General features: G+C 42.1%; 2 protein-coding genes across 2 annotated transcripts; both read left to right on the forward strand.

The window, feature by feature from the left end:
• Window positions 1–1,165: 1,165 nt before the first annotated feature.
• med13a (mediator complex subunit 13a) lies at window positions 1,166–88,899 on the forward strand. The gene is made up of 30 exons (XM_083926659.1): window positions 1,166–1,714; window positions 10,577–10,811; window positions 25,233–25,401; window positions 47,842–47,987; window positions 53,796–53,996; window positions 54,107–54,301; window positions 54,410–54,572; window positions 56,049–56,159; window positions 57,941–58,696; window positions 60,343–60,559; window positions 64,402–64,432; window positions 64,834–64,955; window positions 65,260–65,350; window positions 66,685–66,896; window positions 67,319–67,515; window positions 70,385–71,307; window positions 71,798–71,965; window positions 72,431–72,654; window positions 72,891–73,080; window positions 73,368–73,788; window positions 74,139–74,370; window positions 75,874–76,065; window positions 77,085–77,308; window positions 78,953–79,095; window positions 79,192–79,350; window positions 80,700–80,888; window positions 81,385–81,527; window positions 86,249–86,413; window positions 87,359–87,459; window positions 87,730–88,899. Exons 1-30 carry the CDS (start codon window positions 1,649–1,651, stop codon window positions 87,860–87,862), a joined length of 6,519 nt encoding a protein of 2,172 aa, XP_083782785.1. The 5' UTR covers window positions 1,166–1,648; the 3' UTR covers window positions 87,863–88,899.
• A 1,720-nt stretch (window positions 88,900–90,619) lies between these two features.
• Window positions 90,620–111,143, forward strand: ints2 (integrator complex subunit 2). The gene is made up of 25 exons (XM_083926352.1): window positions 90,620–90,751; window positions 91,465–91,773; window positions 91,976–92,114; window positions 92,702–92,804; window positions 93,645–93,758; window positions 95,449–95,579; window positions 96,542–96,712; window positions 97,513–97,730; window positions 97,969–98,094; window positions 98,315–98,386; window positions 100,162–100,276; window positions 100,744–100,812; window positions 101,340–101,474; window positions 101,561–101,737; window positions 102,253–102,367; window positions 103,102–103,206; window positions 103,516–103,680; window positions 104,438–104,639; window positions 105,921–106,046; window positions 106,997–107,198; window positions 108,023–108,304; window positions 108,824–108,931; window positions 109,149–109,254; window positions 109,516–109,692; window positions 110,437–111,143. The coding sequence occupies exons 2-25, from the start codon at window positions 91,481–91,483 to the stop codon at window positions 110,616–110,618; spliced, it is 3,633 nt and encodes a 1,210-aa protein (XP_083782478.1). The 5' UTR covers window positions 90,620–90,751; window positions 91,465–91,480; the 3' UTR covers window positions 110,619–111,143.
• The last annotated feature ends 33,036 nt before the right edge of the window (window positions 111,144–144,179 follow it).

Consider the following 144,179-nt stretch of genomic DNA (forward strand, 5'->3'; position numbering starts at 1 on the left):
TTTCTGTTAACTTTCTTTCTGCTGTTTATCTTGTATTGGTGCAATAACCAAATTTCCCCACTGGGTATCAATAAAGTATCTTATCTGATCTTATCTTATCTGATCTTATCCTATCCTATCCCGTGTCAAAGTCAGTGAAAAAGCTGTTGGGTCTTTGTTTTGTCAAGAATAACATTGCTTTGGCCCATAGGTGTGCTGGTATTAAACTGCTGCCTGTTGTGGCCCAGAAAGAGACAAGTAAACGTTGTGCTCTGTGTATTTGTATAATTCACAACATTGCCCTTTAATTTTATTGACCTTTAACTGTAATTGACTTGGCGTTTTATTGCATGATTATAAAGCACACTGACACATCCTTTTCTGTAAATGTGTCAACAAACACATTTGATCCATTCATGGGCTGAACTCAGTTGATCTTTTCGATTGAATTGCTTCTTACCTGTTCTTCAATAATGTGAATTTATTCTTGCAGTTATGCACCTTATATAAAATATCCGAGTTACCGGCTTCATTATCCCACTCTCACTCTGTGTGAATGAGGTCAAATGGATGTATTTGATTGAAATGAAACGCAAAAAGCGCGCATCAATACATCTTGGTTGCACATTTCAATTGCAAGTGCAACATCACATGCGCTAGGTGGTGCACTGTGTAAGTGAGCAAGTTGATATGGTTTGATCATTGGTAACTAAATCTGTTGCTCAGTAGCGCCACTTGCGCTGGCCTAGCGGCAATACCTATCAGTCTTGTGTTATTACAGCGCTCATGACCACGACAGTATCAAGGTAGCCACAGTCCAACCGGGGACATCTTTTCAGGACTTTCAAAATAAAACGCTCACCGCTTTTTGCATATTGTAGCATCTTTTGTGACTGAGAATACCTCAAGTACGTCAAATATGTTATTCATAAATACCATATCATTTACACATTTAGGTTTCCCCGAGGCAATGTTCGTGACATTCGTTATATTACGAAACAAAATCAATTAGATACTCTTACTTTGCCGGAAATGTTGCCTACTTTCGGCTGTGTGTGTGCTAGTCTTCGGTTGGCTTGACAACGCTTTGACCACGAATGAGCCAATAGGCTGTGGAAGGCAGAGTTGTCCCTGTGGCCGCCATTAAAGAAAGGAATCCATGAATTCAAATGGAAACCAACAGGAACCGAGGCTGAAATTATGACCGAAATAATCGTTAAAATATAGGCCGGTGCCGGATTTCGAGATGTTTTACAGGATGTGTTTCGTTTTTAGACTAATTTTTGCGATGGAGGACTAAGACAGGACGTCTTTATTTTTTTGAAGCACAGACCGTTTTAGGGCTAAGGGGGAGGGGGAGAGTTGCTTCTTTGCTCTCCTTTTCTTTTTGTTTTATGAACATTTGTAGCTTCCTCTAATTAGTTTCCACGGTGTGCTTTTAACATGTCGACATAAAGCACACACAGTCCCTTTTATCCGCTTTTAGCTCCGGCGGGGGGAACTGCAATCGGAAGGTTGTTGAATTAACTATCCTCCAGCCAAATGTTACAAAAAATATCTCTCGCTGATTAAAGCCTGCACATCTTTTTGAAAAAGACAAATTCGCCAACAGTTATTTTATTTCCCGGGAAGTGAAATGATGGAGAGTCGGAACACGCATTGAAGAAGGATGAGTTCTTGTTATGTACCAAACGGGGCCAGCTTGGAGGATTGCCATTCCAATCTATTCTGTCTGGTAAGAGATTTAAAACTAAAGGAAAGCAGCCATTTTTAACTAGCTGAGCAGGGGCTAAGCTAACGCTAGCATCAGGCATCAGTTGATAGGAGCTTAGCGAGGCTTACGGCCCTGTCGAGCTCACATCATGTCATGGCAACAAGGTATCCCAGCCCGCTAATGTTGTCGCCTTGCCTTGTTTTAACACTTTGCCACTTAACCTAGTTGTCCCAGCCGGCCTTTTACTACCCCTCTTTCTGCTACATTGCCATTTTTCTTTTCGCAAAGCAAACATTCAAGGTGAACGCCACTCGCTTGTTAAGCTTCATTTACTACATTTCTCAGGATAGACACAGCAACATACATGTCGCCTGTTAGCCCGCACATACATGCACGTTTCACTGCCAAGAGCGCCACTGTGTTCCCCCATGGCTTTCGGTGCTGGAGCACTTTCTTCCACCTTGTTTATTATTAACTTGCCATCTCGTTCTCATTACATTGACACTGTTTGACCAAGTGGTGACCAAGCACCTCATGTGCGCTTAAGTTTGCAGCATTAAGTTTTTGTTTTGTTTTTTTATCGCTGAGACAGGAGAACTGAGCATTTGCTGTGAGAGTACTGTGTTTCTGCAGAACACTGACAACTCCTGCATGGACGAGTGTCAATGCCCAACTCGCACCCCTTGTCGATAAATGCACGCCCCTTATGTTTTGACTAGAAAGATCCTTTACAAGCATGTGACACGACAGTTAGTGCTAACTGTGTTTGTTTGCAAACGTCAATTATTTATGTAATATGCTAACTTGCTTGTCAGGGGCTTAATCTCCTCGGACTTTTTCTACTATTTACACCAACTAGGGCACAGGCCCCGGGCTGGTTATATAATCTCTGGCATGCATTCCTGGTCATTGCAAACATCTAGGTTACTACATATCTAAGCTGCACTGTAACTGCACTATAAATTGGGATGAAGTGTATAATGCATGGCCCTTTCTCTAGCCCTTTCATCCTATCATGTTGTCAATTGTGGCCAGTTGGCGTTACTCTAAATAGTTGTGGCTGTGCTCCTATCCACTCTGAGTTCACAGGTATTTTTAAATCCCCTGAGACAAACAGTGCAGTGAGAATCCACTGTGTAGTCCACAGTCGTCACCTCTACACCATATGGAAAGGTGTTGCATGTGTACTGTGTCTCCTCTGGCTGGCTGATCAAGAACATGGTCTGAATGTGTTTGTTGTTGCAGTTAATTGGCTTGTCAGCAGGCTTAACTACATGTTGACTTGGAGGTTGGCTAAAGCGTGTAATGCTGCCTCCATGAGCTCCTCTCAACAATCTGCTTTGCATAGTTGAAAGTTGGAGATGTGTTTTGTCAAACGCTAATGTGACCCTTAGAGAAAGAAGGGTTGTGTTATAGATTAAATGACACAGAAGAACCACTTTGTGGTACAGTGCCACAAGTTAAAGACCACAGAGTGTATTGGTCCTGTATCGGTTTGTTAATATATGTACGCAAAACATTTTTTATCATAAGTCAAGTGAGAGTAAAAAATGCTTGGAGAGTATTGTTGGCAGAGAATGTGGTATAATAACAACATGGTGAAATACTACACTGCTTTTGCCGCAAATTGACACAGTCTGCAACTGTCCGCCTCCTAAGAGGTAACATTTCATTGCAGAAAATCCCCACTCTCTCAGTACTACTTAGTTGAGTCGATTGTGTGCGCTGAACTTGTAATTACAATGTTTACAACAGCACTTGAAGGCAGTGTTGGCTACAGTGGACAGGCGAGGTAGAGGCTGGTAGCTGTGGTGCTGTGCCTGTCTGGCTGACATTTTCCTGCACACTGAGACTAAGCATAACACCACTGCTGTTATGACTCACTCGCTGAACAGACTCCACTTTGTGGTTTTATGGTGAAAGAATGCAAATACATTGTGGTACTTTTTTCCCTCTTAGTTTTTCAGTGGATACTCTTCTCCAGAGTATGATACTACTTGTTGCATACTTTTTTTTCTTCTCATTTTAAAGTGGGCTTATTTGAATTAACTTGGTGTGTAAGTTCGATTTTTGTAGTATCATGCACATACAGTTTGTAGCTGGCTTTTCATGACATTTGTATTTTGAGCTTTCCGGCATTCAGCACTATAGGTCAAACATTTAAAAAAGCACTTGGCAAAAATCTTGTTTAGTGATAGCATTGAATGTGGCATACACTAAATTAACAAGACCCGTGTATAAAGTTGCTGAAATGAAAGTGATTCAATTTGCATTCACTTCAACGAGAATGCAAACTCACACTTGTTAGTTTCATGTTTGCTCCTTGACAGGGTTTAGCTGACGGAAAGAGTGGACGGACAGGAAAAGAGACTCTGTAGACGAAGAGCATCTGCAGCATGATTTGAGCAGCTTCACCTGTTGCTTGTCTCATATCTTGAAAGGCAGGAAGGCAGCTGTTTGAACACAGTGTTCCCTACTGAGACTCAGAACCCTAAGTGGCCAGAGGGAAGGTGAGCAGCTGGCAAAATCAGGGGTCGTAACCCTCCAAGTATGTGTCACTTGAGGAAAACTTCCTACATGTATTCAGTGCCTTTGGCCTCAGATTCCCTCTCTATGCAGCAGTGTGATTTTTGGCTTTGGTAAATGAAAGATAAAACCTCCCATGACCCACAAGCAATTGCTCACATGCTTGAGCATTTACTAAGACACAGGCAGGTGGAAAAACTTGTGGATTAGTAGTAGTGCATCAAGTGTTCGAGGCACACTCATGCACACAGCCTGGAAAGCATGAGCGTTGGAAAGAAACCCAGATATCTGTTGCACCCTCTGTTCTGCACACAGGCTGCCACTAATTTATTTTGAAAGGACAGACAGAACAACTGCAGAAGGCACATTTATCCTTGATAGAGCAGTCTGCCTCTTGGATATTGTTTATGAGGATTGGAGTACTGCTGTGTCCAGCCTTTGACAGAGGGCCAAATCTTTTCTGCCTCTTCAGGCTCAGGAATATGCAAGGACAGAAGTTCACTTTTTGTCTGTAGGCCACAGTTTGGTTTAATACACAATCACGTGTATTTTGCTAAAAACCTGGCAACAGAACAGAGACACAAATTACAAGCAGCGTCACTAAATGTTTCTACACTTAACTGTTTATGACTTTTATAATGCTATTGAAAATGCAGTTTAATGCCACTTTAATTCCTGAATAATATAGCCTACTATACAGTTGTACAATTAGAGGTATTGCTTGTTTAAGAAGAAGTTTCTTCAAGGTTTTACAGCATTCAGCTAAAAATCAAGTAATGAAGTTTTTCATTGGGATGAAGTTGTAGAAGATGCATTGTGCTGCTAGAGTTAATTGCAGGGCAGATGTTTCCCACAATGCTTGCATTCAGTCTTTTTTCTGTTTTAAAAGCCAGAATATTGCCACCCAACAGTGCTAAACAAAGCTTAACAAATCATCTCTGTGATAAACAGCAAATACAAAGAGAAACATATTTCAACAGGGACATGTGTGGCTTTTATTCTGTTGTTTATGGAATCAGAGATTACATAGACAAATGATCAGTCCTCATCATTAGTTACATTCACTATGAATCAGCAGTGCAAATACTTGGCTTATTTCCTGCGTACACAAAACAGATTCTGCCTGGAGTCTCCTAGGAAGAGACCTGGTTCATTGAAAGTGACTTCAGACATTTTTGTCTGGTTCTCTTAATTAAGTTTAGCAGGTTTAGACGTGTCAATAAGCGAAAATGGAGAGCTGCCTTGGGTCCTCACTTTGTCCTGTACCTCACACATGTAATCATACTGTATATTTGGCAAGACTACTGACTGATCAGAAGTCAGTGTAGTCACTTTAAAACTTTAGAGGGTTTCAGCCTCTCACCACACCCACACAGCTCAGAGCTCAGCATTTCAGTGGAAGTGAGAAGACTCCTGGTAAAACCTGTTGCCCTTTTGCTTTCTAACATCTGAGATGCTAGAGAGCAAAAGACTGCTCTGAATGCCAGTGAACACTTTCCAGCTCCACACTCCAGCTGGACATCATCATTTATTGCATACATTGTTATTGCACTGTAACAAACAACACCTTCTTCTATTCTTCTGTAAAATTAAGCTACATCAGCTAAAACTTTGCACCAGCAATTGCAAACGAATGGCAAACTGAGTGTTTCACATATGATAGTTCTAGTCACTGGAAGCCCTTATGGATTTCCTAATATTTTCAATATTTTTGATAAGGATCTATCCTAAAATAAGATAATGTTGTAATTTCAACACGGTTGGGGGAAGCTGTGGCTCAGAAGTAGAGCGGGTCGTCCTCTGTTCAAGAGATCGGTGGATCAATCCCCGGCTCCTCCACTCTGCATGTTAAAGTGTCCTTGGGCAAGACACTTGAACCCCAAGTTGCTTCCTGCTGCGCATGGGTGTGTGAATGTGGTGAAAGGTTAGATTAGATATGATGGTGGGTAGGTGTCCACTGCCTCCAGTATGAATGTTTGTGTGAAAGGGTGAATGTGACAAATGGTGTAAAGCGTCTTGAGTTGTCAGAAGACTAGAAAGGCGCAATATAAGAACAATTCCATTTACCTTTTAACATTAGTGATTTCAATGTATGTTTTGAAAAAACGTGTGTGAACTGTATCCGCAGTGTAATTTAGCATCTGTCGACGGTGGAGATTTAATTTATAGACTTAAGATAATGAACACAATACTAGGGCTGACACAGTAAATCGCAGAAGCTTAAAAGGTGTCCACTGCAAAGTAGAACTGTTATACCACCACAGCACGACATCGATGTTTCAGCGTCTGAGCCGAAAGCAGCCTGTTGTTAACAGCACTTCACCGAACGCCGCTGTTCCGGTTTAAGGAGGGCAGTTGCCGTAGTGACGTAGAAACAGGAAGAGAATGCGTAACGTTAGCTGTCCTCGTGAATGCCTGTATGTTTAGTTTTTCATGAATGTTAAACATAACGTCCCCTCCCTGATCAGTCTTTATAGTTTTCTTTGAGTAAATGTGTCAGTGGCGTTTTGTACGTTGCTTGTTCGGTAAACGGGAAGAGAGCGACTGGCTCTTCCCGATAATATCTTTCTCTAATTCATTTTAGAAATAAATCTATTTGTCTTTGAAACCTGTTTGAATAAACACGAGTGTAACAGAATTTTATGCACCACTTTGAATTGTTTAAATAGTAACTTCTTCATGGTAAATTGCGAGTGCATTGCCTTAAACACACACACATCTTGTCTCTCCCCCCCCCCCCCCCCCCCACACACACACCCACACACACCCACCCACCCGTTAGGTTACCGCACCAAATAGGCCTACCCCAGACATAATATATTTTTTGCAAAATAACACAAATTATAATACATTTTGACGCAAAATCATATATATATATATTTTATCTGATTACTCAATTAATCGGTAGAATACTCGATTATAAAAAGATGGGATAGTTGCAGCCCTACACAATACATTCAATAAGTCATTTATTATCGACAAACTGCTTGTTGACAGTAACACACAACATTTGGTTATACTTTTTCCTGTTGACCACAGTTGCTTCTGTGCTTTGTATTCTAAATTAAATATTCATATTGTATTCAATTGCCTGCTTGGCAGAGAAACTGCAGCATAGATGCAAACGTCCTGCTGGTGACAGAAACAGTCGCTAAAAAGGTGATGAAGAGAGCTGTAATGTAAGATGAAGAGTCTAGCCTTCTGCTCTTATAAGCTGCGTATTTCATTCACACATTAACAGCGCAGCAGCATTAATCAGCATTTTAGCTGTGACTGCCACTACACTAGGTAAATCTCAGAAATAAAACGGGTCAAAGTTTCTGTGCCCACAGGATTTTGCACGGTTGATTCAAGTTGCCCTGCGTGTGCAGCTGTAATACAGAAACTGTCACCAACAAGAAGCATGTCGGTCTTTTCTCTGTGCCATTTTAAAAGTGACCTGACACAAGGCCGACTGTTAATTAAACGTTTTAAGCTTCTTTGACCATGTGCTTAGAGTTGCTTGAATTCAAAGATTGCCTCACGACTCTGTGTTGCTTTTTACACCAATGAAACCTGGAATAGTCAAATGCTGTTTTTTCTATCATTACTTCTTTAATTATTACTTCAAGTTGCCATCAGTAAGTTCTCATCTGATCAATCATGGTCTATAGAACCGATTGTAACTGCTTAATTGCTGTACTCCAATGTTATTTGGTTGGAGAGCAGTTTGCATCGCCCCCTCCTCTTTTGTTCTTGTAAATGTAATGTTAACATGAAAGAGGATACAGTCGGAAGTGCATAAGTTGAGGTGCCTTTTAACGCTCCATATCTGTATGTGAAAGGGTTTTGATATGACTTAATGTTGATGCAAATACAAGACAATGCACTCTACCTCGACAGTAGCAAAATGTCAAGGAATTAGATTGAAACTGTATCCACTTTACTTCACTACTGCATTAGAGCTGTCTTGTACTTTACATCTCCTTTGTGTGAAGTGGTCCTTGATTACAGTTAGGCCGTGTTCTCTAAGGCTCGAGAGCTAACTTTCAAACATGAAGTGAAATTTTAGGGGCAAAGCAAGCACACATGTATGGTATTAGGGAAATGTATTAAAACATTAATGCCGACACTTAACATAAATATAATAATTTGATTCACAACTTAGTGTGGAATTGGCTAAAACAAAGTGGTAGGATATACAGAAATATTTATTTTAAAAAGGAACCTTAGGGTCGCCGGTTCGAGTCCCTGTGTGGACCATGAATGGAGTGAGGACTGGTGGCTGGAGAGGTGCCAGTTCATCTCCTGGGCACCAATGAGGTGCTGTTGACCAAGGCACTGAAACCCCAACTGCTCGGGGTGCCGATCCATTTGGCAGCCCCCTCGCTCTGACATCTCTCTATTAATTGCATGTATATAGGTCCTGTTTGTGCATGTGTGTGTATTTCTGGCCTGTGTGTGTGTAACATGAATAATATAATAACAGAGTGAAAAAATTGAATTTCCCCATGTGGGATTAATAAAGGAATTCTTCTTCTTCTTTCCTCTTAATTCATAGCAAGGTATCGGTGCCCTGTCACCAGCTTGATGCCTGCATGTCTATGTTAAGCACATAATGACGTCTAAAAGTGTGAAACCAATACCTATGAGGAGGAGAGGCCCATAATAAAATCTGTAGGGCACTTATGAACAAAACCTTTTACACGGTGAAACACACCATACCATTGGGAACTGGCCATGGTCAGTAAGATGACCAGGGTGTTCACTTGCTAATTGCGTATCTGTTCTGCTTATGATCTGGTTTCACAGTTAACCGTTCCCCACTCCCCCTTTGCATTGTGTGTGCACAGATGTTTCCTTGCAAGATGCAGGTGTAATGTGCTTCTCACACTCCAGCAGGAAGGAGCAGCCTAACTGCTGCAGCTCTGTCATGACACACAGACCTAGCCCTGCTGTTTGCACCTTTGAGCTTGTCCTCTGCATGCATAGCAGCTTTTGAATTCCTTAGGAGCCAGATTGTTTATCAGAGATCATGGTGTTTTGATCGTGCATCCCAACAACTGCAGTGTTAAGTTACGATGACACCTTGGACCTTCGTTTGTGGCAGCCACTCTTCTCCTTGAGCTAGCTGTTTTTAGGTTACTTTCTGTTTATTGATGATGCGTACTTTAATAATTGTGAAATACGCGTGCCTGTGTGCTGCTGTGGTGTATCACTTGGACATGTACAGTAGTCATAAATACAGTCAATACCATTTTTAACTTCAGGTTTGTTAATGATTTGTCCACCTGTGTGTTTGTGCTCTGTCTTAATGCTTACATACTTGTTGTTGTGATTTTGCTGTTGTTTTGACATTCCCCAACCCACCACCAACCCCCACCACCACCATCACAACTAACACCACAAATCTCCCAGCTTATCCCTAGCCAGGTGAAAGACCGCTGCTTCACCACTACCATGGGTAATCACTTGTTCAGGCTCAGCGCCTCTGCACTAGAGTGAAGATATCCCCTGAATTGTAATGGATTAATTGGTTGACTATACAGAGGGACAGCTTGCCAAGTCAGCCTGAATGGAATAGGACTAAATGGCATGAAAATGAGCAGTCCATGTTCACACAGATTGCTTGAAATGTCTACAAGGATAGATGGAGGACCAAGATTGCCAGCAGAAATGGGAATGTACGCCTAAGGCATCATGTATGTTTTTGGGGTAGTTGGTGTGTCTATGTGTGCGTGTTTTAAGGTAGACATGGGTAGTCTGTCGTAGCTAGAATGATAAGCAGCAGTGCTAGCTAGCAGTAGAGCGTAATGCTCCTGCTTTAACACTTAATAACCCCGCCAGTGATTTACTGCCTATGAGGCTTTTTCCTGTGTGTTTTGTTCTCTCTATAAAAGCCAGACAGCGTTTATAGAAAGGCAAAGCACCCCCCCAGCACTCACCAATAATGAGGATTAAGGTGGTGAGACCACATTTACCAGCATTAGTTTTTTCCTGTTTGTGTTTCGAACATGTTGTTCGTTGTGATATTGAAAGCACCTGAAGCACAAGTACACAGTTCATTGCAGAAAGACACAGAACAGTTTTTAATGGCAATTACTTTTTTATAAACACACAATGATGCTCTGTTTTCTTATGATTTACTGTCTATCTTTCAATCTCGCCATTTGCTGTTTTTCCCCCTCTCAGTTGTGACAGCCCAGGTGTTTTGTCGTCAGAAGTAGTTGGTGGGTTAACTGCCCCATAAAAGAGGATTAATACCTATTCTTTACACTGTGCTCAGCAGGTTTACTTTGAGGTGCTGAGTGTATCCTGAAACAGCGACTCTGCAGACTGACAAACTCTTTCTCCCCCTCTCTCTCTCTTCTCTTGCAGGCTGACTTGACAGGGATCAAATGGAAGAGGTTTGTGTGGCAGGGTCCCACCTCTGCACCCATCCTCTTTCCAGTGACGGAGGAGGACCCCATCCTATGCAGCTTCAGCCGCTGCCTGAAGGCCGACGTGCTAAGCGTATGGCGGCGCAGTCAGCGGCAGGGGAGGAGGGAGCTTTGGCTTTTCTGGTGGGGGGACGACCCCAACTTCGCTGATCTCATCCACCACGAGCTTGCAGGTGGGGGACTCTTGGCATATATATATATATAATGTATGTGTTATTAAGCTGTGCAGTCACACCCTCACTTCCTCACTACATGGAGGTCAGTGGTCAGGGTCAGATTGTGAACAACACCCAGGGTGCTTGTGGGGATTTAGTGATCGAGTTCAAGGGAACAGGGAGAGTGCTCCTTGACACAGAAGTGGTTCTTATCGTTAAGGAGCAGGTCATTTGTCCTGCTGCTGCATAATAGTTAGGTAGGTAGTCAGCCAAGCAATAATTGTCTTGTTGTTTTAGTAAATTATATAAACAAAGAGAGTGAGATAGATGACAATTGTTGTCCGACAAGAAAAATAATCTATGAATCTGATATTCACCTCACCAACCAATGCACTTTTCTTGGAATCATTCAAGGTTATGAAGCAAAAAGATTGATGGCTGTTAAAGATAACGGGAAGTATAGAGGGCTTGCAGCTTTAGTAAAAGTAGTACTTGAACATCGATCACCCTGTCAAGATACGTTGTTGGTTGTACGTTGAAAAATGATACAGATTTCACTGCTTGATTGTCAGGTAGGCACAAGAGAGGTACCCTGTAAATTAGAGCCTCAGGAACGTGTCAAAATTTGTGTAATCTGATACCTCCCTAATGCCCCCCCCTTACCCTCCTCTGACTGATAAGACAGCCAGCCAGTCAGGCTGTTAGTGCCAACACCTGTAGGGCAACTCACTCTTCCTGGAGACACTGGGCGTCACACTGTCTCATTTTTTAATGTGTGTTTGAAAAAGGGGTATCATATCCAAATGGCCGCTGCCCACCAGCAGATCAAACAGCACTGTACAAACTGGCCAAAATTCTCAATTTTAAACATGTCTTTTAAAAGGTATACATACCTACGCGTTATAAAATAATGTCACATACCATAAAACTTACAGGCCCTGAACACCCACACAGGTGTTTTCAGTTAACCTGGCTGATTAGACCCCTTCTGGGGACTGTGTGGGTGTGAATACTGTGACTGACATATTCTTGAGTCTCCTGTTAGCATTGTTGCACCTGTTAAGGCAGAACAAAAATTACTTTATCTTTCTTACTCTGAGATGGAGATTTGTGACGTCATGAATTCCCATCTAAGCTCCACCCACCTTCAACACAAGCACAGAATAACTAAAGCATGGGTGTTAAGAGGCTTTAGAGCCTTTGTAACTCTCTCACTCTCTTTCTCTTATTCACTCTCCGCCGGGGTTGGAGTGAGAACTGAGCCCCATAGCAAGCCAGCTAACCGATACCAAGCCAGCCAGCCAGCAAATCGCTTAATGAATAAAATTGAACCACTCAATGCCTCATCCCCACACTCTTGTCACAGTGTAGGATGAGCAACAACTCGTCGACTGGTTACCGTTACAAGTGTAGCATGAAAGCATGGTGGAATCAGCAAGCTGGTTAATCAGTTGGCCAATGGCTGCACTGCTGTTGTCTGTGGTCAGATCAGTCGATGCTGTTGAAAGCATTTAACATGGTTCTCAGTATATAAGTGCTTTATAGTTGCACGGTTGGCTTATTTGACTGCGGAGATGTAAGTGTCGGCTAGCTTGACCGTGGTTGTTGGCTGGTTACAGGGGACTGGTGGCCATGGTCCCTCAAATGAAGCTTCACTCCCCGACCTTAGTAGACTATTTCATCTTGCAGCGCGGGCAGCGACTTGGGAGACACACAGGTTGTCCATCCCAGTGTTCGCTTTCCTGAAGTATGATAGTCGTTATTTTACACAATTGAATATTAATTTTCACATTCGAATTTGTTTTTTTGATATTCAAATATACTGTACATATACAAATTTAGAATATTTGTTGGCAGCCCTGTTGCATTTTAGGATGAAGATGAAGGTTTAGGAAGCTGAGCTCAGTCCTATTATAACTTGAGTGAAAAACATGCAGAAGCAGCCATGCAGAAATGAGGCAAATGCATTCACCCCCCACTTTCTCCTCTTCCCTCTTCAATAACAGTAACATTAGTGGTGGAAGATGGAAAAGGCCATCTTTATTCATGCTCTCTGCCATGTAAATTGAACTTTGGAGTCTGAGCCAAGTAAAGCTCGTCTGTGACCCTCCTTCATTATGGGACATTGTGCCTGAAGTGGACTCAAAATGGGAGCTGAAGGCTACGATGGGCAGCTCATTCAGGCCTAACGGGTCCTGGTAATTACCTGAAGCGTTTGGCTCAGGCCCCCTAATAGAGTTGCTGAATTTCAAGAAGGAGGGGGTGGTGTGTGTATATGTATGTATATGTATATATGTATATATATGTGTATATATATGTATATATATATTTATATGTATATATATATATATGTATGTATATATATATATATATATATATATATATATATATATATATATATATATACATACATATATATGTATATATACACGGTATATATACGTTTTTTAATATATACAGTATATATACATTTATATATTTAAAAATTGTTGGAGTCACTGCTGTGATCTAGGGAGATTAAGGGAGGATAGTCTCAGAGACATGCATTCTGAGCACCTGATGAGATTTTGTACATTTCCCACTCCCCATCTTTCTCAAGTGTTTTGCACCCTGACTCCGCAGTATCTCGGTGTGAACGGTTCCCAGATGGGCGGTGTAAACCGTGTTTCCTGTTTTGGATACTGTGGTTTCCTTCCCTCTAGTGGAAGGCGTCCTTCCTCCTGCTTCTTAAACCTTTCCCCCTCTTGTAGCTGCTAGGGGGCTTTGCCAGTGAAATGAAGCAGAGCAGCCTCTCTAGATGGATCTAAAGTCAGCCAGAGGGCTTCTTTTTCTCCTTCAGTCTCCAAACTGCAGCTGCTGATCAGTCTGTTCACGATGATGTGTCCTGAGACCTGATAACAAAACTAAGACAGAGATGGAGGTTAAGACCTCCGTCCAGATAGCTTTACCTGTATACGGTATGTGTTTTTACTACTATGGATGGGGATGCTACTGTCCTCTTCTAGAGCCATTTAAAGCACAAGTATACTCCTTCAGAACTGCTTGTCAGATGGTCGAATAGCTTATTTCTGTAACTTTCCTAAACTGTCAATCCAACATTCACACCCACTTCACGCTGTGATTGGCCACCTATGCAGAGGTGAGAAAAGAGCCCAGGTTTGGATTTCTCGCTCTAGCTCTCTTTTTCATTCTTCACCTATTTCTGACACTTTGTTTGGACAGCCAAGTGCAGCGCTATGAATGCCTTCCAGGAGAGACTAAGAGATATGCGTAGTTATCCCCCTTATTTAAACAATATTGCGTCTTCTCGTCTCAATGACGATCAGCTGTTCAGCCTGCCTTCGAGGACATTTCGACCAGCTATGAACACCTTTACCTTCCAATATGGTCAGAGAACACATCGTATGAATCAGTTCTTTTCTAACATAATTAATGCTTTAGTGTGGTGGACTGCAGTCAGTCCTTCTAAAGCCCCAGATTCCTGCTGGTTTTCATTCTGACCATCTAATTGGGTTCAAGGGATGTCACATGAATGCTTATAGAATAATAAAAAAAGGTTTTCTTGGTCATAAGCATCAGGACTGAAGATAAGTGCTCTGGCAGAGTGTTCGGTGTGTGTAGCCCAAGATGTAGGATGATGATTGACAGTCTATTGCGTCTGTAGACTCTCCTGGCTGCCTGCTGCCTGAGGAGGTGTGAAATGACAAATACCAGCTAGCATTGGCAGGGCAGACCATGGCAAGACCAACCCAACCCATACACTCAACTGGAATGTCACAACTGTTGTTTGCCTTTGAACCACAGCACACTGTTTTTTCCACTAGTTCGATGGATTTTTTTTTTGCTTTTGGTCCTAACCTGTCTTGGGAATAAAAAACTTTCTTTTCAGGTTCTCAGCCTCTTTTTAGTCTTAAAGCAATGTTTGGGCGGTAAACATTAAAATCCGCTCTTTTCCTTTCATTTCGGCAAGCTGAAATGACGCTTACTCATTCCCCACACCCCCTTCCATCCTCATTAGATTAGCGGCCTGTGAACGTCTTTTAATTTTGAGCATGTGCCATTTCTGTATACCAGTGTGCCAGTAATCCCTTCTCTTCAGGGAGATGAGGGGGGAAGGAGTGCGCTGGAGAGATGAGAGTAGTGAAGGGCGGAAAACTTGAGTGATCTTTTAATGTCTAACACTTAATCACCAATGAAGGGAACTGTAAGGGTAACCACGAAGCCCCTTCTCTACACTGTTGGACAACCCGCCTCGCTCATCCTTACACAACGGGAAAACCAATTCTAATCTTCTGGCTATGCACAGAAACTCTTCCCAACAAGTGAGTGCCACCGCTGAATTAAACGGCTTGTAGGCATGTATTCTTATGCAAATGACATGCGCTCTTCATCGTGATCTCCACTCAAAAGCTGGTGGAATCTCCTGACCAGGGGCATCCAAAGCGAAAGATAAATGGCTGCCTTTTCCTCCCCTCAGAGACCCACTGATCTTTTTTTTGCATAGAAATTAGGAATGGATGTCTGCAAAGGGTAATTGTTCAGTGGTACATTTCTTACTAGTCTTTCACGGTCCCTTTTCTCCACCCTACATAGGGTCCCCCTGGGGCTTCCACTGCTGGCAGTCTGGCACCACGTTTACCTCATGTTTCCTTAGTTGTTTCCACATATGAACTCCGGACAGTGTCAGGTCCAGAAATAGTGTGGAGTTGCTCTTTCACACATGCAGCACACAGATGTGTTCTCTCTTACTGGAAATACACCGTTTGGCTTCGGTGAGAGGGCCATTTTTTTTAAGGCAAGGGTGTCATTTGGTTTAGGCACCTGGGTGGAGCGCGCAGGGGGAAGAATTTGACGTGGATTACACTGCGCAGACAGAGGTTCTTAATTTGAGTTTCTTGCCTGTCTTTTTTTCCCGAACGATTTCGGTGTCAGTCCTTACTGACAGAAGTTCCCGAATCTCCTTGTCTCTTGAGTTAGACTTCTCTGATGCGGTCTTTGTGTAAATCACTCTTCTAGTGTCATTCTTTATCTTTCTGATTAAATTGAAGAGGAAAAATTCAAGAACACAGATGTTACTAAACGCCTGTTTTGATGAATACATTTCATTTTGGTGCTGCTTGCTTGTAAGTATGTAAAACATCTGTCAATGCATACCCCTCTCTTTGAGCGGCAAGTCTGGGATTATTAGTTGCTAATGGGAAGGTTGAAAGGAAGACACGGCCATCTGCTGTCCAGCACAGGTTATCCGCGAGCCATCGCCACCATGGTCCCTGGAGCTCACACATGGGTGTTGGGTCACGTTGTTTGGGATCCATCCAGTGATAGAGGAAAGAAAAGCTTAATTTAGCAGCTCTTTGTGAGTTTGTTTTCCACAATCTTCTGCTGACCATTGTTTTTGCTGGTATGCAGTAATTCTTGGTTTGTTTCTTGCTTTGCCAAATTAATTTGTTCTTTTGTTAGCATGCTCCTCTGTGCATATTTGAATCAATGGTCAAATAAAAACAACCCTGCTTTGCACCTCAGGGCAGAACATCCAGTTCCAAAGGGCATATTTCAGTCCTCCAGAATGCTGTGTTGGCTGAAGATTTCACTGTTTTACAATGTCAGACTCTTTTTTTCCCTGTGTTCTTTGGAAGAGCTCACAACTTCAGATTTATTTAACTGCCCTCATATCTGTTAGCAATAATTTGAAGCACTAACTGGAGGATACAGTTGTTTGTTGAAAACAGCATGCAAATACCAAAACATCTGTTGAAATTATGTCTGCTATTTATTTCAGTATCTTGGACTTGTGTTGTCTATGCAGTGACTGTATGATGAGCCACCTAGGTGAAAGATTTGATCTGCTTTTGATTTTGTGTAAAATGCACTTAAACCCTAAAACAGAAAATATGTTGATGGTCAGTTGTTTTTACCATTGGGAAAAAAAACAAGTTATTGGCATGTTGGTACTCTTAGAGCCAGATTATGCTAGAAAAGGGGGATTCTGTTTTGAGTCTCTATTCAACAGTATTTATAACTGCTCCAAATGGTCTCCCGTCATCAAGTCTCTCCTGTATATTTGCGTCCCAAAAACAAAAAGTTAGGGGGTTTGAAAAATATTTGACCATCCCATACACCGTTAGTAGACTATAGTACAGTATACTGGGAGCTTTTTACCTTTTGTGGCACAAGCTTTCATTGATCTTCAGTGAGCCTGTAGTGAAAAGAAAGAGAGGTTTCCTGCTGTACATTTAATCTCAAGACTATCCCTGTCTTCTCATATCCAATACAGGAAACCAAATCTAAAATAAAACTCTGAATCTGCTGCCAAGTGTGTGACAGTGAACATGAAAATGCATTCAGTTAAGCAAATAGATCTTCCCAAGTTTCGTTTTAAGGTACTACACAGTTGTTTTTTGTGATCTTCGTTAAACAGCTGTGATTTTTAAGTGCCGATTGTATTCAGTTCAATAAATCATGTTGATTTGATTAGTGCTGCTGCTATGCAGCCACTCTTTCTTTTGTTTCCTGGTGCTTGTTTCAATAAGCCTGTTGGAACTAGTATCTGCTTTGTCTTTGGGGTGGGCGATATGGCAAAAATGTCATATCACAATTTCTTATATTAAAATCATGATATATCGTAACTCGCTGCTTGATCATATTTGGACCATCGAGCCAAACGAGCCAATTGCGTCATCCTCGAGATGATGATGATGCTTTTTCCTTTTTCTCATCAGCGATTGCTGAAATAACCACGGTTCCTGCATTGTTTCTGATATGAAAGTCTGAAATATGTTGGAAGGCTGGGTTCCTGCATACCGGCACTTTTATCGTCTCTTCCATTGTTGACAAGTAACGCTTCTGCCGGCGGGGGAATCGCAACACACACCCTCCTCACGTTGGATTGTCTGACGCACCACATCGTCATATGATTCGGCTGAAAAGTTCAGTATTTTCAAGTAGCACGTTGGGTCTATTGCCCTGTGGGTAACGCAAGTGAAGCCTGTCCCGTATGTATCTATCACGTCTATCGCTTCCTGTTTAAACACGGCATTAGAGTTATGTGGTTGTCTGACTCAGCACTTGCAATCCTATTTCAAGGATTGTAAAAGCATACTTCTCCCAGTGAATGCCCCAGGCAAGGATTCAGAAGGGAGAAATGCCACTCGCTCTTTAGAATTTCCAAATGTTATTGATTTGGACAGCCTGGGAAAGTTGAACTGAATTTCTAAAACTCCACACTTTAGCCGTAGACATGGAAAGAGTGGACTGAAATGACATTTAAGCATTCTACTGTATACTATGAACCCTGTAGTTTCTCTTTAATTTGTCTCAGCAAATCACATATATATTTTCTTTTTTGCGTGTTTGAGCACTACCAAACTAAATGTTGCGTTTTGTTGAAGGTTTGTTGGTGTGGCTGTGGTCACAGAGAGGCCATGTATGTGTATCAACGATAATTAGTCAGTGGTACACGTGGTTAATCTTGGCTCTGGATCTGTGGTGCTTTCTCTTTTTCCCTTCAAACATGGTTCTATACTTCCATGTGCAACACAGAATGATGAATAGATAAACCTAGACCAGCTCTTAAGAGAAAAAAAGTAGTGGAGGCCGATGGCTTTTGTGCTTAGGGATCAATTTTCCAGGGCTAATCTCCTGCCTGTGAACCACCCTCCGCTTTGCTTTTTTCCTCCTGCTCCATATCCCTCTCCTGCTCTCTCTGATAGATCTCCATTGACTGGCACAGCGCTGGGACTCGACCATGCGTGCAGCTCTGGCCCATGGGTGCAGTCTCCTTCTCTTCTCACTATCAATCTCTCTTTTCCCTTTCTGCTCAAGAAATATTCATTAATTAGTAATGGATCTTTTACATAGCACCACTGGTTCTCACTCTTTCAGAAGAGGAGGAAAAGGAGGAGAGGAGAAAACCTTCTGGTCAGGCTTGGTAGAATCCCCCTGAGCACAGTTGATCACAAGGCATTAATCTTGCTGTTTAATGACCGACTGCTGCTCTAATTGCTTACACACAGACGTGCAGCTAAAAAGGGGGGCTCAAAAATTGTTCCCTTTTAGCTTTTACTATGTTCCATAACTTTCTTGTCAGTTTATATGGAGCCCAGAAACACCTGTGTGCCATTTTGTGATATTAAGGTGTGTTTAGGTTTTGATAAGCAGGGTACTGATGCTGCATTTTATCTCAATGTTAAAGGAAAGGTGTTGTGTCAAAAGGTGTTTCCTTGCTAGAGGTAGATGTGAGAATTCTTAATCGAGCCGCTTAAGAGCTCTTATAAAGGTCAGCTCATCTGGGCCGGCTACACAGGAGGCCCAGACATGAAAGTGTCCCAGCCGTCAGCTGAGCTCATAAATCTTTGTCTAAATGAGGCCACTCATCTTTTGCCCTGTGCACTGACCACCACATGCCATGTCCCACTCTTCCACCACATGTGCATGAGGGGTGGGCAATATGACCTAGAACTTATATCAAGGTATTTTGTGTGGTGATATTTTATCACAGTATTACAAGGAAGAAATATTTAAAAATAACACACATTTTTATTGGCTTCAAATAGAAATGGAAATGAGGTTATAGGCCATTAGGCCTAAGAGGGGTTTGGAAGGAATAGCCTGCCCAATAATGATGGTTAATTAGTAAATGTAATGTGATTAATTCTAAGAGTAATTAGTAACAGCCATGTTGTTGTTTTGAGTCATGGCTGAACTGTTTAGAGTACTGCAGGAATGAGTCCTAAAACCCGTAAGTCAATTAGCATTTATGCACGTCTGGTTCCCCTTGTCATGAAGTCAATGGGTTTTTTGTGTCTTAGGGCCCGTCCACACGAGGACGCGTTTTCCTGTAACTGCACATCTTTAGTAATGGTTAGGCCGACCATCCACTGCATCCATTATCTGAGCCTGAAAACGGTAGATTTTGTAACCACATACTTTAAAGATGCAGTCATCGCCCCACCTCGGACCTCTAACCCCCGTGGCGTCATGTAACAAATACAGTAGTGCTGTGTGGAGAAGGACGGACCCACTCCCTGAACTGTTCTGTGAGCGGCTGCATGTGAATGAATTAGGGCGACCAGATATTTCTCCCTTTTCCCTTATGGTCTGAATAAGCAGCTACATTGGTCGCTAGTAGCTTTTTATAAGCTTTTATATCTCTTCTTCCCCTTGTTGGTGTATTTCTGTGGCAGTTACAGCGCCACATCCAGGTCTGGCATGTGCATTACAGCGTTTTTAGCTGGTTTCACTGGTTTCGTGTGGACGCAGATATTTCTTGAGCCGAGTCCGTGTGGAGGGAAAACTTTTCAAGAACAACGGAGAAATAAAGGTTGTTTTCGATCACTTAAAGCTATTCTTACCTTTCTGGCATGTCCCACGCTGACCTCTGACACTCACTCTTCCGCTGACGCGTGCATTGAGAAAGTGAGCTATGCAAGTGAAACGGCTGGTTTGTTTACACTACCGGTGAGGTTAGCGATAACGCTAGCGCTAAGGCTAATCTTCCGTGCACAAATAACATAGTATTACGGAACCATAGTAACTGATAACTTAAAGCATCTTGATGCTGGGTTATCCCATTTAATGCTGCATTTTAGGATTAGGGAAACTAAAAGTACTTGACCATCTCGTCTCTTTTTAGCTCCGGATGAAGCTGCATTAGCATCCGCCATCACTGGAAAGCTGAGCCGATGTTGACACGCGTCTTGCCTCTTGACGCATCAGTTCTTCGCTGTTCCGTGCTAGCTCTCACAGACCGCTCTGCTGCTCTGCTGAGAGGTGCGCAACTCGCACGCAGTTACAGTAAGCAACTGGAAGGGACAGTGTGACGATGACAGGCAGGAATAAAATGATTGGTTAGACTTTTATCAGAAATATGAGATTGAATATTGAGTGTCAATAACTAATGGATTTCTTCTAAATTCCAGTGTGCCATACGCGTATTAGGAGCCTTTTAAGATTATAAAAGAAAAGTGTAACTGCAGAAAGGTAAGAATAGCTTTAAAAATGGCGGTTGCTAACAAGTGGCTAAATGAGACTATAAACGTCATCACACTGTGCAAGTGAAATCAGTTGGAAGCTGGTGGGTTTGTTTATACCCTAACGTTAGCTTTTTGCTGGTAAGTATTTTCGTACATTTTATAGACAAAACAATTAGTCGCTTAAATGAGAAAATAATCGTTAGATGAATCTAGAATTAAAATAATTATTTGCAGCCACTAAGACTGTACAATAAGATGGTTTAGCTGAGGATTTGTTCTGTTTTGTTCTTTGAATAGTTTTGGGCTACACTTCTCTCAGTAGTGTAAATTGTTTTCCATTTAGTGGGGACGTTTTACAATGCATTACATTTTCTTGATCAATATAACAAGAAATCAATGTTATTTTAAAGCAGCTGCTAGGAGTTTGTTTTATTATTTTTAGTAGTCACTGCATTCAAGGGCAGCACTCTTGCAGAGTTCATGAATGGACGTCTGTTGTGCTATTTTACTGCTACTTGTCTTGGTCTTGGTTAGCATTTTTGCTTTGATGAAAGCGAGTTTATTTGAACTCCTCATACAGTTGTTTGTGGTTGTGTTGTAGGTAGCTATGACGGTTAGTCATTTCCCCCAGGTAGTTGCCCACAAGTGTTTGGCATGACTTGCAGAGTACTTGCGCAACACTTCGTCTCTCCTGTATCCAAAATGCTCCTAAATAAAGGCCAAAGATACGTGACGAGACCAAAGCTCTTTACATTGTTGTAGGTAAAAGTTGTGAAATCGCTGTGAACCGGCCCATCTTGTATCAAACCGGCTGATGTTGTCACCTGCGAGCCAGCTTGTCAGGTTGCCAGCCGCTGGTTTGTAACTGTAGCAAGTAACTCACTATCTGTCCTCGTTTTATTTTATGATGCTACAAATTATATCCAGCTACGAAAAGTCAGAGGTTAGTACGGGAGTACAGAGAGTCGTTGCTATGGAGATGATACACCGTCTCGTCTCGTCTCACTGTTCTGAACTGGCAGGTGTCAGAACGTTGCAGACTTGCACATTGCAAGTAGTTGTGAGTTTCAACTCGTCTCGATGCAAATCTTTGGTCTGAACTGGGCTTTACAGAGGAGTTGTTCTTTTTTAGCCACAAGTTCTTCTTTGTTGTCGACGTTTCCCTCAGGGCTTGTCTTTCTCCATTCTGCCATTAAAGTGCTTTAACTTGACACACCTTGTGCTTGACCTTAGTCACAACGTTTCTTCTTCATCGAGGAAACTAGGGCAGTATGGTTCCATCTGATTGGCCAGATATGTTGACATGCAGTGTCCTAATACATGGCATATGGAAATATACCATTTATGTTCAAGCTTTGTTTTGTAAGACGAATATCACGCATCTTTATATAGCGATGAAGGTTAATTTGCGATATATTGTGCAGCCCTAGTTGTTACCCTGTTGCGGTGGCAGGTTGAGTCCAGAGACATCTGTCATGGGGTTTCCTCCTTTTAAAAATTGCAAAGCCAAGTCGAGTCTGTCCTGGAGCGTAGAATCAATCACACCTGCTCTGGATGTTTGGTTTTGTTTGGAAAATCATTTTTTTAACAAGCTGCATTGCCATTTATAGTGAATAAGTGTCCCAATGTTTACAACAGACTTGCATAGACTTTGACTGCAACGATTTTGTCCCTGTGTCTGTCTGAAGAAGGGAGTGTTGCAGCAGGCGTTGCATGATGAACGCGAGGCCGTTAGGAACACTTGATGTAAACCAGAAGCCTGTTTTCAAGCTGCTTGAGGGAGAGACTGAGGAGGAACAAGTGACAAAGAGGAGGAGGCACGGGGCAGATGTGGTCTTGGCAGAGGATAGCAGATGGGATCTCCATGGCAGTTGATGTGAAAGTAGGTGTAGGGAGATTTCTGTCAGTGTTACAGAAGAGCCATCATCTACACAGTCCTTAAATAGGACTGAAGGTTTAACTGCAAATGCAAGCCGGGTTGATGTCTCTCTTTTTTAGTAGATTTGAGCCCTGCTCCTCATTCCCCCTGTCTTTCAAATGTTATCAGTCACACTGATCTGTGTTTTCAGCTAGCAGTTTGGCCTAAATCCTATTTTGTTTTCTTTTTTTCCTGTCCTTTCTCTTAATCTGCTGTCAGTGCCTCAGTGGTCCTGGTTTCTTTTCATGTTGACTTTTTGCCCTCTTGCCTGCCATGTCTCTCAGGATTGCCAGACCAGCTGCCAAATCATTCAAAGCAGACTTGGGGGATGGGGGGGGGGGGTTCTTGATCCTATCCATGCTCTATAACATCCATCATTTACTAGAAAGTGAAATGACTTTATACTGTTGTTGATTCATTTTTTATTCTGCAGTTGATGTTAATTTTTAATGGGAAATAGCTGTTTTCCTTCCTTTTTCCTCCCTCTGCCCTGCTTTTCTGTGTTCCTGATCTTATCCCTCAAGATGTGTACACACCTGATGAATTAGTTTGTTGCTCTCAAAATCATTGGGCACGTAGCCCTCTTTACTTGGCAGCTAGCCTGAGGTTGTTTTCCCTTGGTTGGGTGTAATGTTTTAAAGGCTAGCTGAACACCCTCTGTTTAGTAGAGCTGTGGCATTTGAAATTGGAGTTGAAACTCCTTTTACATTTTCCAGCAGATGTTTATAATTTGTTCATAAAACATAGCTGGCTGTTTGCTCAAACTCAGGTTAAGCATAGAAGCTCTCAGCATCTCCTTAAACAAGCTTTTCAGACCTACCAGGCTGGCACAGGGCCCATGCTGTCTCTTGTTTAAGGAAGGATATCAATGTAATTTCCTATTTTGATTGTACTGGAATGATCTAAATTTATAATAGCTTTATCTACCTTGGCATTGCAACAGAACACAGGGCTCCAGACTAGCTCCAGACTAACAGGAGCACTGTGGCCTCAAACTGAAAATTTTTGAGAGAACCCCCCAACCCCGGGCCACTGCGGGAGGCCTTGTCGTCTAAAAGGCCCCGCCCCGCAAACGACAACATACAGGCACTGCTCCACACAGAGCGAGATAAGAAGCGGTGTGGTGACCGTCACTCGCTCATCTCACAGAACAGACACGTTTCCATTTTATTAAGTTGATTGACTCACACCCACGTTTTCTCACGCTGTTTATGTTTTATATGAACCGTATCGACACTGTGTCACCTGTGTCACCTGCTGCCTCACCTGCTGCGCTTGGCGGAGAAATAAAGTCAATGAATCAGTTAAACACTGTTGTTTTCTTCCCATAGGGCCGACATGAAAACTATTTTGGTTTAGTACATTTTTGCTGTCACTCGGCTCGGGAGCTGCCTGTCCCTGTACTCTGTCCCAGCTCGTCACATACGGAGGCTTCGGGTCTGTCAGGTCCCGACACTGTGACTAGTTGCGGGAGCTCAGGTGTTACGTGTTTGTGTTAAGGTGTTGACGGCACTATCTTCTTACACTGCTGACATATTGTTCCTGTGTTATCTGTCACTCTGTTGCTGTTTAACCTCTTAAATATTGATATTGCGCAACATCTGGATGTGCGACTAGACGTAAAAATTCTGTCGCACGCTCTCAAATTTTGGTCGCAGCCCTGGCATACCATGGATTTATTTGATAATTAAATCAATTTAGATTAACTTGGTTTTGGGCTGGCTTGGGCCTCCGTTGGGCATGCCAAGCTGAGACGAAGGGGTGGGTCACACCCGGTACTTATTTCGTCTGTGCTTAGGCAGAGACGGCACACATGAGGAGATGTTTGCTGGAGACTTGACTGAAAGAAGCTTAAGTGCTGTATGATGTGTGAGCAGTGGCTGTTGAGGAGATTAGAGTAGCATTCAGGCCAGCGCAGAATGTGATTCAGAAAGCTATTCTGATATGGGTGTAACGGTACATTTATTAATCCTGAACAGCATGGGGCAGGACACTCAGTTCGGTATGTGACTCGTTTTGGTTTGGTGCACCATATGATCCAAATAATTGTAGTCCTGTGAGCCTAACACAGGCTAATTACAGTCTAACTCTTTGCAGGTGTGGAATAGAAACTCAAAAGTGTAAGCTCTACCAGAGTGTTGGCAGTGTGTCACTTTCTGTCTGTTAGCTAAACTGTTTGACTTCTCTTTAGCATAGTTATGCAGCGACTCACCATAACAGTGACACTGGCAGACACACTGTCACACATGGGCTATATACACTGTGTCTGTGTGTGTTTGTGTGTGTGAGAGAATTGGTGTTCCCATACCTAATGTTGTACACATCTTTATTAGTGACTATGTAATCTGATGTGCAGGGCTCTACGTCTACCACAGCCAGCCGATACATGCACCATTCTCACTATAATTGTAAATTGGGTTTTTTTGCTGTCAAGATTGACATTGTTTGCTCTGGAGAGTTCTTACAGGTTTGTAAAAGTAGCACCAAAACTTTTAAAGCTTTCCACTCCTCACATTTTTCTGTGTTGCTCTTCTTGTGTTTTTTTTCCAGCCGAGGATGATGGGTTATGGGAAAACGGGCTTTCCTACGAGTGTCGCACGCTGCTGTTCAAAGCCATCCACAACTTGCTGGAGCGCTGCCTTATGAATCGCAGCTTCGTTCGCATCGGCAAGTGGTTTGTCAAACCCTATGAGAAGGATGAGAAGCCCATCAACAAGAGGTATGTGAAGCACCACTCTTTCTGCTGCGTTCTTATCAAAGTTGTCTCTCCTTTCTGGCAGTGCTCTGCTGGTGTACCTGCATTGTGGAAATGGATGTTTCTTCTTTACCCTTGCCCTTTTAGGCATGTTCTTCTTCTGTTGTAAGGTTAGGATGTGGTCTGGCGCAGCTAGTCCACTACCTGGTGCTAGACAATGTGCACTAAACATAACTCATGTTGCTCTGTATCAAGTGTGGACCACACAATGTAAATTCCATGTTCATGTATGGGATTTTTGTCACATAAGGCTGACTTCCTGGTAGCAGTAGGTGGCGCTATGACTGTGAGACAGTTTTAGCAAACTGCAGAAGTTTTGAATAGATTAGACGTTGAAGTTACAGCGTCCACTCAACGTGCATTATGTTGCTGTAAGTGTAGACTACACTATGTCAATTTTATGTAAATTCGATAATGTTTGTCATTTAAGGCTGACTTACTCTTGACAGTATGGGTTGCTATGACTATGACAAAATACTAAGATATAGATGTCATCAGTGCTGGAGTCTTATCAAGTAAGAGAAATTTAGGGCAGATTATACAGTGATTGATCAAGTTACTGTTTCTCGGCGAAAGATCGACTTTGCTGCGTCGCCAAAGCCATGCCATTCAATGAAAAATGCACAATTTTCCCCATAAAGCTTCATAGGGATGGGCGATATAACGATATTAGATTGTGAAGGACCAGATTGTGTTGACCATCTTCCAAAGCAGAGAGATCGTGTTATCGTCTATAGGGCTAATTTTATCCATTGTTGCTCTATGCTCTGCACAGATAAGTCAGTTTTTTTTTTTTCCTCAGCCGAATTCCACTATTGGCTAGTCCGCCTCATGCCCACCCTAAAGACACGCTAATCAACCAATCATAGGGAACTACATGCAGTTCGCGGGGTCTTAAAAAGTAGTATTGGGTGGCTGTGTCTTAACACTGCGGTGAATCACCACTCACTGAAATCAAACGCAGGCATTTCTGATCGTTTCATGTCAGTGCTTCCTGATTGGGACATAGCTAAGACCTTCAAATGAACTGAGGCACATGTCATTAGTTCTGTATCTGTATTTGTATTAATCACCAATTTGTTTCACCAAGTCTTCCTTGACACTTGAGAGTCAGAGTGTTATTGTTGTGGCCAGTGGTGGAAGAAGTACTCATAATATATAAATAAATACATTTTAGGGCTTTGTTTTTACATAGTTCTTTGGTTGCACTGTTCAGTAAATTGCAAAATAATTAAAAACAATGTAAAAAAAAAACGTGATGAAATCGCGATCATGGATTTTTAATGTAATTTTGCCATTTTGCCACGCCCAAGCATGATACCCATAAAGTATACATTTTTTTTTACCATACCTGACAAGTTTGGGGAGTTTGAGCATGTTTAGGCCCTCAAAAAGACAAGGAATTCCATAAAGGAATAAGAAGTAACAGACCAATTTGAATAGGGCTGTCAAAGCTCAACATTGTCAGTGCTCAGGTCCTGATAAAGTAAAAAAAAAAACAGGTAGGTAGGGCTCTGCACTGATTTTGTATCTCAAGCATCAACAAAATTTTGAAGTTCAAAAGCAGTTTCCAGCAGAAGTTTAGAGGTGTAGCTCCCCTGCAAAGTGTTGGTGAAATATATGCAAAATGTACTTGTTTTAATAGCCTAAGCCTGCAGCTTGCTTGCACATCACCATATTATTAGTTCAGTTGAAGCAGCTGGCTGCTGTTTATTTATTGTGTGTGCCCCACAGTTAACTTGCGGGTCACTTACTTGCAGGTTGCGGTGTTTCCCCTAGGAGGGAGTTGTAGCAGCGGAGGTGAAGCGCGCGTGCGGGAAAAAAACATGGGCTTACAAAGCGTGTCCTGCTAGGGCTCTATGGAACAAAGTACATACAGTATTTTTTAAATTGAGTCATAGTCTTGATGCAAATGACAACATATTATTGATCAGATGAATGAAAGTTGTCTTCATGAATAAAACAATAAACTCCCTTTATGTTAACGTCAGATCACTGTAAGTCATTTTACAGAGCAAACTAATGAAAGACAGAATGCACTGGACCAGTCACAATGTTACTGTTGATAAAATAACTTATGTTTATTCCGTTTCTTTAATGATGTTAATGTAGCCTCACTAACAGATAATAACTGTATCTGAGAGAATCTGAATGTTGTCTGACATTAAACCTTCCGTGCGTCAGTCACAAGTTACAAACAAGTGATTGCATTTTCTGTTACGTTACATTGCGATACTCAAATGAAAGTGCAGGACAGTTTTCCCTTCAGTGGGTGATAGTATCTGTGATCAGCAGACTGATCACTGTGTCCTAACTGCACGCGACACGAGCAGGCTTCAGTGGTAAAATTAGTTTGGGTTCATTGTTTTTGATTTTACTAACTGGCTGTGAGCAACTTTTATTCCTGTTGGGCGCATTGAAAGCACTGCAATGGATTGATTCATGAAAACGATGAGTAAACAAAACCTCCTCGTGTGTGTGTGTGTGTGTGTGTGTGTGTGTGTGTGTGTGTGTGTGTGTGTGTGTGTGTGTGTGTGTGTGTGTGTGTGTGTGTGTGTGTGTGTGTGTGTGTGTGTGTGTGTGTGTGTGTGTGTGTGTGTGTGTGTGTGTGTGTGTGTGTGTGTGTGTGTGTGTGTGTGTGTGTGTGTGTGTGTGTGTGTGTGTGTGTGTGTGTGTGTGTGTGTGGGTCATAGAGACACGATAGTCTGATGCTCACGAGCATTAAGAACATGGATAAAAAGAATAAATCTAAAATAAATTATTTTTATAATTAAAAAAAATTCAACAGTAACGTATTCAAGGCAAACAAATAGATGATGGTAGATAGATCAGGTTTTATATACAGTACCATTATTGATGTATCAGCAGACTGTCTGGACATGCCCCAGTCTTGATCCTTGGGATCAGCTCAGGACATCCCTGCAGTGTCCCCTACATTACAGTTTTTGATTAGAGTTTTTAAAAAGTCTGAAAGAGGTGCTGTTGTGCCAGCAGTGTCCGTCTCCTATCGCTCTGTTTGTTTGTGTACAACTGAGACATCCCCCACTTCCTCTTTGCTATGTGCTGAGCTGGATTTCTTGCCCTTGGTGTCGGGGTTTATTGAAAAGCGATGGAGACGCAGGTAGCGAGGAGAAAATGAATAGCAGTTTTTACCCTTTACCCTCACCAACTCCTGGCTCTTCCCCCCTCACCGTGTCTCCACATTTAACACACAGCTTTTGTTTGTTTGGTAGCTCAAATCGATTTTTAAAATCAGAATTCTGTCAAGTGTGATTTTATGGCGATATGAAAAAAAAACAAATTTCACGATATAGGTTGTTACATATTCCAAATAAGAATAAATATCACGATATGGCATTGTTTTTGTAAATCAAATTAACGAGTAGTTTATGTAAAATTACCACATATAAAGGCTACTCATGTTAGATTTAGGACTGGACCCCAATATTCAAATATTCAAATATTCTTTTGTTGGGTAGTTATTATCTTTTTGCGGTATTTGTTTTCAATAACAATAATAATTAAAAATAAATACTATATAAATATATATATTCGATTTATTTATTTTTTTCAATAAAGGTAAACTACAAATTTCTTTTTCCCAGTACATTCTGAGTGGTGTGATTTCTGATACGGGCATCTTATCTTAGTATTGTTGTTGTAACATAAATGGGTTTTGTTTGTATCTTTCTTTGACAATAGCTGACGTCATATTAAGAACTGTAGCTTCAGTTTAATGGCGCTGTGTCAGACTGAACGTCTATAATGAGCATTTATAATATGTAGGTGTAATTCATTCATGATAAGACACATTTTTGGTAAGTAATGGCCATGATAATGTTAAATAGTGTATGGTTTTTAAATGTATAGTTTTTAAATGTTTAGAGACATGAATGTATTTTTTTACCTGCGAGTTGGATGCAATTTTTTGGCAGGATGAGCGTTAGTAGTGCTGTGGATTACATCATTTTATGTGTGTTACAGTTGTTTTCTGGTAATTTAATAAAGAGAGAAACACAGTCTATGGCTGTGCATAGGCCTAATAATGCACGGGGTGACTCCTTTCATCTTCACACACCCCTTAGTCTGTAAAGTGCATGATTTACGACACCGCCAGATAAACGATAGAGCTAAAGGCCTTTTTTTCTCTTTTCATACGATACATATCGTCATATCGCATAGCCCTACCTGCAGGGCAGTGTTAGATGTGAAAGCAGACAGCAGCCTCTGCATTGTGATAAATTGAGATTTGCCAGCTTCCATACTCCCAGCTCTATTTTGTGTGCGCATGTGTCAGTGTGTTTCTGCTTTTGGGGTTGTTTTGGTGTTGTTGCCAGATTTCCCAGTCAGGTGACACTGGAGGCCATGCAGTGACATAATCTTGTGTGTGCACCGACACGTGTGTGTTTGTTTGCAGGCCAGTTGCTCTGTCCAGGATAGAACTGGCCAGAACTCTATCTGCTGTCAGCTTGTCTTTATCATCACCTCAATGCGAGGTGGCAGATCACAGTTGCCAGCTTTAATGCAGACTCTTTCAGGGCCTTGCATCCGTAGAGAAGGGCTCTTATCTGCCAGGATAAGTGTGATAACTGACAGTATAATAGACAAAAGGATAGACAAAAGAATACCCAAGAACAAGCCACTTCTCTTTAAAGCTATATTCATGGCTTGTTTTTAGCTCCATTGCCTCTTTGCCCAGTACGCTGATCACAGAGGGCCCCAGTCAAGGGGAAAAAAAAAAACAATGGTCTTTTCCTCTGCTCCGGAATTCACAGGCCACCCTCTGTCTGTGTGTCTGGTTCTCTCTGTGCTCTCGCTCCTCACTCTCTCTCTCCCCTTCCCTTCATCCCCCTCTGCTGTCACAGAGCAGACTGGGCAGGTTATAAATAGTGGTGCAACCACCCCGAATCTTAGTTGTCGCCAAGGATGTTTTTGCTCTCCATTTGGTGTGTGTTTCGCTGTGCTCTAGCCATGCTGGGATTTCAACAAACAAAGCACCACAGAACTGTGACGTAAATGTACAAGACCCCTTTTGTACATTTTTTTTAAAGTGCTACTGCGCCTAGATCAGCTTGTCTGACGGTGAAGATTTTCCCGAGCTGGTGTTGTTTTAGGGCTGTGGTATTTGCAATTATTAAATCGCTCAAATAATGTTGTTTTTTGTTTCTGTGTGATAAAGTACACAAAGATGGCTATCACTCCACAGCTCCTCTACCGTCTGTGCGTTTTGTGCTCACTGCTAGGGAGACTCCATCCACCAGGGCTCAAGACTAACTTTTAAAAGTGGTTTGACATTTTTAGTCATCTTTTAGTCATATAGTAGTTTCATGTCTTGGCCAGGACAATCTCAATAACTCTTTTATTCCTGGTTAAATAAAGGTAAAATAAACAAAAAGATGGCTGTGTCACATGCAGGTGTCTGGTGACAGCAGTATCTAAATGTCACTAGCGAATATTAAAATTGTATTTATTTTTGGGCGACCTGGCAACTGGGTTAACATGGCAATGCCTTTTATGTCAGCGCTCAGATCTTCATTCTCAATGAAGTGCTGATTCCACAGGGAATGGAATTGAACATTTCCAGGAAATTCCCACTCTTATTGTCCAGTTGAAACTGCACTTAACTTATTTTTTTTTTTATGCCAATCATTTTTGGATACTTTTTAGTCCTCTATAAGGCGCTTTACTCTAAATTCAGAGCATTAGTATAGAAGCAAACAACTATTTTCTATGCAAAGATATAGAGTAATGGCATTTTGAACAGAGAATGAAGTCACTCTCCCTCTGTGTGTGTTGTAATCTGAGCTTCTCTGTTGTTTGTTGTGATGGACAGTCCGGCCTTGCGTGCATGTTAGTGCACGCGACTGTGAAAAAACCCCAGACCATTTTTTTCCCACTTTTAAATACAAAAACACACATTAAACTGATTTGTCATTATATTCATCTTTTATCAAACTAGCTCAGGCATTAGTTGGTATTGCCTCTTCTTCTTAAACACAAATGGATTTGCTGCAAGGAAAATCAACAGTCTTTAAACACATGTGACCACAAATTCCCATAGTTCCTGTCACCAGGAATAAGATATAGTCTTGTCTGATAGTCAAAGATATTTTCTTTCCCAAAGTTTAAAATTTGGGCCAGAGTTGTGGTTTACAGTCATCAGTTCAAGCCTTCAGACTTTCTAGGGTTAGAAATAAATATTGAAATGTGTTTTTTTGTGGGCCGCTCAAATCATATCTGCTGTTGGGAAACACTGACTTCCCCTCTGATCACCGGACAACTGCTCTGCAGCATCCAAAGTCTCCAGTTGGTGGAGGCTGTGGCCAGCTGACAGTGTTCATAACCTCAACCCCAGACCTCAGCCTGTGTTGAAATGCTTACATCATCTCTACCCCCCGCCCCTGATGTGTGTGTGGTAAGCAGCAGGCAGCAAACTGAATTCTCCTAGTCTTTGATTATGATAACCTCTATTAGTGCCTCAAATTGCTCCTATTCTCCTCTTTTCATATCAAGACGGAATCAGGCACTCATAAATGAGTTTACAATTAAAATAATTATGTTAAGATTGAAGTTAAAGGAAATGTTGAAAACTGATCTGTTTTTAATATATGTTAAGAAAATAAATCAATGCTCATTGATCTGGTGAAGGCTTTGTTTTGAATGTGAACTGCAAAGGCAGCAGTATGTTTTGATACAGCTGACAGTAATTCTCTTTGTCTAGAGTGCAGGCGGCTCCAAGTTGTGCAGCCTGGTTGTTTCTGTGAACCTTGTGCTGCTAGGTAGACTGAAGAAACAGAGAGCGAGAGAGAACACAAGGGAGGGAGGGATCGAGTGAGGGAGAGCTCCTCTTGGTTGTCATGGCAGCAGGGAAATGCACCATGGGATCGTGTGTTTCCAAGGTGAAGCGGGATGCTCGTGCTCTATTGGTCAGCTTAAGGCGGACTTACTCATTGACTTGCTCTTAATTGGCTGCATTACCAAAATTCGGAGCAACGTAAATGGATCCTACTTTGATGTTACAATTGGATCAGGACAAAAGGGATATCATTTGTTTTGATCTGCTTGATATGTGCTCTGTATAAACAGATCGACAATGTACTCTAACTGCGCTGCAATCAGGAGTTTTAGATTACTACTCCACTGTATTTTAATATGTGTAGTCAGTTGTGCATGTAGTTGTTTTTGTCTGACTGAAAGCATCATTAACAAATCAAGTTGTTGTGAAATGAGGCCAGTGTGCAGCTCATATTACAAGAGAGAATGATAATGAATGTATGCAAAGCATAGTTATACAATAACAAATCCGCCTGCATAAACGCATGCGACTGTCTGCATGAACACATGCAACTGTCTGCATTTTCCTGCATGAATGTGTGTTATGTGGCTGAGCACATTCCCCTTCTATTGTTTTCTATTGCCTGATGTTGGGAGGTGAATGCGTGAGTCCCGGTGCGCTGTGGCAGGCACAAGCAGAGAGCAGCACTCTGTTAAGTAGGACAGTGCAGGATAAAGGGCCACTGCCTCCAGTCTGGGGCTAAAGCGCTAAATTTATCCCCTCCCTGCTCCCAGCACAGCACAAACACACTGGGAGATGGCCACACAAACATGCTTGTCAACAATCACCATGCTAGCCAGTCCGCACCGACGGCAGTCATGGAGTTGGCACACAAGCTTGTATTTGGAATTGTTGGTGTTAAAAACAAGAAATGCAGCCAGCTGCACATAAGAATTGTAGTGTGCATATGGACTAATGCAAGTCAGCACTCGACCACTCTCCCCTGGTCTTCCCTATACTTAGTCTGTTTCTCCTGCAGCAGGAACTACAGGGAGACTGGGCTGCAAGTCCATGTGACCTGGCACTCTGCATATATCATGTTGCTGGAGAGATCCTGTCCAGAAGATAAATATGGCTCTTAAAGGAAAATACCAGTGTTTTTCATTGGTATGGGTCATTTCCTTAATGGCTGCACAATTATACATTATTAATAGCCCATTTCCCTTTGCATCACTTAAGTGTTACCATTTAAAGCAAAGTCTTTTGTATCACTGATCCTAAAAAGGCCTTACAATTTGCAGCAATCCTACAATATACTCATTTTAACCATATGCCCCCATTTGAACTTTCAGCCTGAAGGCAAACCATATTATTCATATTCATGACTGCACTGGTTAAGTGATCACCTGACAGAAGTAAGTAAACCATCTCCTTAAGAAATGGAATCACTCCGTTGACAGGGATGGATTATGGCTTGCTACCATGATGAAAAACGTATTGTTTCCAAGTGAATGATTTAAGTTTTTTGAAAATATAGTCAAATAGGCATGATCCACTGAAATGATTGAGTGATTGATTTTTTGTGGGAATAAAAATTGAAATTATTAGTTAGTAAATATGCTACGACCTGCTGTCTGCACGTGTATCTCCTGCAGTTGCGTTGCATTGTTTCACGAGCCAATCTGCTGGTTATTATAAAACTTCTCAGTGTTGTAACAGTACTACGACTTGATTTCTGTCTAAAACTGTGACCATGTTGGGTCTTTGAATTTGAGGGAATCGAGCCTGGAAAGTAAAGTTTAATAGTTGAGTGGTCAACTATTGAGTTAATAAACACCTTTTTTAATAACTGACAAATTGTTTTTTGATTCTCTGATGCCAGCTTCTTAAATGTGAATCTTTTCTGGGATCTTTCCTCTTCTATGACAGCAAACGAAGTGTCCTTGAGTTGTGTACAACACAAGACAATCTTTGAGAAACACTGATCGACATTTTTCACCTTTTTCTAACATTTTATAAAGCAAACAACTAATCAGTTACTCAATAATGAAGATACTCGCTAGTTGCAGGCCTACTTAAGAGTCCTTGAAATGTCTTTGTACTTGACACTAAGAAAGCGTGGGAACCCTGTTACAGGAGCCACCATGACATAGGTATATCTCTTGGCCCTGCTCACAGTGACCAAAACACTAACACAATGGTTCATGTAGTGGGAAGAAACCATAGGCCATCAGAAAGCTCTAAGCACCTTGTTATAATATTTTCCAGCATTATCCGCACCTGAATGCCTGCTTCATTTCTTCTTATGCCAGCTAAAAAGACCCTGAGCGAATAAAGCATTTACCTCTCATTACTAAACTTAACAGGCGTCATTGTTTCTTGTGTTGTGGCACTGAGGAAACCCATATTGTGTCAGCACAGGGGCACATTTCGCCATTCACGGTGGGAATCCTGCCTCCTTACATTTCTTCTACTCCCTCTCTGTTCCTCTGTTCTTCACACCCTCCTGCCTCCTCAGCCGCTGTGGCCTGCATTCTTCCCATTCCTCCCATCTTCCTATGTGACCAGAGGCTATGGCATGGTTGGGGCCAAGCAAAGGTCTAAAGAAGTCGTCATAGTTAATCCATCTGGCGTCCCTCCCTCCCTGACTCCCTCTCTCTTCCTCTCTGCCCTTTTCTAAGTAACTGTGATTGCTATGGTGCTGTCTTTAATCTAGACGTTCTGACAGATGGCCACATTTAAAGATAATCCCTATATGGTGTTAGACCTTTCACCTCATCACTGTGGACCACAAGGTGGCTGCATCGTATGTACAGGTTTACAGGAACCTCGCTGCAGGGTATGGGAAACTCCAAAGAAGCCTTGAAATTAAATTACTCCAAACCGATGTGTTCTTGCCAAATTTCAGTTTCAGTTTAAATTCACTGTAAAGGCTAAATCTGAAAAAGACACATTTGAGGGCTGCAGAATACGTAATCCAGACTTAGAGCCCAGGATCAGGGGGGCTGTAAGTGATCCTGTCTTTATGTTTCTTCTCACTGTTTAGACAACACAGCATAGCCATCAGCCAAAAGTCCTAGTCCATCCTCTTTCTTCAAAGCTCAATTGATTGAACACAGGAGTCATTTTCAGTGTTTATAAAAGTAGATTGATATCGATTCCCCTGTCAGAAACATTACTTTGAAGTAATCTCTGAGAAAGGAATGTCATGCAGTTTAAGTGGAGTGAGGCAAAACGCATTTTAACATCCAGCCCGTTAGAATACAACTGTGCGGTTTCAAACTGTTCAGCTGAGTTCTGGTCTGTAATCCATTACACACACATTTTCCAGTTTCATTAATAGAACTAGACATGCTGCTAGTAGTTGTTGCGATGTTCTGCTGAATGCGCTGTTTGATTATTAATCTGTTGTTGTTCCACACTTGTTTCAATACTGCCCAGCATTATTTGAGAGTGTGATTGGATGTTTTCAAAGCATCAACAAGCAAACTTTCACTGCCACGCACAGAGCGTGGACACTTTCTTGATTAGTTGAATTTCTGGCATTACACTGAGGACAGCACACATGGGTTACATAGTCTTATTAACTGGAGTGAATGTTGCCAGCTAATACTGTATAATAAGGGGAAAAACAACAACAACATGTAATTCTTGGACATTTTTGAGACATTTAATTCTCAGTTCTGTAAAGGTTTACATGCACCATGAGCAGCAAAGGGCCAGACTCGAACCTGGGCCCCTGCACTAAGGACTCCTCAGCCTCAATAGCACACAGTCTGCCGGGTGGATGCCCCACCGTTTCCGTTAACCTTTCATCGTTTCACTGGGATACAGTCAGGAAAACCCACACATGTGGCGATGGCATTTAATTACATTTCTGTGTCAGCTGGTGGTCAAATATTATAAACCTCAGTAACAACAGTATAACATGATTTCCAAAAAGCTTTTCAGCTAATTTGGAAGAAAAAGGGCAAAATTAGGCCTCACTTTTGTGGTCTAGCTGCAGAAGCCCAGCTTTAATCCAAGATGAGGTTGACAAATTGGCGACAGCTCTGGATAATGAACCTTTTTTATTACTCCACCATACTCCACCATTACTCTACCATATTACTAAGAGCACGCTGCCCTAATGACTCAACATGAGCACGTCTTAAAACACGTTTAAAATTCTATCCTTTCTACATACTACCATAACTGTAGTTCACTGACACTTTAACAAAGTGTCTTAAGCAACACACTTGAAGAATGTTTGCAAGTCTGTTATGTTCTTTGAATGGCGTACATATTTTGGCTTTTAAATGCATATCACACTGCAGTGATATACTAATTGCCTCTTTCACGAGAAGGAACAGATGTGCTATCACAATCACAATGCAGTAGCAAAGTGATTATGTGAACATGGTAATGAGCATAATTACTGGAAACATTTTTTTCTCTTTTTTTTCAAATGAGCAAAGGTATCTGGCTCAGATTGAGACAGTTGCTTTTTAGCTGACAGCAGGTGTATTAAAGGAACCCTGGGGTGCATGTGTGTGTGTGTGTAATATAGCCTAAACCAGGAGAGAGCTGGAACCTGACTTGTTGTCAGGGTTATGTCAGTATTATCTTTAGCTGGCTCCTGCTGTATCTGTGAGTGGCTATGATAGACTTGCAGAGGATCGTATTTCTCCTCTTCTTATGCACTTGTCGTTCTATCTCGTTCCATTTCTCTCTCCCTTCCAGGTTTAATCTGACATTTATATAAAGAGGCTCACCCCCTCTCCGTTTGTGGCAGAGGGAAATCAATTCAAAGTAATAGAGCTCTGAGTGTGTAAGTGAATGTGCTGGCCTTAACAGTTTTAGTTCAGTGTTTTCTCTAGCACCCCGTCTCCTGTGTGAACTGTGCGCTAAAGCCGGAGCTGGTGCGTCTCTCTGGGCTCTCTGTGTTTGTGTTGCTTTGGCAGCAGACAGTGCTGTTGTTTCCCAGTGGTCAGGTGGCTAGACAGTAGGGAAGATTATATCACCCAAGAAATATGTCCTACAATTCAAGGCTGTTTACCACCTTCAATCTTTTGTCTATCTCTCCTCGCTTATTTGTCTTATCTCTCTCTCTCTTGAATAAAACACCCCCTCGTTATTTAAGGAAACTCATGGCTATCATTTACACAATAATGCAAACCCCATAGTACCAGAGCTGCTTGATTATGACAAAAAATATAACCAAGATTTTTTTTGGTCAATATTGAGATCAGGATTATTATTTAACATGAATTTGCTCCTTCCAAGAAAAAGCTTTGGATACTAACCGTGGTTTCTTCTTTTACGTCACTGTCCCTAGTCAAAACAATTCATCCTTGTTGTTTAGAAATGGTTTGATTATATTGTGGCAGAAACTGTGCCCAGGCTTGCACGTTCTATCACTGCAGCAGCACATGACCAGTCAAAACATGTTTACATGCCCCAGATCACAACAACAAGCTGCTGCACATGGTAGTATCCATGTGCACAACAAACCAGAGGGGACTGCTGTGTCCAGCAAGGAAGTGTACATCAGTTAACAGAAGCTCAGTTCTCTCATTTATCGTAAATCAAGTTCCCTATTGCTGGAAATGGTTCAGTGGTTTTAGGGTCCGTTCCGTCATCTTTTTCTCTGCGGTCACAATCATTGAAAAAAATGTGTCTTTTGCGAAGAGAAACAGATTTGCAAAACCACAAGAATAAAACACAGCCACAATGCCAATATGTGATTATGTCAGGAAAAATGCTGATTAGTTAATAATCTCAGAGAAGCTTGTAAAAACAGTTCATTGTGATGCGAGCAATAGAAGACAATAAAACATCGGGTCAAGCTGGAGCACAATTGTGTCAGCTAACACAGACAGAGCCAACATATTTTAAAGCAGCGCAACACAATTTACAGGACTACAGGACACCCGATGAAAATGCCACTAATGCATGAAAATCTGGCAGGAACATCATAATCCTGTGATACAAACATTGTAGTGTGCATCGATTTATAGCAGCTCACACAGTAAATGAATGAATTGGGATTCCCGGGTCCCTGAAGGTTTACATGGGCGACTGCTTTTGCTGTAACAACAAATTCATCTGCTGGCAAAGCCTCGGTGCAGATAACTCACAGAAGATAATGAGATGGTGTTGCTCACTGAGTCATTGTTCTATTCAGAAACAACAGTCTTGTTTCGGTGTTTTACCATTTTCAGATAAAACAAATGTTTTCAGTTGATAAGAAATAGTGTATAGAGTCATAAATGAAGAAAGAAAGCAGAAAATATTCACATTTAAGAAGCTGGAAGCAGAATTTTTTTTTATTATTCAAACCGATAATTGATTAAAAAAAATGAATTTAACTAATCAGTAAATCTTCAGTTAGGGCGTGATCACATTATCCTTTTGGCCGCGGCCAAAACCGGTTTTTCAGCTAAAGTCTAGTACCTTTAAGTAGTGTGAGCGCACCCGCTCCGCGCTCAACTGGGGCCAGCTGGCCCTCCACGGCCCGCTTGAAATAGGTGGGCTTTAGCGGAGCCGTTTGCACATGTACGAGCACGAGCGTGCGCACGTGTACGCGCACGAGCACGAGCCCTACGGCAGTAGCGTTATGTCCGCCTGTTCGGACATGTAAATAGAAGGACGGACCATGCGCGGACATTTAACAACAACAACAATGGCGGTGAAAGGTTCATGTTGGTGTGATGCGGAGGTGGAGTGTTTACTGCAGATTTGGTCGGATGAAAATATTCAAAAACAGTCGACAAGACGCACAAAAACTCCGAGGTCTATGGAAAGATTTGTAAACAAAGCCACACACACGCGATCAATGCGTGTGACGTGTTACGGCTTGAAGGCGTATGGACAGCAAGAAGTATTGGCCGAGGCCCAGGTAGTGTGAGTACAAACGGGGCTGGGGCGCGGGGGGGAGAGGGAGGGGGGACAAGTACCCTAAAGTCCGGGTCTCGGTCCGGGAGGATAGTGTGAGCGCGCCCTTAGGCTCCCCATATACAGAGGCTAAGTCCTTTCCTCAGCGGCTCTGATTCCACTCCAACCCGCGGCCCTCAATCTTCTGGTGTACTTCGAAAAATACTGTAAAGCCGGAATTGTTTCAATAAACTAAGGCCCCCTTCAGACTGGTTTCTTAAATCCATCCTGAGGGATCAGAAGAGGGTGCATGGCTTCAGTAAGACATGCATTCATCCTTAGAAAATCCCACTGGAGTGGTGGAAGTCCACCAAGCACCGGTACAAAACTCTGAGAGTTGTGTCAAAGCAGCACTGATAGCTGCCACCTCTGTGCCAGCAGAGCGCTTGTTCTCCACAGCAGGATTGATCATTAACAGAATATGAACGCACATTTAATTACTTTTTTGTCAGGAAAGCATGTTTTGTAGTTGTGGTTGTGAAAAAATAAATCCTTAAAGGGTAACTGTGACTGTTTTGGTTGAGAATAAGCATTAGGTGTTGGGTAGGCTGTGTTGCTGTGCATCATTATTCCTGCACGAAGATGAGTTGTGTTCTAAAAATGGATTTGGAAAAACGAGTACTCGATTGGCACTCGAGGAACTGATGCGATCCCTCGATCCTGGAATTAACTTCTCGTGCCCATCCCTCATGAGCAGAACTACATATTCATCCACTGACTTTGTCCACAACATGTGAGCCACAGGTAGCTTGGTAAATTTTGACTGTTTTTGTATTATTTAATGATTATTTTTTATTATTATTTCTAATGTGACAGAACACACTGAGTGAATTGTGGGTTCTGGATGTTGTTTTACGAACAGAGATGTGTCTGTTTGTTCCCCCTTCACTTACACCGCTCTCTGGAGCTTTTCATTGGTTGCTTTTAAAAGGCAGCCCGGTGACCGACCAGTGTATTAAACCTCATTTTTAGGTTAATAAAATGTACCCAAATTCATGAATATGTAAGATGTATTGCTAGAGATATTGCTCTTTGTAATGTGTGCTATTGTTATTTAGAAGCTGGAGCGGCTGTACAACAGAAACAAATTTCATACACATTCTATAAATGAATCACCACAAAAGACCCCCGTTATTTTATTTAAATGCTTTTATTGATATTATTGATTTTGATATATTGATTTTGAAGCCTATTATGAAGCTGCAAAATCAGGAAATGTTTACATCACTTAACACAACTCCTAAACAGCTGAAAGCGAACGTGAAACTGTACAAAAAAGAAGAGAGCTGAACACATACTAAAAAAACTTCTTATTTATATGTTTGTAAAATGCACCAGGAAAATCGAAGCATATTACACACAAGCTGCAGTTTGTGAGAGAAAAGTTACTGTAGGAAGCACTTTTTCTTCAGTCCCACATTTGTGTAACAGTAATTTATGTGAGAGTAAAATCTGAACAATAACAAAAACAATTTTTCATTCAAATATGCAGGCCATCTATATGTAAATGGAATTATGTGCGTGTTTATTTACATACAGAGTGGGCAAGGGGAATCTGAACACAAGAGCCCACTGAAGACACATGTGGAGACACATTCTGCTGCCAGGTGTGAACTGACGTACTGAGAGCTGTCCATTTGTGATCTGATCACTCAGGATGGATGTAAATACCAGGCGAGAGCAGGCCATAAAAAGTGGTCTGAATTCTGACACGAGGACGCTGTTGTGCTTCAGGTTATCGGTTGGTGCAGGTACAGTGAGTAAGCTCTCAGATAAAGTAAAATGTCAAAAGGCCTATTCTGTGTACTTCCAAGAAGGGTGCTGTAATGTGCATACCTTTCTGTAAATAAATCTCACATCAAAACTTTGCAGTGGTTAAATGGCCGATCATGTGTTTGTGTGCTACACAGCAGAACATCCGCGTGACACCGATGGATGCTGTCAGTTCAACGCCGCTATCTGCTGCCGCACGGGTCGCCACTGGCCTTTGGCTCCTCATTTCCATTGCATGCCAGCTGAAGGCAAATGTGCCCACCTGCCCTCCTTTGTATGTGGGCCCTGCTTCATATCCTCACTGGATTATTTTATTGTCTATTTAGTGAGCCAAAGGCCACTGGCCATTTGCATCTGGGATACGGAGCAGGGAGTGCCTCCGTGGACAATCACAGTGGCGTGTGAGCGAGCGCACGCTGAGTGTGTGATGATGAGGAGGGGAAAGGGAGAGCATATCGGAGAGCAGCCAGGTCCATTTGCCAGTTAATAGATGAAGAGAAGAGGAGAGATGGAGACAGAGAAAGATAAGATGATTAATAGATCTTGTGGCTACAACAGTAACCCTCCTCCCTTTTATATTCTCTCTCAACATGACAGAGATTCAGAGAGAACTTGATCCCACACATCTCGTTAACAAACGTTATTCCGACAAGTATCACGTTGTTTTGAAGGCTGTTTAAGTGAGTGTTTTGGGTACACGGCATACAGTACTAGATCTCATATGTTGTCCCCATTAAGGCGATGCATTTAATTCCTCTAATACCGTAATAGAGCAGACAACGAGATGAGAAATATTTAGGCGTTTAAAAGAGGAATTTCGGTGTCCATTAGCTCATGCACAGTGTGCTGCTGACAGGTGGTGTTTAATCACACACATGCACAGTTTTCTCTGGTACTCAACGGTGGCCTTCAGTTTTGGCCTCTTTTTTAAATTTTTTTTATTTTTTTTGCAAGTGCAAGCCGTTTTTCGCTGCAGGGAAGATGACATTCAAAAATCCCCAAGAACCTGAGTCTCGAGGCAGGTTCGACATACTTTAACAGACACAATGTGTCCTGGAAAAGGGCCCCCGAGGGGTCCCTCTGGGGGTTCTTAGGGACCCTTTAGGCAGAGTAAGATATATTTTTTGTAATGAAATTTCATTCTGATTTAATTTGGAGTTAAGGCAGACAGGGAATGTTACAGAGAGGCCCATGTTCTTTTAAAGGAACAGCTCAGGATGTCACTGCGCTTGGCTTCATATTTACTGTACAGACATTAGAGTGGGGTCTCTTACCTTTCTGATGACACGGATTGTTGGTTTGATCACTGAAGATGAAACAAAGTATCTTGGGTGAGTTTGTTCGGTGTCGATGGAGCTGATCCCAGCTGACATCAGGTGTGAGGCCGGGTACATGCTGGACAGGACGCCAGTCTATAACAGATTCGAACCAGGAACCCTCTTGCTGTGAGGCGACCACCACACAACCGTGCTGCTGAAAACAACCAAAACAGAATTACACAAACTGAAATTCTTCTTTATGTTGTGGTGTTTGATACCGAAAAGTGATTTTGGACTGTTTCTGTCGGGGAACATTGGACCCTTAGGACAATGATTTAAAAGACATTTTCAGATGCCGAGTGTAGCTCATTGTGCAATACACTGATTTAAACTGAGTTTGCATTGCGGCTCTGATTATTGCTTGTATAATTGTGATCCTTCTGTCTGGGGATTTTTAAGTGGTTCATAAATGTGTGTCATAATTCAATTGTCTGATTAAACACCAGCTAAATACAAGAAAACTACGGAAAAGCATTTGATGTCAGCCAGTAGAAGGACACACCAACAGGTAGTTATTAATAGTGACTGTATTGAAGTTGCAAATGAACATACATATCTAGTGCTAGTAAGTGATTAAGACCTGTAATAGGACTTAAACGCAGGAGTGTTTACAGGAGAGGATTAAGCTTTGACAGCTTAGAGTGGACAGACAGATACTGGTTCTCATCCACTGTTTGTTTATGGAGAGTAATCTAGCTTTCTGCTGTATTACTTGGTATTTCCCACTGTCTGTAGTTGACAAGAACACCACCTTTGTGGGAGAGTACCTTCCAGTATATCTCTGTTAAACAAATCCTTGTGATATGATAGACTGATTGTTGGTGATGTTGTTGTGGAGCACACACCGTTAAAAGTCTTTTGTTGTGGTTGGATTTGTCTGCCAGTGGCCACAGATTAATCGAGAAAGCGAATGAGCTTATTCTCCAAAATGTTGAATTATTCCTTCAAGGTTCTACCTTACCGACATAACATGTTAGTGTATTGCTACATGATTTCCAAAAATCCAAACTGTTTTAGGGCCTCAGCATATGAATCTGTGGTAATCATTGAAGCAGTATCTTATCTCTCTAATAATATATAGGAAAATACTTAAATCAGTGTTTTGTCTTCCCCATGCCTATACTTGACCTACTGGCTCACCTAATCTAAGCTACCCCACACACACTGGCCCACCATGCTCACCAGCTGTTGTTTGCCGGTGTATTTGTGGGCCCCATGCCGTGTGCGAGTGTGTGCCAGTGTGTGCGAGTGTGTGCGTGTGTGGTGTGAGAGAGTGAGACAAGCAGGTCCTGGTTGTTTACTGATTAATTGAATTGGGCACGATGCTGTGTGTCCTGTCCACACGTTGGACATACATAAACAGTGAACACTCCTGTACATGGACAGACTGACAGATCCAATAGGCTTGTGCTGCAGTTTGCCACAGTGAAGGCTTTACTAAATCCTGCTCCTTTTGTGTGTCAGTGAGAGACGCAGTGGCGAGTAAATGTGTCATGTGGCGTTGTTGATGTTTCGGTGCTTACTTGGCCAAGTGCTAACAAAGCACCTGTTGACGTTTGAACCACCCATCTGTCAGCAATCACTCCGCAGCTTAGTGGTCCAAGTGTCCAGTTGTTCAGTTGGTCAATAGTGTATAAAAAACGTCAACACTTAAATATGAAGCTGGCATCGATCGGGATAAATATATTGATTCAATGATCAGCCATCCAATATTATTGATGCATGGTGAAAATATTGAGGCATATCGTCATCTTTAACATGCGCCTTTTATCATGAAATCTCCACTATAAATGTATTGTTTTTTCATTGAAAAAAGTTTGTTTTTTAATGAAATATCTGGGAAAGCCTCATTATGGCTGCTTTTTGTGAGTTGCTATAAATGTCACTGTTGGCGTTAAATGGGCAGTTGATATCATGTCAGATTGACGTAGCAGATTTTGTGATATCGGCAAATATTTTGTATCATTTCATATTGTGATGAAACTTGTGATTTACACCCGAGCTGACGTACAGGATTATCTCCAGTATTCACGTGACCTGAGATATTACATTTACATAAGCAAAAAGACAATTCAATGAAACTCCGTCTGTGCCTCAACTCTTCATATTTGATGTTTATAAAAGTAGACAGACAGATCTCAGAATATTTAAGTGACATCTTAATGTGTAAAGTGATATTTTCATATAGAACCTGTCGTCTAATCAACACTGGATAGTAATGTGATCATTTAGCATGTGACAGGTTTAATGTCAACAGCTGGCTTGTCTGATAATCTTCTTAACAAATCAGCTGACACAGACAGTATCATACCAGATTTAAATCAATACTTAACAAATATGAGTGTGCGTGCGTGCGTGCGTGCGTGCGCTGGGTTGTACTTCTGCCTGCTGAGCCACAGATGGCAGCCCTCCACCTCAAGCTTACAAGTGCCCTGCAAACACAGACGTGTCTGAATGGGTAGTGTCAGGTTTTCTTTGCATGTGAGAGGAGAAGGGTAGAGTCCAGTTCAGTTGTTGTTTGCACAATACAACAACACATTTTGTCTCCCTCTGTTGTCGTCCATGTCCCACTTGCTTTTCCTTTCCTCCCCTTGTGGTTTCTCTAGATCATTTCCCCTCTTTCCTCCTCATTCCCCCCCTGTACGTAAATACACCACTGTGTTAGCAGAATGGCCCGTTGGTCAGCTTATATTCTTGTAATGGCTACATACCCTAGACATTGCTTGACAGACACCAAGCTCATCCAGCTCCCCCAAAACATTGGCTCATTTCTTTCAAGAGAGAGAGAGCTCCATTCTGTGCTAATGAGGAGGACTCATGACTGCCTATCATTCTAACCCCCATCTTTATTGTTCTACTTGCTGTTTCTCACACACACACTCCTGGTGGTTGGGTGACATGCCCTGCCCCAGGAGTGGAGGGTGTTTTACACAACACACACGCACACACCCCAGATGCAGATTGCAGGAGCTTAGTTTCATTTACTGCTTCAGCACCGGAGCAATCATGACACACCTCCCAGACAAAGGCTTCAGTGTTCAAACAGAAAACAGGGGTGACGACATTGTCTTTGAAATAAGGTGCAAAATAATACTCAACCACCTTGTTAACTTTTTTTTAAATAAAACTTTTTGTTATTTTAAAAGTATTTTTCATTAGGAAGCATAAAGATTGAATATAACAGCCAGACTTCTAGATAATCTATTAATATCTAAAAATCTGTTTTGGTAATAGGTCTGGAGTAGGCAAGGCCTCCTATAGACCTGATCTGGCCTGCATGGTTTACATGACATCACATGACCTGGTGTTCAGCCTCCCTTTTGAAAGCGTGGGTTCAGATTCAGAGTTCAGATGAGAGTGTGTGGGTGTTCAAACCAAAAGCAGTCCTGCATTAAAAGAAGTTGGTGAGTTTGAAGGCTTATCAGATGCTAAAATACTGCACAGCACTTTATAAAATTATGAGACAGGATTTTTTTTTGCAGCTCAGGAAAGTTATCAAGGCAGCAATCATTTTATCTTTCGTCATGCCGACAGCAACAACAACAGTAGACATTGTACATGTTATAAAGTAATCTACCAGAAATGTGCACTTACATGTATTTGATTGGCCAGCATAGCGCCTTGCCGGATGTCACATTGTGGTCTGACACAGGTCGAGTCAGGTCCAACTTTACTGCTAGACAACCCTGCGTTATTTACAGCTGCATCAACAGAGAGGCTTCATTCAATTGAATGAGGTGGCTGTGTTTCTTTGCGCATGTCTCCATTAATGCATGTGTATGGGTCGTGTTGGAGCATGTGTGTATTTCAGCCCTAGCTGTGTGTGTAATGTATAAAAATAAATTGAATCCCCCTTCGAGGGACCAATACAGGTTTGCTTTATTTCTTTTCTTTCACTGCTAATGCCATCTTAGAAAGAACAACAGATATCTTCCAATGTTAGTATTTTTAGTGTGAAGTTCCTTTTTAGTATTCCTGTACAGCTCAACTGATTTATTTAATTCAGACTGCAAACACCTCATATTTGCTTCTGTCAAACTACAAACTGGAGGGCTGTTTTCTATCTAGTTTTACAAGACGAGGACTGTGGATTGTTCATCATTGTAGCCATGATTAGACAGGATTACTCCACAGTCAGCATAAAAAGGAGGAATTTTTAGAGCGAGCAATAGCGCTTTCAGTGTACATATAGGCATGTAAATATTGTATTATGATACACTTGAAAGAAATTCTGAACCTATCCTTACAGTTTCATGGCAGTTGCAGTCCAGTACATGAATCTGTGCATAGCTAAGTCTCCCTCTCTTTCTTCCAGCTGTAGAAATTAATATCACACATTCAGTCCTTCAATAACTAGCACCGCCTCATTTTTACAGAAAAAAAGAAATGTAAGATGAATGTCAAGCTCTAGGGGGCTTAGGGCATCTCTCCACTACGTAGGTGGTATTATCTTATTGAAGTGCGCTCTGTCTCTCTCTCTCTCTCTCCATAACTCTATCTGCCTTGCTCTCCCTCTCTGCTCCTTCTCTTTAATCCTCTGCAGAGTAGGTGTGCCAGAGAAAAAGAGAGAGAGACAGGGAAAGAAGACTGATATTTGCTTAACCAAATCCTCGAGGCGGGCAACCCTCTTTGATCCACTTCCAAATTCACAGCGTCCTCTTTCATTTGGTCATCCGTCACTTGCGCTCTCGTGTGTGTCTCACACTCTCTGCATTTGTGTGATGTGTGTGTCTGCGGCGTGTGTATGAACGAGACCAGGCTGAAAGAGAGAGGAAAGCCTGCGGACAATGGTCTGCATTTTGCTCTGCCTCTCTCTTCTTCCGTCTGCCTCGTCCTTGCTTTCCGTTTCTTCTTTAACTTGCCACTTTTGTTGTGTGCTGTTGAGGTCAGACTGGCACAGGCAGGCTTTGTTGTAAGCAGAGAGAGAGAAGGTACTGTTGCAGCTGAGTGTATTGGCTAGAAAGCCAGGGTTAGTCGGGGCTTTTCCCCTTTGTCTTACAAGCAGCACTATCCACACAAGATGGACAGAAGCACACTTGCTCACACAACCCACCTGTTGGCACTGCTGTGTTAACTTACTTGCATCTTGACCTTTATGCAGAACATTCAAGTCTCTAAACTCAAATGTCCCACCCATAGGTTCCATTTATTAAAGGGATAAGCATTTAACAAAAAACTGGAAGGCTACAGAGACCTCACTATTGTCTGTGGCAACATGAGAATATAGAGTTTGACTAAGGTTCATAGATTAGTAGCGTCTTCTTTTACTTCCTTGTATCTATCTTTCCTATTGAGGGTCTCTGTCATGTTGTCATGATGAGTGAGAGGAGAGATTCCATTGTAGCCTTTGCCAAAAAAAGACACTGGCATTTATTATCATATTATCTGTCTCTACTTCTCCTTTCCCTGACAACTCTTTCTTTCCCTGCGAACAGCAGCATGAACTACAGTAGTTGGATCTGTTCTGCTCCCTTTTCCCCAGCAGCAGTCACTTCACCACCACTCACTCTATCTGAGTTATTCATTGCACACAGTCATTCTTTTCAAAGGGGCATATTAAAGTAGCGTGATCCCAAATGACTCATCTCTCTGCTCTCTTTCTCTCTTTTTCTCCCCTCACAGTGAACACCTGTCCTGCGCCTTCACCTTCTTCTTGCACGGTGAGAGCAACGTGTGCACCAGTGTGGAGATCAACCAGCACCAGCCTGTCTACCATCTGACGGAGGAGCATCTCACTCTGGCTCAGCAAGCGTCCAGCCCCTTTCAAGGTTGGTCTCCAGTCCACGGCACTGCTATTGCTTTGAACTTTTCCTGAGCTGCTCACAAAAGCAAACATGTTAACATGGCAACAGAAAACACTGCATCCTTTAGTAAATTTGGCCAGTAAGAAACAAATACTGAATGTAACCTTGTCTTGATGGGTAATTATGTGGCAAGTTTGCATTGGTTCCTTATATAAAAAGTTTGGTTCTGGTACATCATCATACCCAGATGTTTCCTAAAAATCAAATTAGTATCTGGATACGCAAATGAACAGTGTTGTGCTATAATATGTTACTTTGATTCGATCCCACTGTGGAGTGCCACATAGTCAAGTATGCATGAGATTTTGTGGGAGAAAAGAAGTACGACTGCTATATCTTGCTTTTGGTTTAAGGGCGCACTCACACTGTCCAGCCGTGCTTTAGGGTAATTTCCTCCCCCCTTCCCCTGCAGCCCAGGCCTGTTTGTACTCACATTACTTGCAATGATCAGGGCAGCGGCACGAATGCATATTGTTTATACGCCATCACCCCTCGGAGATTTAGTTTTGTCTGACTGTTTTTGAACGTTTCATCCGTCCAAATCTGACACTTCACCTCCACATCAAACCACGGCGAACCGTTCGGTGGCATCTTTTTAAATGTCCGTCACGGGGAACAGACTCCTATAAACAGACATCAGGACCGCCGTCAGCTCGTGCTCGTGCTCGTGCACGTGCGCATGCTCGTACCTCTGCAAAGGTGCTTTACAAAATCCCACCTCTCTGTACCGGGTCGTGACCAGCAAGCGTTGGTCTCACACTAGTCAAACAAACTAGACTTTAGCCGTGAAGGGTGCTAGGGCACGGTACGGATGGACCGGTACGTGAGTGCGCCCTAAGACTGCTTCGGAATTCTACAAAAGGCTGTAATCAGTTGACAGAATAGTAGAAGCCCTCTGACATTTGCATGTTTGTACATAAGCCTGTGCACTGTGACAGCCAGCCCTGAATGACTGGTAGCCTATTGTTTTTGCTGTTGTGTCTGCTTTGCAAAGTTATCCAAAATGTAGGGTCAGCTGAGAAGTGTCACATACTGCAGCCTAGTGAAAATAAATTTTGTGATAAGTTAACTATTTGTTTAAATAAATCAAATTAATTTTGTTAAAATTGACCTTTTATTCAATGTAAAGGTAAAGGTAAAACAAACAAACAATGGCAGTATGTATCAATGGGCTAACCTAAGTTGGGAGCGAAAGCCTTCTCTGGTCCCGTTCAGGCAAAGCCAATTTGCTAAACACAGAAGCCACTTTCTTACATCTAGTGATGTGCTGCAGCTACTTTTACTTTCAGGAATTTAACCACTAAAAAACTAAAAAATGTTTTTGTACACATTGCTGTTTGCGATAAATCTAAGAAATAGCATCTACTAAAACACAAGTTAATCTTCAGGATTCAAGGCCCCACTTGGCTCAAAGTAACTTTAAGCAGCTGAGCAAAGCACCCAGCCTGTTGCCTCAAGGAGATAAGACGGAGTACACAAGAGTCGATAAGAGAATTATAATTCAGAAACACTTTTGTGTTAAATGCTCAGTGTAGGAGTGTACTTTTTTTTTTTTTTAATGAAATCTATTAGTAAGCCACGTGTGTGCTGTGTTGTTGCCAAGAAAAGGCATTTATGATCTTCTGTCAGGCCGCCTTTGATTACGGATTGGCTTGCAGCCAGTTAACAAAGAAAAGATCCTGTAGTCACTTTAAATTATAGTTTACTATAACTATAAAAATGTGTGGCTCTAATGATATTCCATCATTGGCTCTAAATTCATTACCCCTCCCTAAGCCAAACACAATATAATCCCAAAACCATTGGTTGCTTGCATTTCCACTCTCACAGAGAAATTATAATGTAATGGCCGATATACATTTAATTTGCGATGGTAAGGAAACAGTTGGCTTTCTGAACACTAGTAGAATGAAAATGAAAGTATCACACTCATCCTGTTTATATTTGTAACAAAAGTGATCTGCATTGAGCATTATTCAGCTGTTCTTTGCTGTCTTCCCCTGATCCTTTTTCCTCTCCAGCCGATAAACGGACCTTGTTGTTAAAAGTAAAAGTAAGAAAAATGCGTTGCACACTACTTCCTGTGATCAGTGGCTCACTTCAACCCTTAGTGTGCGTTACTTCTCTATATTATACCCTATCATTGACTGAACAACATGAACCACACACATTTATTAAGCATGTTTTAACCCATGTGACCCAGGAGCACTTTGTGACACTTTTATTAGAGTTTGAGAAATGATTTTACTTTCAAAATCTAAAAAGTTCTGACTTCCTTCTTTGCTCAGGATACCATATATGTTTACATACTTATATTAATGTTTTCAATGCCGATATGAAACCTTTTAAATTACTCTTTCTACAAAAAAGATAAAGTTGAGCGACACAAGGAGAAGTCTTCCTTTTTTACCTTCTCATCTATAGTTGATGTGATTCAGCCCTCCCCTCTCCACACACCCCCTCCAGACTCATAACAGAGATCTCTTCCTCCACTCAAGACAGTCATTCCTTTATAGCTACCCCTTCACTGTGTCAAGAGTTCTCCTGAAGGGAGGTGATAATGTCCATTCTAGTTAAAGACTAGTTCCTTGGATAAAAGTCAAATGATTATAGGAACTTGGCGTATGGATTGCTATAGGGATGTTGATGGGGTTTTCTAGTCATTTAGGATGATCATATTGCTCCCTAGCCACCAACTACCAGATAGTTATTTATGACTCATTTTATTGGCCAATGACTGCCTGTTCTTTTGCCTTTTAATATCATCATGTCAAGTTCCTCCTCTGTGTTCACTGAGATAACATTTCTTCAGTTCAATTGCATGAGTACTGAATTCTGGTGGATTACATGGAAAGATTACATGTATTTCTTCTCATTTTGATGGGACACTGACGTGCACCCCGTGTTGAGAATCAATGATTTGTATGCACCAAAATGATGTGTGTCTTAATAGTGTGTAATGCATTTCCCGATCAGCACAGGCAGTGTGTTTTGTCTTTGAGGGCAGTGTGCGTCTATGTGCAGGTGTGTGTTTTCACCGCCGCAGTGCATCTCCTCCTAGCTAACCAAGCATGGCGTCGAGGAAGGGCTGACTTCCACCCCCTTTCATCCATCCATCTCCTACCCCCCCCCCCTCTCTCCCCCCCTCACCTCTGCCAAGCTTGGTTTACTGTGCGGCAGAGCGCTCCGGCAGGCAGACCTCTCCAGGATGTGACCTCATAAAAGGGCGCAGAGTGAATGTAATGAACTCTCAGCCCATTACACTGATCTGAGCACATTTGACATGTCTTCAGGGAGCCAGAGATAGGCTCGCAGTCAGAGAGAGAGAGGCAGAAGGGATGGCAGGGAGGGTGCAGTGGCGTGGTGATGGGGAAAAATGGTAAACCATTTCCATAATTGTGCTGAATTTGATCTCTCTTCCACAACTGGCCTCAGGTCTTAGGAGTGTGTGTGTGCTGCAAGAAATGCAGAAATGAAAGGGGAAAGGAGTGGGGTTGAATTTAATTAAGGTTAATATGATCAGCCATAGATGGATGTTGTTGTGTACTGCAACATAAATAACCTTTTGTTCTTCATTCTGCTGGGTGGTTTTTGCTGAGGTGGTATGTTTGGTAGGCTAGGGTGAAATGTTATTCTGAGGGGCATCCAGGATCCATTGTGTCTGGGTTAATTCATACATCATACTTCACAAAGTAAAGAATCTCTCGAAGTACCTTACTCATCTTGCACCACCACCTGCCAGTCACTACCTTAAAACACCCAGAAGTGTGGAATCTCTATATTTGATTTTTCTATTTAACAAAAACAAGTATTGTCAACCTTCCATATTAAAGCTGTAATCCTTAAGATTTCAGTCCTGGCTGATTTGGTGATGCTCGTGGTTAACGTGGTAACAAGTGTGGTTTAATACTACAGCAAACACCCCCTTAAGTGTGTCAATGTTAATTGTAATCACATTTCATGTAGCTTTCCACAAAACAGCCGGACATAGTGAGTAAGCTTGGTTACCTTACAGAGAAGCTGGAGGTTTGCAGCTTGCAAAAACTGATCCTTTGACGAGAAAATGCCAAAAGTGACTTGTATTTGTAGATGCATTTTTGATGAACAAATAAGTGGTGATTTTTGTCATGCATGAACATGAATGAGTTTCATGTGAAGCAGTGTTAGTAGGAGGTAATTTGGTTCCAGTAATACTATCAGCAGTAAACATTGAGGCTGATATCAATGAAATACAATTGTGCTGGATTGACCCTCTGTCATGTTATACATGCTCAGGAAGGCAATCTGAACTCTGCATGGGAATAGTGGACTCTACCACTACCAATTAAAACTTCTATATCGAGAGGTAGTTACTGAATATGATTATATTGACTTGGTATAGCTAAGTATTATAGAGATTTATCTAATATTTGGGAGGTGAATGAATGCTGATGCATCGACTCTTCCTTTTTCTACTCTTTTCTTGCCGTTGTCTCTTGCCAGTTTCCCATCCTGGAAGCTGTTCTTTAGTCCAGCCGCAGGATCAATACCTGGGGACAGAAGCCATCCAGTCTAGTAATGACACACTAGAAAAGCAGCGCAGAGAGGGACGTTAACTAATGCTCTCTCACACTCCCAGCCACCCAGACAGTCTGTTTGTAAAACCATTTATAACCTCTCCACATTCAAATATATGATACACACATAGAAAGAGAATGGCTGGACTACAAACTGACAGGTTGTGTGTGCGTATCTATATGGCTCAAAAGTTGATATGCATATGGTTTTTATGCTCATATGTACAGTATGCATTATGCATGTCAGTTTATGGTACCATCTGCATTCTCTGATGGATGTCTGCTCAATAAGCAGACTGATGGGCTGTCTGTGTGACTCTCATATGTCTGTGCAGTCAAGTGTGTTTGTCGAGGAGTGGCCCCTTTTATAAGCCTCTGTTTATGGGCTCTGAGAGGCCACCGCTTGCCAATAATTGGCGTCTGGATTGCTCTGTAAGTATTTGGCGAGTCAGCCGGGCTGACTGGGTGCAGCGGTGCTCTGGAAAGGTCAGAGTGCTGCTGATTCCGCTGCAGATGGCAGAATGACAGGGAAAGGAAAGCATATGGGAAGAGAAAGGAAGGATGATCAATTACATCGTTGCAAGAGTGAAAATGGGAGGAAAAAAATATAAAACAAGAAGGCAATGAGGGAAGGTATGATTCAAAGGCCAGAACATAGGTAAAGGGCATAAGGAAGGACTAATGGTACAAAGGAATTAGGACAAGACAGGAGGAGGTGGATAAAGGGAAGGATAACGCTAGGATTGAAGGAGGGTGGAAAGAAAAGGAAGGAATGAGGTGAAGAGTGAAAGGGTAGAAAGTAAGAATGTTGAATAGGAGATAAAAGAAGGGATGAGGACTATGGAATAGAAGGTTCAAAAAGTGAGTGAGAAATGTGGAAACAACTTTGGAGGATTTTTAAAAAAAGGAAGCGGTTTCAGGATCTAGAAAATAAATAAAGCTAGAAGGAGAAGCAGGGCAAAAAGGAAAGATCTAAATTAGGAAAAGGGAAGTGCGGGATGTAAAGTATACAGAGGTGAAGGAAAGAAGAGGGGGAGCATATGCCAAGTCTATTTTTATTAATGTTGCCCAATATCACAAATTATCCTCAATGGGCTTTCAAATCTAAAAAAGGCTTGTCCTGTAAGAATGATGGAGAGTTGAAGATGTCCTCATGCTGACAGATGTCTTCTTGTCTTTCTCACTTCTCATACCTCACCCTTTTCCTTCTGACTAGTGATCCTGAGTCCTTTCGGCCTGAACGGGACACTGACTGGCCAGTCGTTCAAGATGTCAGACCCACCCACCAAGAAGCTGATTGAGGAGTGGAACCAGTTTTATCCCATCAGCCCCAGCGCTAAGGAGGGTGTGTCGGAGGACAAGGCAGAGGACATGGACTGGGAGGACGACTCTTTGGCCTCTGTGGAGGTCCTCGTAGGTCAGTTTTTAAAAAAAAATATAATATTAAGAATAAAATTTTGTGAGATGACTCACTTTTAATGTTGAGCTGGCTGCTTTGGTTCCTGAACATGCAACCTCTGCGTGCAGGTGGTGTGCGGATGGTGTACCCAGCCTGCCTAGTGCTGGTGCCCCAGTCAGACATCCCAGTTGTGGCCCCTGTGGGGTCCTCCCACTGCACTGCCGTCTACTCGGGTGGCCACCAAGTGCCTGCTTCCCAGCGAGAGCCCGCCATGTCTTTGGTGACCCTCACCCCTCCCACATCGCCTGAGGAGGCACAGACAGGTAATGGGATAAACACACTGTAAATTTACAAGACAGGACTATAAAGACTAAAGTAAACTCTTAAGGGAGAACCTTCTTTTGAAATGTTCTGTATCCTCATATCCCCAGTGGACTCTCATTCGGCCCAGAAGTGGGTTAAAATGCCTTCATCGTCTGATGCGTTCAGTGTGGACAGAACAAGTCACCACGGAGGCAAGATTCCACGGCGGCTAGCCAGTCAGGTGGTGGAGCGCGTCTGGCAAGAGTGCAATATCAACCGAGCCCAGAACAAGTAAGTCTGTATTTGTCTCTTGAAAGTAGCACAGGTTGATCAGCCAAGCTATAATTGAAAATCAAACCCAAAAGATTGTCTTTGAGTATTGATTGAGGTAGTGGTAGTTTGAAAAGGTCTGAGTTCTCTGTATCTGGGAAAACATCAGTCACTTATTCATTATATCATCTACTGACAGATGCATCACATTGGTCTTCTAGTGCCAACAGTAAAGGACTTGTTGCAACTCCAAAGTGTTTTTTTTTTTTTCCTCTTATGCAGAGTATTACCTGGTAGAGAGTGTACATTCTCCATGAGCAGTTAAAGAGTAAACCTTCTGGCATTAGGTTTGGGACTTTGGACAATATCATATCTGCACACAAAACGGTTGTAATCGACAATGGTTGAGATTATGAAAAATGATGTGGTAGGGTTATAGTTTATGTTAATTAAGTACTCTATAAGAATCTCTACTCACGACTGTGTTCCTACTTATCTTGTGCTCTGTAAAATCATCAGCGCTATGTTCCAACCATGTGCTGACTCTTTCATCTCAGTAGAGAGAACCAGTCACTCTCCTGACAGTACTTGTGTTTTATGAGCACTCACAAGTTATTGGTGTAACAAGCAGAGTAAAAAAGAGTGCTGTCGTTCTTCAGGGTTCAAGTACCACTGGAAAGATGGAAATATATTCTATTCTATTGGAACGTTTCAGTTTAAAATAATACAGTTAATGCCTGGGAAAGTTTTCTAAATAATACTTCCCTAAATTCCCTTGATTTATTCGATTCTTCTTTGCCTGAGAACACTTTTGCCTTTTTTATTTTATTTATTTATTTAAACTTTATTATTAATTATTATTACTATTATTATTATTATTAATATTATTTAACCTTTTCCTGCACCTTCTAACTGCACTCCAGTCCTATAAACTGTACACTACGTTAATGTCTTAAGTGTCAAAAGGAAATAAAAGGAATTCTTCTTCTTCAATGTAAGCAGTTTTCAGTAATGTTTTATTTCATACATAAACCATACAAAAAAAAATGATGGAAATGCTAATCACTAGTAATTGAAGTGAGGGTTAGCTTTGCAGTTTTGTCTCATGCTCTGTTGTATTAGTCACCATCAGTGAATCTGACACATTGGGAGCAACCCGGGATCTGTTGACCCTTGACCAACCAGAATGTCGGCTGGAGTTAGTCGTTGGGTTTGTCAGCCAAAATGTTCTTGCTCCAAGGAGGGTGATGAAAACAGCCTCGGCACAAAGATCCTTCTATTTGCCACAATACACCAAAGGAACGTCAGGGAGGGCTGTGCTCTTTTTAGGATTTTGTGTCACAATTTTAGGATTTATGTTTAAAAAAGGGAATGAAAAAAGAGGATGGGTCTGTTCACACTAATAACACTTCATGGAAAAAGAGCTGAGGTAATCAAGATCAAAATTAGCCATAAGTAGATTTGTGTTTGAAAGTTGTTGTTTTTTTTCCTCCCCAGGCGGAAGTTCTCAGCAGCAACCAACGGTACCTGTGAGGAAGAGCTGACTGAGAAAGCAGGCGCCTGGGATTTCGTGGAGCATTCACAGAGGTCATACTGCAGCTGTTCCAGGTCAGTCACTTCCCACGTGGATGTAGAGTAAATACAGGTATTGTTCATATATGTGTGCTCAAAGACATTTCAAAGAGGTTATACAGAGTCTATAGGGCTTTGAACACTGGCACAGAGGGCATAGTCAGCAAAATACCGGCAAGTTATATCCACATCTACACTTTGACAAATAGACATATTATGCTTCATATTTTTCAATGTATCACTATTTTGTCTATGTGACAGCCTTGCTGGGGCTAAACCTCTGCTGGCCTGTGGGTTTCTGTAAGTCAGACGTTTTTATTCCCGCACTGATGGGAATAATGTGAGGGAGAAAGAATAGTTTAACCTCTGATGGAGCACTGTGGGTACTATGGTGTGTGTTGCATCCTCCTAACGTTGATAAATTAGCTTTCGAATGAGTTCATATGTATTTGTTTAAAAGTCACAGTCACAGTTGATGCATGTTGTCAGGACATAGGGAGGGAAAGCATTTGTCCGCTACACCTTAGCGTTAATGAAATTCCTTGTGTTGTGCATGCTTATACTTTGACACCTGCATTCATTCTTGTGTGTGACAATTTTCGAAAGTCAGCCTCAGGATTGTCTTTGGGGCCTCATTCTTTAATTAAACAGCAAATCGGCTTTCCTCTGCATCCTTCAGTTTTCTGCCTATCATCTGTCCCGGCCAACCACAGTTGCAAACAGCTAATTTACTCACAAGGATACATGCAAACACAAGCTTGTGCTATCCGCCGCAGACTGCAGGTCCAATCAGGATACCTCTATGCTTCACTGGCCCCCAGGGGGAGCCTAAACCAATCCAGTAGATTAAAAGAAAATTGATTCATGATTAATGAGCAGGTACTATCTAAACTGAATTGTGTGTGTGTTTTGATTGGTTGATATACCTTGCAAGTGTGGGCATATTTCCAATTGGGAATCCTTTGCACTGGGCTTTCTTTCCACCTAGGGAGAGAGAGCCATCTTGGGCCGCAGACAAGAGCAGAGTGGATTGGGCGAGTCAGCTGGAGCATGTTAATTTGTTGGAAGCCACCCAGCACTTTGGCGACACATATATGGGAAGCTCGGTGCGTTGCCAGTTTTAATGGCCATTAGCTTTGCTTTGTAGATGGAAGCCTTCCGTGTGCCTGCTTATCTTGACATCCAATTGTCAGCACACGCAATTACCCCGGCCATTAAAAAGACACAGCTTCCTCTTCAACACCCTAATGTATAACAGCTGCAATAGGATGAGTGGTGACCCAGCGACGGAGAGGCTAAAGAAACACTGATGCTAACCCAATAGACAGTCAGTGATTGTGGTATCAGAAAGTGAGCAGAATGGCTTGGTTGGCTGTTGGCAGGTGGTCTCAGATCAGGTACATTATTTCTTTTCTGCTGTCTGCACTTGGGTTATTGGTTGTATTGATTTTATTTTGGGATGCTATGTTAAAAGGTAATGTATAGGCTTTTAGGAGATTCATTCTGTTCATGTCGTGAGTGAATAAAAAAAGGAAACGTATGAATGTGCAATATGATTTGTGAATTAGATGCTGCAGTTTTACACTCATGCATCAAAATTGGCTTTTGGTTAATTACTGACAAATTAGTAGGGCTGTCACGTTGCAGGTGAGAGTAATTGAGTTAATTGTTGTTTTTTAAAAGATGCAGATGTGTGGGATTTTACGTCTCTGTGCATCATGGTTTGATCAATTATCTAAGTCTCTGCTGCCACTTTGCTTAGTGTCCCTGGTGACTCACAGTCTCACCATATTTCCCTGTTGTTTTTTCTCCTGCAGATACAAATCAGTGAAGCAGCGAACAGGCGGCACCCCAGGCCAAACACCATCAGCGGGCCAGCCCTCCCTGCCTCCTACCAAGCACAAAGCTGGGGGAGAGAAGCCAGAGAAAGGTGACAAGCTACAGAAAAGACCCCAGACACCCTTCCATCATCGCAGCTTGACCAGCGACGACGCTTCAATAGAGGCTGAGGCAACAGCTGGCCAAAGGTTAGCCATGAGGGGCCAGGATGGAGGAAGATTCCCTAGTATACGCTCTACGGATGTGTCCGGCATCCAGAAAGCTCCCCAGCTCCACAGTGGGGGGGTCAGCGCTGGGCCGTCGGAACAGGCCAACTCCCCCCAACCCCCACCACTTAGCCCCCACCCCTGCGAGCGTGGCGAGGAGTCAGGGGAGGGTATGAAGAACCCTTCAACCCCCAACAGCCAACACTTTTACCAGCCACCCCCGGAGCCCTGTCTTGTCGGGGTGAAGGGTGGCGGCGAGGAACCCGGAGGGCCAGACGGTCTGAACCAGCACTTCCACTCCCATCACCCCCACTCCCACCCCGGAGCTTCGACCTACTCTGAGCCTCCTGAGCCTACTGTGTATGTGGGCGCAGCAGTCAACTTGGAGGAGGACAACTCCCACGCACCATGGAGGTTATTCAACCTACCCCGCAGGAAAGAAGCCGAGCTGCCCACGATACTGCTACCAGGGGACAAGCTGAGGGACGAGTCCTCAGCATCACAGGACAACCTGGTGTCGGTCACAGAGTAAGTAACACCTGCCAATTAACAGTCACTATTCAATGCCCTCTCACACACACACACACACACACACACACACACACACACACACACACACACACACACACACACACACACACACACACACACACACACACACACACACACACACAGGGTGATAAGGGCTTCAGCCCTTTGCAGACTGACTAAGCAGTTTGGCATCCAAACCATTTCCCCTGTCACAGTGTAGCCCCAGGCCGCTTTGGAGCACTTTCAATAGTTCAGAAAAAATGTTTTGAAAGAGTAATGATGGAAAACCCACCTTCTCCCTCTTTCTCATTCTTTCGCTCTCCCCCCACCTCACACCCCCTCCCTCTTCCATCTGCTTCAGAATGTTCGGTATAGCGCTTAGCTGCATACAGCATGTTAATCTCTTGCTATGTGCCCTTTTGACATCATACATCACCAATGTGCAGGGCTAGCACTACTCGATTCCTACACACACACACGCACGCACGCATACATGCACGCACGCACACACACACACACACACACACACACACACACACACACACACACACACACACACACACACACACACATACACACACACACACACACACACGGACGCCAGAACTCTTAGAGAGGACGAGTAATGGAAGGTTTAGATATAGATAAACCTGTGCTATTGTAAAACAGTTGAAGATGAAAGAAATACCATCTGCAGGTTATCAGTTTGGCTGGCACTGGAGAGAGACTTGCACCAAGAAGAAGTTATAGGAAAGAAGACGATCACAGATGGACAGAGTGAGAGGGGCTCGTACAGTGTGAAGACAGGCGGAGTGACCAGTAGGCCGTAGGGTGGCCATAGTAGGAATTATCGGCGGGGTTATGCAATCCCAAGGGGCCAGCCGCTTGGGATGGCTATTCTAGTGATCTGTAATCCTCCCAGCCACAGCTCTGAATGGCGGCTAATCTCTGGCCCGGGCCACTGCGCCCCATCACCTCACATCAGAGCAGGACAGGCACGACGAGAGGACAGAGGTGCAGAGAAATATAGGAGGCAGCAAAGGGGAGGGATAACACATAAGTTGGGTCAGTCCCTCCTCTCTCACCGAGGAGCCAGTAGTTTTCTTCTCTTTCCCCTCCCTCCCTGTCCTGTTACATGTAAGGAACAAGTAGGCCACACAGTCATAACCACTTAAGAGATTTCAATGAGCCAAGTCACAGTAACAAGTGATAAATGTGTCTGTCTGTAAGTGTATGAGCAGTCAGTGCTGCAGTCACCACGTCTCCATAAATCTGCTAGAAATGTAATTGTCTGACAACAAATATGATGCATCCAGTTCTGCTGCCTGACAGCTGTCAGAATAGTTTGCAATCACTGCCATTTCTGTTAGTGCAGATAAACATGGTGGGAGCTACAACATATGATATCTGGCAGCATGGGGCCAAAACAGAGCAGCTGAGGAAATGTTGCTGACATTTAAACAGAGAATCATTTTGAAGTAGTTCGCTTTCTACTTCTGGACTTGAATTCAACTGTACTTTCTATTATGTGGTAACTGATAATTGAAATGTTGAGTGTACATTTGTAATGATTTGGTGTTATATGTTGCCTGTGATTTGTAAATCTCTCGTCTACTCACAACTCAGTGTTTTCATCTTCCCAGGGTGATGTCCACATCTAAATGGCCCCTGAAGGTGTCTGAAGAACGTGTTCAGATGTATCGAGCCAGGAGGAACCAGTACCTATCTGCTGCCATAACAGACGGAGATCACGAGCCGGAGGTGGACCCCTATGCCTTCGAGGAAGGAGATGTCAAGTTCACATTCTCCAACAAGAAGGATAAGGCAGGCGGGGAGCGTGAGCCAGGCAAAAAACACAAGGTAAGGCAAGCCAAGGCGAGGAGTGAGAAAGGTTTCTGACCTGGAGTGTCACTTGTCTAAGCCTTGCGGTATTTAATGGGTGTATATTCTACCCCCCCCTCTTGCTTATTGTAGCTCTTGACAAGAGCATCATATAGACACCAGGTAAAATTGAAGGCCACGTTACAACTGTTGCATTTTCTCCGTGTGCATTATCAATTAAATGGTGTACAGATAAATTGAAAACAGGTTTTGCAACTTGTTTCCATAACAACAATCTGCAGTACCTTTCTCTGTTGGCAAACATTACCTTAGTACAACTCGGACATCTAACTGCATCTCCCACAACATGTGCTCCACACCAACTCTTTCCTCTGCTCTATGCATTTTGAACATACCCAGAACTTTCATTGCGCTCAGGTTTTGATGCGCCCACATATTTTAGATGTCTTGATGCTATTCGCTAAAAAGGTTCTTTACAGCTTCAATGCCAACAAAACTTACATTTGAACCTTAATCACAATTCCACATGGTATTCATGGCATCCTGTATCTTAGGGACTACAATTCAAGAATATTTTAAACTTGTAATTTAAGACCACAAATATCCTAATCAAGCGTGGATGGTCAGATATTAAAGGATCATGACTCTTCCTAGATTAATCACCGAGTAGTGTAGCTAGTGTCATTGTGGGATATTAATACAGCTCTACTACCACTTGTAGTGCTGGTGGTTCCTGTCATAAACTTCCACTTTGCTATTTAACACCCCGCCATTTCTTTACTGTGACTCATTGACCTGCAAAACAGTACATGTTAAACTCTGCTCTGCCTACAAATAAGCCATGCACACACCTTTTGGTTGGTTGCTTTCAATCCAGTTTGCAGCCACACCCTGTTGGATTTAATGCAGAAAGTTCAGTGGCACTTAAGCGGTGTGAAGCCTTCCTAAAAGGCAGCGTTGGGGAGTAACCACTTTATTCACACCTTCCTTACTATTTCCCTGTGGTAAAAAATGGGGCTGAAAGAGGGCTGATTTAGAAGATCAGGGAGCAGGCGAGGTAGAAAATAGGCCATCTGCATCTTCTGCGATACTGCACTAAAAATAACGCATACATCCGTTTTCACTGCCTAAGTCTAACGGAACTGGAAGCAATCCCTGCATTTCCATTGTTGGTTGAGCCCAGAAAAACACCAACTAGTTAGCCTGTCCAATTTCCTTTATGTTGTTATGTTTTTCCTATTTGATCTGCCTTCTTCCTCCTCCTTCCCACTGTATTCCTCTGCTCTGCCTCTGCTTCTGGTGTTGTTGGCTGCGGCTCCAGACAAGGGCCACCTGTTAGCTGTGGATCGCCCACAGCATTGAAAGTGTGTGTGCTTGCGTGCGTGCGTGCGTGTGTGCGTGTGTGCTTGCGTGCGTATGTGTGTGTTCATTCCTTTCCTTGGCTGCGTGTTTGCAGCAAGCTTCACAGAGCCCGGAGCCTTAAACCACAGCAACAAACCTGGCTCACTGAACCATTAAGCTTAAAAAGCACACTCAAATATTTTGCTTCTCTTCTGTCCCCCCAGTCTGTGCTGGAATGTGAGGGTGAAGGCAGCTCTCAGTGGAGTGTAGAGTCCCAGAAGAGCAGTCTGTGCAACAGAGCCTTCCACTGTCTGCTTTATGTGGTGTGTGTTTGTGTGTATATCCACCACATGCGTGTGGGTGTTCCTCTCCAATTTTTTATTCAGATTGGTAAAGCAATAGTGTTGGATCCCTTTTCTTAAGCATATTTTTAATTCTTTGTAGCTGCAATATACTTAACCTCCAACCTGGCTGATGTGGAATATAAATCTGGAGCACCAAGAGAATTTCCTCTTAATGAATGTCAGTATGTCAAGGTAAAAAGTTCAATTCCAGTTATTATTCTGTAGCATTTTGTCTCTGTTTTTTTTTGAGTGAGTTTTTAGCTCGGCACACTGTTACAGCATCTTTTCTATTCATTGCTCATCAGACTATTAAATCACTCACCAGTGGCTCACTATAGAGTGCAGATAACTAATGTGAAGCGTACATGAGCGTCTCCAGTGAACAGACTAATACCCCTTTCACACTGCCTGTTTGTTAGCTGCTGCGCCTCTATTATGCCTCAATGTGTGAAAGACATGGAGACGGAACGTGGGGACAGATCTGTTACACATCTGAGCGGGCATCGGCGGTAGTCACAGAGCCGCAACAGCGCCGAGATGGTGTTATTAGAAGTTATTAATAACTTACATAAAAACTGCGTGCAATTAGTCCACCATCTCTTCCCCTCGCTCTCTCCTTTCTCTCCCTCTCTCAAACACGCACAGGCCCTGCAGTCCGTCTCTGTCCTTCTCTCTACTGTTGTGGGTCGGGTTGGCTTCGAATGATTGATTATGGGAGCAGATCACAAACGCTAGATGCCTACACCTCCTTTTCTTCTGGAATGCCGGCGTTCTGTCTGCCTGGTCTGTGTGAATGAGAAAAAAGGTGGCGTTCCTTCATTGCAGCTCTTACCAAATCCTCAAACTGGAGAGATATTGACTCCGCTGCAGGCCATTTGACACATATGCTGTAATGGACCGTCTGATCATCATATCACTGCACAGAAGTGGTACATCAATGTCAACATGCTGAATTATGGAATATAAATACACGTAAAGAAGCCTCAGATAAATGAGATTAGCAAGTGAGATGGAGGTATGAGGTATGCTTTCATGCAGGCAGCCTTGGAGTCGAACACACATTTGGAATATGTAAGGACTCCACACATACACACTTTGCCACCCAAGGCCAGGTTATTGATAAGGGGTTAAGGCATCATTACCACCTATAGATTATGTCCTTGGTGCAGATGTGTGCTGCTGTGGGCTGGTCCTTTAAGGGAGACAGATTAAAGCCTGCGTTACTCTAGAGAAAAGCCCTGGAGCAGAATGAAATCAATGGCTAGGACATAACATTCCTGTTCCCCAGCTAGAACTGCTCAGCGCAGTGGACACACAACCCATCATAAAAGCGGACAAACACACACATACACACACACACACACACATACACACACATACACACACACACACACACACACACACACACACACACACACACACACACACACACACACACACACACACACACACACACACACACACACACACACACACACACACACACACACACTCACACTCAGAAGGCCAGCCCTCCCAGATATTGATGTCCAGGTGGGAGCCTAAGAGGCCATTCCTTGGATCATGATTTTGCTCCGATCCACACTGGAAATCTCGTTTACCATAGCAGAGGCAAGCAGTCCCTTTTCTCTGTTCTTCTGTTTCTGTCCAATTTTCTCTTTTTTTATTGTTACAATTATTGTTATTATTTCTTTTTTTTCCTTATTAGTTTTTGCCTTGATTTAAGAAAGGCACCCCCTTTGTGAGTTGAATCTTGCAGCTTTTTTTTGTTTTAATTCTGTACTGTGATTTATATCAACTCAGATTTATTTGTAAAGTTCTTAATCACAGTCATGGGCTCACACACCCACATTTTAACACAGTAATGAAACTAGAGCCAGTCCGATAAATCTGTCGGATGATATTGACCTATCACAGAGATATCGGTATCTCATATGTTTCCCAATACGCACCAATATGAAAACCTTTCTTATAGAACATATACTGCAGAAAAGGTCGCTTGGAGTCATTGAGAAATGGTGTCATATAGCTATTTTTTTATTTTTTATTATTCTTTATTTAAATGGGCCACAGGTCTGAGTCGAACCCGTGGTTACTGCTGTAACCACTGTGTCCCATGTCTGTGGTTTTTAATCACTGGTCATCTGACCTTCCTGTCTGTCTTTTTCCTCACAGGGTGAAGATGGAGGAGCCGGTCAGTCAGATGGTAAGGAGCCTCTTTATTTCGTAACAACTCCCTTGGTTTTTTTCTGTGAATTTGCGGCCCTGCCATAGTGAATACAACTTGACAGTTACACTTTTAGTCTTTCCAATATGTAAATAAAAATAGCACTCATTCATTAAATAAGGAGCATTTATTCTCAATTCTTTTTTCATTTAAATTTTATACACAGATTATTTATGCCACAAGAATTTCAATAACTGAATTGATAAAAAAGTTCTGAATTCATTGAATAGAGAGTAAATTGAGGCCAACCGTGGCAGTCAGTTAGCATATACAATCACAGCTCAAAGCAAGCATTCTCACCTTTAATGGACTTCTTAAGCAGCCAATATCTACTTGTAGACATTAATATTTGAGTATTAACATTGAGTATGTCTGTGCAGATGCTCAGCGGGCAGCTGCTCACAATCGCATGGCTTCTACCAGCCTGATCCACGAGACAGACCTGGTGGTGTCCATCAACGACTTGGACAACCTCTTCAATTCGGACGAGGATGACCTAGCGGTTAGTAGAGAGTTCGGCTGACACTGTAATGAATATCTCATTACGCAGAGTGTGGTCTGGCACAGTATTTGTGTGTGTCTGAGTGTGTGTTTCCACTGGCATGCGTGCGCCAAGGCAGTGTCTTCACTCTGCCCATCATCAGCTGACAATTCTCACTACGCACTTTCCAGTTGCTCTAAGAAGATGTCATGTGTGATACTGAGAAATATAACGGATGAATTTAGAGCAGTGTTACTTAATGACACTTTGAGTGACCAAAGTGGTCATGTGTTCAATACTTATCAAACATTTTTTTTGTCCACAGCCTGGTTCCAGGCGACCGGTGAATGGAACGGATGAGAAGTTTGGCAGCAAGGAACCAAAGTCATCCACTTTGGACCCTGTATCCTGCATTAGTATGTATCTCTTCATCTGTCTCTACTGATGTCTCTCTCCCCTTTCCCTGAACACTGATGCCCGTGTCTCCTTAACATACAAGGATGGATTCACCTCAAATGTTAATCCAGAATCAGATGTGTCATGCCTGTGAGCCCCTTGAAAATATGCAATGGTGCACTGAGATTTTTAATAGAAGTGAAATGGCATCACAACCTTTTAATCCACAAAATAAAATTAAGGCTTTTATTACTCAAGCATCATTGATGCTCACCTTTGTCTTTGCCACCTAGTGGTGGAGAATATGGCCGTAATTTCACTTCACTGTGCATCAGTGCTGAACACCAGCGTGTCTTGTTGTCTAGCTTTCTATGTTAACACCATTGTGTCCTTAAAGTTCCAACTTATTTGTTGAACACAACTGTACTAGACAGTATTTCTGTATTTATTTTCATTTAGTCATTCATTCTTAGGTTTGAGCTCGGTGCACTAATGTAGAGCAAAAGAAATTTTAAGGACACTATTTTACTATGAAGGAAATTTGTCTCAGATCTACCATTTTGCTTTTGTTTCATGAACAGATACTGTACAGTTCTAGTCTCTGCCCATTTACCATGAATTGTGTTTGTTAGCCTTCCTGGAAGCAGCTCACATTTACAGTAGTTTGAGGCCTTAGATATCCCCCTCTGGCCATTTTTACTTAGAGATATCTTTACCAGGAAATGTGTCCTCCTAGTTTGGAGTAAAATGATCTTGTGAAAATGAAAGCAGCCTTTCAACTTTGCATAAACAGCTCTGCTGGATCCTGTAAATACTCTCGCTAATAAAAAAAATTGTGAACTGACATGCCAAGGTAACTGTGAAAAACTATGTAAACATTTCATCAGTCATGGGCGCAGATGCCTGTCAGACTTAAAGCGTGACTCATAAGTATTCATCTGTTTTGTATTTACATTGTAGCTGGCTAGAACAACAGCTGCTTGTCATATTTGGTTGCAGAACAAGAAAACATACATCAGCAAGCATCTTGACAGAAGCTGTGGAAACAAACAGTGGGGCCCTAACTGCTTAAGATTACACACGTTACTTTAAGTCATCCACTTGATTCACATAAGTGCTATTTTCAGAAATGGTTTGTGTCACAAAGTGCTGTTTGTAGGTTAATTAAGATATTGGAAACAAAACATAATCAGGTTTATCTCATTATCAGCATGTTTAGAGGTGTAAGCTGTGTGATATTGAAAATAGTGTTGGAATAGACTTTTGTTACACCTTCTGCCCTCGTTCCTCTTCAAACTTATTGTAATCCAAGTCTGTCATATTTTCATGGCCCCTTATTTTTCTCCACCAACAGGTTCAGCAGACCTGCACCAGATGTTTCCCACACCTCCCTCCCTAGAGCAGCACATCATGGGCTACTCACCCATGAACATGTGCAGCAAGGACTACGGCAGCATGGATACGGCCCCAGGCATGACCTCGCTGGACGGGACCTCATCTCTGGGAGGCCACTTTAAGATTGAAGTGGAGGAGAGCTTCTGCAGTCCCAAGCCATCTGAGATCAAGGTGGGTCTTGACTCACTAAACTTGTCAGTATTATTGCAGTATTGAATTTACTGCCAGAAACAGTAAATGTCATAAGTCAAAGTGAATGAATATTGATGGATGTGTTTTCTTCACCGCACTCATTTTGAGGCAGCAAGGGTGGCCACCCAGTCACATTAGGAATACATGGGTCATTTTTTTGTCAGCAAGCATCTGCTTAGCATAAGCAACACACTAACTTATACACTGGGAGTATAAGGTCGCAAAGTCTCAGTCAGGAATACCCCAATTTGTCTTTTGTATGTTTTGTTTGTTCATCCTATTTTCAACATGGTGTTCACATTTCGGAGGTTACCATTCTGCATATCCCTGTACCCTTACCTTCATTGAGGACAGGAGGGCATCATCCTCTTACTATGCTTTATTTCCTGTCCCTCTTGTAGGACTATTCATTTGTGTTCAAGCCAGAGCTGTGTCAGCCGTTCGTAGGCTGCTCCATGTTCGCTCCTCTGAAGACATTACCCAGCCAGTGTCTCCCACCTGTCAAAATACCAGAGGATTGCATCTACCGACCTAGCTGGACCATGGGCAGGGAGATGCTCAACCCCGTGCCTGTCATGACCTTCCTCAACAAGGACAGGTATGCCGCTGTAGTGTTTTTCATTGAGTTTGTGTTTTCCATCTTCAGAGAAGACATCTGGGGTTTGCTGTTAGTACACATCCAGGATCTTAAGCCTAACACAACAACTGTGGGTAGGCAGTACCATGCAGCTAGTTAAATGATACACTTAACATAGCTTGACAAAAGCACATCTAGGGATTCCAGTGATATCAATGCTGGGCCTTGCTGACACTCTTCTACATGCCTCATGCATGAGCAGCGTGTGTGCATGCGTTTTCTTCAGTGCGCATGTTAACAAATTGGAGCAGCCACACAGCCCACCTGAGCAGCGTGGCTTAACTGCATTTCGGCTGCGGAACATCTAGACATTCGAAGTCCCGCATATTTTTCCCATGAGACGCACGAAGTTGAAATCACAAAGTCATATTGACACCATATTGCTTTCACTACAATTTCAATGTGTGTATGTATGTAGAATGTCACCGACATGATTTTTACTTTTAGATATTTATATTTAACTCAACACTTTCTGTTTCATTTCTTAGGACACAATCTCAACCCTTTCTCTCTATAACAAATAAAAAATGACATTTATAATGAAATAACATGAAATATTTAGTTATTTATGGCCATTATCAAAAGCCAACTCAATGTAGAAAGGCAGGCAGCGCTGCAGCAGCTTGGCTGTTATTTCGGTGTAATTCCTATCTAGCTTGTCTCAAATATTCTTTATCATTTATCATGATGATCTGTGCAGAAGGTTGCTGAAGCATTGTTATTTAGACCCTCAGAAGAAATACCAAGGCCGTGCTGGCTGGCTTGTTTGTGTTGTGTGTGCACAGAAGCATGTACTCATACCTTGCTCCCTTTCTGTCCACACACCCTCCGGTCTCTCCCTGGAAACCCCCTTAGCAGGCTGCTCAATTTCCCATGCATGGCTGCCTCAGGCAGAGCAGGGAAATGAGTGTAAAATACCATCTTGGTTGAAGAAGAGGATTATCACGGGAGTGGTGAGATGGGCCCCCATAGCAGCTCCATGCCACCTAACTGCTCATAGCTGCTTGGAGTCTAGTATATCTGTCACTGTTCCTCTTAACCACATACAGCAACACCTCTGCTACGTTTCACGCATGGGAATGTCTTATCAACACGTTTAACAGAAAAACATGGGGTATGGACTTAAGTGTATTATACCCGTGTGTTTCAGCGCCCCAGGAAAATAAAATCTGTCAGGCCCATCAAACTTGAGGGGTTCACTGTTATCTTTATATTCTATCACTATATCCAATCTTGCTAATCTGAGCAGAACATTTCACCCTGATGCTCTTTTGTTTGGTTGAATTGCATAAAATGCACTTATAAGGATGGGACGCCAATTTAGATGATTTCTCCCGGACTGAAAGCAGACAATTAGGCAGCTGAGTTCCAGTTCACCTGTGTGGGAACTGGACACGTTCTGTGTCAGCGGACGTCTACTGGTCGCACAGCCAGGATATACTTATGTCAAAGACTGTTTCCACTGCATCCACAGGCGAGGTTGTCAGCTGTGTCTGCCTGGCATACTATTGTCTGTAGGACGATTGATTTAACCAACCAGTCCTTATCTATATAGTGGCATGTGTTATGTCACAAGAGCCACAAACTTAACAGAAAAAAGAGCTTAAAACGCAACTTAAGTTAACTTACACTTAAGAAATAGATTGTGTAGCCTATTCTTCTTTAACCATGCAACAAACTTCTTTTTAATACTTAAAAGCATGCAGTTTCTCCGGAAATGTTGACTTTTACAAGAAGTAATTTGTTCTTTTTTCGGCATTTGCCTGATGATTATTAAATATAATTTTAGAACATTCCTCTTTTAATTTTAAATACGAGTAGGGCTCATGATTTCCTTTTTTTAAGTAATTGGAGGGCTAAGTCTGGTTTCGATGGATTGTGCATGCAGGGAGCGGTGTCTGCATTTGACTAAGCTTGGCGGACGTCCAAATAGTCACTGGTAAAGATCCTATAATGTTGTGCTGGTGCTGCCCTCGTGTCTGCAGTCCATGTTGAACGCGCCCTGGCTGCAGAAAAAAAGAGAGTTGTGCTGGGACTTCCTTCTAATGGGTCTGTGCCAGGAGTTGTTCCCCACATACAGCTAGGGACATGATGTGCTCTCCCTCCCTCCTACCCCCCCTCTCTCTCCTGTACTCTCTCTCTTGCACTCTTTCTCTATATCCCTGCTTCATCACTGTTGCTTGCCAGCCCAAAAATAAACCTTACCTCAGAGGGACACTCGCCGAAATGTTTATTGAATGTCTTTCTCTCCCTCTGCTTCATTTCGCTACCCGTTTCTCGTACTTTCTCTCTCTCTCCTGCATTCTTGTTCTCTCATGTAAACATGTGTGCAGTCTAAGCTCCCTGTGCATTTGTTTTGTAGCAAATGTTGTGGTGCCCTACTGTCTTATTTAAATCAATCTGTCTTCACAAATGCTGTAAGACACTTGTATAACGGTATTTTGTTTTTTGAAGCTGTGTACTCAACATTGCCGTTCTGGGAAAACAAGTGTGTTCTGTGTACTAATGCTTCCATTTTCATGCCACAATTAGATGTACAGTACATCAGAACTGCAGCTGAGATTTTATATGACATTTTCCTTCTTTTTTTTTATGCGATGGAAAATGAATAGCGTGTGATTATAAGAGCTATTCTTAATCATTGTCTAATAGCGATCAACTGTCCATATAGTTTTGTTGAGTTTCTCAGTCATCCTCCTGAAGACGCCTTATCCCATTTTGAGACCACTAAAATGTCTCTTCATGTTTCCCCCATCAAACATATTGGAGTGCCGCCTTTTAGTTTGCAAGCTGTTTCTAAATCCGTGCTCTTTTGTCTTTCTGTCCTCAGTAACATCCCCAGTGTGGGCAGCACCATGGACCAGGACTACAGCCAGACATACACCCCTCAGACCCATACGCCTTTCATGTCTAACAGTGCTCCACCGAGTAACAGTGGTGCTGGTATCCTGCCTTCACCTGCCACCCCACGTTTCTCTGCCCCTACCCCACGTACGCCACGCACCCCACGCACGCCTCGAGGCCCCTCCAGTGTCCAGGGCTCGCTCAAGTATGAGAATTCCGACCTATACTCACCAGCTTCCACCCCTTCCACCTGCCGACCGCTGAATTCAGTAGAGCCAGCCACCGTCCCCTCCATTCCAGAGGCCCACAGCCTCTACGTCACCCTCATCCTCTCAGAGTCAGTCATGAACCTCTTCAAGGACTGCAACTTTGACAGCTGCTGCATCTGCGTATGTAACATGAACATAAAAGGAGCTGATGTGGGCGTGTATCTAAGCGACCCCATCGGCGAGGCTCAGGAACCCTGCAGCTGCGGCTTCAGCGCCGTGGTCAATCGACGATACGGCAACGGCTCAGGGCTCTTCCTGGAGGATGAGCTGGATATCATCGGCCGCGGCTCAGACGTCAGCAGGGAGGCAGAAAAGCGCTTTGAGGAGCTGCGGCTCTCCTCGTTAGAAAGATGTGGAGTAGGAAGGGGCGACCGTGTCCCAGATGAGCTGATTCTCCTCCTACAGGACCAGTGTACCAACCCCTTTTCACCCATTTCAGTCCTAGAACATGACATAGTGACACGGGGGCCAAGTGGGGCCCCTGTACCGCCATGTGTGAGAGTGGAGGAGAGGGACTACCACAGCGACTGCTACATGGCCCTGGAGCATGGCAGACAGTTCATGGACAACATGTCAGGTGGCAAGGTGGACGAGGCGCTGGTCAAGAGCACCTGTCTGCACCACTGGGCCAAACAAAACGGTGAGAAATGTTGCACTATAGATTTCCATTCTCTCAGATACCAAATTCTGTTTTCTTTGGCCAATTTTATTTTTTTGAACTCGAAAGAGTTCAAAAAACTTGAAAGAGGCCATCTGCAAATAATCCGAATCATGTATTTAACACGAAAGCAAAACCTTACTAGAATAATTATGTGTTTATAAAGATTTTTTTCTTTTGTGGTGCGAATAGCTTACCTATTGTCACTTTTTGAGAATATTCTTCATACAAATTAAACGACTTTTGTAATATCAGGAATTTCACTCAATGCACATCTGTAATCCAAGTGTTATTCATTTAACTAAATCTCATATACCTGTAAATTACAGTCAAAAAGGTACAGATCTGGACAATTAACCTTAACTACATTTATGACAAAAAGATTAGCTGAGATGCCCACTAGCGTGTCTGCTCTGGAGGTTTTTAAAAAATGTTTCTCATGTCTCTTCTCCTCTTCTTCTCCATTCTCCAGCAGTGGACGTGAGCACGCTGTGTTCTCAGGATGTGCTGCGGGTGCTGATGTCTCTCCAGCCTGTACTCCAGGACGCAATCCAGAAAAAGAGGACAGTAAGGTCGTGGGGCGTTCAGGGTCCCCTCACCTGGCAGCAGTTCCACAAGATGGCTGGACGGGGCTCTTACGGTAAAGCTGTAGACAAACTGGGGCAGTTTATTCCCTTGACATACAGTTCTGATGTATGCTTTGCTACCATCCAGTTCAGTTGTATTGGAATCATATATTAGTGAATCGTTGTTTTCCACCACATATATGTTTGAGGAATGAGATTCTTAAAGTAACTATGGGGGTAATAATGTGTTTTTTGAGTATGTGACATTTGGAATGTGTGTGTCTTGGGGTAGAAAAACAACTGGATGTTAGGTCAGGTCAATAGGCAGTGTGGTCCCTCTGCTGTGGTCCAGACGTCAGCTCTGTTGGGAGGAGCTGTCAGATCGTTTAGCGACCTTACAGTCTGATGCACAGTGGAGGGTGGAAAGAGGCAGGGAGTGTAGCTGACACTCACCTGTAAACAACACTCACTCGTGGTTCTTACTTTCTACCTCCTTCCCCACTTGGTTTTCTCCTCCTCTTTCCACCTCACCCTCACAGGCACAGACGAGTCCCCAGAGCCCCTGCCCATCCCCACCTTCCTGGTGGGTTATGAGTATGACTTTGTGGTCCTGTCTCCGTTTGGTCTGCCCTACTGGGAGAAACTGTTGCTTGATCCCTTTGGCTCCCAGCGGGACATTGGGTATCTGGTGGTTTGTCCCGACAACGAGGCCTTGCTCAGCGGTGCCAAGAGCTTCTTCCGCGACCTCACCGCTGTCTACGAGGTAGAGACTCTGAAGAAGAGTGCTTCACACTGTTCAAACCTAACATTTCTTAACTTCTCTCCACCTTATGTTTGGCAGTTAATTGTGCAAATATAATAATAACCGAAAATAATTTGTGATCACTTTCTATTGGAAACACTGCAAATACGAATGGAACTACACTCAAGCCTCCATTTTTCTAACTATTAGTTATATTTATGCACTAGTTCACACACAATGCCTATGTTTTTCTACAGTCATGTCGGCTAGGCCAGCACCGGCCCATTTCCAAAGGCTACCCCGATGGCATTGTCCTTGTCGGCGGCAATGGAGCCAAGAACCTTGTGGATCAGCCAGTGAGCGACTGGTTCCTCAAGGCTGCCAGCAACAACATCGATGCCTTCACTAAGCTCAAACTCTATGCACAAGTGTGTCGCCACAACCTCGGTATGTGTCATTTACAGCCTGCCGGCTTTCTGCTGCTTCTCTGATTCTACATAGTCTCTGATTCTTCTGTTGGTCAATGCTCAGCTTAGTCAGATCTTTGTTGCTGAATTTCCATCTTAAACACCACCACTTTAGTTATGAAATAGACTAGCTAGAGAGCCTTGACTGTTTGAAAAAGATCTTGAAAGCAGTGAAGGAAGAGGTCAAGTAGAAATGTATATTTTAATTTACCTAAAGTGTGATTAATGTTATTAATGAAAGTCCAATGCCATTCTTTCTTCCTTTAGCCCCATACCTCGCATCACAGCCATTGGACAGTTCCCTCCTCACACAGCCCAGTCCCCCACCGCTGTCCAGCCAGTCATCATCCGCACAACTAGCTAGCTCCAACTCCAGCTCAGTCAGCCAGCAGGGCTCAGTGAACGCCGCAGGCTCCTCCGTTCCCAACAACAACAGCAGCAACAACAGTGCGACCGGAAATGGCTCTGTGTCATCCAACAGTCTGGTGACATCCTCAGGCCATCCCGGCAGTGGGATGCCGTCTGCCAAGCCTAGCTCTTTTCCCCCCTTTGGGAGCATGAGCACCCAGGGCCAGGGAGGTGGCACCCAGAGTGGACAGCTGGGACAGCAGGCTGGTTCCCAGAATACTGGCACCTCAGGGGACAACTCCAGCAGCCAGACCCAGGGGCCCTCAGAGCCTCCTGAAAGGTACCACAGTACACGCAAGCCTGCACACCATAAACTAAAAAAAAACTCAGAACATATCAGTTTTTTACAGTAAGTCACAACAAGAGTTGATTGACAATCATACACACATCATAACTGTTACCCTGTTCCTTCTCTATTCTTTTCATTCCTTCCTTCCTATGAACTTATGGTAGACACAATAATCAAATAATTCTACAATAAAGTCACTATTTATTTTTAGCAAAGTCTAAGCTACATTCAAGTACCAGTTTCAAAGCGTCTTCTTCATTATTGCTATTTAAATACATTTTTATGATGAGGTAAATGTGGTTTTCTAAGGTTTAATGTTTGTGTGTCTGTGTTTTCCCCAGCACTTTGGAACGAGAGAAGGTAGGCGTTCCCACGGATGGGGACTCCCACGCCATCACGTATCCACCTGCCATCGTTGTTTACATTGTGGATCCCTTTAGCTACGAGGAGGCCGACGGTGGCCCCGGGCCAGTGCCAGCCCACTCCAGTGTGTGGACACTGGGTTTGCTACGCTGCTACCTTGAGATGCTTCAATTTTTGCCCCCACACATCCGCAATTCTATTTCTGTACAGGTGAGTAAAGTTCCCATTTTTTATTGCTGACCATATTGTGTTTCATTATCATGAAGTTAAATGCATTACTTTGTGTATTCAATGTTAGTGTGGCAATTTATCCTTGATATTAAACAGATTATGCTCAACTGCGTCATTGCTGACATATCCATCATCATCAAAAGTACTAAATTGTCCATGATTACTAACAGTATACCCTGAGTGACCAGAAAAATAGCAACACTGTAAAACTGTACCGCAATAAAATAATAATAATAAATACTGCTTTACATGAATTGCTCTACATGTTTGAATATATAGTCCTATGGTACTTTTTAAGGCTATGCTTTGGATGTGTTTTTGGCGCATTTGACTGCATCATACCGTACAGGAATAACCCACTCCTCGTAGACTAAGTTGTTCTGTCCAGGATCCGGCACAGTCAGAGCGCCTCTTGTCTGGGCTTTAAATCTATCTGAAAAAATATATAGGCTACAGAATGCCTACCTGTCAGAGTCAGACTCAGAATATAGTCTGCTTTGATGACAGATTTCTGTCCTTTTAAGCGTGACCGCGCAGCGCTGGACTTACATGCACCAGCCGCTGTCTGCTTCATGTCCATGGCTCGCCGCCCCGGATCAGAGGGTTTTTCATGAGCAAAAAAAACAAACAAAAAATGGCAAAATGTGACGAATCAGATTGGACTATGAAAATTTTTAGTCGGGGACACCCCTAATATATTTAGGGACATAAACATGACGGTATAATGCATTCTAACCGTACTACACCAGCCTTAAAAGAAAATACTATAAAGAGGAACAACACCTTTTTACCAAAGAGTCAAATAATTGCAACTATGACAGTATTTATACTAGGTTTGTATCTGAATCAGAATTTTCCATGTCATGTTTTCAACAGGAGCACTTTTGGTTACTGCTTATTAAATACTCAGTATTATTCTAATGTTTTTCATCAATACACCTTACAAGAAATATATTATTCAGAACCTCCGCTCAGTCACAGTACAGTTCAGTGCACCTAAAGAGCAGCTGCCCCACATTAAATTTCTTTTCATGTTTTATCTGTAAGACCCACGTTTGGATGCCTTCCCTCATCATCTGTGATGTGAAAGCATCATGTTCCCACACAGAACAGACAGGAGTCACTCCGCTCCACATCACTCTCCCCTTTGTTTCCGCCACTCTTCTGTTTCCCTCACAGTCAGGTCATTCTGAGGCGAGTCGGTTTGTAAAGGTTTACACTTCAGTGTGTCGTATTATTGCTGCATTACTGTGTGTAACGATGACGCAGCTGAAAATGCAGTGGTGATTCGACTGACACGATGAGATTCAACTCATTCAACTTTTTGACTGATTATTCAAATCAACAACATCTAGGGGGAAGCCCTAACTTACACGGATTGTATTGTATTGTTACAGAGCTTTGTTAAAATGTTTCAGTTAGTGTATAGAGAGAGTTATGCTTGTGTTGCCTATGTCTAGCAAGTTGTCTTTTCTCCTTCAGATTGTCCCCTGCCAGTACCTGCTTCAGCCAGTACGAGGCGAAGACCGCCATATCTACGCCCAGCACCTCAAGTCTCTTGCCTTCTCCGTCTTCGCTCAGTGCAGACGGCCACTACCCACCTTCACCAATGTCAAGTCATTGACGGGTTTCGGCCCGGGCCTGGCTATTGACACCGCACTGAAGAGCCCAGAGGTATAATCAACAGCAGCAGTTGCACTCTAATTGTTTTGACATTATGATTGTAAAGCCGAGAATATTGTACAATTGCAGTTAAGCCCTTAAGATGATCAGTGACTAGCGCCCTATTGGCTGTGTGCGTTAGCATTAACATGCCAGCGTTGTCCGCTGATCGATAGGAAAGGAAACAAAGGCTCACGCTGTGGCCCTAAGCTCTCCCACCAAACATGAACCTGACCTTATACGACCCAGCCTTTTGCTCCGGCAGTGTTTAGTTTGACACTGAAAAGAAAGAGGGCAATGAGATATAGAGTTCTCAGTGCTAACCATCCCTGTAGTGTTTTCTTTTGGAACAGGACCCAGAGAACTTGTAACCCTCTGCTACTCCAGAGTTTTCTTTCCATTATGTGCTTGGCTAGCTCCTGAGACCTCCATAATGGGATCTTGACTCCAGGTTTAGACAAAGGGGCACTATAGATCAGGACCTAATTCAGTGGACTTCCTTCCTTACAGCCAGCGCTATCTTTTCCCTCTCACACACTGGCAAACCTTGAGCTGCCTTGCTGGGAAACAGGGAGTTTGATGGGATAACTGGAGTGACACAAGGACCCTTTTGCATGTAAAGATGCCTGAAATGTGAATTCAGCATTAGGATTGAAAGTGAGGATGAAGTCCAGCAGCCAATCATACACCACAACATTTACGTATCTGGAGCATGTCCAATTTTTTATCCATTTGTGTAGAAGGGCTGAACAGGCATCCTTTACACCCCGTAAAGTACCCCCGCAGCCCGAAAGGGCCCCACCTGTCACCATACACTCACTGCTCCACAGTGGGCATGTAGGGTTGTTGCGACAGTCGGCACTCGCTCATCTCACAGAACGGATACATTTCTGTCGTTTTCTACTGCTGTATATGTGTTTTGAACATCTATCTACTGTTGATTTCTTTCTGCGGGGGGGGGGCTCACGTGTTTGCGTTACAGTGCTGATCCTATATTCATTATCCTGACATCTTCACTTCCCAATCTGCAGAGGCCGGAGTGTCTTCGCCTGTATACACCTCCGTTCATCCTAGCACCGGTAAAGGACAAGCAGACGGAGCTTGGAGAGACTTTTGGGGAGGCATCGCAAAAATACAACGTGCTCTTTGTCGGATACTGTCTGTCCCACGACCAACGCTGGCTCCTGGCTACATGCACTGACCTGTATGGGGAACTCCTAGAGACCTGCATCATCAACATAGATGTGCCTAACAGGTAAGACTACCATGGTATTAAAACCTACCAGCTTCAAAGTCTTTATTCAGTTCATTTTAACACTAGCACTGAGCTTATTCAACTCTGCAAGTAGTACAGAAAGAGTTAAGAGTTGGCTTTCCTTAACAGTTGGGACAGAACCAGGTTTACGTTAGCCGACTTTTTGCTGGTATCACATATTGTTGTCTGGCAGGTGAAATTATCAAGGACCAAAATGTCGGTTGGGAAATATGCCAAATACACACATAACAATACCAAAGTTGAATGCCAGAATTTAATCCTCCAACACTCTCACCATTGATCGCACCACTCAGCCAGACCTGCCTGCTTATACTTTTGCAAGTCACTGTTTAATTCAGCTCTATGCGCAGCAAACTTTAATACTGAATAGAAAATAATGACAACATAAAATAGCACAATAAGCTGTTATCATAAAAATATATAGGCTACAGTATGCCTACCTGTCAGAGTCAGACTCAGAATATAGTCTGCTTTGATGACAGACTTCTGTCCTTTTATGCTTTGCTTTTATGCTTATCTGTGGAGGTATCTGCAGCGTGTTGCCCCTCTTTTACCCACATCTCAACTCCAGTCCATTAACTGTTATATGTCAGGTAGCCTAGCGCGGTGTCATCTCTATTGTCACATGAGCCGTGACGGTGAAAGTTTGGTTCTAAATTTTATGGTTGTTTGCACTGACTGTTCTTACGTCAGATTGCTTCACATAGTTTTTAATTGTAATTATTTGGCACTTGGATCATAGTGCTTGTGTTTTATGTCTTTTATATGTAGGGTATTATATGACTATATACTATATATATATATAAGGCATAGACCATGGACACAACTAATGAGAAACAATTTACTGCTGTCATGTAAGAAAGTGTCAGCTGAGAGAAAAGGTGTCACACCATTTTTGTTTATAATGCTGTTATCGTGGAAGTCATTTTAACAATCTGGTCCATCGCATTTGTCTGAAAACTATAGCATTCAGTGTGTGTGTGTGGGGGGGGGGGGCTTGTAAAACTCCTCAGACAGAAGGATCACAATTATACAAGCAATAATCGAAGCATCAATGCAAACTCATTTTTAATCGGTGTATTGCCCAATGGGCTACACTCTGCATCAGAAAATGTCTCTTAAATAATTGTTCAAAAGGTCCAAATAATGTTCTCCGATAGAAACAGTCCAAAGTTAAATCAAAAATCGTTTTTCAGTTTCAAACACAACAAAATAAAGAAAGAATTTCAGATTGTTTAATTCTGTTTTAGTTTTTTTTGTAGTAGTGAATCATCTTCTCGAACTAAATAATGAAGGGCCCACTAATATAATGGTAGGGAAACACTGGTTTTCACACTGATGTTTTACACGTTTGAAAGCGACCTGCCATCACCCTTCACACTTTCAACTGGTTCATTTTTCTCTATGAATGTCCCACATTCAATGACAGCTGCACATTTCTGTGACCTAACAAAAGGCGCACGGCAGCTTGTTACCAGCACTTAGAATGTGTCTGCTTGGTAACACAACTGTGAGTTTTGCATCTGTTATGTCATGCTAGCTGTCAAATGACACATTTTCACTTAAGTGTAAATTAAGTTGAAAAACTTGGGTTTGACATATGAGTCAATGCATGTTCTGCAGGGCACGGAGGAAAAAGGGTTCTGTTCGGCGGCTCGGCCTGCAGAAGCTGTGGGATTGGTGCTTGGGACTGGTGCAGATGACATCAGTCCCCTGGAGGGTGGTGATTGGCCGACTGGGCAGGATAGGACACGGAGAGTTAAAAGGTAAGGAGCATGAGTTTAATCAAACTTAAATGCTTTCAAGTGTTTTTCCTACCAGCGTGTCACTTGTTCATTCATCCCTGTGGCTCTCCTCTCCAGACTGGAGTATTCTGCTGAGCAGGAGGAACCTCCAGTCACTGAGTCGCCGTCTCAAGGAAATGTGTAGAATGTGTGGCATCTCTGCCTCCGATACTCCCAGCATCCTCAGCGTGTGCTTGGTTGCCATGGAGCCCCAGGGATCCTTTATCATCATGCCAGGTACAGTGTGTGCACACGCCAAATATTAAAAATATGTTTTACTTTGTGTTTTAACGTATACTTGTCATCTGAATCGCATTAGTCTACCAAGAAAGGCAGCGCTGAGATGTGTTCAAGTGTGTGAATGTGGGGCATGATGGATGGCAGCAGCATATCACAATGTGTGACAACTCCTTGTCCAGAGCAGATTGATGGCATTGATGGCAGGGAAGATCGTGTACCTTTTGCTCGTAAAGCACTACCTCTCAGATGGCCATTGATCTCAGTGCGGTGTGATGGAGAGCCAGATCAATGGGTTTATTTTGGGAAGTAGTAGGTGATTGTCAGTGCATCATACCAGCCTTGTGCTGAGCGATGATGGGCTGAGGGCATCTCCTTCCTAAAAAGCTCTTTACAATGAAAGAGATCAGCAAGGCTGTGGTAGCCTCAAATAGCTATGACAGGGATTTTTTACTGAATTTATTTTATTTAAGAAAGTTGTCGGCACGAGACGCAGCAGCTGTTATGACATTTTAGATCCATTTTTTTGTGATTATGAAGTACCTCTTTGAATTAAGTTTATACAAAAAATAAACACATCACAACAATCATTTAATCCAATTGTATTACTATTACTATGATATTGAAAATCACTCCATTTTAATCGCATTTGTAAAGCTACTTACTGCTCAGGTGAAGATGGTACTTGTATATTATTAACATACTCATTAATGTGTTGCATGGAATTGAATCAGTTAAAATCAGTGAAAGGACGATAAAAGATTAGCTCCAGTACTCTTGGTTCTTGTGGAGGTATTACAGCGAGGATAAGTTTGGGTGGGGTGAAAAGCAGTGCTTGCTCCACCCTCAGCATCACTGAGGTGCCCTTACCCAGCTGCTCCAGTGGAACTGCTCAGTTGGCAGATCAAATCAGACTTTACTGGGCAGCTTCCAGGTGTGAATGTGTGAATAAATAGAAGTCCTCCATGCTTTTGATACACAGTTCAGTAGATGACACCATATAACTTATGTAGAGAGAAACTAAAGTAATCACAAGGGCCACAATGGTTTTGATTACAACAGATTCTGTATAAATTGATGAAGGCTAACATTTCAGTGATTGGTTTGGGAGTATTGATTAGTTTTCAGTTTCCTGTTTGATGCAAATGAGTTTGAGTGTGTTATATTCCTTTGTGAGTTATGACATCCTTGGCTCATAATTGGAGAATTTGCTCAGCCCAGGCAAATTGAGAGAGTTTACCCATACTATATAAAAGGATTGTGGCAAAGGATACCTGTGTTGTTACATTCTCCTTAGCTGCACTGTTTATTGATCCGTCACTCTCTCCTTCCTGTGTGCTTCCCTTCAGACTCTGTGTCGACAGGCTCAGTGTTTGGCCGCAGCACCACCTTGAACATGCAGACATCCCAGCTGAGCACCCCACAGGACACCTCTTGCACCCACATCCTGGTCTTCCCCACATCTGCCTTCGTCCAAGTGGCCAGCTCCAATTACACCAACATCGACCCCAACATTGACATTCTGAACGCCACCACTGGTCAGTAGTGCTCCCTTATCTGTCTTGCAGTCATTCCCTTGGATTTTCTTGCCTTTTTAATTCAGTGTGGCTCAACCTATTTGCTGGACCTTAAACAAAGTCACAGATGTCAAAGGGAAAATGCAGCAATTACTGCTTTTCCCCTTTAATCTGCACTGTTTGTTCCCAAATCCTTCTAGTCCATTAAGAGTCTGTTTTGTATTAGTGTATGCTTTTATACCTAGTGCTTATTTCTGTTGTGCAAGTATTTTTATTTCCAGAAATATGAAGTATGGTCAATCAAATTCCATACTCGTAGCAGAATGAACCACAAAATGGCATTGAACGTAAACGCCAATGCCTAAACTATATTTTCTGAAATGCAGGAAAATACATATTTTGGGCTAATAACATACAGATAAGAAGGGGAACTTGTTAGGATCATTTTATATGCATATGAGACATTTGGAGTGCACATCTTCACTGTCCTGTTGAATGAATCTCCTGCTCTCCTCAGATGGGTCCGATGCTATCGGAATTTTTGACCTGCTGGATCAGGAGAACGAATTGGTGGACCCAGACATCATCAACATCTCGCCCAACACCTCACCAGTACACTCCCCTGGCTCTCATTACCACCATGGAGGTGATGGCAGTAAGGTGAGGCAACATGGACATACACACAGGCAGGGTCTGAAATTAGCATTAGTCATGCCTTCGGCCACTTTGGCAGGCAGGAAAAAAACAGAAAGACCTGTTCAGCAAAGTTAGGGTATGATCTGATAGAGCTACACATTTGAAAGTTGCTTACAACTGCGGTATTAAAGCAACACTATTGGCTTTAGAACCTTAATTATATTGATTAACAGAGACACTCCACCCCTGCATACTTGAGTCAACTGAAGAAAAAAAACACTGAAGAAAAAACCCCACACATACCTGCGGTTGCATGCAGCTAGCTTACCAGTAGGCTGCAGCTCTATTTTTCCAGACACCATAGCCACTGCTGGTGTCAGAGACGAAAGAACAACAATGAAACTGTAAAATCCTTATGCGACACAAAAGTCACTGTGTTGCAACATTTTGCCTTCCCTGTGAGTTATGTAAACAAACAACAAACTTAAAGTTATGGATATAACCCCGGTTCTCTGATTAGCATGAGTGTGTGTCTCACTATGGGAACGCCTCTTGCGTGACCTCATCAGAAGCACAATAACATTACGCCAGCCCCCAATTGGCTGGCATTGATGACGCCTATGTCAGGAGGAGAAGGGACCCTCCCCCTATATAACAGGCTGACATAGCAGCAGTCGTCATTCAAAACAAAACAAGCTCACCTCTTCCTCGCTTCTCTAGCAAGGAGGGTCGTCTGGTTAGACACTCACTCGTGCTAATCAGAGAACCGGGGTTATTGCATAACCTCAAGTTCTCTTTCATAGCATTTAGTTTTGTGTCTCATTGAGGGAAAATACTGACTCCCGAATTGACAGACATGCCTGTAAAGAAGACAGCTGACCCCAGTGGGACTTCACTGGGTAGGATCTATGGTCTAAGAAGAGCCTGCGCTCAGGACCATATGCGCTAGAGTTGGTGCTGTGACATCTAACTTGTGTGAGGGCGAGGCCCAGCACACTGCTGCACACACCTCTTGAATGGGAACTCCCTTAAAAAGAGCCCAGGAGGTTGCTAGACCCCTGGTGGAATGTGCATGTGGAGACCCTTGCTAGTTTAATCAAGGGCAATAGCCCCTACAATCTAGTGAGAAAGACAGTTTGGATACAGGCTTCCTAACATGTGGTTTCACCCAGGACACAAATAATTGGTTGCCCTGTCTAAAACTCTGGGTCCTGTCAATGTAGGTCCGCAGTGCACGAACTGAACACAGGTATGCAAATGCTGATTCTCCTTGGAGGAGAAAGGCGGGGCATAGACAGCAGACAATTCTATAGGGGAGCATGGGCCCAAAACCTTTGGGATAAAAGCTGGGTTAGGCTGCATACTGACCCCAGTAATCCCAGGTGAAAAATGTATACATGCCTGATGCACAGAGATGAATGTGGCCTATACGCTTGGCCGAGGCCAAAGCAAGCAATAATGCTGTCTTCAGGGACAACATTTTAATTCTCACTTGCTTTATTGGTTCAAAAGGGGGACAAGCGAGAGCGCCTTGCACTGTGGGAAGACCCCACAATGGAGCCAGCGGCCTAGATGTGGGCAGTTTACGGTGTCCTCCCTTCATGAATTGACACAATAAGGGGTGCTGACTGACTGTCTTTCCATCAAAACCAACATGGCAGGCTGAAATGGATCCCATGTACACCTTGACAGTAGAGAAAGCATTACCCTTCTCAATAAGGTCCTGTAAGAATGACAGAATCACTGCCACAGGACACTGAAAAGGAATAGCTTGTGATTTCAGACACCAGCTCTCAAACATACTCAGGCACTCATACAATGTCCTAGTCGATGAGGCTCTGGCACACTGAATAGTGTCAATAACACTGAGGGGTCCTGCTGTATTCAGTCTAAACCACTCACGGGCCAAGCCTATAGAGTTAGCCACTCTGGGTGGGGATGGAATATCTTCCCCCGCGCCTGAGACAACAGGTCCCTGCGAAGTGGCAACGGCCATGGTGGGCCGGACAGGAGCTAAAGGATCTCTGCCAGCCAGTGCTTCCCAGACTCCTCCACTGGCACAGCACTAGTGGGCAGTCTCGGGAAACCCTTACCAGACGGCGGACACCGTGGTGAGGGTCCAGACCTAGAGAGGCTACCCAGCGCTGAAGACCCCTCATATACAGGTGCCCCAGTGGTATGGCCACCACAGAGGAGGCCATCATGCTCAGTAGCCTCTGGCATTGTTTGAGGGTAACCATGTTGCCCCTTTGGGAACATTGACAGTTGTCTGTATAATGTCCACTCTTTCCCGGGATATGACCGCATTGGCCTGGACAGAGTCCAGGTTGAGCTCTATGAGGGTGATGTGTTGCCTGGGCGTCGTCATGCCTCAGTGACAGATCGAATGGCAGAACCATAAACTCAGAGGCTATCTCCTGAAAAGCAAAACGCAGATATTTCCTGTGTGGGGGATATATGGGAATGTGGAAATAAGCCCCCCTCAGGTCGGTTGATGTAAAGCAGTCGCCTGCACACAAGAAACGCAGCAGAGAAGTGTGTGTCAACATCCTGAATGTGTATTTCCTTAAATAACGAATTCGTTCTCTGCACCCATCTCAACTGAGTGCAGGCAGCCCTGCTCTCCCTGTGTAAAGAGAGAAGGCTGACCGGCCACTCCGTGAAACCTGGTGTTTCGGCGCGCAACTCACACCGTCCATGCGCTCTGACGCCTCCAAATCATGACGTGGAAGCACATGGTCCGCCTGCATTGTCACGGCCGTGGGGATGTCAGGTCGCCTTGTAGCACTTGTAAGTGAGGCTAGACTGAAAGCGGTCTAGCGGGGAGAGAGGGAGCCAAGGAGGACATGGAGGCCTTCTGGTGGAGGTAGGTCGCTACCAGCGGCTCTATGGGCGGCATCTGATGGACACCGTGGTTCTCCATCCCCTCACATCCAGCAGGGAGCTGCACATGATGGGTTGTCTCTCGCTGTATGGCCTCTCTTTCTAGGTCACGGCTATCTCAATAGTCAAAATAGAAAATAGGCAACAATTGCTTCCCTATCTTCTTTTCTTTGGGCAATTTCTTGCCGTCAAACCGAGATGTCACAACCTCTGCTTGAGCAACGAGCCACAGGATGCTAAGCAGGTTAGCCTCGCGCTTGCAAATGTCCTGCACGTAGAAGTCGATGGGGGACAACAGCAAAGGCTGGTCGCCCACCTCCGCGACAGAGGGCTTTGCAGCCCTGCGATCGCTAGCAAGGAAGGTGGATCCCTCCTCCTCTTCGTTGTCAGATAACAGGAGCACAGAGTCTTGGTCTTCCCCCAACAGATTAGCCTGGCGGGCTAGTCGGTGGCAAAGCAGTTTTCACGGTAGTAGACAACCATACAGCTGGCAACGGGGCGCCCATGACCCGAGTTGTGCACTCTAGTCTGTGGACAGTTTAGCCTAGCAACTAATTTCTGTCGTCAACAGGCTTCTATGAGAAGTGAGAAGAGGCTTTTGAATGACGACTGCTGCTATGTCAGCCTGTTATACAGGGGGAGGGTCCCTTCTCCTCCTGAGATAGGCATCATCAATGCCAGCCAATAGGGGGCTGGTGTAATGTTATTGTGCTTCTGATGAGATCAAGAGGCATAATGAGTCAGGTTTTTTTGAGATAGGTTTTTGGGCACTGACAGGTATTCATGATGCATTAAGGTGCCCCTTGTAAATTTGAGAAACTCACCTTATTAAAGTAGCCTACACTGTGAATTCACCATGGATGGAATTTTTTTTGTGTAAATTAAATGTATCAGACATTGAGTGACATATTTTTTTCTGAACGTTATTCCTTCATTTAGCACAGAAATTTAGAAAGTGGCACACAAAAAAAATACTTTCCTGCCACAACGTAAGGCAGTGAAAAAGTCAAATTTCATGTAAAGCAATGACAAAAGTTGGAACTGTCGCACTACAGAAAAATATAAATGAATAAGAATATTGCAAGTATGGAAAAAAGTAAGATTTAAAAATCATTAAAAAATTAAGCAGTCTGAAACCACAGTCACACCTTTCTCAGCTGTCAGTTTTGATCTGAAAAATGGATGCTCCATCCAGCTGCAGAAAGAGAAACTGACACTTGTGCACCAAGCAAATGTTGGTTTATGGCTAACTATAGTTTCGTGACACTAAAGCATTTTGACGCATGCATGTCGGTTTTATAAGCATGTGAAGTGAAATGGATCAGATGTAAGGATGGGGTTGCAATGGCGATGCTAATTTCCGTTAGTGTTTTAATAGTAATTCCAATTATGTGTTAGCATTGAGCTAATGCCTGTCTCCACTTTTGGCACTTGTAAAATGTAGTTTGTGTTCTTTACCCTCTTGGTAGTGCATCCCAACACACAGGAGCTTTAATGCATTTTTCTGATTTTTGCTAGCAGACAGAATTAACCAGCAGGCATCCTCACATTATTGGAGTCAATGGAGAGCAGCGTGAACCCTATCCCCCAAAAATTAGAAAAAATGTTCAATGTTCAACTCCATAATTAAATATTCCTATATTAATAAAGGAATTCTTCTTCTTTTCAGCAATCATTTTTCCAACGATGCATAATGTGTTTTACACTGACTTTAATTTCAGGCTGTGCTGTGCACCATTGACCTATATGTTGCAATATTGAAAGTAGCCTTGATCTCATATCTCATGTCTCAATGTATGTTGTTCAATGAGTCGGAATATAACAACATCAGATGATCTGACTGTCTTTCTACGTTGTTACAGGGCCAGAGTACGGACCGTATGGAGTCTCATGAAGAGGTTCCTAACCTCTTGCAGCAGCCTCTGGCACTTGGCTACTTTGTCTCCACAGCTAAAGCCGGCCCACTCCCTGATTGGTTCTGGTCAGCCTGTCCGCAGGCTCAGAACCAGTGTCCACTATTCCTAAAGGTACCAGACTCAGCCGCTCAGACGTTTATTCAATAGGCTTCTTTTAGTGCTGCCTTTTTACACAAGTAAAAAATATGTTCTTTTATTGGTTGAACAAGAAAACTTAGTGGACCGATTAAGGTAGTTCACAGGGCACTAGTGGTACAAAAACACAATTCTAGATATTGATTTGTTTTTCTTAAAAGAATGGTTTGTAATTTTGGAAACATGCTTTCTTGCTGAGAGTAAGATGAGAGATTGATATCACTCTCACACCTGTCCATTAAAGATGAAGCTTATAACAAAGAATGTAAACGGGGAAACGGCTAGCCTGCCTCTGTCCAAAGGTAACAAAATCTGCCTATCAGCACTTTAAAATTTGTTGTTTAATTTCTGTAATGACACTTGTTTTTTAAGATTATGTTTTTGGCCTTTCATGCTTTTATTACAGCAGTACAGCTGGAGGTTGACAGGAAATGGAAGGGAGAGAGGGGGGGTTAAAATGCACTGAAGGGCCGCAGGTTGGAGTTGAACCCTGGGCCACATCGGCGAGGACTTTTACCCTTTGTATGAGCTCTAACCACTGAGCCACTGGCTCCCTGAGGCTTGGTTTTTGAGGGGGGGGGCCTCACTTTGATGACAACACTCCAGAAAAATAGTCCAGCCATCAAACCACATGTGTCTTTTAGCTACGAATGAACTGCAAATCTGTTCTGCAGCATTTTGTAACTACCCTGGAGAGTTAATTTGGTAGTAACTGAATACCTGTGTGTAATGGTAGACACAAGAAAACTACATAATTTGCACTGATATCCCTTGCCTCTAGAATTAGCTGCAGATTCACAGCAGCTGTCCTTGCTGCTCTGTGAAGAGGGCTATAATTATTTAGATGAGATATAATAAAAGGTTAATAACTTCATTATAATGCCATTGACACCCACTCTTTCCCTCTGCCTTCTCTCTCAGGCCTCTTTGCACCTCCATGTGTCTTCAGTGCAATCAGATGAACTACTCCACAGCAAACACTCCCACCCCCTCGACTCCAATCAGACCTCAGATGTACTCAGGTAAACAACACCAGAACATAAAATGCTATTACCACCCCACTGACTGTGTTTTCAAGGGTTTTTAATTGTGCAGATTATATTTAGATTGAAACAGTTTTTTTTATACAAATGACGATATATAGGAACTAAACATATATTTATATATGAATAGCTATTAAGTTTAAAATGCTTTATATCCACTTACGTCCTCATGCATTTTTGGATAATAGCCCAGGATGGACACTTGGGTGAAAATAAAGGCTTATTTATTTCTTTTGTATGCCTGAACAGATTTGTGCTGGAGCAGTACAATGCCCTCTCCTGGCTGACATGTGACCCAGCTACACAGGACCGACGATCGTGTCTACCCATTCACTTTGTGGTGCTCAACCAGATGTACAACTTCATCATGAACATGTTGTAGGGTGGGAGGGGACAAACAAAAAAAACATTTCAAAGAAGAGGAAAGTGACGACTCCAAAGGGGGTTTCATCAAGATGAAAACTTCAGGAACCAGACAAGCATACGGAGCCGGATCCTGCATCAAGATGGGATTAGACGGCTGCTACTGGTTAAGACGGTCCCGTCCCTGTTATTCAAAGACATGCACATAGAGACAAGGGAATAAAGATGAGGGGAAACCAGAAGTTGAGTCGCAATTAATTAACGTGAGAGAATGACAGATTGGATGTCATGGTATGTAGCATGGCAGCACAGTCACTGGCCAGTCTGTATCCAAGAGACAAGTTTATCTGTAAAGTTATTGGAGGAAAAGGGACATATATGATCAAGGAAAAAACTCAAGAATGGATCTTTGGTTTTAAGACCTGACATTGCTTTTTATTCCTTTGGATGAAATAGGATCCAAATGAAATGCCTGCATCTATCTTATTTATTGTAAGTTTTTAAATGTATAATTTGTCTTATTTCTTAACCTCTTTTATATATGTGTATATATATGTATATATACAGTATACTGTGTGTATATATATGTATATATATATGTGTGTGTGTGTATATATTTAAATATATATATAAATATATATACATATATATATATACATATATATAAAAATGGAGAAGGTTTATATCACCTTCCTGCTTTAAAGCAATTGGTCTAAGATATATGTAATCACCTTAATTAAAAAACAACCTGGAAAAATCCCATAAAAATGAAATAAAGTCCCGGTAGGTTGCTTTTAGAGTATTATTTTTTGTAATGGAGACAGGATATTTGTATTGTCACAATGTACAGAAGAATTAGAGTGGAGAATTATGTTACATGCCTTTGAGCATGAGCGACTTACAGCAAAGCTGTAGCTACAGAGGACTTGTACAGCAATGAACTTCACTGTGTTCAAATAAAGAGGTACATTGTTGTATATAGTATTTTATACCACACATTTAGACACAAAACCAAACGGCAATATATATATATAAATAATTATATATGAATGCCATGCCAGCAGTTGATGGTGTGGCTTCTGTTTTAGGAATAAAGTATGTCAATTTATTTGCCTGTGCTTGTGTTTATTGCTTTTGGGAGGGGGGCGGTGATGTGCAATTGGACAAGGACACGAATAGTGGAGAGGAAATTGAACTATTGGCATCTCTTGGAGGTAGCTGACCTCAGGTTTGAGTGCTTTCTTTTTAGGGGAGAGAGAAGATCAACAGACATGCAGTGTCCTTTTCAGCACATCCCTGTAGTTTACTATACCTCTCCTTTACTCTGACTCTTGGCACCACTTCTGATCGGTTATGGATACATTTAGACCAGTCCCATTTTACTTCAGTGAGAAAGTAAATGTGTGGTGTAAATGTACTTTAACCAGCTATGGATGGCTGCCCTTTGGATATGCAGTGTTGTGCACAGAGGAACATCTACTGTCTGGATTTCTCCTGCACTTTTGACCATTGGAAAATCCATTGCTACTGCACTTAACTTGAAAGATTTGACCATCAAATGTATGTGGTCTTCTTTTGAGTGAAGAAAATAAAACCAGTATTTAATAAAAAAAAAAAAAATGTATTTTCAGTCCAGTGCCGTGTTTTCTTTTTGGGAAACCATGGTTGCAGTGTGCACCTGCTTCTTCTCTAGACCTTTTCAAAGTGGTAAACATAAACATTCTAAATGTGTCCAAGTCTGATTCCTGTTGCTGTGAATGGCTTCAACTGACAGCCAGTTAACAAGGATCAAGGCTGTTGCCTAGCAATGGAATTCCATTAAAAAGGTCTATACAGTAGGTCTGCAAGCTGTTGCCAAACACTTCAGAAGTGGGTAAGGCACTGGAATAACCCTGCACAATAAACTGAGGCAGATTTCTTGCTTAGAAATTGCTGAATTGCCCCGTGGTTGTATAGTAGCAGCTGGCAAGTCATTTTTTTAGAGAACTTGCTACATTTTTCTTTGTTGTCAGCAGCATTTGAAAACACAGAGGTGCTGCTTTGTTTCCCTTCATCCCTCAGATGTCAGCCCTTGAAAATGTAATGGAACTTACACTGAAATGTCAATAACTGGGGAGGTAAAAGTCTACAGAATTTGAGAGAAATCGCAATAGTTCTAAATCCACTGATTAAGGATGTTTATTTACCCTCTTGCATATCTAAAACTAATTATCCTGAACCACACTAAATGTTAATATGGTGCCATTTAGATGTGGTACTTTTAGATGGCAACACATTCAGAATTGCCCTTGATTTTTTTAAATTATTAAATATTAATGTCTGCACCTTAACCAGATCTATATCAGACCTGTCACCCGCTCGTATCCAGTCTTCTCTCCAAGCTCTTGTGGCTGTCTATATTGTGTGTTTTCTATTCATTATTAATGGTGCTGAAATCTCTCCGTACAATGTCACTATTAGGAGATATGTTGTCTGAGCCGAAAAAGTTACAAATCCTACCGCAGACACTGCTTTGTTCTGCAGATGAAATAAGTCCCAACCACCTCCCTGTCCCTGTCCCTGTCCATGTCCATGTCCCCACTGGCTGCAGTCAGGCAGGGCAGGACCCACTGTCAGCGCTACAGTCAGTCAGCGCTGCTCCACGGTGCTGACGAGACCCCCCCACTGTCACACTGACATGGTCCTCATCACTATAGCGAAAGACACGACCCAAGTGGATATGCGGAGACCATATTAGACAGAGCGTTATGAATACATGACCATAAACCTACCGGCAGCAGCTAGGACACGTCTCTTATAGGCTCTGGACTCCCGTTAGCGTGAGAGGCACACAACACAGTCCGAGGTCTAAAGGCCTCAATGCTGATATTTATTTTTGTAAAGACTTATTATCGTCCTAATAAGTGAGGTAAGGTGCATATTACCGAATTATTGTATTGTGAAATTGAATGTTTACACGGCAGAGACGGCACGTGCGAGCAATATCATCTCAAGAGTTAGCCTAGCTGTTAGCTGTTAGCTGGCTAGTAGCATAGGAGTCGCTCAATAAGCAGTGGGCGCTACTACCAGTTAGCTATTAGCTAGCATCAATAGTTGGAGTTGGCTGTGTTTTACGATATTGCTTGTGCTTTAAAAAGCAATATTAGACATATCTAGCTGTCGCTCATGAATATGAATAATGTGTCGATTTGGGGTTAGCAAATAACACGTCAGTTGAAGCTAATAATATGTAATCGTCTCAGTATTAGCAGCATTAGCACAACTAACACTGGCGTTAGTTATCCGCGATAGCCAGCTTTCCCCTAGTTTTGTTATACTGATATAAAGAAGCATTTTTGTGTAGCGACATTTTTGTAGCGACTGACTAACCACCCCACCCGGCAAATGAAGTAAATGATGAATGCATTGGCACTTTGTGACAAAATGAGCTTTAACTCGGCTCTTTCTGCTGTCAGCTGAACTCCATGCTCCTGCTTTCGATAGTTTTGCAGAGTTTCTGTAGTGGCTGCCAAATCCTCATCTCAGTGCAGCTGCTCATACCGCCCAGGCTATCCACTCTATTTCCTTCAGATGACATCAAAGGACACCCTTTAAATTGTCTGTTTTCCCTTTTCTTTCAAGGTTTAGTTGCAGAGAGATGGCGTACAGCGCAGGGCTGCAGTTTGTCAGCTCCTATGCTTTTGAAGCCATGCAGAAGGTGGATGTGGCGCGCCTGGCTGCCCTAAGTGACCCTGAGCTGAGGCTGCTGCTGCCCTGCCTTGTGAGGATGGCTTTATGTGCTCCGGCTGATCAGAGCCAGTCCTGGGCACAGGACAAGAAGCTTATCCTCCGCCTGCTCTCTGGAGTGGAAGCTGTCAACTCCATTGTAGCGCTTTTGTCAGTTGACTTTCATGCCTTGGAGCAGGATGCACGAAAGGAGCAGCAGCTCAGGTATATCTGACTTTACACATGGTGACATGATTATTGTTGCAGTCTGGTAATGCTTTGAATTGTCTGCCTTTTATCAACAAGTCATATTCATTGCTTTCTTAATAAAATCTCAATACAACTGGCCACGGTTTTCCAAAAACTCACAGGAGTTAATTTAAGACATATCATTTAAGACATATATACATGATGTCTTTTCCACCAGGCATAAGGCAGGTGGCTCTAATGGAGAAAGCATCCTGGTGTCACAGCTACAGCATGGCCTGACCCTGGAGTTTGAACACAGTGACCCTCTCAGGAGACTCCGTCTGACCCTCAGTGAACTGTTGGCCATCATGAATAAGGTACTGTCAGAGGTCCCCACAAGATTCAGTAAATCACTGACAACATTGTTGAAGTTATCTTTAATGATGAAAAAAAAAGGTATCATCCTATCCCCGATAAAGGTATCATTCTTATGAAATGAATAACACAAAACAAGATGCCCCATGACAAGAAAATATGCTAAATTACGCTTAGCTAAATTAGATAAATACAATTTATAAATGAAAAGTGTAAAGGTTGTCAACAATTGATTTTTAAGCTAGTTGTGGTCATGTCACCCTAAAATATGCTGATACCTAGCATTGATGATAGGTTGCTAAGAGATGTGTAAGAGACATCTTTCATGCCAGAACACAGTGAAACAAATATAAGAAATCAATGCATGAATGATTTAGTATAAAATACTGAGTGTTGCACAGCTTCCTTTACTTGTTCTTTAATGCTTTAGTTGGCATCAGAAATGTTTCCAAAATTTCTGCTCTCTGACTGACAAATGATGTTCTTGTTTGTACTGTGATTGCCCTTCAATACTTGCATCTTCACCTAATAGGATGACTTGGATGATTGATCCAAACCGTCTGTTTCCCATGCCTTTGTTGTTTCTCAGGTGGCAGACTCAAATGGAGAGTTTTTCTTAAAGTCCTCTGAACTCTTTGAAAGCCCTGTTTACTTGGACGAGGTCGCTGATGTCCTCTGCATTTTACAAGCAGGTACCCAGCTCCTTTCATCTTCTTGAAAGTTTTACCTAAGTCAGCATTCAGACAGGTTTCAGGCCCTTTGGCGAAAATGTAAGTCCTCATTTGGATAGAGGTGGTGGGTTTAGGATGCAAAAAAACCACAGGGGCCTGTGGACAAAAGTTAAAACTGATCCAACTTTTGAAGAAACGCACACCGACGCTGCGCCGGTTACAATCATGTAACCGGCGATAAGACTCGTCAGTCCATTTTGAGGCGGTGAGAGAGTTCGATGCAGTAAACGGTAAACATCCCAGCCTCTATCGTTGCTATAGAGTTTTATAAAAGGATGAGGGTAAAAACGAACCACAAGCACTTCCGTTTGTGTAGCAGCTGATAGTTTCCTGAGCTCCAGCACAAGTCACTCATCAGTCATCTCTTTTCTTTCTCTCTTTCTCCATGAAATGAAGCTGCCTTCAAGTGCAGTCAGAAATGTTGACATAACAACAATCTGTGGCAAACAATAATTGTGAAATATAAGGTCTATTGTGCTAAATCGTGGGCTAAAGTACACAAAGATGTCACATAGCTGGGCCATTTAATTGATACACTCACACCGCTGTACAGCCCCGCAGCCAATCATCGGAGCGCCTGAGGGTAAAGTATGTGAATGTAGCCTAAAGGTGCTTTTAAGTGGGATGGTGCGTTATACAATGGCTTTTGTACATATACGTTTGAGCAAACATTAGCTGTATGTTAGAAATTCTACCGTATATTTTTTTTACAGCGAGCCTGAAAATAACCCGTCTTTGAGATTTTATCCTGCAGTTGATAAATTGTTGTCTAGAATATGTTCATTTTTTTCTTTTTCTTAGAGCTGCCTTCCCTGCTCCCCATTGTGGATGTGGCAGAGGCTTTGCTTCATGTCCGCAACGGCGACTGGTTTCTGTGTCTGTTGGTTGCCAATGTCCCTGACAGCTTCAGTGAAGGTAATTTATCTGTCTCACAACAGTGCACATGCTGTCAGATGATAATGTGAGATAAAGTGGCTGTTTAATTGCCAGTTCTAGCTTCATATGGTTAGTTAGTTGTACCTGCTGTGGCAGAAATGGGCCTTTACTTCACATTACCTTAGAAGGTCGTTGTAATAACGGCATTACTATTATGGGCAGATTGCTATTGAGTTGCTATATCAAGTGTTCTTTCTAAGTTTAGTTGTTCCCCTCTAATTTTAGCCATGTCACTGGCCCAAGGGTCTATGTATTTGTCTTTGATTGATGATGAACATTATTGTCCTGCTCTGGCTCACTTTTGAGTGTACCTTCAGAGGTGTATTATATGGAAACGCCTGCTGTCTCTAGTGCCTCCTTATCGCACAAAGGGTCTAGTTAAGTCTGTAGCTTTCATGTGTGACATAGCAGCAACATTGAGGAATCCTTTTAGCTTTGTTACAGGGACAGACCTTGTTTCATTGAATTGAAAGTGAAATGAATTGATCTAAAGGTGAAGTGTGGGAAATGGCTCTGTCTTGAAGCATCAATGTCTATTATGTTGAACACGAGCTGGTAATCAGATGTAACTCCACTGGAAACTTTATGGTATTTGAAATAGTCCTGAAGTGGAAGAGATGGGAACTAATATCATTTTAGTATATGCCATATTCTCAGCCAACCATAAACAGTTTGCCATTTAAACTGTCAGCTGTGGAAAGGTACAAGGAAAGATGGAGGAAGGAAGGAAGGAGGATAAGGCTGTGGAAATGCTGTCTTGTGATGACTGTTAAATCTGTTTTACAGGCAAATAAATGAGTCATGATTCCACAGTCAATGGTATTTATTGAAGACATGGGAGAAATGATACAGTCTTGAGCCCTATTTGGATGGGATACATTTAATGTGGAGATGTGGGGTAAGGTCATTTTTACCAGAGGTTTTAGTCCTGTCCGAATGCGCCATGTCCGTAATTATTCCGTAGAATGTCAGTAAAAAAATACGTCAATTTCACCTTCTGTAATACAGTCCGGAAAAAATACCTCAGGTAAATCTAGTCCCGTCTGAATACGACACTCTGTAAAACATATGTGGATATTCCGTCTTATACAGCCCATACTTAGTTTCCACATTTTTTTGAGCATGGAGGCGCTTGAAGAAGAACTCTTATCACATTTTTTATAAGTTTCTCTCCTTTAGTTTCATGTTTACTTGTTTTTGTGATATCAGGGAGCTATGGACGTATTGACGGGATATGCCGGTGTATCAATATTTTTGGACGGGACTAGTATTATTCGGACCCTTTTACACAAGGGGACATCGGCTTCATTTTTTACCAACATTCTCCGGAATAAATACTGATATGACGCATTCGGACAGGACTATACCTCTGGTAAAAATGACGTTACCCCACGTCCACACATTAAACTAATCCTGTCCAAATAGGACTTTTCTTTGGAGATCTTTAGGAATAAAAATGTCCCCACCTTGGGACTTATAAAGGATGATCTTATTTTATTACATTACACTACATACAACATTAAAATGTATCAAGTGTAAAGTATTTCCCTAAATCTAATTTAGTAAGCATGTTGTAAGCATCATCATGTACATTTTCCGGGAATTCAATAGTGCAAATAATGTTTTATATGCTGCTTTTGTACTTGAATGTGCATGTCTGTCTTTGCAGTTTGTAGAGGTTTGATCAAGAATGGAGAGCGCCAGGATGAGGAGAGTGTAGGTGGTCGACGCAGGACTGAAGCCCTCAGGCAGCTCTGTCAGATGAACCCCTCACAGGCCCTCAACATCAGAGCTATGGTGGTCAGTCACACTATTAATGCAATCACAGGATCCCAAACCAACACCACGATCCCACTTAATCTATAACCTCCGTAAATGGGTCTATTTCAGAATCAGATGAGAGAATCCATCACAGCTGCTTGACTCAGCTGGAGATGCATTTATGCTGGATTTATTCTGCCACCTGCCTTTTTGTCACATTCATTATGCATGTGTAAACTAAAAGTAATACTTGTGTTGTGTTACAGGATGTATGCAGAATTTCGCCAAGTATTTTCAGAAACATGGTTGCCCATTGTTTAACCGCAACTTTACTGTTTTGGTTCACTCTAACCGCTCTCATGGTGTCGTCTTCAGCCATATTAGGCAGCCGCTTTCATTGAAAAAACTCACTCACTACCTGCTCACAAACAAAGCAGCAGACAGTTAGCAACTAGCTGGCGAACATAATGGAGCATTTAGCAGCTAAAAGAAACATTTATATATATATATATATATATATATATATATATATATATATCCATATATCCCTCAGGAGTTGGTAGAGACCAAAAACTGAGCTAAAAGAGAGTGAATCTTAGATTTGATCTGATTGAGTTGACTAGTGATGAGTTTATCCACAAGTTATTTCAGACAAAAACTCACTTAGGACTTTCACATTTACCCATGAGGTTTTTGATGTGGATACAATGAGTGCATAAAGGCAAATAATAGAACAGCTTCCAGTCTGGTAAGTTTAGAAAATTGCATCACTTTACTTTAATGCAGCCTTTAAAGCCAGGAAAAGAAAAGCAAAAGCACCACTTTAAATCTTGCTCAGCATGAAAAAAGCATTAAAAAAGTTGAGAACAAAGACCAAAACAACCAATTAGTTGATGAACAGAAAATTATTCAGCAGCTATTTTGATGATCAGCTAATAGTTTAAGTAGTTTTATTCAGTTAATTAATTGACTGTGAGCTTGTTTATTCTGTGTATCCCCAGGTGGAGGAGTGTCACCTGCCTGGTCTGGGTGTGGCTCTGACTCTGGACTATAGACCAGATACAGCAGATGAGGCAGTCAGTCCCCTTGTCTCTTATGTTAGTGGTCTATTACTGGGTACCAATAGCAAAGTCCGGACCTGGTTCAGCATGTTCATTCGCAATGGACAACAGGTGAGGGACCAGGCTTTATTCTGTATTGAATTTAATGTTGTTTGATTAGGCGCGCACAAACACTCACACTCAGCACAGTTTGTTTAAGTAGACACAAAACTGGCCACAGAAGTAGTTTAGTAAGTTAACATAGAAGATTGTCGTGCAGTAAGAGGTAGGTGTTGGCAACATTTAAGCAGTGAGGCAGAAGCAGTTCAGGTTTTGGTGTAAATAGACCTCTGTTTACAACACAGCTGTGCTGCTTTCCATGACACGGAAACGGTCGGAGTTTCAGAAAAGTTACACCCCTACTTTCTATACTTGTGAGGACCCTCACATGCTGCATTCCCTAGCCCAGCATGGAACCTTTGTTTTGTGTCAACCCTATTCTTTCCTGTCTTTCTCAATTGTCATATCAAATCAGGTATTTATGGAATCATGCATATTCACATCTGCTGGCAGTTTATGGAGACATTGTGATACTTTTCACAATCAGCCTTTCACTGCCAATGTCATTATTTGTTTGTTTCACTTGTGATGTTATTTCTTTCTTTTTACACAATAAGGCTCTCCCTCAGCTCTGTAGAAAAGCCTCTCTGCCGCACTGGGGGGATTTTATTGAAATGTTCTGTCCATATTTAGCTTTTTCTGTTGTGTACATTACATTTTGCCCCCAAGTTGGTGCTCAGACAATTAGTCACCTAATTGATCACTCGAAAATGAATTGTCAAAAGGTCCACACATGCACTGTTTGGAAGTCCTAATGTAAGCACTGGGATGGACAGCACAGCAGTTGACACGTCTTTCTCTTGTACTGCCAGCGAAAGAGAGAAAGCAGCTCGGTGCTGTGGCAGATGCGCCGACAACTGCTGCTGGAGCTGGTCGCCATCCTGCCACGCTCACGCAGCACCCACATGCCCAACGACGGTGATATGGAGGAGGCCAGCTCAGGGTACTCTGGCCTTAGAGAGGAGCATGTGGTGAAGGCCAGCGCTCTGCTCCGACTGTACTGTGCCCTCATGGGCATTGCGGGCCTCAGGTAGGTCAAAGAGGATGCATTAGCCCTCCGGATATTTGATACTTGATGTGTGTTTTTAGAGTTTTATTCTGAGATTTGAAAGTGAGTGTTTTGCCTGTTGTTTTTGACTGAATGCTGTGTTTAATCCAGCACACATATAAGAAATGTTACACAGTCAGTGAGTGCGTTTTAAAGTATTGGTTTCATTCTAAGAAGTTCCTTTGTTGGAGATAATATACTCAATGTGGTCCTTCTACAGACCCACAGATGAAGAGGCAGAGCAGCTCTTGCAGTTGATGACCAGCCGGCCCCCGGCCACTCCTGCAGGCGTTCGCTTTGTCTCTCTGTCCTTCTGCAAGCTGCTGGCCTTCCCTACTCTGGTCAGGTACATAAAGCTAGTGTCAAGTGTATTCAGCAAACACAAATACAATCAGTTGGGATTACAAACTCTATTCAACTAAAAGTGGTCTGGAGTTTTGATTTTCTGCCAATGCATGCTGCTTGCCAGAGGTCCTTTCTGCATCTTTTAAAATTGAATATTGCCACTTTGTTATATGGAGTGTGAGCATTATCATCTATGTGTGTGTGTGTGTGTGTGTGTCCAGCACTCCAGAGCAGGAACAGCTGATGGTCATGTGGCTCAGCTGGATGATCAAAGAGGAGGAATATTTTGAGAGGTAAGGGAAATCTATATGCAGTTTTTCTGATAATGAGGCATCATGTGAGGAGAAAGTGTGGTACTTAGTAGGGGTGCACCAATTCAACTTTTTCAGTCTCGATACGGATACCTGGGCTTTGCATATCGGTCGATACCCGATACTGATCCGACACCATTGTTGAATGAATAAACTGTACACCTCACAGCGTGGAAGAGACTTGAACGGCATCAGGCTTGACTTAGACATTACTTCCCTAAGTTTGTAAAACAAAATGTAACAAATTAACACAGATACAAATGTGCTTAATTGTTATCCATTTATAAATTTGTTATTAAAATAAACAATTGTGCACCGGCTTAAACTCCTTAAAATTTAAATAAAATGTAGCAGCTGAACCTGATAACAAAGAAACTTAAATAACAAACTAATTAAGTTAATGGATCAGCCATGGATCTGGTTAATAATCCAATAACTGATCTAGCTAATTTGTCAATATCGGACTGATATCCAATCTTAATATCGGATCAGTGCGTCCCTAGTTCTTAGTTTGCATGTCCAAATGAGAGGTGAGTAAAAATTTTGCAATTCATTTTCATCCCATTTTACTTTAATTGAACACAGGCACAAGCTTACATTCTTACTGTGTGATTTAAAATACTTAATTAAAATAGTAAAATATGAATATTTAGATATGGCTGTGATAATGATCACAGTATTCATTTTGTACATTACTCATATCTATTCACACTGAAACTATGTAGCACTCACCTCTGGTGTAATGAATTGCATTTCTCAAAAGCAGCGCCTCTCTTAAAATCACTGGGAAGTTTATCCGTCTCAGTGTTGCATGCAGTTTGCATCACAACACAAAGTATTTAAATAATAAGTGTCTACATCGTCTCAACTTAAGAAGTTGTTTTAAAATCCTAAACCACCAGTGGTTAATACTGCAACCCTCAATAATTAAAACACATTTGTACTCGCATATCATGACCTCATTCATGATGGAATGATTGCTTTTACAAAATTTGTTATGATTTATTTATAATGCCGATAATCCCAAAACGATAAAGCATTTTATATATTTAGGACATGATGTGCAATTCTGACAAACATACTCATGATAAATCTCCAAATTATTTAACACTCTCAGTTTCCAGATTTCTACGGTTTTACTCTATTTCAAAGAATGTAATCTTGTGTATAGCATTCCTTAGTCCTTAGCAAATGTCAGATTATTATAGCATTCAAACAGAATACACTATCCTTACCATACTACACAGGTATGATATTGGATACTGGTCTTCTGCTCAAGACGAGCATGTTACAGAGTTTAATGACACTTCACAGAAAAATGAGGGAGAAGGGCAGAAACAATAATACTCGCAGAATAAACAAAGATCAGTAGAAGTTAAATGTAGTATTTCCATGTCTGGATTTCTCTCCATGTCTGTTCTCTTGTTTGTTCTTCATCAAAATAGGCAGCAAAGCTTTTATTTGTTTGTATATTATAATTACGTTGATATGACCTGTCTTAACAACAAATTACAACTGCAACTGTGAATGTGTTTGTTTGTGACTCTAGTCCATAAATCATAAATCATCATAGCGCCTTAGGTGACTTACTAAAGGAATGCGGGCTGATAGGAGAAGGTGTGGTATGTGTGTGGGTTGATGCAACTAACATAATCAGTTTATTAAAATTCTGTCCTGTAAAGATGCAGGATTAACGACAAGTCTAAGTGTCTTTTCTCTCTTTCCTCCCATGCATATGTCTGTCCTCCTCCCTACAGTGCTGCAGGCGTATCTGCTTCTTTTGGAGAGATGCTATTACTGGTTGCCATGTATTTCCATAGCAACCAGCTTAGCTCCATTATTGAGTTGGTGTGCTCTACTTTGGGGATGAAGGTAAGGTGGTAGGTGGGAGGGAGGCAGTGATCAATACATCAGTCTGGCTGACCAGCGGCTGGCCCCACTTCTTCCACTGCAGCAGTGGCACATAGAAAGACTATATCACTGATGAAACACTTGCAGCATACACATATCTACCAAGACACTCTATACCCTGTGGCCAATTTACTGTTTTATTACTTATTAAGTGCACTATTGTTTCCTGTTTGTGTGCTAAGTAGTTTTCCTGTCTCAGTGTATTTTCCACTAAGATGTGTAATGTAATTGGATTTAGAGCCTGTTTGTTTCCACCCTGAGGGCACTCCTCTCAATTTAATGTTGCGCCTGCCATGTAGAATTTTTCTTATGAAATATGGAAGGAGGGAATTACAAAATACCAGCATTTTTGCCTGCGGGTTGTTTGCACTCACAGTAAACCTACCATTGTTGATGTTCTTTTTTTGCCAATGTTCAACTTTCTACAGATTGCCATCAAGCCCAGCTCTTTAAGCAAGATGAAGACTATCTTCACACAGGAGATCTTCACAGAACAGGTTCATACATTGTAATCTTTCCCTTAAGAGCATTTTCTCCCTGCTAAGTCCAGTGTTCAGTGATTTATTTGTGTTGGCTTTTATTCTCATCAAGCTGATTTATTTTTCTCATCGAGAGCCAGTGTAAATTCAGGAATGTAGAACAACTTGTCAAGATGAAATGTCTTATTTAAAGTGGCCATAAATCACTTTAATGTACATTATTTAGCATTATCCAACAGTTTTTGGTAAAGGTATAGAAACCTTGGTATAACAAAGTATCAGACCCAGTCCTACATTTGTGTATGTACTAGATGTATGATGCAGTAAGTCATTTTGCTAATGGTAATTGGCAATCAGGAATAATTACATTACCCTACTCTCAGTAGAAGGACAAAAAGAGCTTGTTAGTGAAGGAGCCAGGTGAAAGAAATGACACTTTCTCTATTCACTATAATGTGATGTTAAACTGTACAGATTTTAGAGGTTCGCTCTTTCTGTTTTCTATTGTTTTTTTTAACAACTTGATTTTTATTTCTGGTGTGTAGGTGGTTACAGCCCATGCGGTGAGGGTCGCAGTGACCAACAACCTAAGTGCCAACATCACAGGATTCCTCCCCATCCACTGTATCTACCAGCTGCTTCGGAGCCGAGCCTTCACCAAGCACAAAGTGTCCATCAAGGTAGGAAATGTGCCCTCAATAACACATAGATGACTAGCTGTGTCAAGTCTGTTTAAAAAACAATTGCTGTCACTGTCATCTTCAAGGATTGGATCTATCGCCAGCTCTGTGAGACAACCACTCCCATCCACACTCAACTGATTCCCCTAATTGACGCCTATATCAACTCCATCCTCACTCCAGCATCCAAAGCCAACCCAGAGGCCACCAACCAGCCCATCACTGAGCAGGAGATCCTCAATGTCTTCCAGAGCTCTGCTGGGGTGAGTCAGCCCTCGGCTTCATGGGAACTGCGAAAAACCTAAAACATAACTTACAGTTAATGGTATTTGTGTGTTTTTGTGGTGTATTTTTCTTATTACATATTTTGGTGATTTATGTCAGTATGTGTGAGTGTTGGGAGGCAACATTTTCCTCTTGAGTCACCCAAATTACTGGAGTTTATTTTCTCTCTTCAGTGGCACTTTATAGAATGTTGTCTTTAATACCATCTCTTTTTATTGTCTTCCAAACCCTTTATATATACAAAAACAAGTCCTGTTTGTCGCTGCAAAAAATATTTTATGACATCAATTTGTTACTAATGACTGATCTTATCTATTAAAGTGGAAGTCAATGTAAATTGGGTTGTTTAAATGGCAACTCCAAGCATTCCAGGTTATATATTGCTGATGAATCTGTTTCTATCCCCACATTCACCGATGATGCACAGCCCTATTTTTCTGATTGTCCCTTCCCTGACCTGTAGCTGTTTTGCTTTTCTTTTGCTATTTGTTAGCAAGGGGAGGGTAGTCGAGGAGGACGACAACGTTACTCCATCACCACCCAACTCCTTATCCTCTACTACATCTTGTCTTATGAGGAGAACCTGTTGGCAAGCACCAAACAACTAGGTATGTACAACGATAACACCACACTTTGTCTGGCTTGACACTGTGCTGTTGGCTCACTTCCTCTCTGTTTCTTATTTGCTCTTCTTCTGCCTTTTTGTCTAAAAGTGCATGCATTGTCACTTCTTCCACTGAAGGAGGCATTGTATATGAGATGGCGAGTATCTGTCAGGCAGTGAGAGGAGAAAGGCAGCCTTAGTCCTCTGTTAAGTTGTAGGAGACGCTCTCACTCTGGATATGCAGTCATTCATCCTTTTCTCTCTCCGCACTGAGTGTTGGCCGCTTCCTAGAGAATAAATGGAGGACTGACAAAGAGCCAAGTACAATGACTGTGGGAGCTGAGCTAACTAGGACAGCTGTAGGTTAGATTGAGCATTAGCAGTTAGCCTAGTCAGTGTTTATTCTCTCCCATGACGAGCTCTTCTCTTGCCCTTCATTAGGCCAGATTTATGTGAGAGTTTATGGCCATCTCTTTAATTGCTGTGTTTACCCAAGTGCTCCCGCAGCCTTCAAGGAAGGAGTAATGAAGCCCATCAGCAGTGGTAATGAACCCACGTCAATGAAAAATCACCTCCACTCCTCTAACGCATCAGCACAGCGGCTCTGGTGTCCTTACGCTGCCAAATAAAACACTTATTCTCTGTCTTGTCCTTTTCTTGCATTATGGTATCACCCTCTTTATTTCATGTTTTATAGTTTCTTTTCTTCATTCACTGTTTTTCTCTTCTTTTTTTAAGCCCTAATGCAGAGGAAGCCAAAGTCTTACTCTGCAGCGTTGATGGACCAGATCCCCATTAAGTATTTGGTGACCCAGGCCCAGGGACTGCAGCAGGAGCTAGGGGGTGAGACGTGGACTTCACGTTTGGTCACATCTCTATATCCATGTTTTATTTTACTAATATGGTGTTACATACTTGGGAGCACACAAGTTACATACCAAGATTGTAGTTGTAACCCCACATTATATAGTAATAGTATAATAAATATTTCTACATGTTTTTTTCTGAGCAGTGATAAAGAAGGTTAGTGACTATCACTTGTTAGAGATGACTAAGGCTTTTATGTTAGAAATTAAGGAAAAACTCCCAAAAAAATCAATAAATAAAATTAAACTCACAAAATAAACTTCCTTTCTCTTTTCCTTTTCCCAGGGCTGCACTCTGCCCTGCTGAGGCTGCTGGCCACCAACTATCCCCACCTGTGTCTAGTGGAGGACTGGGTGTGTGAAGAGGAGGTGACTGGTACCTTGCCCCTGTTGAGGAGGATGATGCTCCCCAGCAACACCTGCAGATACACTCAGAGCCAGCTCCACCAGGGTGAGGACGGGGAATAAGAAATGAAAGAAACAGGGTTTTGACAGAGGGTTAAGGCTGGTAGCTCTCAAGTCTTTCTGCTTAAATTGCCATCAGTGACACTAATATTATATAATACATTTACAGGTGTACGCCGTTATCCTCCTGAAATCTTATCTCAATAGTTAATCCTTCAAGGTTTAGAGGATTATGCTGTAATTGTTTTTTTGTTTTTTTTTAAGAGATCCATGACATGCAAAAGTGTAACAGATAACCAGTTTCACACACCATTATGCAGGTTAATGTATATGTACCTTTTACAAATTAATATTTAATATATTTATGCAACTATTCACAACTGTGTATCCAGGGTGTGCTTAAGGCTTCCTCTGCGTTTCAACCTTCTTCAAAAATAATGGTGACAAGAAAGACAATGGATGGATTAATTAGGATTAGGAAAGTATGGTGAGAATGGAAAAATAGCTAGAGGTGAACAGGGGTTTGACTTGAGTTAGAACAACAGACTAAAGAGACTTTCAAGTTCATCACCTACTTAGTATCTTTTTTTCATTGTGTCGATTTAACGAAATGTTTTGATTTAAACCTTTTATTAATTTGTTTTTCTTCTTACCAACTTTTTAACCGATGTGTTCGCCAGTTGTTTCCACTGTTTATTTTGATGCTCCAGAAGTTTTTTTGTTTCTGTCTCTTTCTATTAATTTCAGTGTGCCCATTTGGTTCAGATTTGAAGAATAATTCAGCTGTTTGTCATCCCTCCCAGCATTCCAGAAGTTACCATCGAGCAGTCCCAGGCTGATGCGGATCTTGGAACATTTAACTCTGCTTTCACCCGGAGACCTGATCCCTTATGCGGAGGCCCTCACGGCCAGCATGGCTCTGCTGCTGGAGCCCGCTGTGCCTCGCCGAATACTGCAAACCCTTAACAAGCTTTGGATGGGCCTCAACACTGTGATGCCCCGCAGGTACGTGCTCTGGACATTTGAATGTTGTGACAAAGGATAGAAAATGCTACTGTGACAGCCTCAAGTGAGAATACCACTGAATGTCACATGGGAATAATACATTGTGGTAATTGGAAAATTATTTTAGTTTATGTTTTTAAATGGCATATAAGGTCCAAGCAATTGATATGTCTAGTGGATATGGTGTATTTTTTGCCCTTAGGCTTCATTTATACACCTTAAATTATTGGCATCACTAAAAAATCAATCGAGAGTCCAAATCAGAATCAGAAATACTTTAATAATCCCAGTGGGAAAGTATTTAGTTTTATTTAAATAAGTATCTTGTCTTCAATAATCACAAATATGGTATAATTGTATGTATTTTAAGTTAAAGGTTAACAGTGGTACTGGACGTGGTCGTTGGTGTCGTCTCTCCCAAGGCTGTGTAAAGTTGCTGTGAGACTCTGTAAATGGATTAAAGGGAGACCTGTAGAATAAGAGTTGTTGCCCTTGACCCCAGGCTGCTTGCTCCATGATTATTGTGGGAAGAGATCAGAGGTATTGAGCCAAACAACTCTGTCAGCCTGCGTGAACTTGCTGGACAGAAAAGGGTGACCCTCACTCTGCCCCAGGGCCCACAGGAGTACAGTTACCAAAGCTCTGAGCAGACATCCTATCGATCCAAAAGGGTGTCTGTAACAAGAAGAGCTCAGGGCAGGAAAACTGAGGGAGGCTGTCCATGAGGGAGATGCGGAGGACTCCCTCCCTCGATTCTTCCTCACTCCCTCTCATTTGTTGCAGAGGGCTAGCTCTGGTGAACCCAGTAGGAGGGCAGCAGTGTCACATTTCACATAGATCCACTGATTAATGCCAGTGTACAAGCTGCAGGAGGCTTGGAGCGCCATGAGTACCCTGCTGCTTATAGTTAAGCTTCAGTCTGATAAGAGAGATTGCGGGTGAAATGCTGCCACAGATTAATTTGTCAGTAACCGAATAAAACCCTGACAGAAGTGTGTCTCATATCCTATTTTAGTAGCGTCTAAGGTTTTAGATTCTTTCAAAATACAATAAATTTATATGGGAAATAGTTCGTATCGTTCATCTGGATAAGTATAATATTTTTGTCAACCAGCAATTTTACGATTATCCTTTCAAAAGTGCCATAATGTCTCCTTTCTTCTCTTTTGAGTTATGAAGGTCTAAACGCTAGGCAAAAAAACAAACAGATGGTGTGTTTCATCCACTTTATATTATTTAATGTGATGCGAGTGAAAGTAAAAAGTGATGTTTGTGTTGCAGGTTGTGGGTGATGACAGTAAACGCTCTCCAACCTTCAGCTAAGCTGCTCAGGCAGCAGAGGTACACTCAGAACGACCTGATGGTGGACCCTCTCATTGTGCTGCGCTGTGATCAAAGGGTGTACAGGTAACTACTGGACATATTTTAAAGGGCCATATGTGTCAACATACAGCATATGGATGCAGTTTTGTTTATGCTACATTGGATGTGTGCCCACACAGACTTGTTGGCGTATATGGTATATGGCATATACATCCTTGTGATCAGAGGACATGGGCAGATTAAGATATTTATGCCGCACGAGGCATTATGTTTTCAGGTTTGATTTTGGAGGTCAAAGGTCAAGGTCACTGTGACTTCACAAAACACATTTTTGGCCATAACTCAATAATTCCTAACCTAATTATGACAACATTTCACACAAGTGTCTAATAAGAAAAAATTGTGAAAAATACCTTTTTATTACTTTTCTTCAAAGTCTGGAGAGTTTGGATGTACTGTAAACTAAAAAAAACAAATGTATATCAGACATCTATAAAAGTGTCAGGGGACACCTCAAAATGCAACCAGTTTAAATTATGACTCTTTATTAGGAATTCTTAATGTATAAGGTGTTTTTATATTTGGAAAATTAATTTCTATCATTTTTATATAAAGTCACTGGGCTGAGTGGGAACTCTCGGGCCAGCAGAAACACTCCTGAGCATATTTAGTGAGCTGCATATCATTGAAGTAAACCAGGAGGCCCAGAAAGGAGTATTAATTCTTGAACTGAATTGGTGCCATTTTGGGATACGGTATCCGTTCTTAAAATACATCCATGGTATGGACTAAACTACATTATTTGCAGATGCTGTATGAATCCAAGACAAATTTCCGCTGGGACAATAAAGTCTATTTTATCTCAGTTTTAATGTTAGGGATCAACAAATAATTGTATCTGTAAGTCATGTTCAGATTTTGTAATCTTCTCCCCAGACAAATGGAATGGACAAAGGAAGGATTTTTTTTATTTGATCTAACTATATACTCAGTTAAAAATTAAATTACAGATACACCTTTATTCTTTTTGCCAGGTGTCCTCCTTTGATGGACATTGTTCTTCACATGCTGAATGGCTACCTGCTTGCCTCAAAAGCCTTCCTACACTGCCACCTGAAGGAGACGGCTGACTTTGAGCGCCAGAACCAGACGGTCTCAAACCTAGGCGTGCCCGGACAGCCAGAGGCACCCGAGGTCACCAGGGAGGAGCTGAAAAACGCCCTTCTGTCTGCACAGGTATATAACCACTAACTGACATAGGGTTGTACGGTATGGTCTAAAAATTATATCACGGTATAATCTGAAGCATAGATGTAACTTTATACTTCTACTCCACTACATTTCAGTGGGAAATATTCTAATTTTACTCCACTACATTTATCTGATTACTCAGTTACTAGTTATTTTTAGCTTCACACTGATATTCACTTGTTGCAGAGTAAACACACAGGCTTCACAGTGACAGTTATAAATATGCACTTCTCTTTCCATTTGCTGTTGAATTGAGAGTTTTCTGTGACAACCTTTTGTTTTTTCAAAGTATAAAGACATTATGGTGGTGAATTAACCATAGATTTAACCAGACTAAATTACTGCAAGAACAAAAACAGTCGAAGAGAGGAGCAATGAAGAAGCACACAAAGTCCATATAGCAGGGGCGTGCCTACAGGAAGCGCGTGAGGAAGTCTCCCAGTGCGCCAGTATTTGACGCGTGATGCAAGAGAGGACAGCGGTCAATATTGGCCTCTATCGGCCAGCATGAATTGCTTTTTTTGAATATAGGCTTCTACTTAAAGGCCCAGTAAATATTCCCTTGTGTGCATTCTCGGGTTACATTAGAGCTGCTCTGCCGGTTACATGATAGAGTCCAAATCCATACCACAGCCAAATTCCTACCGTTTATACCGTCTATACCGTACACCCCTAAACTGACACACAAACACGTCTCTCTCACATACTCTGAGGTGAAGGCAGAAATAATATGGCATGAAATAACTTCAAAGGAATATGTAGGAGTTGACACCTAGCCATGGTAAACACCTGTTTCTATTTAACCCCAGTACAGCGCAGCAGTCCAGATTCTCTTGGAAGTGTGTCTGCCAACCTCCGAAGAGCAGCAGCTGGGGGCCAACACAGAGAGCCTGCTGAGTAGCATAAGGGGTCCCTTGCCAGGGAAATCGAAACAGGGAAGCCTGGGGCCGAGAGCCAGGGGGGGCGTGGAGGCCGCCGAGCCAGAGGGAGGCCTGCTCAGTGACTTGAGGGAGGTGCAATGTCTGATCTGTTGTCTGCTGCATCAGATGTTCATTGCTGACCCTAACATTGCCAAGTTGGTCCACTTTCAGGTAACACACTTGACATTTGTCCTTATACTGTGACAGTGGGTGGGCTGGCAGGTTTAGAGAGCCCCGAACATAAAAGAAGAGAATGTTACAGGACTGTGTTGGCATGTGTTGATCAGGCTCTTCATGACTGCACTGCATGAGTAGATGTTCTTGCTTCCCTCCAAATGTCTATCATGCAAAACCATTTTTGTGAGTAGTTGAGTGGAAAGTATCATGTTACTGAAAATACCCTTGAGACAGTTTTTCATAGAGCCAAGTCACATTGACCCCATTATTCATCACATTCTTCCAAAGCAGTAGTGGTAAGTGACTGCAGCACTCCAGTCCTGCCTCGGTCACACTAATCCACACTGCCAAGCAGAAGTTGCTGTGTGTGTTTGTGAAAAACATGTTTAATATAAATGTACTTGTTTGCTTAAATGACTACTTGATTTAATTAATTGTGTATTCCTTATTCCTCCCTTATTAGTTTTTGTTTTTTTTAATCATAAGATTTATGTTTCCTGTTCTTTCTGTCAGGGTTACCCTCAAGCTCTGCTGCCTCTCACCGTGGCAGGCATCCCCTCCATCCATATCTGTCTGGACTTCATCCCAGAGCTGCTGGCCCAGCCCCAGCTGGAAAAGCAGGTGATTCCTCCCAAACTCCCCTCCCCTCCCATCTCCCCTCTTTTTCCTGGTTTTAAATTCCAGACTTGCCCTGGGCTTGTGCCAGGGCTTCTCTTACACTTAAATGTGTTTTTTAAAGCAGCTGTATTGGGTGGCCTCTGCTGAGTGTCTGCATATTTGATGCATACATATGTGGGGGAAGAATGTGTACCTGTTCTAAATATGTGTGTCCACACAGATCTTTGCAATCCAGTTGCTGTCATACTTGTGTACCCAGTATGCACTACCCAAGTCCCTCAGTGTGGCCAGGTTGGCCATCAGTGTCATGGGCACCCTCCTCACAGGTCCGTGAACAGAAATGTTTTACAGCTTATAGTACATGCTTTAATTGTAGTCTCTTTTGCTCACCATACTTGTTTTATCTACTTTTACATACTGTGTTGTCATACAGTATGTTTTAATATTTTAGATCTGTATTTGACTGCCACCATCTGGCCTTCAGCTGTTAGTGCAGCATTGTCGCCCCGTTGCATAAGTGCACAGAGTGTACCAGCCACTGTATTTATTGTTTACACAGTTGTGCGTACTGTGTGTTGTGTTTTTAGTGCTGACTCGGGCCAAGCGTTTCTCCTTCTTCATGCCAATCCTGCCATGCCTGGTGGCCTTCTGCCAGGCCTTCCCCCCACTCTATGATGATGTTGCTGGTCTGTTAGTACAGGTGGGCCAGGTTTGTGCCTCAGATGTTGCCACCAAAGCCAGAGACATTGACCCTCTCATTGCCCGTAAGTATTTTTTGATCATTTCATTGTTACTATACTAATACTGTGAGTTGTTTTCCACCTGGCTAGAAGCACCAGGGGCAATGATTTAATCTGTGGTCCTGCAATGTTAGACTTGTTTTGCAATTGTTGGTCAATTCCATCAAAGTGCCCAATATCATCATATCATCATCCAGCCATTCTACCCTGAGTGTGCCAGATCTCATTGAATTGAAAAAGCCTTACGTGAGCCAGACTTCACGCATCAGCAGTGCATGTGCATTACCGAACCTGTTGCTATTTATTTAGGTGCCTACGTTAACAGGTCAGAGCAGCCACACTGCTGCTGGTGTGGACATGTGCGAGCTGCAGCAGTTTCAGCGAGGCAGCCACCACACACAGCTCACGCATCTGGTCTGGCTCGGCCACTAAATAGCCTTTAATTAATCTTGCCGATTGACTCCAACCATATACTGTATTATATGTATGAAACGTGTATATTTATAAAATTGCTGTTTATTCAGAAGCTCTACATGGTAAAACCACATGGACAGAAAAAATGAGAAGTTGTTACATTGTGCATGTGCCTTGCTGTTTACAAGATTTTTGTATTACTGGATAAATGTACATACCAGAAAGGGCAAACAAATCTGAGGTGTAGATCAGTCAGAACCATAAAAATGTAATGAATACAGATGACAATGAGTTAAGTAAAAAGAAAAAAATTAAGGAATAACATGAATAAGAAGTTAAATTTCCCCGCCTCAGGCCTGCAGTATCTGAAGGAGAAACCTCAGAGTACAATGGCTCCAGGAGGAGGTTCCGCCAAGCTGACTTTACCCCAGAGGACAGCAGAGGAACTTGGTGGAGCTGACCCTGATGTACAACTCTGTTACTGTGTAGAGGCCACCTTCATGGACATCATCAGCTCCACCCTTCATGGACTATAGACCCACACAAATTCTTGAGAAAGAGGAGGGACTGAACTTTGACAACTAAACACTGCCTCTGAAAGACTCCTGAGAGGGCTACAAGGGCTGTCAACACACATCAATTCTTCTTTAACAAATGGACTCAGACTGATATCACATTTTGCTTTGGCTTTCAGACGGTGTAAAGTTGTGAGTTGCTCTTATGCTGTGCACATGATGGGACATGTTTTACTGATTATCCATTCTCTGTTCAGTCTGGGCTGAAGCAAAGGACTGAAAAATCCATTCTCTACTATTTGTCAACCTGTAAATAAATCGTGATTTGCAATTTATTTAGAAAATCGATGTTTATGTGCTCTGTCAGAGTTTGTAGAAAGTAAAATACTGAAAATGTTAACTTGGTCCGTGTTATTGAACTCTATAGGCATATTTTTCTAAGCTGTAACTGACCTTTTCTCAGCAACTGAAAAAAGGAAAATGTTGCCTTGAAATATGGCAAGCTTTTATACTGTGCTTGTTTGTAATAAAACAAAGAAACCCTTTCATAGAGTAGGTTTATTTGGGGCAAACATGTTGGTTCATGAGCTTGTGTTGTGTTCATCAATCCCTTGGTTGGAAATCTCATCTGGTGTCAAAACGTTTTATATGTTTTCTCAAACTTGGTCTTGTGGGTTTCTCCACTCAGGACAGTCGTGTCGTGGCCACCCGTTTTCCCCAATAACAGTCTCCAGTCTAGACATGTTGATTGCTTCTTTTATTCAATTATAACTGTGTGCAGGGTTTTCTCCCACCCACCCCCTGTTCTCACAATTCTTGCAAGTCAATGATACTTGAATTGAATTTTAATGTTAACTTAAAGGGGATTTATTTTTATTTTTTTAACCTGGACCGTATTTTCCCATGTATTAATGTGTAAGTGACTAATGGCAACAACATCTTTCGAAATTGGTCCAGTATTGAACATGATCTCTGCAGTCTGGCTGTTGTGAACCAGGCTGCAAATTAACCAGACAGGGCAACTGCAAACCAACAATATACATCCACTAAAAATGCTTGTTTTTGCCACTGACAGGCTCAGATTGAAGTGTCTGACTGTATTCATGGAAGTTTTAAGAGAACTGGATACAGCGTTCGAGGTGGGGCCCGTTCATTCCTATGGAAGTTGCTCAGTGGCGCATAAAGCCAAATAAGTTTAACTGCCACATCTCAAAAATACCTCCATGATGGGCACTACGATGGCACTGTTGGGTCCATAGCATAGAGCAGACGCACAAGAGACTTCCGCTGGCCGAGCTGGCTACTACACGTTCGGCCAAATTATGAGCGAGTTCATGAACTGTCGTTCGAAATTCCCCTTTAAAGTCACTGTAAACGGCACATTCTTCATCCTGAGACCATGCTTTAACCAGAGGAAGAGAAGAGTGGATGTGTTAAATAGGCGACCTAGAGTTTGATGGACTGTAGACTTGAATGAACAGCCAAAATGTATCCACTTCTGCCGAAGCTAACGAGGATCTGTTAAAGGAAGAGAGCCTGCCCCAGCATGTCGAAGTGTCCTTGGGCAAGATACTGAACCCTGAATTACTCCCTGTGCTGCCTTGAGTAGTCAGAAGACTAGAAATGTGCTATATAAGTACAAGTCCATTTCATATAACTGAACCATTTTTAATGTAATTAGTAAAACCTGTGTTTTTATTTAAATTTTATTTATAATTGTTAAGTCAAAATGTCTGCTGTGAAATGGGCCTGGCATTCCTCACCGGTTAGAGAATTTCAATTTCTGTCATGGAATCGTTTTTTATTTCACCCCTTAAAGTGTATTTTCAGTTAATGTTGTTTTAAAGTGTTAAATACTGTTTTCAAAGACTACCTCCTTAACACACTGAATTATAAATACGCACCATATGTAAGTTTTTCATTGTGAAAGTAATTTCAGTTACCTGGATGTAACTCCAGTTTGTATAAGTACATGCAGAGCCATTGAATGAGCTCCACTATTGGTTTACTCTCTGAGGCACTGCCTCTACTCCCTGAAAAATAGATCTTTTAACTCACCGATCATCGGATAGCATGCGTCCACCATCCTCCTGTATAAGCCCCACACCTCAGCGGCTCATCTCCATGAGCCAGCTGGGCTTGTAGTTAGAGGGCTCCACATGTTCTCAAAGAAATGGAGTTACATTTAGGTAACTACTATTTCTATGTCGTAAATGCTCTGCCCTTTTATGGGCTTTGCTATGAACCTGGGGTGAAGGCTGTGATAGTAGTAATATGTACCCCCAGCTGGGCCTTCACCAAACACAGTCCGAATCCCCTACACAAAAGCACCTTAGTCTGCAGCAGACGGTGCACCAACCACCGAATGAGTCTCAGTGTCGACAGTCATGTTCCTGAGAAATTACTGCACAAAAGTTGATGTGGAGGACCAAATGGTGGCCAGTCAGATGTCTTCCACTGAGACACCCCTGAACAATGCTATCAATGATGCGATCTCCATGGTTGAGTGCACCCTCAGACCCCCTGGGGAGGAAACAAGTGATGTGCTGTAGAAAGCGCTTCGCTAAGGGGTGACTTCTGGCCATGAAGTGACCTAGACCATCACTGCCCTACATTATCGTCGCCACAAACACCCCCAATGTGGACACAGTGCGCCCACAGTCAAATAAATCCTGCATGAAATCCAGAATATCTACATTCACACCCAGGCTGCTCAGTCGCAACCTCTCAACCTCTGTTCCAGAAATGGGCGGGTCTGGTACTGGCCACGGGTCCGTCACGATCCAAGTCCCAGAATGTTAGCCTGGAAATCCAGACCCACGTCTGGCAATGAGCAAGAGACTGTCCCAACACAAGGGGTGGCACCAGTGCATGCATTTCAAAAAATACCACTGCACGCAATTAGATAGCACTATGAGCTACTATGACCTATCAGAGCAATGAACAAGGTGACTAATCTAGAGCCACGGAAATTAGTCAGTGGCAGAGATTGTTCCTATCACAACTTCGATGGCGCAGCACTGTCGTCATCCGGTTACGCCCGCCCCTACGTGCGATTTGATTGGTGATTTGGGATTTTCTGACATAGTTAATGAACTCCCACGGTTCGTACCCAGACACAGCTGCATCGCCCATTGAAATTTACTTGCAGAGCGTCTGGATTTCCAGGGTACTTATGTGCATGATGTGGTGTGCTTTTCTGTTGGGTGTAGTTAATTTTAGCCGCGGTTGGACCATGTGGCAAACTGGGGTTCTGCTGTACCTACCTATCTTTAGGTTGTATCACACATAACTCATAACAGTACTAATATACTAATAACTAAAAACAATATTGAATGGACACCGGTAAAATCCTTATTCAGGCTTTGGTTTGGGAGAGGTCTTGGCTTGAATGGTACTTGGCTTGGACTCGTTTTAGCTGGTATTGCCTGCAGCCCTGCTAGTAACATACTGGCTTGGCTCATGGTCTTACAGTATAGATGGATAGTCTTTGTTGTTATTTATGCTGTCTGCACTTATTCCACACAAACATACAGAACAGACTGGTTTTGCTGAAGAGCCTGTGCCCAGATGAACATCTTGAAATACGGAGCCTATAATGTGTAACACTACCCCTGACTAAAACCTATAAATGTGACTTATACTGTTTTTATGAGATTGTTTAAGCGCCTGAAGTCTTTTCAATGTCATTGCCTTTATGAGTTTAACATTCAATACCCATTGTCAATAATATAGATTGCTATGACTGAAACAGGCTGTTAGCAGATAGTTATAGAGCCTAGTTGAAGCGACTGCCTTCTTTTCTTTTATACCACTCGCTAATTGCACTTATTACCACACATGAATCCATATTATTGCAGCTGTGCCATCACATCCTAATAGACATATCCTGGTAATTCACCAGATGGCAGTCTTGCCACACTAAAAACAACGGATCCATCCAGTCAGACTAAACCCATTAATTAAATAAATCCTCAGTCAGCAGTTAAGAACCTGAGAACCATTTTCAAGGTTTGCATACATTATGCTTTAATAGAAGTTAAAGTGTAAAACGGCCCATGATTTACAGTGTTTATGAAAAATAATAATAATACTTTTTGCATTCACATTTCTATATACACTGTAATTCACTACTATATGAGCAACCAGAACAATCATGTGCGTAAGAAAGAATCGCCAAGCAAGGAAATAATTGACACAGGGAGATAAAGCCTACAATTTATCAGCATTCTGAAAAGGTAATAATATATACAATACAAATGGCAGAGAATATCGAGTATGTCTTATACTATTTTACGTGAGGAGGCTCAATTGTCATGCATCGACAAAGTCAAGTTCCTCATTTTCTCTCTGTGTGTTGTGGAGGCATTTATGAAGCTCTCTGCAGTAGTTTGTTGTGTTACTGCAGTTCCCCAGTGCTGTGAGAGATGCCTGAAGCAAGTCAAGGTGAAATCACAGAGCAGTTTTGTTTTCACTGGCATTGCTACTTTGCTTCCAACACCGAGCACACACACAAAGACAACAAAAAAAACAGAAACAGAAAAGGACTGAGAGAGATGTATTTATTCTCTGCTGACTATGAAGACAGAACGAGGGAAAGCTCCAGGGCTGTCTGATTAAATGAATCATGTTGAGCATGTTGTGTAACGGCTGTGGCAATCGTTTGCTACCTTAGTAAGACCTGCTGATGGCATTCATTTTGTAATTAGACAAGCTCTCATGCTGCAAAGTGCATTGAGAAGTGGATGGTAGTCCAATATATCAAACAGACCGAGCTGATTAACCTGTAAATGTGAGACTGAACAGAAGCGCTCCATTCACCCATACAATGTAAGCATCTCTCTATAGACACTTCATGATCGAATGGATCTTTTGAGAGAATCCAGTACTTTTACACAAAAGCATGACCTCAAATCAGCCACGACACACTGACCAGGAAGTGGCTGTTGTAGTTCATGTTGACAATCAGAACACCGGGACAGTTCTGTTGTATCTGTGTACAGCATCACACAGTCTAACTACAGCCACAGTCTCAGACTGATCTCTTTGGAGGAAGAGATGATGCCATTATATTCTACAGCTATGTAAAGCATTGTGATCAAAATGTGAAATCAGAATTATGTTATTTGATGGCCAGACCAGTTTTGATCTTAAGAATCCTGTTGAGACACATGATGATAATTGGCTTTCAGTATGATGGGGTGCACAGAGTCTGTGGACTTTCAGCAGTTTTAGTCTTTTTCTTTCCCAGGCCTTGCACTTCAGTTAAGGATGTGTAAACACCAACCTTATTGAAAACCGTTTCACAACAGTGCCTCTACCTCTTTAGAAACCACCCCATTTAAATGGTGTTCTTCATGCACTTAGCTAATACACTACCTCAAGCTTTTGCAATTCACATGACAGGTCTATTTGCTTCTGTTTACTTGCTAATAAGAGGCAACCCTTGAGAGGAAGGAGGAAATCCCACTTCAGCTTGTTAAGAGTCATTGAGGTTAACAGAGCATTCTTTCCCTGTTGGCCTCAGTGGCTCTTTGAGAGAAAGGCACATCAGGTATAACACAGTAAAACACCCACATATTTCTGTGACGACTGCTAAGCGATCAACAAGGACAATGTTTGTCTCTCTAGTGCTGTTTGGGTATTTGAATTTCCAAACCTCCCCTTTGAATTTGGAAGGAAGGTCTCTCATACAGTACAGTATTTTTACAACACAGCGACAAAAGCACCAGATGTCTCTTCTGTGTCTTTTCCAAACTGAATCAAAATCAGAAGCAGCTTAAATGGCCAAGTATGTGTACTAGGGCTGCACGACATGAGGAAAATATGTATTACAAGTTAATTAGATTGTTAAACATTGCGATAACAATATCACTTCCGATAAATAAAACCGATATTAAAGTGTAGGCTACTCAGTTCTGCTTTTCTGCGTTCAGCATATAACTGAAATGCATTTAAAAAAATGAAAATAAATTATTTCTGACATTTTTTACGTTTTCTGTCTGTTCATTAGCTGCGTATGTTATCGTTGTAGCTCAATGGATGGCAATATCCCTCTGCTGTTTCATTGGTTGGTTGGTCCAATACTCAGGTCCAGACTTAAATATCTCCACAACAATTGAAGACCCTCACACTCATGAATCATTTTAATAATTGTATTGATCCTCTGATCTTTAATTTGGAACCAACATCACATAAAATATTGAAATTGTCCAATACTGTGGTTTAAGACAAAACACCTATAATAACATTCACATTAGCTCTGTCGGTTTGCTATGTTTGTGTTTAGATCTAATTAGCAAATGTAAACATACATGTTAAACATGATACTGGACATTTTACCTGCTAGGGCTGGGCCAAAATCTTCTATCCCAATATACAGTAGGTCATTTCATATCTCGATAGTGATATGAAATGATATAGCATGCTTTCTGGTCTACGTGAAACAATCACATGGTAAAGTATGCTTTTGAATACTCCTGTGTGAATTAAATACTTGACAAATGAATCGTACTGACTGAGTATTTTCACATTTTATTGAGAACTTGACCTCAAAATGAACACAAAACATACGAGGATCAGAACATAAAGCATCTACCAAATGATTAGTAAAGAAAAATATACATTTTTATATTGTTTTGATGATACAGTATATATTGTCATATCACCCAGCCTGAATACCTGCTTGCATCTCTATGTTAGCCTTATTATTGTGAGCATGTGAGCATGTGAGCATGTAAGCCTTTAGCGTAAAGCACAGCTATGCCTAAGTACAACCTTATAGAGCCAGCTGAATCCAAGTTCACCCGTCTAGAAGAGAGGCTCCGTGATACTTTACACATTCTGTGGACAGTTTGGGACCTGTAAGACCCGTTCTTGTCGTTCACCCGCCACTAGCAAACGGTCGCGGTTTCACACATACACATGCTGCTACATACATGCAGCCAAACCTGCTACATGTCAGGCGCACTGGTGCAACCACTGAAGAAGTTTAGTCGCACGTGGCAGATTTTTGGTCGCATGGAGCCCTACATATTGGGTTGGTTTGGTTGGAATGGTTGCTGAACTTAAAGTGATCACAGATGGAGGTCAGTAATTACTGGCCTTTTAATTACCATCGACATAACCAAGTCAATGCATATTTGTCCTGCGCAGATAAGATGGTTCTCTCTAATCTACAGTTCTTCGATGTGAAAAGAAGCTTGTTTTGTCTGATCAAAGAACATGGGGAGACAGTGTGAGATGATGGTTTCTCTCAGATTTTCTCTCCGCCCCGTCTTCTTCAGCTGGTAGAAGCTGACAAAATTGATTACAAGGAGCAGAAGCACTTTGTCAGGCCTGAATGCATTTTTCACAGTGTGTTACTAGGAACAAAGGGACACTATTAAAGCTTTCGTAACACCCTGTAAAACTTTTGATTTCCCCCTCGGTTGAGCAGAAAATGTCAGGAAGACAGCGATTTAAAATTAATTGGCAGCTTGTCAGCGGCATATTTACATTTTGTTCTTTTAAAGATGCAATTAATTACAAGAGATGAAGAAATCTGTTGAGAGATGAGATGCGTTGCGTTGGTTGCTCTCCTCCCTGCAGACTGTCTTCTGCACCAAGGGAGTGTTGGCAGGCTTGCCAATTAACCACAGACTAAAAAAGACCCAAAGCTCCCATCTTTCAGCAGGTAAAAAAGACCCAAATTAAAAGTGCCTGGCAGGCGATGTAACTGGCAGACATGCAGACATGTGGTTTGCATACTATTGTGTTTCAAGCTTCACTCTAAAGATGTAACAAAATGTTCTCTTTCAAGAGTTTTGTAACTCCAGGAAACTATAGCAAATTGGGTGCAGGGAAGGCATAAAACCTAAGTGCAGTATGCAATAAGTTAAGGGCCCCTTTTGCTTTTCTTCAGTGTATAACTAACAGGACTGAACCAGGGAAATGTGTTTGAAGTCACCCTCACATAAAGTCTGTCTGGCATTCATCATCAAGGGAGCAGTTACATCGACATCCCACAGTCTTCCCTGTCTAGACTATTTATATCACTGAAATTAGCTAAGGAAACACAGTACACATTCAGTAAAAGAAATGAGGCAATGAAGCATCTGCGTCTGGCAAAATCTCCTTGTTGATATGTTGATTCTTTGAGAGCATGCTTTTTTTCCTATGTTGATTAAACTGCAGAGTCCTGCATTTAAATTGCAAATGTTTTTTTTCTCCAGCATCTCCGCCTGTGAAATGTGGCTCCACTTTTTCTTTTCCCCTCGGGATGCCTATAATAACCAATCCCTGCAGCCACTGGCCTCCCCAGACTTTCACAAAGAGACCCATGTCACAACAAAACAAGGGTTTGACTCTCTCATTCCTTTAATGCTAAAACACAAAGTGAAGCTGTCAGAAATACCCAGAGGCGAAATAGGGAGTATTTTTGTCCCTGCCCCCCTCCCCCTACAGCGACCACAAACACGGTGACAGCACCCAGGAGTTGCTGCAGAGCTTCTTCAAAAGCAACATATGCTTTTCTACTGGAAATACATTACCCGTGGGGGGAGGGGGTGGGGGTGGAGGGGGGCAATTGATGTTTTGCAATGCCCCACATTTCCAGCAGTAAGTACAGAAAAGTTTGAGAAGAAAGAGAAAGTTTGATGTAGAACATAAAAAGGAATAATGCTAGATACCTCGGGAGCTTGCTCGCTTCGTGCATTCCTGTGAAGACCAAAGAGGGCCTTTTAAAAAGCTTGTATAATTGATTCCACCCAGAGGTAACCCAAGGCAATCACCTACCCCACCAAAAGCGAACACTAAAGCCTTGTGTAAAGAGTGCCTGTTGTTGTACCATGCTATTGCTCTCCAGTCCCTGCCATCTTTTTTTACTGGAGCTTTCATCTGCAGGTGTGAATAACTGCGAAGTGAGGCAAAGCTGAATAAACATTGTCTGAATAGATGATTGATGGATCAATTTGGGTCTCTCGTTTCCTCGCGCTGGTGGCGGCATTCACATTGATTATGTTGCCTGTGATCACTGGCCAAAATACAGTCCTTGAAATGAGTTTGTCTGTCTGTTGGAAAATGGCCAGCGCTGCCTCAGCCAAACAGATGGCTCCCAATGCTGCAGTCATATCCATATTAATGGCGTTATTACAATACATTACAATCGAAAGATCTTGTCATTAACGTTGTGATTTAAAAAGCAATTATGGATTTTGATTATCCTCCACCGCAGCTACAAGGTGTGTGTGTGTGTGTGTGTGTGTGTGTGTGTGTGTGTGTGCGTGTGTCAGTGTGTGTGTGCGTGTGTGCGTGCGTGTGTGCGTGTGTGTGTCGGTTTGCCGGTGGGCCCGTAGCGATGGCAGATTGATTCCTCGGCTGAGGACTTTGTTTAGCCTACCGACTGATTGACACCTAATCAGCTGAAATGTTTCTGCATAACAATGAAAGGGAGCCGCATCAAAGGTTGTGAGTGTAGAATATGAAGTTGGTCTTGAGCGCATTATTGATGGCAAGAATGGATGTTTGGTTATATGTACGTTTCTTTGCTTCAGGTCATCAGTTGTTAGAATCTGGACATGTTCATTTGGTTTAGGTGTCAATCCCTTTAGTCCTTTAAGGTCAGACAACAGAGGACTCCCACTAGATCATCATTTTCAGCCAGGCTAGTGGTGTCTAGGGATGACCATGTTTGGTTGGTCCGAAACTTTGGATTTTCTCCACAAACAGTAGACTAGTATAAGAGTCTAGTCAGTAGACTACGCAATGCAGCCACAAGATGCGTTTGAAGTACCAGCCTCCCTTTGTTATTAACTAGAAAACTCATTATGAGAACAATTTCACGATGACGATATGTATCCATGACGATAGAGAAGCGTCTAAGGTTTCATATATTGCTCTATCGTTTATCTTGTTATAGATTCAAACAGGATGCAAACACTACAGTCAAATACAATGACGATACAAACATGCATATCGTACACTTCAGACGTCTCAGAATTAAAAGACACCAAAATAAGTCAGGACACAACAATGACAAAAAGGAAAAACAAGGCAAAAAGAAAAAAAGGGGGAAAGAGATACTTTAGTTACAACCAAAGTGTAAGGTCTTTTATGACACTACTGGGGTGAAGATAGAGAGACCAATCACACGATCATCAATCATATGAGATGGGAGATTCTCCATGTAAATTTTTTACTTTGTTTAACTAGATGGCGAATCATAAATTATAGTATTTAGGAGTGATACACTTGAGTTTAATGTCTTCACTTGGATATAACACTACAGTGTGTCTGCATACCCCTCACAAAGTAGGCAGTAGTGCCCCTGTGGTAAAAAAAAAAACACTTGCACCAAGTAATCTCCCCAGATGAATAAGAACTAAAGGGAAAACGTGGTGCTAAGTGAATGTAAGACACTGTGTTTCTCTTAAAACGCATGTGCTATTTTAAGACCTTGTGAAGGCCAACACTGTCTCCCCTGATGAAGGGGAACAGACGGGTAGCAGTGTAAAAATGTGATCCCATCTTCTACCTCCGCTCGGTTATTACCTCAGGTGTGAAATCCTTTCCCGCTCACGCCAGAGAACCAAGCGGCGTGCTCAGCTGTGAAATTGTATCTTTTCTGCTCCCTCCACCCTGCCCCACCAGCTCCGGTCCCTGTCCTCTGACAGGATGGCAGAAATGCCTTTTTTTCCTTGTCAGCAGAGCTTCCTGTGGTGAGGTAAAGATGTTGTTTTCCACTGCTGAATAATAATGTTTCTTTTGTATCTGCAGCTAATAATGAAGGGATCAGAAACCCCAGAAACACCTTGACATCAACGGCTGTATGCTGCTGCCATGAGTTGAGATGGCTGACTTCTCACATTACCACTCGACTGTGCTAATTCGTCTTGTAAGAGCACTCAAACGAAATGAATCAAACACCACTGAAAAACTGCAACTGGGGACATTGGAATTGAGATGTAATGAAAGCACGGTGAAAAGGTGCCATCTGTTAACATTACAAGGTAGTTTGAGCACATTTTCAAATGCAGTCTGCGATGTTGAGCTGGTGCAGTCAGGCAGCTTGGGGCCTGCTTGCCCAATCTTACACAGGTCCTCTGTGGTTTCTCTCAGGTCTTGACAGGGATGCCCTATTTTCTCTGTGGCTCCCCAGTGAGAACAGATAGCTCTTCCACACCTCTCAAAACTGCCAGGGGGGCCAGAAGTCTGCAATTTGCCTGGAGTTTTATGGCTCATACAACGCTAACCTGAAAAATGAAACAGTGCTGGAAAACATAACCTAATGGGTTCCTCCCCACAGGCCGGAGACTGGACTTGCTTTTACTCATTAAATCACCTTTCTGTTAAAGTTGCTCCAAATGAAGCTCCAAATGTAGCCAGGTTCAAATCTAGACTTAAGACCCGACTGCTCTCAGCATTATTTAATAAAAAAAAGTCAGTCGATAATTGAACAATAACATGAGCAACCACAACCTGATGTCAAAAGTTGATTGAGTGGTGTTCCACACATTAGCAGGGCACTGAAAAGGGATGTGGTTACCTTGCCTGGAAGTTTGTGGTATGCAGTCTAATGCAATGGAAATGGCATCATAATAGAATCATATATTGACATATCCTGATACACATTACGTCACAAAAACATAGGCCGCTGCCTCAAGGACCTTTAGCCTCTTGACATGGGGCGACTGCTCTAACCACTCAGCCACTGGCCGCCCTGATGTGAAATATTTTGAGTTAATATTTGGCCCTTAAGTTCTTCATAAAATGAAAAAATACTCAATATTTTTCATTTATTACGTATTAAATTCACACAGGAGTAGGGCTGTACGTTATGGTCTAAAATGTATATCACGGTATAATTTAAAGCATAGACTGTAACAGTATATAAGACTGTATATTGATTCATCTTTAAATTTCTTTATAAATGCGTCTGAATTACTGTACTGAAGTACAAGTTGGAGGCCTTTGGTTTTTACTTGACTATTTTCTTTTCATGCTGCTTTATCTACTCCACTACAATTCAGTGGGAATATTCTACTTTTAATCCACTACATTTATCTGATAACTTCAGTTACTAGTTACTTTACCAATGTAGATTTTTGCTTCACACTGATATTCACTCAGTGCAGATCTGCATCTAACAGCTCACTGGGCTTGAAAGGATTCCTCGAAAAACTCAGTTGACTCGATTACTTAAACAATCGCTTCGTTCAATCCATATAGCTGAGGTAAAGTAAATGTACTAAACACTTAAACGATGTTTCCATCTGAGACTAATGTCTAGGACTGCTTAATTAGTGTCAGGGGTTTTTTTTGACAAAGAGAAGCAATTCTCCTTTCTCACATGGGATCCTATCGACTTGGCCTTTGCCCTGTCCGTGATAAATTGCCTTGTTTGGTCGAGTGCTTGCTGTATTGGGCTCCCAACTGTTGCTGCTGCTGTTTTTTGGTTTAGACTTCCTGCTAGCTTCCTCCTGATATTGTTTGTGAACTTCTGGATGATGGTTTGTCATATGAGTGCTCAAACTGATGGTGTTGAAGGATTTGAAGTATTGCATAGCACAATTCACGTGTCTGTTTTTTTCGCCATGAAAAAATGCCCAGACCGTGGAAATTGCTTCATCACCATCTTCAGCATGTAAACCCTGTGCTACATCGCTGCGTCTCATCTCTGTATAGCCAAAAAAACAACAACACACATACATCTGCGTTGCTCTGACACTCACGGCCGGAAGGTTAACATCAGACCAGTTTTGCTCATCAGACAGATGCCAATGTATAAAAACTTGCTTAACATTGGCCGATATCAATATGATTGGCAATATATCGGCGTTCCCTAGTTTTATATATGATATTATTGTATACAATTTAATAAATAAAATATACATTGTGCTAATAAAGGACATTTTCGTTCACGTGAAGAGACTTTTTTCTTTTATAGATTTACTGTTACTATTTAATAAAGCAAAAGCATTTTTCATTTAAATACGAAATTAATTGATGGAATCCTGGATTACTAAAATAAGTGATCGCTGCATTTCAACAGCTCACTGTGGCAGCTCCTGACTGGTCCACCTGTCCCTGCAACATTTCTTTTTCTTGCAGAAGCATTTTGATGAATCAATTTCTGTCAGCGCTAACCACTGTGGCAAATACTCTGCTTTTCATAGGACTTCCTCACAATAAAAGCAACCCTTTATTTTGCCAGTTAAATGTTTTTAATTTGAACCAACAGTTAAATGAAAATGTTGGTTTCCATTATTGACTATTGCACTGTAAACAGTAAACAGTGATGCTGATGTGAGATTTTAGCTGGGTTGCATGCTGCATTGTATCCTGTGAAAATCCCTTGTATGTAAAAGAAATTGGAATCCTATGTGGGATTGGTGGACTCCGCCACTAAATGTGACAGCTGCTATATGGAGAGGTGATTACACAGTAAATACATTGATAATGCCTACCATATTAATATATATCAAAAACATATTTAGTTTTATGAAATCCAGAGGATTATAATTTTAAAAGATGACATCAGAGGTCAACTAAAAGATACCAACACTGAACAGACACAGCTGTGAAGTCAGCTTTTCCTGTGGGGATCTTTATTATCGCTTGTCTGATTTACCACCTGGAATGATTTTCAAAGTGAGAGCTTATCCCACTGGTGTCTCTTCCTTGTGTGATTTACTTCCTCTGCAGCACAAAATGTTGCTGAGACATAGTGCCTGCAATAAATCCCTTCCCAAGGAAAGTGTTCCTGAGGATCTTTCCTGCAAGTGAAACATTATGTTCTAGCTTTTAAAAAACGTCGTAATAACACCAGCCAGGGCATTTTTATATGATTATAGGAGCAATAGTAAGTCATTACATACAAGTTGAGTACTACAGGCTGCACCAAAATGCCCATATTATATATAAAAATAAGAGGGTTACATCAATTGAACGTTATAGAAAAATACAATTAGGGCTGCTGCGGTGAGGGAATTTCTCTTGCGGTGTTTCAGGGTGGTTAAAAGCACAGTATGTGGTATTATTGCACTTACAGATGGTGTGGAGACTGATGCACGTAATTGCGAACCAACCAACCAAGATTCACAAGCGTGAGTTCCACCCTGAAACTTATAGCTGTTGGTCGTTTAGCAACAGGTGCTGAGGTTAGCACAACAAATGGATTCAGCCACACTATGGCGAGCACAAATCAAACGGTGGAGCTGGAAGACCTGCCTGGTTCCCGGTCAGGTACAACTGCCCCGAGAGAGAGTTGTGTATAAGACAACTGTGACACTGATGCTCCTCCACTGTAGGGAATGTGAATGAAATCGTTCAACATGCCAACACACATTCAACACCTCCTTAACCCTGCTGCTTTCAAACAGCATGCCCCCTAAATTACACTATTAACTCTTGTTTTCATTATAACTTTTTTAACACTTAATATAATTGATATGAATCGTACTCTCTGTCACTGAAAATGAGGGCATGCCCTTAATGATTCCTTGAGATTAAATAAAGGTTGAATTAATGAAAAACACAAATCGTGTAAAACAAGAAGGGCCATGTCTTGTAAAAAAACAAAAACATAGTTGAACATAGTTGGCTGCCATCCCCTGAGGATGATTTGTTAATAGTGCGGTATTAAAATATTGCAGTTATTAAGACAGCCCTAGATAAAATGCTGCAGAATATGACTTGACTAGGAAATATATGAATGTATCTCTGACCAAACACGCTACTCATGAATTTACATTTTGACTGTGCACCTTTGCCAATAACTATGATTTTGGAAGCCTTGCAACAGGCAACATGATCTCTGAACTCAATAACAGAATAGTGTTTCCCCTCCTGTAGCCCTCCCTGGAGTGAGGCTGACAGTGGGAATGCCTGCAGAATAAATTAACAGGTCTGTGGAGAGAGCCAGTGAAAAGACAAAGCCCTCCAATATGATCTCCGAGGACCCCGCAGCAATCCACTGTTCTCCTCCTGCCATTGTCATTACTGACACTATTGATTATGGCCCTGGGAGTGATGATAGCTTTGGCTCTCCCCCTCCAGCGGAAGCCACAATCATCCTGCCGTGTTTCCCAAATGATAGACTGTCTCGGAAATGAAAGAGGAGGTGAGGGCTGGAGAGAGAGAGATAAGGGTGATTGAGAGAGATAGGAGAGGGAGGCGGTGGGAATGGAGGTTGGTGAGGGGGGTATAATATAGCTTGGTTAGTTTTTCATAGCAGCTTAGGAATGTAATATTCTTGTCTACCATATTAGAACAAAGGGGCATGGTGTCAGAGTTGTGTCGGAGGCAGCAGGGCCTCTGTGGATACATGAAAATGGCGTAATTGCCTCTTTGGCTGTTTGAATTACTAACAAGAGAGCCTGACATTTTCAAATGCTCCTGATTGCGGAGAGCTCAGGACACCCAGGAATCGAGGTTCTTACGTTATCAGTTGCTTTTAAATGAGACAAGGGCAGCTTGCTTGTGCATATGGAGAGAATAAACAAAATCAACTGGAATATCAAAAGGAATGTTTGCATAAAAAGAAATAGTCAACGTCACACGCCAGGTGGCACCTTGATTTAATTAGCATAGTGAAGCTTCAATTAGCTGCAATAGTAAATCAGATAGCATTTTTTTTTTATCATGGCACCAAGCTGATAAGCCCAGTAGGGCTGTATTCTCCGTCTCCTCCAGGGAAGACAGTGGATCACAGTCGGCCTTGAGTGGAGGATTATAGAGGGATTATAAGTAGACTTTACTACTTCAAACCACTTCTGTATCTGGGTCTTTGTCTTTGACCTGCAACAAAGAGACTCGGTCCCTGTCAGAAACAGAGAATGGGAGTGTTAAACTAATTTACCTTTTGTTGGTCGACTATACAACACATAGGACTTTTGAGCATGCACACTCTTATTCAGTGCTACCTTGTTTAATATTCACACAGTGAGTCACGCTTTGGAGTCACTGAGTACTACCACTGCTTTCCATTTCCCTGAGTATTATACCTGTGTATGTATGCCTCATATCTGTGCTAGCTTTGTGGCTGCTGTCTCATCTGACATTCTCAGAAGAATCTTAAAATACAATCGTATCTCCTACCGTGTCTTTTCACATCTTATCTTGAGATATCTCAACCTCTTTGGAAGTTACAATTACACAAAGGTTTACTGTTTTTAAAACCTCATTATCTTATATCCCATGGCATAAAACACACATTTCTGTTGTCCTAATCCTGAATACAGTAGCTACTGCCCAATGCCATGATTGGAAATGTGTATTGGACTACTTGAATTTTTCTATACTATTTGAACAATACTGTGGCATGATTGCAGACATTGCACCATGACCTCCAACTTGGAAATTCTGACCTTCATCACTAACCACTTCCCTATCAGCTGCAAACCTCCCCAGTGCGCAATGAAGCCAGCAGGTAGACATCATCTGCAAAGGTAATAGACATAATCCACCAAACTGTACTCTCTCCATTCCTTGGCTGCACCTTAAGATTCTCCCGTTGGTCACTACAAGACATTTCAAGGCTTCCCCATATCCTTACCCTTTTTAACATCACTGTGTCAATCGTGGGTTTTTCCCTCAAGCAAAATAATAGAAAACATTATTAAAAAAGGCTCATGCACACTGCTAAGTCCTCATGGACTTTGAAGAAACACTTGAAAAGGGGTTGTCTACGAAGGAAGACTCAAAAGCACTTTGTAGAGTATAGTGTTTGTAATAGATGTTTATTGCAGTTTTTGTCCTGTCCGTCAGGATTCAAACCACAACATATTTGACTGGAATGCAGCTGACAGACAGGATATTCTGAGTTAGAATTAACGGGCAGTCCAGATGAGGTTTAAGTAAAGGCTAAGTGTATAGTTGAACTCTCTCTCTCTCTCACACACACACACACACACACACACACACACACACACACACACACACACACACACACACACACACACACACACACACACACACACACACACACACACACACACACACACACACACACACACACACACACACACACACACACACACAGGAATAAATCATCAATGGGCTCCGTCCTTTTGGATTGTATTTGGTAATTGACTTGAATGGAGCAGCTAGTACCGGGGTCTGTAGGTAAGTCTTTCAAAACACTCTTTCAATAAACTCTGTGTTCACATACTACGCTGTTGGTGCTTTAATGTGTCAGGACTCTGCTCATGCTACTGCAGAGGTTTAATGTTATTTCGAGCAGTACTAGTGGTTAAAAAACACGTTTGATTGCGTCCAACTTGCTGCCCGAGCTTTTCAGTGTTAGCCACGACAGGCTGTTAGCGACCTTCTACAAAATCTAAGTTAATAATTCATACACAAAAAATTGTCTCGATGGCTTATTCGATGACCTAATGTGCCTAAAAAGACCCTGGGATGATTTTACACTGGGATTTCACTTTGACAAACATCTATTTGCATACTTTTCCTCTTTAAATACTGTGACAGCAGAACTTTGAATGTATTTTATTATCAGGCAGCTGTATATGCATGTGTTGTTCAGGCAAGGTTCAAGTAACATTTAACTTTGGCTGTATGTTTAATTATATCAGAATCAGCAAATATTTGTACACATACTCCCTGTATTTGACTCCAGTTTTGCATTGCTCTCAATGACAAAAATAGACGTACAGCTAAAACCAAAGCTGAACAAAGGTTTAACATCAACATTTAACTACCATGCAAATATATATATATATATCCAGGGTGGCCCCGCCTCATGGCCGATGTCAGCTGGGATTGGCTCCAGCCCCCCGCGACCCTGACAGGGACAAGCGGTTGAAGATGAATGAATGTATATACTGTACACAACAAGTACAGTGTGCTTAGATTTGTATTTGACAATGATGATATTTATATGTAAAAAAGATACTCTATGTAATCTAAAGTACACTTTATGATTTGTTCACTAGATGGTGTAAGGCAAGAAATATACTACTTCAAATACACAGGTTTTTTTTTTAAAGATCAGTAGGATTTATCCTTTGGAGACCTTGAATATCCAAGGCAAATATCAGAAATCGGCACCTAAGTTTTCATGATATATACGTTTCAAAGTATCAAGACACATTTAAGCCTTCATATGTATGTGTCTTATCCACCTTCTCATCCACAGCTGCAGAGCCAGCAAGACCCATCAAAGGACCACATGAAAGGCTGACCCAGAGAGCTCAGATCAGCTCTGCAATCCAAACACTGACATATGCTGCTGTAGCCACGGTGAAGGCAGAGCAGATGGAGAATGGCGTGTGTGTGTGTGTGTGTTTGTGTGTGTGTGTGTGTGTGTGTGCGTGCGCATGTGTGTGTGTCTGTGTGTGTACAGTCGGGGCTTGATCCTGAGGAATTCAGTATGACTTAAATATCTCTGTGTTTTATATGTGCATTTTCATACACACCTGCCACACTGAGCGGACCGAGCTGCTGTGGGTTTCCAGATGTTCTGTTTTGCACGTGTGCAGCTCTTTAATTAGGACCACGACGGTTTTCCTTCACTGAGTGAAGAAGTGGTTTGTGTGCTGCTACCAGTCAGATTAAAAATTTAAAACCTGACCAAAAAGAGAACATACACAAATAAACATCATGAGAGGGTTAAGTACCAGGAATTTGTTTGATTACTGATGAAAATGTGTGTTTGAATACTATTTTAATGGCCTTTAGGGGAGTTTTGGTAGATTTCTTTTAACTAAATGTCGTGTTTTGGTGTGAAGAATTTTCTTATCGAGCATCTTCAATCAATGGAGCCGCATTTGACAGTTACCCCAGTCACACTGCCTCTCCGTTACAGGGGTGTTGGACCTTTATTATTCCCAACTGCCTGTTTTGAAAGGCACGGAGATGGAATTGGGGGACAGATCTGTTACCCCTTTGAGACAGCAGTGGAGGTAGTCACAGCCAAACAGTGCCGAGCCAACATCTCCCCACACAATAGTGACGTGCTAGTCGAACCACAGGCAGGTCAAAAAGTGACAAAGCCTCCTCCCCTCTCTCTTTTATCGCTCTACCTCACTCAATCTATCTATCTATCTATCTCACCCCAGTGTTCCTTCATGTGGCGCTGTTGCAGGATCTCTGTGTGAAAAGCTCTACTATTGTTTGCTAGTTGTTATTAGGTCTTTGTGTTAGCTTGGCCCTGTTTCAGAAACAAACTGTAAGGCTCAACAAACTCTGAACCTAATCTTGAACTCTGAGTTGACTAATACTGAGACAGGAAACTGTTTTTCCCGTTTTCGGATCCAGCAGCTGATCGGAGTCAGTTCAATCAACTAGTACAAGTACACTGTTACAGAATCTCTGTGAGAAAACACCTCTGGAGACATAATCTGATCTATTTGGATCTTTGTTCAACAGCATTCATTGGCTTTATTTGAGCTGCTACAACAAATGTAGTAAATTAAAAGACAGTCACTGAAACATGTTAAGCATATTTAAAAATCTCACTTTCAAACTACATTCTTCACCTGCGTCACAATCCTGCTCACTCGTTACATTAACATATAGCCTATTCTCTAATATTAAAGGAATTAAGTTTAATCAGTGCAACAAATCACACCATGTTTGATTAGACAATTAGACTATCCGTTGATCCTAAATGAAACCAATTATTACTATTTAAACCGAGATTACACAATATATAATATTATATAATATATAATATGCCATAAACATTTAAATGGAACAGCTCTAACAGCGTGGGTTTTCTCCGGGTTCTCCAGCTTCCTCCCACAGTCCAGAGACATGCACATGTTAGGTCAATTGATGACTCAAAAATTTGCCCGTAGGTGTGAATGGTTGTCTGTCTCTGTTCGTCTCTATGTGTCCTGCGATAGACTGCCGTCCTGTCCAGGGTGTACCCCGCCTCACGCCCAATGTCAGCTGGGATCGGCTCCAGACCCCCTGCGACCCCGACAGGGACAAGCGGTTGAAGATGAATGATGAATGAATGCTCTCACAAACTGACAGCTGTATGCTGAGTCACAGTGTTATTAAAAAAGGACATGCAGAGGTTTTATTCTGAGATGTTGAAAATTTGAATTTGAGGGCAAAATCTTCTGTTCAAAGAAATGACCGACAGCACATAAAAGTGATAACATTAGATAGTCCTGAGTAACAAACTAATATCCGACTAGGGTTTTGATTCTGACATTCAGTAATCTTCACTAAACGCTTTAATGTGCGCTTTCTGAAACAGGGCCCTGGTGATGTTACTGAGGAACCTCACCAGGGCCCTGTTAGCTGAGGAAGATTGTTAGATTTGTTTGATGGGCTAGTCCACATGCTGCCGGTGATGGAAACATGACAATTAGCTTAACATGTTTGTAGCTAGTTGTTGTAGTCATGTTATTACAGTTCGATTGCTTTTTCCTGCTTAATGAAACTGGGATGCATGTTGTCCTCATCAGTCCCTCCAAATCTCAACTGAAGTGATCCCTTGCAAATGCATGCATACTAATTCATTGGGTTCACTCATTTTTCACTCTTTTGCAAAACATTTCCCACAAATCTCATTCAAGCAGCCCAGAATCCATTGGTTTCACTATGGCAAACATTAGCAAGCAATCTGCTCACAGCTGTTAGAAATTACCTCCATTAGTGTGAAATCACTGATGTACCTACATGACACTTCTAGCCACAATCATTCAATCTGCAATCAGTTCGTATCCAACCATAAAGGTGCCATCTATGCTTTGAGTACAGAGTACAATTTTTCGGAAAGAGAACAGGTTCATAAGTAAATGTTGCAGTACTGTGAACCAACACAGTATTCTGTTGGCAAATAATAAAGGTATACAGTACTGACAGTACTGAACTGTAGTATATAGTGTTCATTTGTAATGGGTTTCATTTGTTTTCTATTCTGTTTTGAGTTTACTGCTATACACACAGGCATGTAACAGAATACAAGCAAGGATGCACCAGTTTAAATTGATAGCTGTATTTTGTATATTGTAGTCAAATTTGCTATGATTGGTTGGGAATCTGTATGAATTTCACCACAAGTTGTGGTGTTTGAAGGAAAGGTTGTTTTTTGTTGGATGTTTTAAATGTTTTGATGGGGTAAGAGCCTTTTGGCAACAAAATGTGCCGTTTTGGCCACAGTGTCTCAGTGTAGACTAGAGCATGTAAAACAGAGCTAGCTGTTTGGAAAAAGTCATTTCAGAGTTGACAGAGGTTATAAAGCAATCGGGAAATACTGTAGTTAGATGATTATATTAACTGATGGTGTTACTGGCAGATGTATAATTGCCTGCTTAGAAGGGCCGATGTGTGGGTGAAGGTAAAGTGGTTCTGTACGCTATTTTCTTTTTTAAATGGTAGACAGGTCAAGGGTCATAATTCTTGCAATTTGTAGAGATTAGTGGAACTAGATAAGCATTGATGGTGGCTGGACAACTGAGTAGGCCATGGCAATCAAATAAAACTACTTGTTGTGTTTTAAAAAAAAAAAACAGATCTCTTTTCACGACCAGAAGGATAGTTCTGTATTATCGTCTCATCGAAGGTGTCAACACTGACACAAGGGGAGCATAGAGGGCCTCCCAGCTTTGAGTAGATTTACGATAGGCTTACACTGATTTACACTGCAGGACCTAATAATGGGTCAAAACATCTTTCAACATTAAAACTTTGCTTCCAAAAGAATGCTTACCCAACTCTTTGCGTGCTTAACAATAACAAGGTCCTCCAAACTTTCCATGATCTGGCACCCCTATGGTGAACTTTGATTAAACGCAGGCAACTGAAACTACTTGCAACCATTAATATACACACAGACACAAGAAGTCACTAGTCTCTGACAAATTCAAAAATACTATAGGCAAGGTTAAAGCTGCAGTCGCAAGTCTGGCAGATTGACTTGACTCAGTCAAATTTCGAATGTTTCAACTCTCACGCCCCTCCCCCTTTATCACCGAGGTCCTCCGTTCCCTCCCATTTGCCCCAGATTCCTGTGAACTCGCCCTTCTCTTCTCTCATCAATAAACAGCATGGAGTAAACACTACATGGAGGTAGGATAGCTAACTTAGATAGCAACTGCTAACGTCATTTAGCATATGCCAAGCTTGAGGTGCTGTGCCTGTGATGTTGTAACATGCGTGAGCGGGGAGGGGGGATCTGTGGCGTGTGCACGAACTATGAACTGTGCTGAGTGGAAAAGATGATACGGACGTGGTGGATTTTTGCACAACAAACAAAAAGCTCTAGGTGCACATAGAGGCTCGTTTTTTTTTCTTCCTAAAACCGCATGATTTGTTGTTCTATCGGAGAATACGATAAAAACAAATAATATTAACTGCAATTTTAAGCATTGCATCAAACAACCAAATACTGATGTTTACCTAGTCTGTAAAGTGTCCTGAGATAACTTCTGTTATGATTTGGCACTATAAATAAAATTGAATTGAATTGAATTGAATTGAGGCCTCACCTAGTCCTCACTATATGGGAAGTTAAAAGAAGTTAGCACACTTGTTATAACACATTTCCAAAACCTGCATGTATCTAAAATTTTAATGACTAAATGTCAGGTTGTAAAAAGTGATTTCTTGGATAATTCACATTAATATGAATTATGGCTGTCAGTGCCATTAAATGTCCATCTGACAGGAAAGGATGGGAGGAAATGGAAGATGTGAGGAGATGAGATGGAGTGAAAAATGGGCTGTTATGAGCAATACTGTTACCATGTAAAGTACTGGATTGACAAAGATTGATTTCCCATAGTTCCCTGCTGTCCAATATATCACCAGAGGCTGGCTTTGTCCTTCACTGTAAACCCTGATACTGAGTTACTAAAAAAAACTGGTCAGAAGTGTCACTCACTTCACATTGTATGCCATCAAATAGTTCAACTTTTTGATTTTTTTTTCAGTTTTCCTTTCCCATTCTTTTCGGTTTCTCCCCAAATTTCAGCTGAAGCTTATACTCTCTGCAGGAAGGTCCTTTTTCCATTTTGTTCCCAAAACCCATATTTAGACATATTTTTTCACCTTAAAGCTATTTTTCTGTGAACAAATTATATTTTGATCGGACATTGTTTTATTTGGCACAGGAATTACATTTGCGTGGCATCCAATGTTTCCTGTGGTGGGAACTGCATTGTGCTTTTCATCGCTTTATTACCTACCTCAACCTCTTGTAATCCACCTTTGCAGAGATAAACATAATGTCCTGTGTTTGTCTTCTTCTACTGTTCAGTTCTCTGCAGTTCTGTCCAATTGCAAGTCATTATGGTTTCAGGGACACGTTTTTCGTTTTAAACTTTTAATTTTCAGTTTTTATCAAAAAGGTGTTTAAGGTCATTATTAATAATTAATCTTGATAAAAAAGGGACAGGAACTGTTTTCTCTAAGTCTGGCAGCCACCCTATGAGTTTTCCTTGTACATACCCAGTAACATCTCAACTAATGTAATCTCATTAACACCGACGCAGCGGCTGCTGGCTTCCACCCAGCTGAGCCTGACTGTGCTCCAGGCATATAAAGATAGAGGATGCTAGATTACAACAGCTGAACACACTGAGGCAAAGAACTTCTAGACGAACAGACAAGGCCAAGATAATCACATCTGTGGCCACTTCTATTTACGTAGCTATCCATCTTTGATAGCAGAAACACAGCTTTGTTTTGACCAGAAGGAGTGGGAAAGCTTCTCTATCAAACACAACAGTTGCTCTCTAAACACAACCAATTAGGATGACGGATGACTTGCGCCTCTGCAAGCATCCCATGAGAGACATGAACGTACAACTCGAATAACAACACAAACAAAGGAAAACAAAGAACAACATCAAAGAGCAAAGTGGAATATTTTTCATCCTGGGAATTTTGGTGCTTTGATTCCCTCCCATTGGTCGATTGTTCTTTATCACGCCTGACACTGTTATAGATGAGGAGATTTGTAGCTCAGGTTTTGATGCATAATGGATGGGAGGCTGACTTGGAGCAGTGCCTTGTGGGAAGATGGAGGCGACGTGGGGAGGGTTGTTTCTTATTGAGCCCATGTGCCCTTGGGATCATCTTTATGAAGCGCTCCGCATGCAGAGGCACTGAACTGTCATGACTCATTCCATGTATACTTGTAGTATATTAACATTTACTGTGTCCACAAAAGAGCTAATTTCCCTGATTTACAATCCATAAATGCACCATTATCACCTTTAACTTGACTATCTTCCCGGGACAATGGAAGTCTCCTTGAAGAAATTAACGAGTTGTTAACAATGTTGAGATGAGCTCCAGGAAACCAAACATGGTCTCGCTAGGAGTGTTATTCAAATCTGTTAAGAAAACTCATTACTGAGAACTACTGAGCATTACTGGGGAGAAAGCTGTTTAATGAGCATGCTTTGCCCTGAGGACAGAATAGCAGAGCAACAGAGGAATCCATATTGTTTTAGTGATCCTGTATTTATAGAATGATATTCCAGGGCTCAAATGTTGCTTAGAGGTTGTTCATGGTGTATAAGCTCACAGGCAGTTCATCAACTGTACATTCACCCAGGAACCATGGGAAAATTTGACACAAGAATTTGGTTTAAATTACATGCGATACTTGTCTATCCCTCCAGCTGGTTCCTTTCTCATTTCTTTATCTTGTTCCTGTCCGATTCCATTTTCTCACACAGTGGTATCTTTGTCGGAGCTGCCATAGCCTACACAAATACATTTGAGCCCTGCCTCTTCTAAAAAAGGGAGTTATGTTCAGTGATGACAAGAATTGATTTCCAATTTCCTCCACAATGACTGCATCATTTCCAGCGACTCAGGCAATTTGGCCTACATTACTGAGGCTGCCGGGGCTGTAGATCAGGGTGACAGCTGCCTTCACCTGAGGCCCAGCTCACTCAGGGTCTTTTCACTGATGCTGCCTCGACCAGAAATTGGTCCTGTCCTTAAGAGATTTGAATCTTTTTCGTGCACAGAAACAAATGTGCTTTGTTTGTATCAGAGTAGCTTATATATGAACAATATCTGTGTGTCTGGGTATTGTTCTGTTTTAGCTTTTATCATTTTTTCATTGTACAAGCAAGTTTTTACGACTCATATTTACGTTTATTGTTAGGCGACAACCTCTAGTGGCTGTAGTATTTATGACACAATAGAAAGTCACATGGACTAAGGTAGTACTATGTCTGGAAAGTGTGTTTAGAGCAGGTGGATGGAAAAGATGGTGGATGGGTGAAACAAACATGACTTTGACCCAGGAGACTGGTGTTTGTGTTCCATTTGAGTGTCTAATAATCACCTCTTGTAGTTACATATGACAGTGAAATAATGTAACAGATTTTAACCTAAACTGCATTTCACAACCTTAACCACGTGTTTAAAACTACGACCATTTCATTTATGACCAGGTATATGAGGACATGTTGATCTGCTGCCACCGGTAGGGACGCTTAATGCTCCTGCAGGTCGTATTAAAGAGCAGGAGCCATAGATTGTATACAAGGATGGACGACACATCTCTACTTTCACCCAATGTACAAAGTAAGGCCAAAATACCAACGTAACGTACAGTGCCATCTTGTAATTAGGTCTGCTCAGTAGACATTGGGCGGTATTGAAGTCTCGCCTAGGCATGAGCCGGTTACCGGTTTCAAGGTATACCACGGTTTGAAAAAGTCATGGTTTCACAACCACTAAAGTTTTCCTTCAAGTGCAAGTCAGGAATCCCTCTTCCCCCCAGTGTGAAGTGTATAGTATCACATCAGCTAGTTTCCTCCCTAACGTGACTTCACAGAGCGGAGAAGAGCAGAGAAATACTCATTTTCTGTGACGTAAGTACTTTTACTGTAATGCTAAAATTAGTAGTCCTGTTTACAGACACACACAAACAAACACACGCACACACTCTCAATCGCTCCCTCTTACTCTCCATACAGTATGTGTAGCTATGTGTGCATCAACACTGAAAAAATTGAATCAATATTTTAGCATTATTTAATATTATTCATAGTAGCAGTAATTGAAGTGATATATGGGTTTAAAAATAAAATACATTGTGTTCAAGAGAATAAAATTGTTTTTTTTACCCAGACATAGACATTTCAAAATAATACATTTTAAAGCTGTAATTACACTATCGCAATACTGTGAAACTGTGATATTCAGTTTTGGGGAGCTGTCAAGCCATCCATCTTTATACAGTATATAGTGTAATGATTCCACCATGGCCACCCTGAGTTTTCCTTGTGTGTGTTTTTGTGTCCCTGTCTGTGTTTTTCCTCCTGTGTCTCTCCCCCTGTCTGTGCTGTGTGTGCATGTGGGCGTGGCTTCTTCTCCACAGGCAGCGCCAGGTGAACTCACTCTACAATCAAACCTCCCATAAAGCCACTGGTCTCTCTCCTGCTCATCGCCAGATCGTTCCGTCAGTCTACGTGGTGGTTTGGATCCTGGCTTCTTTGTATTTTTGCCCTGTGCTCTGTGCTTAGCTTGTGAAGCTAATCTCCCTGTGTTTTTGCTACCCTGCTTCAGATTACTGTGTTTACTGTGCAGTCTTGAGCGTTGCTTCCTCCCTGCCTGCCTGTGGACCTGCCTGCCTGCTTCCTGCTCCCCGGAGCTCTCTCACTGCATTGCCATTACCCTACAGCGGACCTCACATCACGCCACCTGCATCCAAGCACTCCTCGGCGACTTCACCTACCACATCAGGATCCGGGGACCTTGCACCATCCCTCCACCTCGCACCTATTCTTGCACCCTTTAGAACATTAAAGATTGTTTGTTGCACTTTGAACCAGTGTAGAGTCGTTCATTTGGGTCCTGATCAAGCACAAACCTTAACATATAGGCCATGGCAGGAACAAATGACCTATAGGGTCGTATGGGTTGGATGACTAGTTGATATTACCAAAGATGCCAAGGTCTTAATCAATAGGTCATCTTATCAGTATATACAAGCTGGATACATGAGGTTAAGTGCTCTGTGCTATGTGCGTTTACTCGTTACAGTAAGCCTATCTAAAGCTTAGCTCACTTACCTTTGCTTCAGTGGGTTTTTGATAACGTTTTAGAGCACAGCACCTTATGCTGTATTGATTTGTTTTGTTGTTCAAACCTATCCATCCCCCACAGGCAGGAAAATGACTTCAGTCAAATAAACAGTAAACATCACCTCTTCCCTACCTCACAGCATTAAATCATCTCAAGACCAGTCAGGGTTTTCAGTAAATTGATCCCAGATTGGCAATCGACTTGCTGTTGTTATAAAGCCAAAGGTGCAGCAGCACTTCTTTTTACTGCTCTTCTCATGGATTTATCCAGTTTGAAATGGAAAAGGTTGAAATTTTAAACCAGGATGTTGTGTTTGTCATCCATACTGAGTGTAATGGGTCCTTCAATAGAGTTTCGTTGTTTTTTCGAGATTGTGTGTGTGTGTGTGTGTGAGTGTGTATGTGTGTGTGTGTGTGTGTGTGTGTGTGTATGTGTTTGTGTGTGTGTGTGTGTGTGTGTGTGTGTGTGTGTGTACATATTTGGAAATTGTGGTGATAGAGGGGTTGAAGCGATCAACCACTCTTCAGCAATCAGCCACCAGCTGTCAGCTCTCCACCAGCCTCCTCCACTTTTTCTGGCAACTCTGCAAATGCCAAACTCTTAGTACAAGAGGTTCAGTCAATACAAAACATCTACTGCATGGCTTTCTTTTCATATTTTTGTATCAGTGACGAAATGGAAAAAATCATCCTTGTCGACAGCTACCCAAAGGTTAGATTTTGATGTGCCACACCATTTCCTAAAAGCAACAAGTCCTACACAAAAACTGCAAAAGAACAAAGATCACGCCACAGAGTATCACAGAGGCCAGGGTGAGTGTGGGCCCATTAGAAAGCCATCATTCAATTTACACCACATGTTGCGTGTTAAATTGGATCTTGATAAGGTAACTGTGGCTCCTATTAGACATAGTGTGAGGATGGAGCGTTATCCTAGTACTGGTACAGAGGGATAAGTGGGAGGCCATTTGTCAGCTGTAGTGCATTGCTCACAGCAGTTGCAATCAAAGAGCACTTTGTCCATTTGACAAATGGTCTGGTGAAGGGGTATTCAGCACTAAAATGCTTCGTTGTAGTGTTAAGCCCAGTTCAGACCAAAGATTGGCGACAAGACAAAACAGTTTTAGATCGTTGCAGTATAAGTTGCAGCGGTTTGAACTGACCCGTCTCGTCTGGGCTCATGTTGTCACCTGCGTCTCAGCAGGTCAAGTCTCCAGCAGCTGGTTTTAGAACATAACACACGTCACCTGTTGCAACAGTCAGTTGAAATGGCAGTTAAGAAAGACAGAGAGAGTCAGAGAGAGAAAAAGAGAGAGAGAGAGAAAGAGAGAGAGAGAGAGAGAGAGAGAGAGAGCGAGAGAGAGACAGAGAGAGAGAGAGAGAGAGGGTTGAACGAGAAATACAAGGAATAAGGAGAGGGAGCGCCATAACCCGGAACAAAGCAGTTAATCAGGGAAATAAAACGTTATTTTCACTGTTTCATCACAATTAGAAAGGCAGCTGTAGCAAATATCTCACTACCTCCATCCTCGTTTATATTTTATGATGCTACAAATAATATCCAGCCACGAGGAAAAGCCTGAAAAGTTGGAGGTCGGAACAGAAGAACAGCAGCGTTGCTATGGAGACAATAACCCGTCTCGTCTCACTGGTGTGAACTGGCAGGTTTCAGAGCTTTGCAGGCCAGAACATTGTTAGTAGTTGCAAGTTCCAACTCGTCTCATCGTGGATCTTTGGTCTGAACTTGGCTTTAGATTACAGAATGGAATTAGGCTTCAGTTACAGTATATATGCCTTTAAGTGATGTTGATTTGTTGATTTTTCTTAATTTCATGAGAACACAAAAAAAGGGCTGCAGTGCAACATTTTTTGTCATTTCAAATTGAAGATATTACCAAGCATTGTGTTAAAGTCCAGAGAACATTTTAAAGACATTTTGTAGACCTACACTCATGAAAAATGTTGATCTTGCCCTATAGTGATACATTAAAATCTTAATATCTGTGTTTTCTTCTCAGTATTTTAGGCATCAGGCGAACTTGCTCTTCTTGTCTCCTAACAGAATCTCTGCAGTAGATCAGTGCTTTTAGATTTTGTACATATAAAGGATGAAATTATAATGAGATGAGCGAGTTCATTCACACCTCTGATGGATCACAAAGAGAATGTGATAAAATTAAACTAATCCCAAGATGGCTGTATCTGTTTATAGGAAAATTCATTACCTCTTATTCAACTGGCAACGGCTTAACAAGTCATTATAGTGAAAATGACATGTATGATTTAAATGCTGATGATTCCTCAACACATTTTTGTGTGTGAAGGTGCACTTCTGTTCTTCAATACAGTGGTTGAGCTCCAACAGTGCTACACATACACCTAAATACACAGTTCATAGGTCAGATCCTCAATTGTGTGCAAGATTTGTGTCACATAAAATGAGTGAAAAGATGCAGTGCTTATACAGTATGATCCAATGAACCAGATTCTTGATTAAAAAAAATAAATTATACAGGCTTCATTTCTTCTGCTGTTCCTTCAAATACACTAGGCTCTCCTTTAAGTCCCCACCCATCCATGTAATGCTACAAATAGCTGAAAATCTCTAATACTGTTGAGTAATGAGTTGGCTAATCTGAAACATGCAGTGAATCAATGCAGAAACCAGTGTCTGGATGAATGAGAAGCTCCGCTCAACGTGTCTGGGTGTTTTCTGGTGGCCCAGCTTGATTAAACTAAGGGAGGCGAAGGGGGAAAAAATCAATAGTTGAATTCATCTCCTGGATCACAGGAATGTATTAGCGTTGTTAAACACATTCCACTTAAGGCAGCGGATGAGCTCTTTTCAGACACATAAAATGAGTCATCGCTGTAATCATCTTTTAGCAGTGTGTCTCCACTAGCCATTAAACGCTGCCAGACCGTCATTAAGCTACGTCTCATTTCTTGTCAAATGGTCGTGTCGATGGCACTGATTCATAGCCGCAGACGTCTCAAAAGCTTTCAGCTGATGGGAAAGCACCAAAGGGTCTCATCAATTTAAATGTCTGCATTGACCTTAACTACCTTTGCCCCCTCACACAAACAGATGACGGCCCACACACACTAAAACTGTAGTCCAGAGCACATTTAAATCTGAATTATCTACAGAGAAAGCCTCAGGAGCTGTTTGCTCTAACTGAGGTCCCACAGCAAGATTTACGTAATTATCCCATATTATACTTAATGAGTGATCTTAAGCAGTAACATCGTTACTCACTATTAATACAGGGATTCAACGCAAGGGAAACATTTTTTGCAGGATAATTTACCTACTTTTTAAATGAGAGAAACTTTTCCTTGGCCACAGGGTGGTGATGTTTGGCTATGAGTAATGTCATGATCCGTCTTTAATCTGTTGATAATTACCTTTATAGAGACAATTTCCAACTTAAAAAGCAAAGATGCTCTCATCATGTTGGTTGTTGGGCCCTTAGTGATCCTGTAGTAGCTATTATTTCTACATAAAAACATACTCTCATGTACTGTTTCATTGATCATGAACATAAATCTGCTGCATCCTCATAATTATCTTTTTTTTTGCATTTCAGCTTTTATATAATATATAATACAATATACTGGATGATTGATTGGTCGGTTGATGGGGATTTGGTCCAAATACAGCTTTTTAATCAGAACTGGGAGAGGATAAATGTACTTCTTCTTTGTCACTTTCAGTTGGTTTCATCTAGACTGTGACATTCTGATGAATTGTGAATAATCAAGATTAAAAATTCCGGACCTGTTTGTTTGTAAATTAGAAATGTATTAAATCATCCAAACCAACTGTCCTTGGAGTTCTGTGGTCTTTAAGATGACTCACATTTGAATTTCAGTATTAACAGTGCTTTTGGTCTTGATTGTTGTTCCCTACAGAGCAGAAGCATTTGTTTGTTCTTTTAGCTGATGCTCCAGTCATTTAGTGGCTTCACAGTGTTATACTGGACCGATCAAAATGTGCTTTGCCACCCAGTCACTGAGGGACAATAGAAAATTGAAGTACTTTTCTCTGCTGTCTCTCCACTGAGCCGATCTCCCAGGGTTGCCGTCACACCACATACCAAACCACACACTAAAAGCTTCAACTGAGCATGACAGCCCTACACCCTGCAGTTTGCAGCTCCACCACTCTCGGGGATACGCCTTAATTGGCTCTTTTCTTGTGTAGCGATAGGTCCCCTTGTGCTCATAAGTCTTAAATACACTGAAAATAAACATTTGCCCATGCAAAGAGGGTTTCCTTAAGCTTTTCCCAAAGAAGTGTCACTGATCTTTCCCACAGTGCAGTTGGGAATGGCTGTGCCAGCCAGTTATCGTACTATAAGGCAGCACTCACGCTGTCCGTTCATACCGTGCCTCGTGCTGTAGGGTGATTGTCCCTCCCCTCCCTCTTCCCCAGCAGCCAAGGCCCACTTGTACTCTCATTACTTAAAATGATCCGGCTTGAATGCTTCTTGCTTATACGTCATCACCCCTACGCCCCTGCACTGCACAATGCTACCTGGTCTGTGGGAAACGCTGCTGTGCTTTGTTGAATTTGTGACTAGGGCCAAGAACCTGGTAGCATTGTGTGTAGTGACCTGTCTGGCATAAACGTATTTCAGAGTCAGAACAGAGAGTTTATGAATACATGACCTGGCAGAAAGATCCATCTAATTTCTCTTGAAATAACGTCAGTTTGATTTTACCCTTGCTTTCTTTCCTCTCTTTTGTTTTCCTGTCTTAAAAATCTTGCACTGTTGGTCATAACAGCAGTACATTTGTACAATACAACTCTAATGGATCCGATACTATCTTTGTATCACCACATTCATTGAATCCCTTCCCTGGGTCAATATGTTCCACTTGCTTCTTTTATTCAAGTGTGTTCTGACATGATTTCTTTACTCACAATCTTATAATCTATAAAGGCAACTTAGCGGAACACGAGTAGAGATGTGGCATAGCATAGAGTGTGGAACAAGTATTTCACTATCAGTGGAGGTGTTGGTACATGTTTAGAAACAACACATTCTTAGTTAGCAAAGATATCAGGTTGCCTCCATCAGCATCATCAATCAAATGGAGTGAGATGCATCTATATGGGCCACCTCCTTCTTCTACATGAATCTCCTACATGCAGTACAGTATTTACAGTGAGCACTTTGTCTTGCACTACCTTACACGATTATCAGACCACGGGTGTAAAGTGAGGAGGCCATTCTCTACTTTCTACTGCTAAACATGAACATCTAAGCATTGTCATTGTGAACATTATCATGCTCACATTAGCATTTACCTCTAAGTACTTTACAGCCTCACAGCTGCTGGCATGGCTGTAGACTCTTAGGGTACGTCCACTCGATTGAAAATTATCCTTTTTTCTCACCCTCGTTCTTAAAAAGTTTTCCGTCCACAGCGTGTCTATTCAAGAATATCTGTGTCCACACAAAACCATTGAAACCGACTCATAACACTGTAGTAGACATGGCAGGCCTATATGTGGCACTGTAACTATGCCACAAAAATACACCAAAATTGGATAAGAAGAGACGGTGAGACAGCGTTTTCAAACAGTGTGGCCAATTTGGCAACTGTCTCGCTTAATTTGGCGACTTTCCAAATCCTTTTGACTAAAAAAGGCAAGAGGATTTGGACTAGCAACAAATATAGCGACTGTTTCTGGTGTTATTGGAGACTTTTGTGGTGTTTTGTAGACTCACTCTGCAGTTACTGTCCTCAACGAGCAGTGGGTGCTGACTACAGCTCCCTCCCCTGTCCCGAAGCACTCATGACAGTCACTTCTTACTAGATTTAGTGGCTTTTCAGACCTTCTTAGGAACTTTATTTAGAAAAAGCAACTACCAAACAATTATAAATATTCACACCATCCAGGAAAAGGGAGAAAGTTATTGTAATTCATTCCCATGAATGCCGCAAGTAATAAAACACCACAGCTGCTGACGCCTGTCTCTCCCCTGTCTCCTACGCAGCAGCACTGAGTAGGCACTCAATAGGGGTGCACACAAAGCCGGCATTAAAAAAAAAATCCATTCTGGGACCCGGTTTCACCAAAGAAGATCTTCAAAATCCTGTAACGCCGCATCCGTGTGGACGATTAGCCAAAGCGATACAACATTTTTGTAGTTACAGCAAAACACGTCTTTGTGTGGATGGGCCCTGAGTGCCTGTGTCCACATGGTATTTTTCTCTGGCAGGGCACTGGGGAGTGCTTTGAAGCTCCCCAGTGCCTTTCTGCATGTGTTTTGTTTCTGTAACAGCGACATTAATGTTAGCTAGGTAGCTGGCTTCACACTATGTCAAAGCAATTCTTACCTTTCTGGCATTTTTACACTTTTTTTTTGTAATCTTAAAATGCTCCTTATAAGCGTACGGCACACTCAAATGTAAAAGAAACTCACCAATGTTAAATTCTAAGACATTTCTAGTCTGACCAATCAATTACCCATTTCCCGAGCTTCCTGCCTGTCATCTGTCGCAGCGTACCTGCTGTACCTAGCTGCTGTGAGAGATAGGAACGGCGAAGAACTGATGC

Source organism: Echiichthys vipera, assembly GCF_963691815.1.
Source record: "Echiichthys vipera genome assembly, chromosome: 14".
In the NCBI taxonomy this organism is placed as follows: domain Eukaryota; kingdom Metazoa; phylum Chordata; class Actinopteri; order Perciformes; family Trachinidae; genus Echiichthys; species Echiichthys vipera.

Excerpts from the sequence above, each read along its gene's own strand:
- med13a (XM_083926659.1), top strand. The coding sequence starts at position 1,649 with ATGAGTTCTTGTTATGTACCAAACGGGGCCAGCTTGGAGGATTGCCAT. Across the intron at positions 64,433-64,833 it reads AGGAGCCGGTCAGTCAGATG|ATGCTCAGCGGGCAGCTGCT; the intron begins GTAAGGAGCCTC and ends ATGTCTGTGCAG. Across the intron at positions 65,351-66,684 it reads GGACCCTGTATCCTGCATTA|GTTCAGCAGACCTGCACCAG; the intron begins GTATGTATCTCT and ends CTCCACCAACAG.
- ints2 (XM_083926352.1), top strand. The coding sequence starts at position 91,481 with ATGGCGTACAGCGCAGGGCTGCAGTTTGTCAGCTCCTATGCTTTTGAA. Across the intron at positions 108,932-109,148 it reads AGCCCCAGCTGGAAAAGCAG|ATCTTTGCAATCCAGTTGCT; the intron begins GTGATTCCTCCC and ends GTGTCCACACAG. Across the intron at positions 109,693-110,436 it reads CATTGACCCTCTCATTGCCC|GCCTGCAGTATCTGAAGGAG; the intron begins GTAAGTATTTTT and ends TCCCCGCCTCAG.